Source organism: Diadema antillarum, unplaced genomic scaffold (assembly GCF_040938485.1).
Source record: "Diadema antillarum isolate AM-2024a unplaced genomic scaffold, OU_Dant_1.0 seq00001100_RagTag, whole genome shotgun sequence".
In the NCBI taxonomy this organism is placed as follows: Eukaryota; Metazoa; Echinodermata; class Echinoidea; order Diadematoida; family Diadematidae; genus Diadema; species Diadema antillarum.
This window is the reverse complement of record NW_027271917.1, coordinates 53,214-167,500: the sequence shown is the minus strand read 5'-3', so window position 1 is coordinate 167,500 and position 114,287 is coordinate 53,214. Positions and strand designations below refer to the sequence as shown.

Below are 114,287 nucleotides of genomic sequence, written 5' to 3'. Positions count from 1 at the left end.
CGGGCGAAGTGTGAGATGTGAGCTATATAAAATGTATCGCAGTCACGCTGTAGTGAATATATCCACTTTCCTAGCATGTCTATGATACATTCTGACTCCTTTTTCTTTTCTGTTTTTGAAGACGATTCGCCGGTGGAGAAAAAAAAAAACTTACTCTGAGGGAGGATACCCTGTGACAGAACGTTTTAACAAACATGACATTTAGCTATAAAGGTCTCGTACAAATAGAAGTGAAGGTTTAGAGACAGTAAGAGCGATAAGAACAGCGGATATAATGCTCCAAATACATTTCCCCTTTGGAATGATTGTAAAATCAATATCATTATGTAATTTTGAAGAAAAAAGTCGAGCGTATGCAGTGTGACTACCGCTTTAAAAGCTTGGATCTATCGAAAGGAACCATTAATATCCCTTCCTGTGCCAATGACTCAACTGTGCACAAATTTCGCACACAAACAAATGTTGATGTAGTTAATCTGACATGCAGAGGGTTTAAGAAAAGTCGTGACTTGGGCACCTCAACCGACGAAATGTTATAGTACATTACAATTCGGTTGGTGCATAGGCGATGCTTCATATTTTTTATCTTTTTTTAAAACATGGTTTTTAGTCATGCTGTAAAACCATTGCACAACACCTCATGAAGCGGAAAGAAAAATGGAAAATGACAAGTCATTACATATATGACAAGTAAGACAAAAAAGATGTTCATCTCCTTTCGCCTACGTCTAAGTAATGAGTGGTTTACAATGAATGATTTTTATGGCCTTGTTGAAGTAAACCACACTCTATTAATTACCCGTGAAAACCGGTCGTTGTCAGCCACGCTTTTATGACCAAACAGATTCTACCATGGGAAAACACAAACTCGAGCATAAAATACAATGATGAGTCCCACCAATTGGAAGCTCAGATAAGCAGAACAATTTTGGTCTTTTTTTTAAACGTATAGGTAGTTCCTTTCGGATGGCATAATGTCATAAGTATCCTGTTTTGCGGTGTTTCGGGGTGGGGGTTAGAAATGTATATGTCATTCCGAATGAGACGTGGTAATTACTTTTAATTAGTTTCGATTGAAGGTAGTTCTGTCAACTTTGACTCCGTGACAGTTGGAATTAACACATTGTGGTGTGATTTGTGGGAAATTGGGAGCAGGTGTAAAACCTGTGAGCTTATAATGTGATATGATAAAATGAATACCAAGATAATGCCACGTTTTTGAGCAAATATTATGTCTGGTCATCACTTCAATTGTTGGTTGCACATTTTTAAGATTATTTATTTGTCATTTATTTATTTATTTATTTATTTGTTTATTTATTCATTTATTTATCTTTTATTCAATCATTAATTCATCAATTAATCTATCCATCTATCTATTTATTTATCTTATTTATCCATCTGTCCATGTAACTATCTATCTATTTATTTGTGATTTTGGCTCATTACAGATTCCAGCATATTTTCGTGAAATCTTACGGCAGCCAAAAAATTGGCAACATTTCATTGTGCCATCTTATAAAGGATTTCTTCAACACTGATCTGAATTTGTCTTGAAGAGTATTTTTTCCATTGCAAAGCTATATTTCAGGGACTGCCTTTAATTTGATATGAATAATCGATTTTTCAATACGTATGAATTTCCATATGAGACTAGAATACAAGGGAACCAAAGAAAATACAAAAATAATTTGCTGTTCAAGCTACTAACATGGCTTGAGAATGTCAGACTACGTATATATATATCACGTATATATATATATATATATATATATATATATATATATATATATAAATCTATAAAATATATACATATGTCTATCTATTGAAAATATATGTGTATATATCATTCAAACCCGACAAGAATTAATTTGGTAATCCACAAATAGTGACCATTGCATAGACTTAGTATTATAAAATCGTAATATTCCAATTTCGTCTATTGTCTGACAGTGAACTTTAATAGACACAACTATTTTGTCGATTTGTCTCCTTTTTTTAAAAGTCGTAATGGCACTGGCATAGAGCCCAATAGAATCGTTGTTTATCCGTAAATTATCACGAGCGAAGCAGCGAGCATGGAAGCACCGCTTTTCAAAAGCTCTTAATTAATTCATTCTCATCCATCATAACCAGTCACCAAAGCCATATTTCTAACGATGAGAGTTAAAAGGCTCGGCGGAGAGTCATTTTCAGGAGAGAGAAAAAAATAAAGTTTTTCAATACTGCCACGCCAAACCATTTCCTCATTGTCATCAGCTCCATCTATGAAACGCGCTTCTTCGCAACCCACCACCGACCCCCATCCCCACCCCACCCTACACCTCAATCCAGACAACTTAACGTTGAGCATAACAGCACTTAACAAGTTGCACGCACACACCACTTTCACTTAACTCTTATCTCGAACTATATTGATAAATTTTCTCTGAAGAGCTAATTATTTTTCATAATAGCCCCACTCTCATAAGATTCATAATCGAAGAGTCATACCAGTGTTGGCGCACGGTTACTATTAATGCTATTTGTTAAGTTCCAGGAGCTTGATGAGAAATATGCGAGCAGTATTTTTTTTTTCACACACACATAGAAACGGATGCAAACTCCGATATGCATTTTTTGCCAAGCTTTTAGTTCAAATTCGGGGCATTTTACCGGGATTCCACTAATTGACCCCCGGGCTCTCGGGGCGCACAAGCCACCGATTGCGCTCGGATCCGCCGCTGCTTCTCTACATTCTTTTTGACGACGGCAATTAAAGTAGAGAGGGTGAAACTGGAGAAAATAACTGGATATGGTATTTGTGTGATCCATTGGGGCCATTATCAGCGCTGCTTCATTGTGCGCGGTTAATATTCATCATAATTGCGCGATTTTTTTTTTCCTTTTTGAGTGATGGTGCGGATAAATGGCCGCGAAAATTGGGATGACAGGTCAGGCTAGGAACATCAAACCTCTTCTCATGGGTAACAAAGAATCGACGAAAGTTGGTCTTATGATGTTCAAATGTTAAGCTCTCTTATGTCTTAAAAGGTTGATACCTACAGTTACACACGTCCGGTATAAAGTGGTGGGGGGGGGGGGGGGGGGGTAGGTTAACCTTTGGCAACGGGGATGCAACTGCAGTGAAATAATACCCGGGATCTTTGTTTTTACCACATTTGATTTCCTTTTCCAGAATGATCCACTTTTCGTGAGCTCAACTGCGTCTCGATAAGCTCACCAGGGTAATCAATAAATTCACCAATGGACTTTAAAAAGATATTTTTAAACACACTGGCCAAGTTGCTGAAAGAGTTTATCTTTCACAATGAGGAAAAGACAAGAAAATGATATCATGAGGTTATTCATCATCATTTCGCCCAAATATGTATAATGATATGTCTCCCCTTTCAAGTTACGCTCCTACCTTTAAATGCACACATTGTAAATGCACTGAATAGGAGATTCCCTCGCTGTCAGTATTTTATTTCATAGAATTTTAATTTGTACACAACAATGAAAGGTTGCAATTTTATTCTCAAATCAATGATTGTCCCACAACATTATTCTTTTCGGGGTTTTTTTTTTAAGGTGAGAAAATTAAGATCTTAAATTCTTGTAAAAGACAAACCCTGAACATCAACCTCCCTTTCAAGAAAATCGTTGGAACTGTAAAGTTTAAGATTACTTATTTTGTGGGTGCAATATAGAACTAACAGTGACGACGAAGATAAAGATGATGATATTGAAGAAGATATATAAAGATAGAAATGGTGGTCATGATGTGACAGCCCGTATAAAAATAATGATAATAGAAACATTGAGCACAATGCTAGTAAAATTAACGACAGTGATAAGAATAATAATGATATTTCTTGTTCAGATAGGCCTACAGTAGTGTGTTTTTTGTCAGATGATGGTGCTCGAATGACTCAAGGCATATTTTATCATCACACTGAGCATCGCGATTAATATATCTTAAAAGAGGGATTATCAACATAGAGAGCATATACATCCACACATAACAGACATTGATTTTGATTTTGATTGATTTAGATTGATTGATATAGAAATGGAGAATGGAAGATGATAAACCAAGCCTTCCTTGCCTCATTCGAACAGATTTTGAATAAAGCGTTACACATTAATGTATATGATCATTGACCACGACAGGACGTTATGATTTATTTCTTCTCGATCCCTTCAATAGATCTGAAAAAAAGTTTTTTTTAACCCATTAAACATGCTATCTTTTGTGTGCACTGAGTGCCGATTGATACAGAAAACCCCATAGCGCTGTACACGCTGACCAAAGTCCATGGCGCTCAAAGGGTTAAGCCATGTACAAATCCGATATCTCTAACCGAAACTCCTTCGGATTCACGAACTCGAAACTTCTACGCGATAGCTTGGGACAGTCTGTACTCTCCGAGCATCACGTGCGATATGTTTATGGATTATCAAAGTTTATAAGTTGATCAATGCTGTATCCGGAAATAGCTGCAATATTATCTATAGCTCGTTGCACACAGGATTTATAAGAGAGTAAGAAACGCCAGAGCATTAAAGGTAAAATGGGAAAAGCGAGAAGAAGAAGAAGAAGAAGAAGAAGAAGAAGAAGAAGAAGAAGAAGAAAAAAAAAAGAAGAAGAAAAGAAGAAGAAGAAGAAAAAGAAAAAGAAGAAGAAGGAGGAGGAGGAGGAGAGGAAGAAGAAGAAGGAAAAGAAAAAGGAGAAGGTGATAGCAAGAACGAGGAAAAGAAAAAGGAAAAAGCAGTAGAAAGAGAATAAGATGGAAAAGGGGGAGAAAAGGAATGCCAGAACGAGAGAGAAAAGGAGGGTAAGCGCACACATTGACACTTTTTGGCAGTTGCGTGAGAAATCGGAGAGATAATTCAACCTTCGGTGACGCGGAAGCAAATCGATGAAAATATTGGAAATAGACGAGAAGAAGAAAAACAGATTTGCACTTTTGGTGCTCCCCGCTCGATGAAAATCTTAACACTACACGGCACCCACCCCTTGGCGATAGGGGGTTTGAGGAGATGAGAGGGGAGAAGGGAGAGAGAGATGGGGACACAGAGAGATAAACCAGAAACTTTGCACAGAGCTATTCATGCAATAATCTTATGTCTGTTAATATATTGGACATGGTGGATAGAAAGAGAAGAAAAAATACAAGGGAAGAGACAAGAGAAAAAGAGAAAGAGAGAAAAAAAAAATAGAAGGGCTAGGATGAAGAAATGTGCCACAGGGAGAACGAAATGAAGGGGAGACAGTCTCTCATGGTGCACTTGTCTCAGCGTTCTCCTGTCTTGCGCTTATTATGCAAACTAGCTGATAACGTTTGGTTGAGCAAATTTATATGAATATGCCTCATTACCCCGCCGACAGACAGATATTCACGATACTACCATTTTATGCCTTTCTTCTTTCCCCGTTTGTCGTTATCTTTTTTTTTTTAAACATACGAATACTTTCTTCGATGCTGTCTGAATCCGAAATCAGACGTCACTAATTTCATGTCATTCATATATCTCTTTTCAATGGCGTGTCATCCTTTTTATAGTCATCTTGCCGTGTGCATTTTCGTGGGTTTTTTTGTTTGTTAAGGTTCTGTCCTCTCATTATTTTTTTTTGTCGAAATAAAGTATTTCAAATCATCAGGAAACGCTCTTCCTATCTCACTTATATCTATCTATTTATCTATCTTTCCTTCCATCTATCTGTCTGTCTGTCGATCTAACATGATTGCTTTTAGATAGCAAGCGTTTTTGATACAGAAGTATAGCATTGAATGAAATTGTGATGGTTTTGCAAATTTTGTACTCTATACTGTCAAATGATATCATATAAAAAGAAATGCATTGTGTGTTACCATTTTATAACATTAATTGTGATATGCCGCAAATCTTATTACAGTATCGTTAACAGTATTCGTTCATACTCTTAGAAGGTTTGACGTAGTTAATAAGAATTTATTTGACTCTCTTTGCTGTTTTGTTGCTATTATAGCTACAATCTTGAGATGTTGTTTTAGTCTTAATATCAAACGCAGACGTGACCATTATCGTACCCTCTTACACAGAGCGAAAAAAAAAGCAAGTTCAATGTTAATGCGTACTGTGACACATGGGATAAAATCATGAAAGTAATAGACAGGCGGCATAGAGATTAGGGAGGGCTGAAAGGCATATGAATAAGATTTAGGCAAATCAGCATCTAACAACTTTTAATCATGTTGATTGTTTAACAAAAGTCACACGATCCTTTTTAAAGTAAAGACTATGTTAAGAGCAAGATTGGTATCTCCAAACTTCGATACTTCTGCTGCACCGCCTCCCATCTATCCTAGCACGTGGTATCGGACAAGACAACAGGGAGGGGCGTTGGAAGTGCAGGCGAACCCACGGCACCGATAGTTTGTTGCTTGGAAGCCACTCCGTAGTAATTGGCGCCTGCCAAATCCAGCTTCTCCGCCTTGGGCGCGATTATGCCGTACCACTCGAGCGCTCATCTTGTGATTTTGGCGTGTGCATCTCGTATAAGACGCGCCCTGCTCATTACATCACTGTCGGATGAGCGCATTCTCATACAATGTTTCACAATTTGATCGCGCCTCCCTGGCTTCGAATGCAATACTTTTCTCATTTCTTTTTTCTTTTAGCCTAAAACATTTTTTTTCTCTCTTTTTCTACTACGAAGAAAAGGAGGAAATGACGGAATGTGCATTAATCTAGTAGTAGTGTTTTAATCTGCACACTCATCAGTGATTAGCCAAGAAAGTTTAGCGGTTGCAATATAATCCTGCAGACGGTTGACTTGTTTCAAGATGGCAACGAGAGGAGGTGCCTCTTTGCGCGCACTTACACATCCGCCCAAGGGTATGACCTTTAGTCAGTGACATCTTTGTATCTCTCTTACTTATTCTTCGAGATGCTATCCTTGTCCTTAGAAAATCAGAAGGTTCATCTGACAGAAAGAGCAAACCAGGGAAATATACAACTCCAACGAGAGGACTGTTGCTAAAACAAAACAAAACAAAACAAAACAAAACAAAACAAGACTAAACAAAACAAAACAAAAACAAAAGACAGGGAGAAAGAAAAGGAGAGAAGTGCGAAAAACTTGTTGAAGCAAAAAGAATCCGAGAAACTGGATGTTGAATTAGATGCTATAAAGCAATAATGTTTGAAAAAGTCTGGATAAAGTGCACCTTCATTAAAAATAGTACATCTGCCACAAGCCTATGAATGTATATAAGTATTAAATTCAAGAAGAAGAAGGAAATGAAAAATACGATGAAGAAGAAGGAGAAGAAGATGAAATGAAGGAAGAAAGGAGAGGAAAATGTCATAGAAAGGATGATTGATAAAGAAAATTTTGGAATGAGAGTGTACAGAAAGTAATGGACGCATGAATTTTCTACTAAATGCAGAAAGCTGATGGTTGGAAACAGAATGATACTTATGAAATATAGAACCACTGACAATATAGGCGCTGAGTTTGAAATGATGAATATAACTGGAAAGACAATAAACTATGGGTCTGCTTTATCTCTGCTCGTTGACAGACGTGGTTTAACTCACCTTTTCGGAACTCGTATTCATGTCATTGGAAACGTTCTCCTTCTACTTTCATTTTGTTTTCCAAGAAGGACGGATACGCTTCATTTGATTGGCTAAAAGTTTTATCGTTGCTAGGCTTCAATGTCACGCAGACGAATCGCTATGCGGACGGAAAGTGCGCACTGACGTCGTGGTTTAAACGTGGACGTTGTGCTTATGCGTGGGCATGTGTATGTTCTCTTGCGCTTAATATATCATGTTGCTTACCTGCATTCATGAACAATATTACCCTCTGTTACATAAAAAAGGACACAAATTGCATGCTTTAGACGGATTTTGTGGAAGAACAAATGAATGACTTCGCCATATAGATTTCGTTTATGTTTGGCGTTCTCGAGTGTGGTGTAATTCTAGTGTGAGCTCCCCATCTAACGGGTGTATTTGTGTTTCAAAAGCTTCAGGTTTTGTAAGTTGCTTTCTTTCACGTTTACATGGTACACAAAATATTTTTTTGAGGAATCTGTATTCACAAATATCTCTCCAAGACCATCATGTATTCAATTAGATTGCCGCCATTTCTTAGGAATTTTATGAAAAAAAGAGATTAGCGATGATCAGCGTGATTCCGAAGCCTGCTTTCGTGTTGGTACCTTATGTAAGCAAACATACTTCACCATGCTTTTTCCCTGTCATTTGCATTTTTGTCCACACGATCACACCAAATACCGACAGGTTTTCCTAAAATGATTGCTTGTTTTCACAATAAACATGAGGAAAATCGAGCGGCACGTAAGACACATATCCCCTTTAATTTGACGATACAAAAGAAAACGATAAACCGATATCAAAAACATCAAAATGTGCCCCATCGATTGTGCTTAACAAATGAAAGTTTTCATCAAAATCTTGTGACTGAATGACGAGTGTGTGCAAGTGTTCTTGTGCGCTTGATACGCCATGTTTACTATCATTCTTTACAATCATGATGTATATTAACCTATAAATGAACATGAAATGCTAATCAATTATAAGAGTTTGTTGGTTGGGTATCATAATACATGAACCAAAATATTTGTTAACCAATATTGGTTTTGTATTCGCCCAATATGCCATTTGCAGAAGTTATATTTCATATAAGATGAAATCAAGTCTTTGTAACAAATATTTTATATGCATTAACTTTTGTCATTCTGTACGTTGTGTGCAAAAATAATGAACTTTTTTGTTTTTTTCTTCATAAGATAAGCAGACATATTCAGTAACCAAAATATTATGTTCACTGCAACTTACATTGTGACAGTATTAGGTAAAAGATGAAAACATTTGAATTGCATAATTACGATATATCATTGAATAAAAAAAGCTCTGTATGAGTATAAAAATAATCTAAACACGTACGGAAGTATCTTACAATCACGCGTATTTTCACCTTTCGTTACTGCCATACTGTTGTGGTTACGCACTCATATATATTGATCTAAAATAAGCCAATTCGGAGTTAACTCATGGGCACATTGGTAAGAATGACATTTCTTTTTTCTTTGTCGGTTAGGGGCCTTTCACTCGTTTTCAGAGCGACATAAGCTTTACGTAACAATTTATGGGATTTAGCGATCCTGTTTTAACAAAGAATAAATTTCCTTAGACCAGATGACCAGAACGATCGGCAAATTAACACTTGGGAAAGCATCCATTTCATTATTTTGCATTGAATGTATTAACAATCTCTTTCTATTGATAATGCCAAATACCACTTTTGCTGTCAAGTGGATGCGCTGGCAAGCAGCATATATAAGGATTACATGAATAATCATTACATCACAGATGCTTATCCCAGTGAATTTAAAAACCAACATGCCTGTTGGTACAGATGATCCTTTTTCTGCTCATGCGCAAAGTGGAACTACGAACTGGCTTATTAAATCTAAGACATTGCAGGGTATAACTATAATAACACAATTTGCTTTCAATCTTCAGCAACTGACAGATGAAGGGAGATAGAGAGAGGGAACTAAGGTGGCTTAATTAGCGGCCATTGGCAGGAAGAGAAGGAGAAGAGAGAGAAAAATATCGAAAATGGTGGATAGTTGAGATATCTTGATTAGATCTGAAACAAGCAGAGTTGGAAGGCAATGCAGAAAAAAAATAAAGAAAACAGAAATATCTAGGAAGAAGATGAGAAGAATCAGAATTATCATAATATAACGAATAAAACGAAAAAAAAAGCTGAAGATGTAATAGTGGTAGTAGTAGCAGTAGTAGTAGTAGTAGTAGTATAGTAGTAGTAGTAGTAGTAGTGGTAATAGTAGTAGTAGTAGTAGTAGTAGTAGTAGTATAGTAGTAGTAGTAGTAGTAGTGGTAGTAGTAGTAGTAGTAGTAGTAGTAGTAGTAGTATAGTAGTAGTAGTAGTAGTAGTAGTAGTATAGCAGTAATAGCAATAGTAGTATAGTAGTAGTAGTAGTAGTAGTAGTAGTAGTAGTAGAAGTGTAGTAGTATAAAGTAGTGGTGTTAGTAGTAAGAGTCGTCGTCGTCCTCCTCCTCGCCGTCGTCGTAGTAGTAGTACCTGTTATGTATATAGTACTCATAGTAGGTGTAGCAGATATTGTAGTACATGTGATATTGATATAATATTGGTAGTATGGTGACGGTGAGCAGTTATAATATGAATAGATGAAGTTGCTTTGGTAGCACTCGTAATCATTTGACTTTCGGGAAACTGAGTTGACTGAGAAAAAAAAAGTTTGGTGACATATAAGAAAGGGGCAATCGATGAGAGAGAGAGAGAGAGAGAAGACGAGAGGAAGAGAATATGTATAGCTGATCTCAACACACACAGCATCTCACAGTGTTTAGCAATGTCAAGTTTACTGGCACACTCAATTTATCGTACGCGAATGTTTTAATTATACTCTCCGAGGCGAGTCCTTTGCGCGGCTCGGCGAAAGGGGTAAAAAAAATCATAAATGCATTTTCCTCATGTTTGTTCTTGGCAATAAAATAGACAGACGTTGTCCAACATAAAATGTGTTTGTTCAAATATGATGAAAGAGAATTATTTCCCTGAATTTTACCCCTCCATTTTTAATTAACACAACTCGCTCAAACTCGCTTTCTCTCAACAAGTATGACGGATGGTTCAATTCGGAATGACAGTCGGAAAATCGAGATTTAATTTGCCCGCACAAAATGCAAGCACGCCCAAACCACACGTGTACGTCACGCGCACGTCGACAGTAATTAGCGATAGTGCGAGCTGGGTGCGTACTGCCGCTATAATGCAGGGTGTGTGCTTCTATAATAAGAGGCAATAATGCGACCGTGTGCCTTAACACATGTCTTCTTCTTCTTCTCTTCTTTCTTTCTCCTCAGTCTGTAGTGGCTCATGTTGATACATTTACAGTTGGTGGCTGATTTCCGAAGTTACCTTTGCTATTTTCCCCCTAGAACGTCATTCTACTCACTCAGAAAATATATGAAGAAGAAGGAAAAGCCTTCTTTATCTCCGTGGGGGTGACGTGAATTGTACAATTTCAGTTCATTCAACTTAAGTGCAAAGAGTTCCTCAAAAAGTAAAAAAAAAAAAAAGAAAAGGAAATCAGACCCTCAAGGGAGACAGGCCGTTTTATATTGCCTGACAAAAAAAAAGAAACGCCAAACAGCAACTCATAGGTGTTCCATCGTTTCAATCCCATCTTAATTATGGATCAGATGAGTCCTCAGTAGCTAAGATCGACTTCACTTGTTTTAAGACACTCGATCTTCAAGATTGTGGAACTCTCCTCGGTTGTGTAATGGTGTTGCATGAAGAAACTCCAGTATACAAGAGATCTTGTATATGCTGTCATTATCGAGATACAATTTTATTCAAAAACATCATCACGCTCATTTCAAATCACCTCTGATAGGCTTCATCTCATACTAGAGCTTATACTGTTTATGGGGTAAATTGAGAGTGGTGTATCCGGTCACTCAAAGCCTTGTCCCTTTTTGAAGCGCTTTACGGTTATTTTGACCGCAGTTTGTTTGTTTTTTCAACAATAATTTATACGCTGAATTTTCACACATAGATACGATTTGCTTTTTTAAAATGTTCTGAGTTTTCTTACACTTTTTTACCCTTATCTTTACACACCTTCTTGAATTGAGTGCGTTTGGAGAAGGGACGTCGTGTTTCTCACTTTCCTTTTACAGAAATAAGGGTTTTGTCTAAATTAGCTGTATTAATCAGCAACGAGAAAGGGTTGTATTATTGTACTTAGAAAATAATGTAATGTTTTTCCTTCCCCGACAAGCAAAAGCATCTTCAATCATGACCGCATGATATCCTGTATTTATAACATACTGACGGAATTGTATAGCATGTTTAACCGTTACTCTGCAGGAATTAGACTCATGTCTATCTTACAATATCACTGAGACTGGTGAATGGATTATCCGACAGTGATGGCAATTAGCACCAGAACTATAATCGACTTTGTTTCATTGGAAGGTTGGAGTCTTGTGTTTGAAAGGTTTCATCGTTAATTTGGTTTCGTTTTTCTCACTGCTCATTTTGTTGTCATATTACCGTCACCTCCACCGGTAATGTCATCTCCATCACAACTATCACTTTTACTTGTATCATTGTGTCATTTATGGAAGACACATCTTTTTGGGGATTATTGATTTTATGTAATTTGTAATGTAATATGTCATTCTTTCTATCTCTCTTTTATGACCTCCTTTCTCAACCGCTTAGACGCTTTTGCAATTTGTGTTGTAGAAAATATCATTATTATCATTGTTATTTGCACTTTACAACCATCGTCCACGACAACAAATTTACTGCCACCACCACCACCACCATCGCCCTTATCTCCACTGTCCTCATCAACAACTTCTCTATCTATCTAACTTCTATATCTAACATGTCTATTCTCATTGCTGTATGTGTCTTGGTTGGCGTAAAATGTGAATCAGTTAGTAACACTGTCTTCTTCATAATCTATTTATGTATCTGCATCTATCTATCCGTCTATCCATCCATCCATCTATCTATCTATCTATCTATCTATTTATCTATCTATCTATCTATCTATCTATCTATCTATCTATCTATCTATCTATCTATCTATATCTATCTATCTATCTACCTACCTACCTACCTACCTGTCTGTCTATCTATCTATCTATGGTATCCAACTATCTACCTGTCTGTCTACCTACCTATGTATCTGCCCGTCAATCTGCCTATATATTTCTATCTATCTACCTATTTTTCCTCTTCAAATCATTGATTGCTCAATTGTGTATATTTTTTATTTTCCATTTGTTATTTTCCCTACCTCCTTAATGTAAGTTTGATATTACTATTTTGTGAAACGCTGTTTAAGTACCTACATTGTATTGTATTGTATTGTATTGCATTGTATCTATCTATATCTATATCTATATATACATATATCTATGTATATATACATATACATATATATATATATATATACATATATATGTATAGATACATACATACACACACACATATGTATGTAATTTTACATCACCATCTGAAATCACCATCACAATCATCGCGTCTTTTGTTGTGTTGTTGTCATTTCTTTTCGTGATGACGCCCTCAAATCGACTCATTCACTCTTTCTACCCAACTCTCACATTCTCCGCCAAGTTAACGTTTTACAGCTTCGTCACATAAGTCCCATTGTATCGAAAAAGTGTGTATGATGTAATGCCTCGTCACGTGTTAGTTTGTCTCGTGTCAATGAGATGAATGATCGTTAAGTTTACAAGAAATCTTGAAAATAAGCTACTTTATTGACTTTATCGCAAAAGCTAGGCTCAAAATATCATATGCTGCCTGCTCTCTACATTTGCAGCCAAACGTTCTCTTTTCAATGCTTTGTAGTTCTTTTAGATCACATAGTGTTCTTCTGCTGTCTTTGTCTTTGTCCTTACGTTCCCGACAATCAGCGACATCAACGCTTCAACTCCACTCATCACCTCGTCTATCATCGTCGTTGTCACTTTCGTCATCGTCACCGTCATCATCCAGATTATAGTCGTCGCCATCGCCATCATAATCAAACACATCCCTATGACAAGCTTGGTGTTTCTGAAGATTTTTTTTCTCTTTTTTTTCATTCCGTTTCTCTCATCGTAACCTTAATAACCGTGGCTGTTCACATGGGCTTCCTTGCCGATTTCCCCTAAATCTATCCTATGGTGCCTTCGCCCTCCACGAGACTGGAGGATGATGATGATGTTGATAGTAGGAGCAGTGATAACGGAGGATGACGGATGGCCGCTTTTGCCGAGGCGATGGCGAGAAAGCCATGAAACCGAACACACGGAGGTTGTACATTAATTTCCTGCTCGCAGATGATGCATGGGCGAACCGTTAATGTCCTTAGTCCCATACATCATCATCCCTGTCCTGTCCCCTCTCTCCTTCTCTCCGTTACTTCCCCTTCTCTCACGCGCTCTCTTTCGCCCGCTCCTCTTGTTTTACGGCTTCATATCATACAAATAACAACCTGTCATTGCATTATACAAATAGATGCATAAGAAGATGCATGTATGCATTGTTTATGCGTAACTTATTGAACAAACGCGTGTTTGGTATAATGTCACATGTGGGTTTCGAGATGACGAATCGCGCGTTTGGGGAGAATCTCTTCACCATGGTCTCTTCCAGAGGATACGTCGATAGAACGACTGGGAAGGAATCTACGCCTGCACCTTCCAAGACTCTTGGTGATCATTAAACAGGAATACGCGCTATACATAAGAACAATTGTATGTTATGTGCGACTCTTTCAAACTAAGTGTGATGAGCTTAATTAACGAGTTCTTCAGTGTATGTGCCACTATGAAAGATAACAACAACTAATGTTCGTCTTGCGTTCTTTAAGACGGCGTTAAAAAGGAGATATCGTGACATTTTGCGATCTGGTGTGTCGCTGCTGTTCTTTCTACCTTTATGGAGAACTCAGCAAATTATTTTCATAACGTGTCATAACTCGGGAAATTCTTGAGCAGAAATTGGCTGAAACGTGACAATGTGATCCATTTCTCCGACGCTTCGTGAGGAATTGTGAAGCGGCAGACGTTGTAAAATATTGGCACAGACAAGAAAGAAAATGCTGACATAACCATTAAGGGGAAAACATCCAAAGCGCCACAGGAAATGGTTCTTTTAAAGAGTTTTCTGTGAGAATACTGTGAAATGGAGATGTTCCTCTATCCATTAAAAAAAAATCATAAACCATGTCGTATTTTCAACTGAAATGGTAACTTAACCCTTTCTGGGCTAGTGAGTCAAATGTGCACAAATTTAACATACACAAACCTATATGGACATGAAGTAAATGTGGCGCGCCGAGGGTTAAAGTAATGCGCAAAGAGTATGAGAGAACACAAAACAACAGACGGGTGGGGGCAGAAAAGAGTGATACAACGATATACTATACTAGGTTACACAGTCAGAATGTAACAGACAACTAGACAGCAAAGACGCGAAGTTATAGACAGTAGGAATAGTTCGGAGACACGGGAATAGGGAGCATATTAAAGGAAGACAAAAATCTCAACGAAAACAGAGAGAGATAGAGAGGGGGAAAGGTAAGAGTGAGCGTGTATGTATGATACAGTGGTTTATGACAGAAAAACGCACGAGAACGTACGAACTGGGTTGATGGATCGCGCGGTGTATTGCAGACATGGCTGATCGATGCACAAATAAATGGAACATCGCAAGAACGAAAAACCGCGGGGAAAAATGATGGATCGTCCCTTAAATTGGAAGCACAGAAATTACGAGATATAAAACTGAGATACACGGGTTTATTTTTTCAGTCGTTGAGTCTGTACTCTTAAAGGGGGTAGACCTCATTTGTAAATCAACTCTGGAGGGTCTCAAAAGGTGCTTGAGTCATTACAACTTTAACTGACAATCCATACCTCAAAAGTCTTTCAGTATTTACGTCAGTGTCATAATACAAAGCGACTTACATTGACACTGATGTGGTAAACTCTTAATTGGGTGTTTGGAGCACTTCTTCATCAGGGAAATAAAACTTAACAAACAGAGAAATAAGATTATCAAACAGAGAATTAAAATGATTTAAAGAAGTACGTGTATCATTTTCTCACTGCTGAATGAGCGTGCAATTCAATGACCTTGGTTATGACGCGTACATTTTTTTTTTGTCGAATGCTTGCCAAGTTCAAAGAAAGAAAACGGTTTTCTTCACTCCAGTAGAATAAGGCGACTACGACAAAGTCCCGCCTGATTTGCATTAACCCTATACGTGCCACATAGCAGGCAATTTGGACGATGTGTACAAAACGCCATATGAGCTTTCCTGTTCAAATTGGTACTCAAGGCACACAAAATTGGGTTTATCGTAACGGATTCAACCGTTACCACTGATGTCAGGAAACACTATCTTTATTCCGATTTTAAAAGATTTTCTCCGTTCTGTATATTTGATATTACTTTTATAAGTGCAGCCAGACGTTTCTAATCAAGACTCTTTTTAAAGCCCAATTTGAGGCCATGTTCATATTGGAATGGTGTTCAACTCAATGGTTTTCCTGGCGTGGAATTATATTGTACTAGTACTTTGACAATGTGCAAGTTTCAAAAATGCTGCCAACCCATTTAAATCACTACTTTAACACCCTCATTTGCCAACAACCTGGTTATAATGTACGTGAAACATATGTTCATGGCAATGATTGGGTTAAATAAGTCAGTGCTCGTCAGTCACATTCAGTGAAGAATATCAATAGACAAACTACTTGATAGTGAAAGATTTGATATCCATCGCAACAAGTATCCTATCTTCACCACGTATTTATATGCTTATCACAGTGATGATCTATAGAAAAGAAAAGTGTGTTGAGTTACATCTCGGACAAACGTCAATACTACTTCATACTAAGGAGTTAGCTTCTTCATAATTACGTCGGTAAGTTTATCTCTGTAGCAAGGCTCTTGCAATACATTTGCACTGCCAGAAAGAAAAAAATACAAAAGCGGCAAAGTGAACTTCGAAAGATCAGATATTTGCAAATATCTCAGGCATCGCGTGCCCAGATTGAACCATGATTCGGTATGCAAGCCTATACTATTCCGAGCCTAAAGTTTAATACACCGTCTTGACTTGGGTAACGTGGCAGATACCTGATTCGAACCGTGTCTGAAACTCTTGAAGAGAGCTGGAAATAGAAATCAGACGTGAATTGAAGTTGATAGTTAATTCGACTAAACTATGCACGGTCCACATTAATAAGATATTCTTCGCTTCTTATCTTCCGTATGGAGTAAAATATCATTAGTACAGTCAATAAACAGACAGTCGTAAATTGAATAGTAAAGTTTTTTTTTTTTCTTAAGCTAGTATTGATTGGCTCACTCTCTGTCCTTTTTTTTCTCTATTGTTCCTCGTTATCCAAGCCTTCCAGTTACGTTCCAAAGCAATAGAAGACATATAAAAAGTTTCTATTTATTTAAATCTTTCCTCAATCGTGTTTATGTACAGAAAGAGAATGAGTGCAATTAAAAACAAAATAACGACAGCTTCCCTCGTAAATGTTTTTTTCATATCATATATGGAAAAGGTCTACGACCCTATTGATCTCACATCGTATTAATCGCTCTAATTGGACCATAGTTCGGAGTTCATGGAACGCAACGGACTATAATCCTGACAGACGTTTGTCTTGTCGGCTGCGAAAAATAGAACGATGCTAAGTATACCTTCGCGGAAAGCACTCTCTATTTTCCTCCGTTTTACCAGAGATCGTCAAAGATTGGTTATTCTTGTTCTTGTTTTACCAACGATTCTTTAGCTATTTTATAACCTTTTTTTTTCAGTTTGCGAGTGTGCGTCGTCATCCTAAGTGGTCCGAACTGGTGGGCAGTGGGGTGCAGAGGGGGGTGACCAAGCGCAAAAGCGAGTTACGATGATAATGGTATTAGACCAGTGGACGTGTAAATACGTGGTTTTGAAATACAGATTGTATAAGTCAAGTCATACACGGTTATACTGTTCAGCACACACCAAACATTAAAATGACCAAGAATGTGCGACACATTACCTATACAAGTTCTGTTAGATGTAGGGATATAATTGTGTCGTCAGTATAACAAACATGCCAAGGTGTAGCCACAACTTATTGTTGAATTATAAATGTATTTGATTGCCCGACAAGGACATGAAATGTGTCATTTTTCTCTCTTTTTTGTCAGCGTTAATGACCTATTTACTGAAAAGGATGAAAAGCACAAGTGAGTATGAGATAAAAGATGAGAAAGAAAGAAATGAAGAGAAGTCAAAACGGAGGAAAAAAGTATTAAAGTGCAATTACTTGCTTTCCATGTCAAAGTGAAATCAGGCACTGTACAGATTGTCATAGAAACCCGAATGTCAAGTTCCCGGGCCGGATTCGAACGTGAATTATTGTGTCTGGACAAATATGGCATAGAAATCCTTGCCATTTAGCACGCAAATTGTTTCCACTGGTCTTGCACCGACGTTATATATTCCAAATATTTGCACGGCTGTCGAGTAAGAACACAAAGTGCTGTTGACACTATTCGAATGACGAGAGGTTGACAGAGTCAATGAGTAGAAAGACGTATAGATTTAAGGAGAGAGAGAGAAAAAAAAACACACATGATAATCATATTTCTTTCCATCTAACGGGTATATTTGTATTTCAATGATACTTTTTTTTTCTTTCTGAAGCACGCGCTCAGAGAGTAAATTTGTGCTCAACGCAGCTTAATCGTTTTCCCTCTAAAGTCCTAGAAAGTCTGTGTTATCAAACACTTAAGATGAAACGTGATCCCACGATTGTCAATAATATGATTTTCCTCCTCTTGGTGGTCGTACATGACAGGCACACGAAGGCGGAAACGTATTTGACATGCCAGACAAAAATGGTATTTGCTAGACAGGGGGGACGAAGTGCATGCTGCGATGTACACACAGACATCGGGGCCGTTGGATATGATATCATTGGGAAAGTGTATCGAATGAGATACTTACGAGCGCTGACTCTTGTAATTTGCACATTTTATCGGTTTTCTTTTTGTAACTCGGCTTTCCATATTCCGTTTCGTTATGTAACAGTAACTACTGATCATGTAGAGCTGCAGCTCGAGTTAATAAATTGACGATATCATAATTGCGATTACAGAAACGTATGTCGAGAAGACATGCTTTATATAATGTCCTGAATTATCACCTCTGAAGAAAATAAGATGTCCCTGTTTTTACCTTACTCCTTACGAGATATGTGAAAAAGCAAATCAAGCAATTCTACAGAAAAAGAAAATCCTAAAGACTTTGATCTTTTACAGTTAGGGCCTATGAACGAAATTAATTTTAATTACATTTTTAAAGTCAATAATGAAGCGACTCTTGCCGAACGTTTGAATGAAATTTCACTTCATGTCCAACTTCACTTATACATGAATAAATTGAAATAAAACTCTCTTGACGAAAACGTTTTATTATTTTTGATTTGGACATTACAGAATAACAACGGTGTAATATTTTGAACGTTGTTATCATTGTAATATCGACAGCAATCACGTGATATAAATCATGTGAGAGGATGATGTAATCTCTTCACCGTTCTCCCACTCCTCCCCCCCCCCCCAAAAAAAAGGACGAATCTACACAAATTATGTTTAACATCAATTTGTATCGCAGCTGCTATAGCGGTCATCATTGCTGATTATTATATCACAAGTACGTTGTATGCAATTTTATGCGGAGGACGCAATTAATGCAATGTTATTGTTGTTTTTTATATCGATGCAATAAAAGAAACAAAGGAATGATATCTTTTTCTAAAAATTCAGTTAAGGGGATAATGTGACGGTGATGAATGTCAATAATATGTTGCGCTAAACATTAAAAACTTTAAACGACCGCGACAATTTTTCATATTCTATCACTGATTTTATTGAAACGTCAACCATTTTGATCGGTTGAACAAAATCCTATCGACCGAAGTCAGCTTGAACAAGGGCGTGACATTTTATTTATGGTATAATAACACTTTGCTGTAGTTCCCTGCTGTTTCCGGTTGTCCATGCGTTAGGAAGAATAAATGCACATGCGCGGTGGATCAAACCACTCATTAATATGCATGAGTTCCTTCGCGGCGCACGTGGTGAGGTTAAATATACCACATATATACGTGGGAGAGAGTTTCAAGAGAAACCCGGATAAAAATGCAAGCAACAGGTAACATGTGCTCTACTTTTCAAGCATTCTGTGGCTCAGTCTATATGTGTAGCATTCTACGAAATGTCTATAATAATGGGTGTTTTACAGCTGGGTTTATCCCCCCCCCCCCTTCGCAGTACACGTACGATATAAAGCGAAGTATATCTTTGCTCTTGAACAAAATGCCATCCTATAGTTTTGCCAATTATTTTGTAATCTTAAAAGGAAGGTTTTAAATTGTATTGCTAAAGCTGTTTATCGCGACCTCTGATGACGAGAGTATGAAATATGCACCAAAGATATTCTTATTTCTCTTTGTTTATGCATTTTAAAGAGTGTGTTTCAATTGTGTCTGATATTGTTCTACTAAATTCCCACTCTTCCTGACATAACCTGGATTGTTTCTCTCCTCGACGAACAAATCACAGGTCACTCACATTAATCAGAGTCAAACCATTCTGAGCGTATGTAGATCTCAAACAAAACTGTAAAAGATATTCGGACGCCATTAAAGAAAAATCTATCGCGAAGAGACAGTTTTTTTTTTTCGAATACATATAAAGACCGGCATAATTGTAGAATTAGTTAGTAATTATAGAGTGTCACCTCTGGGCGTTCTTGTGGTATGGAAACTTTGCAGCAAGATTAAGTTGGCCTTAATTGATAGATAGATTGACTATGGCGCAAGATTATAAATTGAAAGCAGAAAATCGAAATCGGCAAATGGTTATGGAAAATTAATCAGATTTACTTTTTTTTTTTGTTTCACGAAATAGTGATATTGGTCACAATTGCACAATTTATTATCAATCAGTTTTACATTATTTTTGTTCCACGAAATAGTGATATCGGTCACGATTGCACAAATTATTATTAGAATCTAGATGAGGTGTATAGTGAAAACTCCTCTCAGAAAGAGGACATTTGGTATCCTTTGCATCAAATAATTCAAGAGAATACTGATCTATGATGTTGACTTTAATGACGATGAGATTAGTGTTTCAAAGTTATTGTTACGCAATAACTTGTCGACCTAATAGCTATTTTCTAATTTGCGTATGCGATTGTGACCATCAATAGAAACGCGAAAATGTAACTTCTCATAACATTCTAACTTTTCTTATTCGATTTAAATGTATTTCCGCCGTTTCGCTAGTTTGACTTTGTTTTAATCAAGAAAGTCGATGAGGGGTCTTCTGCTTTGATGATTCATTTGCTTCTAGTCGAATTTATGAAAATTTCTTAAAGGTGCTTTTTCAACATAACCATAACAGATGAAAGGTTAAAGATCCATCCGACAGATGCCATTCCATTAATGTTTTGAAAAGTTTACTAATCAGTAAGCAAATGGAATTTGAAATTCACATTCCAATTTTATGCATGTGGACCACTAACACTTAAGCTCGAAACTGTAAATGCAGTTACTATTTTATCGTGTGTTTTATGGGTTAGGTTTGAGTCAATTTATATTGGATGATTAAAGTATTTCATTATCAAATACTACATATCTACTCTTAAAATTACTGTAACAGGAAAATAAGAGAAATTTTGTAAATATGTCTTCTACTGCTTTATACGTCCATATTGTGCATCGTATCCACGTAAATGTATTATGTACAGGTGTGATGATCTTGGGAAGATAATTGAAAGAGGTCACAGTGTTCCACCAAAATAATATTCATTATATGATTTACAGGTCAAATCATGTAATTTTATCATTCGGCATTCCAGCTGGACGAAAATATCAAGATTATATCCACTCTCTGTGTGTAAGATGTTAGCAGATTGCGTACCAGAGAGAGACGTGAAAATTATGAACCGCGAACAATTTGTGAATATTATTTTCCTCTATATTCTAAATTCGATGTGAAAGGTAACAAGGAGAAGGGATGACTGAAAAGGAGGAGAAAGAGAAGGAGAGGGAGGGAGATGGAGAATGAGAGAGAGAGAGAGAGAGACGCACAGAGAGAAAGAGAAGGAGAGGGGGAGAGGGAGGGAGAAAGATGGGGAGAGAGATAGACAGACAAAGAGGGAGAATTTAGACAGAGACGGATGCTGATACGGCAGGAGTTTGCCCTCAGATGGTCTTTTGGAGGTGGCGTACTACCGATACGAGCCACACGGACATCGCGATGAAGAGGCAGTCATGCTGGGGGATATTGCGCTGAACCGTAGTAATGGGACAAACGGGCCGAGCCATCGCAAGCACGGGGGTTGCGTGAGAGGGCCAAGCAGACGACCGACCAGCTGAAGACGAGTCTCGGCGATCAAGCGCGCGCGCGGGAAAAATCGCCTGAACTCCGGCGCAGATAGTAGTTGTGGAGGAGCGTCCCTCCACTCCTCCGGTCACTCGAGCCCGCAATTATTTGGCAGGTCGCCATCGCAGTGTCATTCATCCGACATAAGACGAGGAAAAACCGACACAGGATATCGGAAAGAAAAGATTCCACAACTTGGGGAATTTTACCCTGCTCGTGTGTACACGAGGACGTGTTCGAGTCCCTTTGATGTAATTTCGAGGTGTGGGGTTGCGCTTCAAGAGAGCGCCGATGCGGGGCTTCTACTTTCCACTGCCATGATTTCAGAATCATATTCCGTGAAAACCTAAACGCACGGTGTATATCATTTTATGCCGTCTCCAAATTGATTAATATGATCGAGGCTGTAATTTCTGCTATCGGATATAGGGGATGGGCGTGTGGTCCTTTCCCAATTAGAATGCTAATCCCATCACGATTTTGTTGGGGAAAAGTTGAAACAAAATATCAATAAACTAATATCATTCGAATTCGTAAGATCTGTATGGGATATTTTGGTTACACGTAATACATGACCTCAAGTACAGTGCAGGTGAGAAAATGTTCCTCGTGAAAGGTTGTGAAGAGGGCAACATTCTGCCTGCAGGGCAATATCACTCAGTGTGTATCGTATATAGGGGAAATATAAGTTGCCTCTGTTTGCATCATGACAAAAAATAGCAAGAAACTATTGACTGTATCTAAGCAGGTCAAGTGATGCCTGTCTCTCTTCAGTAACCGTGTCATTGTTAACTGTTTTTTTTTTTTCAAGAATTTTAAGATGCGTCTAAGTTATCACATAACACCGGAAGAAAATATCATCTATAATATGGTCTAAACACCTCTCCTATAGTAAACCCCAATCATCTCTGGAGCGAAGGCTGGCATATCAACTAAAATAAGCTTTGTCGATATTTGACTTCAATATATCCTGCATCATGGAGTACTGACAGATAAGGCAGCTCACAAGATGATTATTCACACTAGACTTTATCAGCAGAACATTACCTTCCCTTATCAAGAAGTTCATGTTTTCGCTTGCACGTTGGCACAACACTCCAACAGGGGATGTCGTATGGCGATGCGTTTTCACCTTCAACAACCCAATTTCTATCTTCTACTTGACACAATCTGAACCATTACGTCAAAGGAGGAGTTTCATACATTAGAAGCGAAAGAGGAAAAATTAAGGAAATGAATAATGACTACACTTGACTGCGGGCACCGATTCATGTTGCCCGTTCCCACACTGTCCATACAAACCCGCGCCATGTTCTACAAGTTTTAGATGGTCAAGGAACTGAACGCATTGTCGCCCAGCACAACCCAACGTAGATTGTGTATACACGCTCAATGAAATGTGTGGATCCACGGTATTATATTACCCACACAATATACTCCAATTACTGCGTGGAATGGCGATATGCATGTATACTTTTGTTACGTAACGATGAATATGCCTGTTTGAGCAATCTTATTGGTGATCAGATTATGGTCCATGTCAAAAGAAATCATTAAACGAATTTAAATGTGGCCCCTCCGGTCAATAAAAAAAAGACCTTAATTCTGGCGGACAATGGAACTTGTTTCTTCACTCCGTCTTCCAAGTGGACACGGGCAAACAAACAATGCAACGCGAAATGACAATAAACGCGATGAAAAGAAGGGTTATGTGCACACAGGGCCTATATGTGTGTGATTATACTGCATGGCTTGTGGTATTCTGAAGAATTGTATACAGGGAAGACTCTCGGGCGTCTCCGAATTAGCACAGCTGGTGGCTATCGTAAACAGTGTTGCCATTTCGATATGAGAATGTGGGTTTTGAAATCAACCGATCAGTCCATTATATTTCATTTTTTTTAAAAAAGATATTGCAATTGGCGATAATTCTTGAACAGTGACTTAACATAATAATGAGCAAGGATGGTCTTTTCATTTAGGCTTTGGTCCCTTTGTTATAACTATGTTCTTTTTTAAGCAATGACTTGTTCGTTGAAATATGCGCAGAAAATCGATCCATACACGATTTTTTTTTCGTTCCAGTGTTTATGTAAGACATGAAGTAACATGTTTAAAGCTTTTATTACATAAACCATGACAAGAGGGCAAAAAAAAAGTACAAACGGGACTGACATCACAGGAAGGATCCATAACATTTTCAATAATGATTTATGATCACGTTGGTTCTTAAATTTCATTGCCAAACAAAATTATATCTAAATCATGATTTTTTAACAGTCTTTGGGTATGTAATATCAGTTCTTTGCAACCTGCAAAGTGATATGTCATTATCTCCTTACTCGTAACCATGTTAAAGGAGAGATAGAGATAGAGATAGAGATAGAGATAGAGATAGAGATAGAGATAGAGATAGAGATAGAGATAGAGATAGAGATAGAGATAGAGATTTACAGATAATTATTGATATGACGAAGGAGCTACTCTAAATCACGAGCCATATGGAAGCAGTCAAATATGATATCATCAATGATTAAAATCAGGAGGAAATAAGACAAGGCTGACAATTCTCACCAAAATGAATGACGTGATGTCAGCTACCTTTCTTGTCTTCCGTGGTTTTGTACATGAAATGCAATCTATTTTACAAGTCCTCGACAGAAACAATTTTCTCTTTGGCTGTGCCCAATATCTTATAGTCATATTGTTATACTCTGTGTATATCCTTTATCTAAGTGAAACATATCGCCTTGCCATATCCCCCTCTCCCTCTAGTTAAAAGAAAATCATAAAAAATACAGTACGCAGAAAATATCAAAATTATATTACCAAAGCAACGGACATTTTAAACACTGTGTCAGATGATTAAACTGACAGTGAAAATGTCATAGTTTGTCTTTCAATAATTTATGTTTCATTTCTTGCGGATATTTACTGAGATGATGTGGACCTGTCGGAGAACTTTCGAAAATTAACATGGAAAATGGACTGAGAGACATTGTATATACATATATATATATATATATATATATATATATATATATATATATATATATTATTATTATTATTATTATTATTATCACTATTACTATTATTATGATTATTATTATTTTCATTATATCATACAGAAGAAAAAAGACAAGAAGAATACGGACAAGCACAGAAAGAATCAGAAATAGATCGCTAGATGAATAAAAGATTGTAATGACACCGAGAGGCACAGAGATAGACAGTACAAAAAGAGAGACGGATTGAAAGAAAAAAAAAATGAATGATAATGACTTATAAAAAAGAAAGACAACATGTTTCCTTGGCGGATGTGTGTTTGTAACAAAATGGCAGCGTTGGCAGCATGCCCTGCTTCGAGCGAATGCGATCATCAGAACGAATGTTGTAATGCTATATACCTTCACTTCAGTAAATTGTCTCTATACGATATATGGGGTCAGAATGCTATTATGGCTTACAACCATTGGGGTGGTGTTATGTATTTTTTTTTTGAAAGGGGGGGGGGGTAGAAAGATTATATTCTGCCAGAAAATCTTGGTGAAAGAAAACACCTGAGTCACGGCGCTAGGGTAAATTCCAAATGAATAGAGTGGCAATCATTAGAGATTATACGCCGATTATCTGGAGGCGTCTTTTATGGCTGATAGGACAGACTAGCAAGTTCAGCATAAAGCAATGGAAACTGGCCGTCTCATTCGGGTTATGATTCTGCGCTCGCAATGATCACTCATGCGTGTAAGGCAGGAATAATACGTATTACGTAATAGTTTAGAGCAAAGATAGTCCTTACAAGTATTTGAATACAAGAGCTATGGCATTTACTCGCTTTGATAAGATTTATTGACTTCTATGCCACGAATATGGGGTTGGTAGGGTGAATAAAAACCTTCAGATGCAGCCTACTGAAGCGCACCGATCCATTCACCATCACTGCGCACACATAATATTGCGTATACATGGCCCGCCCGTTGCGTATATGTTACGTGGAATAAGTATAACCGAAATCGTGCACATTCCTTGTCAATGACCACTCACACCTCTTGTCGGAACTGTGCACAGATTATCATAATTATATGGTCATTCCCAACTAGATGATTACCTACGCGATCACACACCGAAAGTGGGTTACAGAGTCGAAAATGTATTGCCCCCCCCCCCCATCCCGAAAATTGCATGTACAGTGAACGTACAATGTGACACCTTGAACTACTTCCTTCCAAGAACTCAAAAGTCAAACGTTAGGAATACATTACGTGCCAATGAAAATGGAAGCAAAGTCAGAGAGTGAAAAGAGAGGGAGGCAGGCAGGCAGATTGAAAAGACCCCACTACTAAACATACGGGAGATCTACTTACTGACACCAGCATATAATACAGCAGTCAATTATATCTCTACGAAACCAAACTGGTTGATGCAACGCTAACTTGTGTATGATCAACGAACACAAACACAGACATATACACACGAACACACACACATACACACTCACAATTATAAACACAAACGCACCCACATCCATCCACCTCCACACAAAAACAAATAACACAACCGAATAAGAATCTGCTTCACTTATCGGGAGGAAAGTGATGTGATGACAAAATGCTCTTTAGTACACGATAATCAGAACCCTTCATATTATCAGGGTAGACATGTGGAATAACACCTTGCAGAATTCATTTCCCGACTGCCAAGTTAACCAGGGTACGTTGATTGCCAGCGTGAATTTGCAAAAGAAGAAGAAGAAGAAGAAGAAGAAGGGGAAGATAAGAAATAATGATAATAACCGCCCATCTTATCTGTTTCTCAAAACGACAATTAAATCTTCTTCCTGTTTAGAGCGCACCCTGTCACTGCATTTTGTTATCTGCGAAAAGATAATAAAAATTGCAAATTGAGATTGACGGTCAAAGGTTATACCCGTCTTATCTTTTATGAGCGTGTGGTTACGCAACGCTTCAATATTTTAATATGATCACATGTACGTATGCTTATCGGCGGTACATTATCTGTGGCCAAAGCAAGACAGCCATTTGCAAAAGAAGACCGGTTATCGTCGTTGTGACCGCTGCATTCCTCGCGTAAAGCGGCGTATAATTTTGGCCTTTAATTTGGATGACGGCAGAAGATGAATAGAAAACATTCCCCCAACAGAAAGCTGCACTGGACGTTGACGTGTGAGTGGTCAGCGAAGCATGCTTGGCCCTGAATATGGCAGATAATAGCACATGCACACACAAACCCGCGCGAAAGGAGTTTTGTTAAACTTTTTGACACCTAATTAGTAATCCCACCAATGAGCGTTGACCAATTCATAGCCAGCAACAAGCTCTATTGCATAAATCATAAATTGGTGTACATGCGCACACATGTAGGCGGTTCTTCCAACACCGAGTGTGTGTGTGTGTGTGTGTATACGTTCGCCGCATACACACACCCGCGCTATGTGTATGAATATGCGGCAATACTCGCCGCTATATATGAGATTTTACGTTTAGTATGTGATTGAATGCACCTAAGTAATCGAGCGCATTTAGGATACGAGGAACCCCAGTCAGGACTTTTTTCTCGAAGATCGCGGATTTTGACAGAAAAACCTGGTTTCACCTTGGACGCCGCTTTTTCCCGTCCATGATGTCGCGGCGAAAGCAGGCGAAACCTCAGCACATCGGAAGCGAGAGGAACCCCCTAACTTCCATAGAAAACGGTAGGTAGAATAACTTTATCTGTTGTGTCAGGTAGTTCGTAGTAGCCACTTTGTGGCCCCGTGGTGTCTGTTTGTGTTTCTTACGGATTTCGGAGGGACATCCATGCCGCATCCTCCGGCGGGAAACATCCGCTCGAGCTCGGTAGTTCGGCCATGCTACATCACTCATCCTCTTTCAGTCCGTGTTTGAATTGTTTGTCCGCTCTTTTTCTCCATCTCATGTTTGAGTGAATTCACATATTTCACCTGTTCTGGTTTCTGTTCTGGACATTTAGCGAATGATAAAGATAAATTGTTACTGCCCGTCTACATCGACATTTGGGACTTAATGATTCAGCGAAATATTTTCCTTTGGCCAAAACGTCCATCAAGGGAGAATTAAGTGGCTGTGTGTTGCGAGCGGTGGTCGGACTGCAGCCCAGCACACTCGGCAACTCATGAACTCACCCTTCCGCACTCTCACTAGTCACTACAATTGTTATCGTCGAATGCGATTGAGATTCTCTATTTATCACAGCCACTGTCGTGCGAATGATTTTAGAGGCATCAAATCAAAGAAAGTTGTTTTCTCTAATCTCAATAACTACAAAAGTGAATTCAGGGGTTTCGTCACTTTCGTGGAGTTTTGTCTCTCTGGACACGAGCTGTCACAGTTTCACGTTTCAATATGCGATCAGTGAACACGAGTGCAACGCAGATTCGCATGTTGATGTAATGTTGTCTCGCTGTCAAACCGCCTTCCGGATGCCCGCACTTTGCAAGGGCTTTCACCCGGTGCATAGATGTAAGGAAACCGCTTGTAGCTTTATATTTCCCTTACTGCATGTGAACAAACATCAGAGAGTTAAAAAATAAAAAAAACCGGGGCAAGATATTTCTGCCACAAATGCATTTCACAGATGTTTCAGTTTAACAATTGGCCTGGTGGCAACAGATTATGACAATATTTTGACAAAGGAAGTTCAGTTCATTTTCACATGACCGTTTTGTTTTTCAGTCTTCCTCAAACAGTTGTCTGTTAATCTAGGTAAGAGAAGGAAAGGAGTGGGATAGAGATAGGAAAACATGGGTAGACTTGAAAGAGATATGATTTTGCTATTGTGTGGTAATGCTTCAGTAGTTAAGACCCAAATGAGACACAATTTGTATGTTGAGTTATTATTCTGCTATGAAAGGGTGAGGCCAGTTGAGAGTGAGCCAAGTCAAGTCAAGTCAAGTCAAGTCAAGAGTGAGCAGCGCTGATATAGAGCATATATCACCTCAAATTTATTGGCTCTAAATACAGTTTTTTAATGTTTGTATGACTTCCCCCCCCCCCCAAGGAAGATTGCTATTACTTTCACTGTAGTTTTACAAGTTCAAATGATGTAGTTAGTACAAACTGTATCAAGAGAAGGAGGCGTGGAATACTGCTTGTGTGACGAAGACTGATGTATGTAGGCATAACAGGAGAAGCAAAGAAATTATATTTCCACTTTCTTATTGTTTGGATTGTTCTCTGCAATGAAAATTGGATGAAAGTGTATCATGGACCGTGATTGTTAGGCACTTGAATTCGCTGCTTATTGCTGGTAGTATCCAAAAACTCATGTCCAGATGTGCAATTACATATAGCTGTACCTGTATGCAAAAATATCAAGTCATTAATGAACTCAAAAAATTGTGTGTCCTACACATTGTAGGTTATCTTGTTCTGATTTTAGAGGTTGGTTAGGTGTTTTCACAATAGATGATGCTAAATATTTTAAGGACAATCAGTGACAAGATGGATAAAGCTATCAGTTAAAATGTCAAACACAGAGAATTGATAAGTGCTCTGTTAAAACACGTGATCAAAAGTTTAATTTTTGTACTGCATTGGATGGTTGCAACTGTGCGAAACATTTGTCAGTGCTGTAAGGTTTTGGCAGCTGGCTAACCTTTATTGCTGAATTACTTCAAATTCACAGATTTTTAAAATCTTTTTAGACCTTCCATTATATTTGGATTTGCATGTACCTGATTACAGGTGTTGATATGTGTTCACTTCTTACTATTGCTACAGAAAAATTAAATGTAGATCTAAATGTTCAGCAACAAGCTCAACAGAGAGAGGGTTACATGTCTTAATGGGAAATGTCTATCTGATATATGTAATGATTTATTGCAACAGTAGAATTCTTCTTCTTCTTCTTCTCTATAGAATTATGTTAGAATGTAGTACTTTAGAAAGGCAAACTTTTAGAGCTGGATTGGTTTTCCTTTTTTAAAGAAAAAAATTACAATAAAATTTGGTTTTCTGCTCATCGGGTGTTTTTCAGATGTAAAATGCTGTAATTCTTTCGATGAAGTAGAAATTGCATTGAACGTATTCTTGTTTGTGTATTACTAAATTCACTTGATAAGAACTTGTATAATCAGTTTTTGTGTAGTGCCATTTAGGTGTGCAGTTTTGTATACAAAGATTGTCCAGATAGAGGCAGCAATGGAAATATGATTGGTCAAAGCAAATTGTTCAACACTGAGCATTTCTTAATCATTTTTAAAAGAAGTTTGAGGAAAATGCAGAGAAGAAATACAAGATTTCTCTATTTTAGATAAGAAAAGATTGAGATAGCATCTACAGTACATGCATACAGTATGTATCAGTTCCAGTGCAGCAGAAATTGTAAGAACATACACGATAGATCCCATCCTTTTTTTTTTCTTTCCCTCAATCTTATGAGCTCAAAAACATGCTTCTTCCCCTCTTTCCCCTGTTTTTGCCTGTTTATAGATTTCATTTTTGCTTTGTACTTTGCACAAAATGCTGTGCTGTTGCCAATTTTTTTGGGTGCATTACAATGAATGGCCTTGTCATTTCTGCCTGTTTCAGTCTACTTAGAGGGAAAGTAGTACCTCCGATGAAACACTTGCTTTTGATGATAGCCTACCTGTTGTGCTGTAGTTCAAGTTCAGATGTCAGATTGACTCCTATCTGATGTGATACAAAGACAGGTGCATAGACAGTGTGCTAATCTTTCTAAAAGAGAGGCAATGCAGTGATTTGTTTTCTTTGTCTTTGTTATATCTAGTTAATCCTGTGCTGTTATTTTAGTCTAAAAGAATGTTGCATTCTTTGAGGTGAAAAAAAAATTGAGAAAACAAACAAACAAGCAGTTGTATGTGTGAGAGCCAAGATATTGAAGCTGCAAATTGATCACAATAGTCAGAAGTTATAACCATTTGAATTTTGGTGCATTTAACCTAAATTGGTGTTTTGTTGACTTCAAAATAATGGCTTGAAATAAATAATTCTTAGTCATTTAATCATTAACCCCACTGAGATGTTTATACTTTAAAGATTCATAACTCCTTGGTGTTGGTAGTACAGATATTTTCTTTGTACAACATTCTTTGTATAAGGATAACACTCTTTAAATTGCTATATGCTGGAGGAATTATGAATCCTGCTTTTAGAAACAATTATTGTGTCATCATAGCAGGTCTATTGTTGCATTAGGGCAGTACATGCCATTACTGTCATTAGCTAACAGACAGTGAGGTACATGTAATCAGGAAAATTCCCAATATTTTGACTAATCTTTTTCTGTTTTAAAAAATGTTTTAGATCCTTGAAGTTATTCTACTGTTTTCTTTTCATTTCATCATTTCATGGAATTTTGGGAAGTACAAATCTGTACAGCCAAAGATTTTAAGAATTTGCCCAATGAGTGAAAATCAATGAAATTATAAATTGTGCAATATATATGAAGCATTAAAAAATTGATGTATTTATCGTACCTTTCTGCTTTTTCTTTCCCCTGAAAAGTGTTAATATGCAATAAATTTTCAAGGTGTGACAAGACATATATTGATCTGTAAAGTGATAACTTTTTTTACAAATGGTTTTTGTGCCAGGTCAATTTTAGATCACTTTAATGTGTGTAATTTTGCAGATGAAAGCATGTTTTTCAATAAGAATATATGTCTTTTCAATAAGAATGCCTTTCCCTAAAAAAAAAATCAACAACATATGCTCTAGTTTTTTATCATTCTAGTTCAGTGTAGAGTGAACTTCACACACTTTAAAAGATACCTCTGTGTAATCATTCTTTATAGTATGGTCATGCAAGATTGGGGCGATGGGTAAATGGCCAATAACAAACAAATTGCCCTGGCATTCTGTACTACCAGTACTTGCCTTTGTGTGAGTTTTTGGTTGCCCCAGACTTGTTCTCAAGTAGATTTGTCATGCTGTAGGCCTTCGTGCAAGATTTATTGGGAAATTAACTCCAGGTTTTAAGAACTGCAGCTTTAAAGGTTAAGTCTAACATAGTCTTGTACATATACTCTACATGTACAATACATGTAAGTGCAAGCCCCATGTTTTTGGTCCATGTTATGGACCTAGACATTGACTTCTTAACTGAACATAGTTCTTATATTCCTGCAGAACTGTTAATTATTGCTCCAAAATGTGCACATATGCATAGGAAATGTGTGAAATAAGGCTGTAATAACATTATTTCAGTCGCGTAAAGACAAAAATGTAAAGTAATCTTGAATAGCCAAAAAGGTTCGCTGGAAGTCCGCAATCCCTGAGCTTACCTTAATCTGGTTGCTATGTAATTGTTCATAATCGATTATCAATAATCCATCCACAAATCGAACTTGGCAATATCCATCGATTTTCCGCGCTAGAGTGAATCGCATGCAGCTCGTTGGAAAATATGATTGCAAGGGCATGATCGATCATCATGCAGAATCCAATCTTCCTACAGTGTTAAATGGGAAGGCTCGTCTGGAATTAAAGTTGTGTACCATAATCAAAATTATTCTACTCTTCCAATCTCAAAATACTCCAAAACAACTCATTATCCTGGCAAATCTTGTCAGCCTGACAAGTTTCCAAATGGTGGAAGATGAATTTTGGATGTTATGGACTATGGATGCTCAATTTTTCCCATATTGTTTTGTGTTAAATTTTTTTTTTGTTGTTTTGTTTTGTTTTCATAGGTTAACCCAGCATGTTTTAGTAATATTACCTTGCTTGGCAAGTGTTTTTACTTTTCATTTGCTCAAAGATAATATTTGTAATTTGGAGTCTGCAGATTGAACTATGATATTATCACCCTCAGAAGTTTAAAGAAAAATTCCATGTGCATGTAAATTATTTTCAGTGCCACTGTCTTTACATTTGATCACTCAAGTGAAATACTCTAGGATTTTTTTAATTAAAGCTCTTCGAAACTATTCCCTAAAATATATATTTTTTAGATTAATGCCATTGTATTGGGAGTTTCTTCTCTGTCTGCTAAATATGTAATTCTTTGGAGTGGCCATCATGTTCTTTTTTAATTGTAACAGAGTCTCTGAGTTTATGTCCCCGCAACCTTTCATTATGCCATGCACAGAACAAAATTCTAGCTCTTTGATGATAGAGAGTTACGGTAGCTTGATGCGATCTCATTTGAATTAAAGATTGATGAAATAGTTCAACAATACAGCACACAAATTGATACAAATCTGTAGCTTCCACCTGTGCACAATCAAAGTTGAAGCACAGGCACAACTTGGCTGTTATTATCTTTTGTCCACCTATCTCCTACACAGATATCAATTTTCAGTGTTTTCGATGCTAATAAAACAGCATCAAATAGTGCAAAATCTCAGCGGGAGACCTCTTGTGTATTATGGGTGATGCGTCATGTATGAATTTTTAAACAGTAAATATGTGCTCTTCATGTGTGTGAGCAATTCCTCCAATAACTTGAGCTGAGAAGCAAGTCAGTTTTTATCAAGGATGAATTGTATTCAATATTTATTATTATTGCTCATCCCACCTTGCACAATGCATCCTAAACAGGCTGAATAATTAATGCAATACTTAATTTTTCAGGGGATGAATACGTAATTTGACAGGGTTGCTATTTCAGTTTTAAAATTGATGACAATCGTGTGCACGCCAAGGATAGAGATTCATTGCACTCCAGCAATGCATTGAGCTTTGAAAATCATTATGGGAAAGATCCAGAAGATACTCTGCATAATTTATAAATGCTAGAAATTAATATTTCAATTTCAGATGTATGAAACCATTTTGTCTGCTGGAGGAAAGAATGGATGCTTGCACACTTGCACCAAGGCTAAAATTCAATTATCAACAAAATTCATATCGGGAGATGAGTTGGACATTGAGGGATGGCCTCATTTGGGACGGGAGCGCCGATGCTGAATTTGTAAAATCCATTTTCTTTCGGGCTTGCAAATGATAAATCTTTCCGTCTGGGACAGGTGTGGAAACCGAATTCATTGTTGACACCTCCTAATTTCATTTCAATTCATTTCTTTTGATTTTCCGAGGGGGTTGGGGAGGGGGAGGTTAAGGAAGGATGGAGGTTGCCTTGCAGGCCATTTGCCAGAGAAGAGGACTTTGTGCTATTTAACTTGGGTACAGGTGTTAAGCCCACTTTTTCTGTTTTACTTTTTTTTTTTCCATTCAAGTAATCAGCTGAAAGATACTATCTTCTCAGTAAAGAAAGGAAAGAAAAACTTCATCATCGCTGTGTATCTGCGATAAGAATTTCCATGGCTGTCATCCTTTGAAATGTCGTAAGATGAAATGAGCAGGGAGGCAGCCTTTCGGGGCTCTCCTCCGAGGCAGACGGGCAAAATCAGTGTGGCGTGAATCTCGTAGAGTAAACCGTGGAAACGCTATATCGACATTGTTTGTGATACGAGTATCATATTCATAATCAAATATCTACAAGCCATCTCTATGCTTGGGTTGTGGGACGGTATGCACAAATGATTTAGTAACACAATTCACACAATTATACGGCAGGAAAGGGAGAAGGAAAAGAAAGAAGAAAAGTGAGGAAAAAATAGCCTTAAAATATCATTGGTGGTAAGGTATAGATGCTCTTTTTTTGCTCTCCTCCTCTCTCTCGTCTAGTAGTCAAATTACCTAGTAGAGCACAGCTGCTCACTAGCTATTTACATTGGAGGGAGGGCTCACACAGTTGCGCCCGTGTCGCATTCCCGGGCTTGATAAACACAGAGATTGAAGCTTGATACGAATTCATAATCATTGCGCCAACTTTGTATTGTGTGGGTCCTTTGTGTCTGCGAAGTCAAAAGGTCTACCAAGGTGAAATATGAGATAACGGTAATGTAACTTAAGTCTTTCTTCTCCTCAAAACCATTTTGAGAAACTCTTGCATTTTGAATAAACAAGAAATTTTCTCCCTGCGATTTGATGACATATCCAGCTAGGCCATGAGATTTTTGCGCCAAATGTTGTTAGTACTCCACCTCTTGAAAGGTGAAGACAATATACCATGTAGTGTAGACTGCTAGAAATGGTTAAGTGAAAATACATTGGGGCTCATGTGAAGGGTTGACTGTGTTACAGTTTACATCTGGTTCTTCATTTGCAAGATGGTGGGCAGACATACAGTAATAAGAATCGGTGGCATGATCAGATAAAGCTCCAGCAGCTGACGGAATTTGGTTAAAATATTGTGTGCATAAAACTCTGAATTAGTGGCATGAATTCTGCAAACATGTCAATTGTAACAGTCTGTGGCACTTTCACCGGTAGGTAGGTGCTAATTATGTGTCAGTGTGCATGTATTGAACATGTTGGCCATGGACACGTTCACATTGCGAGAATGGTTTAACCTCACCACACCTTCCAGTGACTCTACTTTTTTTCCCTATCCTGCATATTGCGACACCATTAATTCATCTGACATTAATTGACTACACTTACTGTGGCGGTTGCCTAGGTATGACACAAAATCCCTCATGCCAGTTATCAATGACCCGGCTGTAAAATGACTGGGTTCCCCCCTTCCCTCTCCCCTGGCTCCATCTGCCGCCTTTATATGTCGAGATGGTGCCATAAAACTCATCTTGTGCCTATTCTCAAACAAAGATGATGCATCTATGGCCATTTGTAGCAAGTGAGGAGTAAACAGCTCGGATATTCCCATTAAAGTGAGAAACCGGCCAAGGGAGAGGCGTAGAAGACCGGAGGTAAGCACCGAATGAGGAAGAGTACTCACAAATAAGAAACAGAGCTGAAATTTTCTAGCGTCATAAAAGACTGGACACACTTCTCGTGTGTGCCACAAAATCCATCACTGACAACGTACAAATCAAAATATCAAACAAGTGCATTTCTTTCTGATGAGACCAAGATTTAGGGGAGCATGACTTTCCCCCTTTTTTCCTACTTTTCTCTTTTGTTGTTGTTGTTTTCTCTCCGTCCATCTCCCTCCCTCTCCATCTCTCTCCCTCTCTCTTGTCTCTTTCCTTCCCAGCTCTCTCAGATTCTGTTGAACTTTTACGAGCCGATCTCCTCGGCTGGCTAGCTGGTGGGCATCACCCTCTGATTGCCACGTGCGTAACGCCGATCATGAACGCCCATTAAAACTGGAGGGAAGAGAGGTATAGAGACAGACACAGGGAGAGAAAAGAGGAGAGAGATACATGGACAGGGGAGAGGGACACGGGGAAGAAGCGGACCAATATTCAGCGGCATACATCATGTCTTATCGTCGCCGGTGCACTCCCCTGTTTGTTCAGATTGAAGGGCTGAATCTGTGCAGCCCCCCTTCACCCCCCCCCCCCCCTCTCTCTTTGCTAAGGGCCCAAAGATTGATAAGATAGATTAAAAAAAAAGAATAAGGGGATGCTCTTAAACCGTCTGGACACTCTGCTGTTTGATCTGCCCATATTTCTCCCTCTTTCTCCTTATGAACTATCTGACCCATTTGGATCATTACTTCAGGAGAGCCCTGGTACATTGCATGATTGATTCCATTCTCAAGTGTACTTGTAGAACAAGCAATATCTCCAATCTCCTCATCAGCCTCAGTTTCATTTAATCTTGTTAATGTATCTTCAAATTAAGTCATTATTTAAATGCCAATATTCTGATTCAAAAGAGTGTAATTGGGGTTTTTGCATTTTTTTTTGTCATGAATTTACCTAAAAAGCTCAGAAATACATGTTAAAAAAACAACAACAACTAGTCATTGCACTGAGAAATTATGCACGTTTTTATGTTTAGAGTGCATTTACTAACGTGGAATGATAAAGTGTAAAAAGAACAGGAGATATTTTGGTTTCTCAGCTTTATCAGCTCAATAAATTCATAAAAACAATAATAAAAAATGAGAGTCAAGAATGATTTAATCGGTACTTGATGTATCTTTTGCAAATGAGCATAAAGCATCTTTCTCACGATAACTTAAGAGTATTTGATATTAATGAAGAAACTCACTCACTACAATTCAATATATTCTGGTATTCCCTACAAACTACAGTATGATTTGTAGTTTTTAATCATAAGGCATGTCCTGATGAATGTTGAATGCACCAAGAAAAAAAAAACCCTCAGTGTTTTCAGCATCCAAAAAATGAATAGCAGGAGATGCAAATTTGCTATTGCTTCTTTTCCCTTTGCCTTGAAGCAGTCAGCCTAAACAAAAATGAGAATGGAGGGTAGACCAAGATACCTTTTTTTCGGCTGAGAGGTAAAATGTAACCACACCTGTAATGATTGTCATCATGCCTCTCTGAAGTATTCAAGTTCCTGCTCACAGAGAATTTATCGAGTAAAACCTTTCAGGAGGTCATTTTGGCCGAAGCAACCCTCAAAATTTCCATTTAAAACTTTCATGCGAGGATGATGATGAGCAAAATACAACGTCATTGTGAGGACCGTAGTGCATCCTAAGTCTATATTTCTATACAAGGCAAGGAACAATTTGCTGAAACTTCAGCTTGTCTGAATATATCTTCAGAATTAGGAAACCTCAAGATGCCATTGTTACAAATATTATTCTTATTTCAAGGTGATTTTACAACAAGGTTTATATAATGAAAATTTATGTCAACATGTTGCAATGTCTGTACATTTGTCGTGATTATTTCAGAGCTTGCCATTCTAGTAGTTAATTTCATGTGGATTAGGTTGCTCTTGTTTTGACAAGTTTCCTCCTGTGTCCTGTGTTGCTACTACCCACAATCCTTTGCAGGCGAGGTCTGTGACCAGGAAGTTGTTAGATTCATGAAGTGTTTTGTGCTTGGGGGACAAAAAATGTTCCTATCACTATCTCTCTATGCCCTTTAGACTCTCCTCCTCCTCCTCCTCCTCCCCTCCCCTCTTTGACATTCTCTGGAACTGAATAACTGTCAAGAAGTAACTGATGAGAAGTGGAAAAAGTGAGAGTGAAGGAGAAAAAGAGAAAGAATTGTTGAAAAGGGAGGGGGTAAGGAGTATTTTGAAGATAAGAGTTGGACAGGGGGGATAGCTAGAAAGCTTTTGTGATCTGGGTGTGGAATATTTTTCGTATCACTCCCCAAGAATCCGACAAGATTGGCAGGCCTGTTGCCGTGCAAATCTCTCATAACAACCACCGATTACTGCCCTTGCCTATCACCACAAGTCGAGAATTCCGAAGAAAAATAAAATCTACTCTGCGCGGATCAGGGCAGTGTATCTGTCAAATGAAAATTGCCCCGTGGGGGCTTCATATTCGATATTTTGGCAAGAATTTAACTTTAATTTTGGGAGATATTTCAACACAACAAAGGAAAACAAACATGTGTATTGTGAGAGCAAATCTAGAAATTCCATCCATCTCCAGCAAAGTGCAGATCAATGCAGCTGCATTTGTCGAAAAATGGAGGCATTGTCCCGCTTGTTGTCCATAATCAAAATTCCTGATAAATCGGCGTAATGTCCCTCAGCCGTCATTAAGTGGCCAGAGCAAGATTTGTTGTGCCAGTGATGTCGTGTGGACTTTGCAAGATTTCCAGCTTTTGTTATCATTTTCCTGATTAATCTTTCTACGGTTGCTGTGTTTTTTTTCCCCCCAGTATACATTGAACCTGCTCAACTAGAATTTCTAACTGCTCTCCTTCTACTACTCATGCAAAACATGGACAGTGAACACTTTTATGTACCAACTACTCCTCCCCTCTTAACCGTGTCAGTCCTATGGACAGTGTATTTATGTACAATGTCAAGAGCGTTTTATGATAATGGACCTTGAAGGGTTAATTAAGTAGGCCTACCTGTATTTTAATTCTACTACTTTGGCAAGAAGTAAAATACCAAGCTGTCTATACACACCACATGAAAATGCTTTTAAGGATTTTTAATAATCAAACAGAATTGCTGCTAATGCAAAGATAACTAAATGCACAATGATTTGTTATCACTAGTTTGGAGGTAGATGTGATCTACCTCCTTTTTACATTTTTGTTAAAAATACCTGTAGCACATTTGATTCATGTGAATATTTGACATCTTGATGTACAAATGTAAGTGCAAATTAATGTGACTTGAAACAAACTTGCTCCGTCTACTTATTGCTTTCATTTTTATGCAACTTTAGTAGCAGTATAAGTGTATGTTTTCTTGTTACACCAACATACTGGCCATTGAATATTCACAGTGTGTGCTGTTCTTGAATAACATTTGTGTAAGGTCTAAATTATAATACAATGTAATTGTAGCATGTTGAAGAACTTTAAAAAAATATGAAGGCACTATCCTTTGTGAACACATTGTACACACTCGAAATGAAGATGTTGATTATTTAGAATTCAGACTGTACATAATGAAACAGAAAAAGAAATACTTAGTGTTGACGAAATCTCTCCCCTTCCCCCACTAATAAATCTTGCTCACAATCTGATTATTATGAACAAATCCATTATCGAATGTCGTTGTATTCTTTGGTGTTTCTCTCAGCCCACCCTAAGATTGGAGAATAACGTAAACCGTGCAATGCTAACATTGCTCAGTCCAAACCTTACACAGAATAGCATGGTTGGGATTAGGGGGCTTAGGGCCCACTTAAATCCCAGATAATTGTATGGATTTTATGACACAGTTTTTGAATTGTAATTGACATGCGCCAGAGCCAGTTGCGGCTGTAGCTTTCACACCTGTTGCTACTGTCAGCGCCTTCCCGCCTCGGCAGAATCCGAATTAAAATCCCATTTGTCATCCCTTGGTTTCTTTGGAGAAGGAAGGGAAAATTTGCTGTTGTCAAAACAGCCATCCCCTCCAGTGTGTATACAGAAATCATGAGTATTTGGCAAGAAATATGCCCAGCAGGATAAAATGCCAGGTAAAATTTTCCTCCCCTGGAATTATTCTTTGTTCCCATCTAGCACTGTGTATTATTTCTACTTTTCTGTTGCACTAGCACCATGCTCTACTTACTGTGAGTATAAACACTAGAAAGATTGTATTGTAAGCTGCACTTGTAGTTAATGCTTAAAAGCATTACATCACTTTATCTGCACTAATTGGTGCTAAAATCATCACTCGTAATGATGCTGATGCTTGCTTCTGTGCAGCTTGGAAGTGACTCACTGATATTTCACCATTTTACGTGGTTTAGAGGAAATGATGGTTGGCAATTAATGCTTTTTCATTCATTTGCTAGACTGCTCCTCATCTATGCATGTAGGGTCCTATGCTCTGCTAATGTTAGGTCATCAACAGTTTTTGATGAATTCCATTTTGGTAAAGTTTCTTGGACAAATTTCACTTCAAAATGAAAATAATTTGCTCTTGTGTTAAATTAATTTGGTGGTCACTTGTGCAGTGTTAAAGAATTGTAAGATGTCCCTGAATTTATCAGTTGCTGGTTACGGTACCGGGTACTGTAATTCACCAAGTAGAGGTGCAGCAAAGATGCCCGCATTTGATATTACCCGTAAATGAACTACAGAACTACTTGGCTTTGATGAACTAAAACTACCAAGAATTTTGACACAGATGTATGTTGATGGTATGTATGCATTATATGTATAAACATTGTTTTACAGTATGTGTTCATGTTTGCTGTCATTTTGTAAATTGTCTTTTTCTTGGTGATCATGATATGTTCCTTGCACAGAACTACATAGGATGGTGTGATATCCAGTATATTATGTCAAATCCGGTTTTTAAGTTGTTATCACTTCTTACTCTTGACTTTGCTGCAACTATCTAAGAGTCTCATGCAGATAGAGTGCAGACAGGATGACAGGTTCTACTTTATTTTGTCCACCTAAACAGCCCCGGTTAGGTTCTCTTTAGAAATGTCATAATGGTTGTTTTGCTCGTGTAAGCACATGTTGGATAGTGCAAAGAAGGATCATACTTAATGACAGTTGAGTCTGTTTCTCATATTCCGTCGGGGCGAAACTGCTACGCCACACTTGCCTAAGCGATCTTAATTGAATCAACATCCCCATTCACTTCATATTTCCCCGTGTTTGCATCATTTTTTCTGTCGTGGGTAATTTGTCACTGCGAGCGCCAACCCTGGCAATAAGAAAGGGGCAAATTACAGTCGGAGCGCCTCGCATTCCTCTGCGATCTTGACCAGGAGTAAAGGACTAGTTGGAGAATTGTAATTAACTTCTAATCAAATGCGATTCAGCTCGGCTACCATAAAATAATTTAAATAACCCTGAATCCAGATGATTACATAATCATCCATCATCAGTATTACTTCATATTTGATGATATTGTCATATTGTGTGTTGAAAACAAGAGGGGGGGGGGGCGAGGTGTAGGTTTACGGCGAGGGGAGTAATTGAAATTGCTCCTCACCCCGGTATACAACTGTCAAAATGGAGTTTGATTAATCTGGCTGTCAAAGGTCAAAAGGTCATGGGTAATATTTCCAGCAGTAGAGTACATTCGTTTTGCTCTGCCCAACATCTGCTGCACTTGTTTGATTACAAATTAGAGAAGTGCAGTTTTTTTTTCTAAAGTAAGTGAACTCACAGATGTGTGTGCAACATCCTCTCTGTTTCATGACGTCGTATTTTGTTTGAGGATCATACGTCTTCTGCATCTCCAGGCCGACATATCTATTGATCAGATATGTATGATATTATCGTGATGCATGTTGAAATATGATTTGCAATGAAAAGAAATGGTGACTAGGCTGTTAACGCTGTTGTTAACATATTCTCAGCAAAATTGTACAGGGCCTCTTGATAGAGCAGTTAGTTAACTATTAAAAAGGGCTACCCTGTTGAAATAAAATGGAAATAAATAGAATTGATGTTACGGAATTGTATGTGATATGATAGTGGAGCCACACTGGACATTTTTATGAATTCTGCATCACCACTCAATAGGACATCAAAAATGTGGAGGATGAGAAATTTTTTTTCTTTCAGACATTGTCACATTTTTGTACAGCAGAGAGGGAATTTTGCTACAAATTGTGAATTCTTGTGTCAAAGTGTACACATCATATCTATAGGGAGAAAATTCACAGTGAATTTTGAATTTTAACATCAGTGGAAAACTAAAGTAAATTGTTATTGATTAATTTGTATTTCGTCCAACAGATTTGTGTGAATAGAGTGAAACAAGGTGTAGTAAAAAGAGAAAGAGTGTGTGTAAAGGAAAGGAAAAGAGTGAATACATATTTTTTTAAAAAAAATCAGAAGATATTTCAGTAAATCTTGTAGGGTCAAGGGGATACGACAGAGAAGACTGGGTTCCCTTCCCTTTTTAGTTCTGCACCCATAAAAAGGGAAGTACATCTGTGGAATAGCACAGCATGGATGAGCCAAATAGATCCAGTTGCTTTTAGTTGCTGTAGTTATTCATGTGGAACCCCACTCGGCTCTTTTAACAACCCCGACTGGTACTTCAGGATAGTTTGGCAATTTGTGGGACAGTGCAAACGAGCACCTCAGACTTCAGGAAGAGTGCGTAACTGTATCTGCGACAGCCTGTTCTAGCTGTTAAACGGAGGAAACATATTTAGTGCTCCAGATATTATTGAGTATCTCGACATGCAGATGAAATTGATAAGGCATGATATGCTTCCTAATTAGGTTAAAGATGTAATTGGAGAGGAGAGATCAGTGCATGCACTTCGTGGGGTTTAGCCAGCGCAGGGGAACACTTCTTAATCAGTGGCCGCCCAACTCTCAAGTTTCCACGAGCCTGTTAATTAATCGTTGGAAAATCTGAACCCTGTAATTGAATGCTCTAGCACCACAGCAAGAAATGGGTATGCAGCATAAAGCTTGTTACGTGTTCAGTTCGGGTTTGGAATGTGAGCGCGGATGGATGTCAAATTATTTCGTCTATTTCTTTCCATCACACACATGTTGGCTGTCATATTTGCTCACCTGTTGAATCATTTTCCTGAAGATTGCCTATGAGATTATTCACCATCAACTGTTGCAACTGATATGTGTCAACTAACTCGTTTAGCTTAATAGTGTGATTTTCTTCCTCAAATTCTTCTAACAATAGAATTGCAGCTTTCATTTATGATATATGTAGAAAAAAAAAGTATTTTGTTTTCCTGTTGTATTCAGATGAATCTATAATACACATATTCCTATGCAGTATTTGAACATCATTAAAAGTTTCTGGCAACAAATAAAACATCATCCTATCCCTCAAGCTGAAAGCATGCAAACTGGCCATCATTGAATCACTAATAAAGGGCTCCTAGAACAGTTGTTTTAATTAATCTCAGCAATCATTATATAATGAGAACCCCCCTTTGTTTGCGAAAAACTACCCGGTAGTCTCTACTGTATACTACCATACATTGTACTAACATGTGAGCAGTACGTGCAAGTGTATGGCCACATTACTCTTTAAAATAATTTTTTTTTTTTCATTTTGAGTGGGCTCAGCGATACCAGCTGTTAGCATCTTGTTTGGGCAATGCTGAAAGATAGAAAATGATATTGCTTAGGCAGATGTCTTTCCTCATAGTGCAGTGTGTAGGCCCGCTTCCTGGGCCCATATGATGCTTGTCCTATCAACTGAGTGAAACTGTCTGTTTTTTTTACGAGGGAGGGAGTGAGGAGCGATTGACGCCGTTCGATCACCAAATTTGTGATGCGACTTGGCAAGATAATGCATTATGAATTTCAATCCTCCGCTCTTTCACTCAGCCCCCCCCCCCCCAACACCCCCGACCCAAACATCGATTGGATCGCTTCCGTTCCCATATCGTCTTCATTTCTGGGATGTTGCTTGTGATCTTGTTGGCCTGATGTTAATAATGCCCCTTGTCGACTTGGTGCACAAGTTTGTGCAGAATGTAGCAAGGGAAAGTGGCAGGATCTGTGGTGTCATTGTGGATGTCACAACACTAGCTGTGAAAAGAGCGCCAGTGCAGTTGCAGATTATCGGAGACTTTTTTTTTTTGTTCCTGTTTAAGTCCATATGTCATGTATGCAGTAACTTGAACTTGCACTACATGTACACGTTCTTGTACATGTAGGTTAACTTGCTACCCTCTACATAACATACATCACTTGGTGTGTATTAGCTCTGCGTGGCCCTATATTGAAGTAAAAACTTGATGGATGTTCAAGTTGTCCGTGACAAGTAGAATCAAACAAATAGACTGGTTACATTTTCATTGAAGTCTGACAAGAAACAGGAAAGTTGTGTATTTCTAAATGTTTTAATGTTTTGCCAGAAAAGTGATATTCATCAGTCACCAGAAATACAAATTTTTAGATGAGGTGATGATGCCAAATCTGTTTCCCTCATAAATTCAAGAAGAGATTGTTGACATATCTGTGATATATAAATTAATCTGAAAGATTGAACAATTTAGTGTAACAATTACTGTGCAGAGGGGAATTTGATTGTGTGTTTTAGGTGAATCATCAGAATAATTCCAAAGAATGATTGTTTGATATCTTAGAATACAAACGATGTGGTTAATCATGTGACATCATTGCCTTTGCGTAAGTTGTATTGTAATTGTGACCAATTCGACTATCATTTATACATGTTCTAAGCTTCCAAATTCCATTTGTTTTGTTGTTGTCTGATTGTATTAAGCAAACTTTCACTATTATGTTTCTTTGGCTTAATTTTTTTAAATAATTAAAGTAAGTTTATACGTAATACAATATTTAAATCAAATTTAGTTTAAACATAAAGCATTTTTAAAAATCCAAGTCAGTTTAAACGAAGCAGAGTTTCCCTTGAAGATGTTTCGTTCAAGGTTGGCAGTCACCTTTAAAAGTGGTCAGGATCTGTGATTTTGTTTTTTTCATGTGTGTCAGCACATGGGACTTAATTTGATGTCTTAGCATTGGAGAGAAAACAATTGACAGGAGACATGCTATGAAGTTTTCTCTGTCTTTAATCTTGGTAAGACTAATGCAGTACAGCTCTCAACTGACACTGAGAAAGATTGGCAAGGTAGAAGCAGCGACTGAAAAGCCATTATGACTAATATGAAACATGCAAGAACAAATCTTGCGAGGTATGCACAATGTTGGCTCTGGACTGAAAAACGTCAAGATTTAGAAATTTACAACTATGTGTCATCTTTTTTTTTTCTCTCAGTTTTTTTTTTCTAGCTATTGTGTAACAACACAAATGGGGAGGCAGTTGTCATTATGGCATGGAAGAGATGGGTGGGATAGAAGAAAGATGGCTCATAATCCATTCACGGCGGATCAAAGGGTGAAGATGCCGGACCTTCAATTTGACGTCAGACAATGGAGATTCTGCAGAAGACTGTCATTCCTGGCGGCCATCTTTCCTTTCAGACTGTCCAGAGGGTCATTTTGTTCCATTGATCTGCTGCTCTGACCACTGCCGGTTGATCACCCTTGGTCACTTGTTTATGAAGTGTCCATTTCTGTCTTTGACCCTACTCCTTTCTTCCTTCATGTTGTGCATCACTGACCACATGTGGGTATGAATGCAGGATTTGTTTAAAAAAACATCAGTGTTGAGTATTTTTTTTGGTGTGTGTGTTAGAGGGTGTGTGTAATATGAATATTTGTTATGTATGTCATGATTAAAGAGTGACTCTTAACTACAAGGAAATTATATGAGTTGTTCCACAAAGAATGATGTGATATCATTTCCATAAGAATTTGACCACACCAAGGAAGCAAGATTTTTCGTGGTAAAAGTCGGTCATGGTCTTTCTTTCCACTCAGTGATGCCAAGTAAAAGAATCAAGTGCCTTGTCTTTCCAAATGACTGGCTTCAAGTTTTGCTGAACAATCTGAAAAATTTGCTGCCAATTCTCATGACAATATGAATATAGTCTGTTGATAGATGGAGATACATTGTGCAGCCATATATTTGAATGTGAGTAACATATGTCTATACTGCAAATCATATTCATAAGTTGTTTTCATGGACATTTTTGTATCTTGTCGATCACCATTTAGCATACTGCAAATGTATGCACTCAAAAGTACTTGATTTTATTTGAAACTCATGACTAGAGAGTAGAATGGTTAATCAATTTTCTTCATATACATCATGTTCCTTAGCAAACATGAAAATGTACAGGGATCTCCTGTAGGAAAAAGAGAGGGGGAAAAATCATGTTACGTGCCAACGTCACATGATAACTGGCTTCATTTTTTCGCTATCTTTTTCTTCATCTTTTTATTGTTGGGCAGCCAAGATGTTTGTGTGTTATCTTTGAGCCTAGTTGCAAGATGCATGATAACTACTCCCTGAATAGCCTTGATCAAGCCATCCATACTTGGCTAAGATATCAGTATGATAAAATGGCCGGCTGTATTGTTGTGATCTGCCTAGTAACAAGTAGAACCTTGGAGGTACCTCCCTTTTGTCTGCAAAATAATACCCCCCCCCCCCCTTTTCTCTCAGATCGGTGGTGCCTGACAAAGGATATACAGTGAGATTGGTCAATTATATATTGACATTTATAAGCCGCACAAGCACACCCAGAGATATCCTCACCACGGGCCAGAATTTCTCTGCCTTAATGCTTGCTCAGTCAAGGGTGGCCACTATATTGGTCAGTATCATAATGGAAGAACCCAGAGGAAATACTTGAGTAAAACCCTAAAACTTTTGCGCTGACATCCGTTGTCATGCAGGTGCATGAATTAACATTATGTGCTTACATGGATTTCTCTTCTTTTTTTTTTTGGGGGGGGGGGTTGAGGAGGGAGAGGGAAGGGGAGTAAAGGAGGTGCAGGGGGTGGGGGAGAAGGGAAGGAGAGGGAGGGGGAGGGATTTAAGAGTGTGAGTCAGAATTGTCAAGAAATGCACAAGACAGTATGATCCTGCTAAACAGCAATATGCTTGCCAATACACATACCGTAGATGCAGCGATCTTGTGGACAATGAATGACTGGCTGAGACAAAGGTAAATGACTCCATGGGAGTGGCTGGTCAGATCAATTCATATACTCCTTTCTGTATTCACTAATCTCTCATCTTCTCCATCCTCCCCCCCCCCTTCCCCAACTTAACCAGTCTTGACCTTTTGTTACCTTCTATCCTGGCTTTTTTTAAGGATAAGAGATGAGGATTACACCATCTGCATTTTGGTGGAAATACCATAAGTTAATAACCACCCTTTCATTGGCTCTCTTTTATTAATGGGGGGGGGGGGGGGGGACTGGAGAGTAATCACATAGTTGATTTCATTGAATTTACATACAAAAAGTTTCCTTGGGAATCTAAGGGGTTGGGGGGGGGGAGAGGAGTGATAGTCAATGCCTTGGACTCTACCAAGTTGTGGTCACTTCCTTTGTGTTTTGCCAATGTAAGAATGCCAAGAATTAGAGATTAAGGTTTTAGAACGTTCAAGCCATTTTGATGGGAACTGTGTAAAATGCATCAGAAAAAAAGAAAAAAACTACAAAGGCAAACAGGTGCTGGTTAGTTAATGGCAAAATAATTGTGTTATGCAACCAGATTTTGTAATATTGGTGAAAAGCAAAACAGAAAGAAAAAACACTGACGTTTCACCAGTATAGAAACATATCAAAGGGGAGATGGGATCTGATAAAAAGAAGAAGGAAGAATTATAAGATACTTTAACCGATACTTAGTCTTTAGGCTCAAGTGAAGAATGCTATAAGATGTACAAATGACTGTATTTTGTTGGATAAGCTGCCTTTTGCAAACCCTCAAATTCCTTTCAACAACACATTTCTGAAAATGAGATGGAAATTGCATGTGTCATCTATGCAGCTTTTATGGCAGTTGTTTGCAGTTATGAGTGGAGAATGATATTAATCTTCAGCTTTCTTCGCATGCTTGATGCATCGTTCACTCAACAAAGCTGGAAGAACAACAACACTTTGATGTTTCACCAGTATACGCCAATGAATCATGTTGTATGTCAACTGCTTAAGTTGTATTTCTAAGCCATAATTAGCCTCATTGTCAACCTGAGAGGACATTAAATGTCCCCTCTCCCTCCCCCCTCCCCTGCTCCTAAATGGCTTAAAACATTGCATTAGATACCACTGTAATGAAGCATATTTCTGTTGGTTTTGTTTTTGTTATGAGTTCAAGCTGATGCATTATGTTTTCTAAGAACGATAAAATTGATTTACACTTCAAGGAAATCAAATCACGTCTCCTGCTAATGATGAACAAAGTATCCTTATATGTACGACGTTATGCAACTGCTGTAAATATATACATATATTTCCCCCCCCCCCCAAAAAAAAAAAGAAAAAGAAAAAAAAACTGTTGATACAGCAAGATAGAGGGTTTAGTGGTCATTAGATGACAGAGAAAACAAATAGATGGTCGACAGATGGGCTATACAGTCATATATTGAAAAATTCATGCTGGACATGGGATATTGTGGAGAGGGCAGTTACTGGACATAGAGGGACAAAGAAACTGGATCGGTCATAAACTACTCCTGTGCCTAGCAACCCACACAGTTGGTCAACATTTATTTTGCCAAATGACAATCTTACATAACTTTATGGCAGCTAAAGCATACACACGGCCTTGGGCATATGTTTTATCACTGTTCAAGTCCTTTATTGGCATATGTGCATGGCATCCCTTGAGGGAAGGTTGTGATATTGTTTATTGGTAGTAGAGAATGCCAAATAATATCCTTCCCACCCTCTTTCCTTTTAATCCCATATCTGTGCCAAGCAGACCTGTGACTTTGTGAGGAACTAACTACTGATATTGTGTTACTAGAGAAAAGAACACAGTTGTTTTAAGACTATGAAAATATGAATTGGCAGACTTCTGAACACTGCTGCTGTTCCAATAGTCCCATGCATTCATTTTAGTGCATTGTAAAATGATGTGGGGGGAATTGGTGCAGTGTTCCAGACTTAAGTATATGTGCAGGCCTTTGGTAAACTCTCTCACAACAGTTCCCCGAAATTTCCCATTAGTATTTGATTTAACCCTTTCTGTTCACTCACACAATCATGTTCACACACATTCAGGTTTCAGGAATATCATCTTGACTTTAAGGCTTGTGAGTTAAATGGCTGTCATTTTTTTGCATACTTATTACTCTTTTGCATCCTTGGCTAATTCTTTGAATAGCTTGCAAGCAGAAAGGTAGGCCTATATGATCTACTCATTCTCTACACCATTATTGTTGCACTGTGGTATTAAAAAGTACAAGTATGTGAATGAATCTCCAGTTACACCATTCTTTTTTTTTGTATCGAATACCTTCTCACTCATATTCTCTTCTCTTTATTTGTGTGTTTATGAAGGAAAATGAGTTAAAGTCCAGGTGAATGAGGAGTTTTGTAGATGTGCAGTTACAGAAGAGGAATGTGTCATGGGGAGGCAGCATCAATTGATTACGAACTGAAATATCCTTGTTTATTCCATTGAGCTGCAAATTGCATCAAATGTAGCAGTCAATTTGAAACGTTGCCCCAGGGTGCGAAATGTATGTATAATTTTGCCAGTATGATTCAGAATCCAGGGATAGAGTGGGAGAGATAGGGAGGCATGTGAGGCAAGAGTGGAGCGAGGGGGGAAAAAAAGGAGGATCGGTTATTCCGCCCTGGAGCCAAACATGCTCATTGAGTTAAGAGCTTATTGGGACCAGCCTGTAGAATCAATTTCATACATAATCATCGTTGAAATCTGATTTCAGCCGAATTGGTAGTTACGATTTGTCAAGTGCTAGCATCCTCTCCCCCTCCCCCACCTGCCTTTTTTCCTTCCTAATCTGCATCTTCTTTTTTTTAAAATTTTCTGGCAAGATCTGCTTGCCCTGTCAATTATATCTGCAGGAGAATATAGATAAGACTGCAGTGGAAGATGATGGGCAGTGAGAAAATTGAACATCGGCAGATCCTTTGCATAATCACTTCATCATCTTTCAGGACTGTATGAGCAATCATTACCATTTCTTTATAATATCTAAAGGCAATATATAGCGGCAATGAAGGGCATTGTGGCCAAGAGTGTATATTTTATGCGTACCCCCTCCACAAAGGTTGATGCTGACAATATGGAGAAGTGCATTGTATTTGAAATGCACACCTCATTTTGGCAGGCCCTGTTAGTCCAGTGTTATTTAGATAGATATAATAGCTCTTACGGATCAACGTAAAATTCACATCTTCTTTTTTTTATACCTTCTCCCATACAAATGTGCACAAATTTTAATCTTCTACCAAAGACACAAATGCAACTTGTGTGATGTCTAAATCTGTATGCACTTAGCATCCTTGGTCTGTCGTTATCCATTTTTTTTTTTTTTTTTTGGGGGGGGGGGAGGCTAAGATGTGTCCATTGCAAAAGACTGCTGTTGGCATGGAAACAAGTTACAAAGTGATGCAGAAGTGGGAAGGAGGAGGAGCAGTTGACAGCATCTGGCAAGAAGACGAGGTGATTGGGAAGAAGACATTTTTTTGTCAATACTTCTGCCTCCTGGTCATTTACATTGGACAGATCGATGACGTAGAGATGATCAAGCAAGCTTAAAAGAATTGTTAGTATGGCACAGAAGTTCATTGATTCCTCCCTCCCTCCCTCCCTCTCTGTCCTTTTATGGCTTCCCTCTGCTTCGTGCACTTCCCCCTCGCCTGTCCCCTTCCCTGCGCCCGGCCCGAGTGAACCATTCCGAGCATGAAAATGAGTGCCACTCATCTTAATAGAAGTGCAGCGATATGCTTGTTTTGTTTCCTCTCATTTGCCCAGCACCTTTACCTCATATCGAATCTATACCACCGCCTGGAAATGATAACCAGTAAGGTGTCTTGCCTTTAAAAAAAAAGAGCAAAAGTGCAGGGTAAGTTCACCTCACTTGCGTCTTCTACCTGAGCAATTCTTTGACCCCCCCCCCCCCTCTTCCCCTCTACCAACCCTTGTTGAATCCCCTTCTTCAAGTATACTCCAATTCTTCGTCAATCTGTTACCAACCTCCAATATTTGCCGCACTCTCAGCTTGAATGCAGGTGTGCCAGATATTATCTCTCGCACTTGAGATATGATGCCTCAGTTTCGTTGGTTTTTCTTCCCCCTTCCAAGCTAGATGTAAGGTGGGGTCTTGTCCCTCTTCTTTCCTTCTGTCATTCATTTTTCTGATCTCTCTCTCACTCTCATTCTTTCTTCCATAGCTGTCTCTCGTTTCCTGACTTCAAGACTTCCTAGACTTGTGCGGTCAAGACATTGATATGTCGGACACAGAAATGGCATTGTGCTTTAAGTAATATCCTGGCCTATTTCTTTAATGTTTTATCTGACTTTTCTTTCTTTTTTTTTCTGCTATTCTCTTTTTCTCTGGGCTTATTATACTGTCCTCTCAGTTGGGGCTTCCTCTTTCTTCAAAGCTTCATCAGTTATGTACATCTAACTGTTCCATTTCAGCATCAACAAGAATTGAAATTATTTTATTTAATGGTGAAGTTTATTCATAAGGTGTACACCTGTACAATGTATTTCCCTCTGACCTCCAAAAATGATTGACCCTGCAATAATGATATGCCAGTTGCATCAAAAAATCAGAAAATCAAGCCGTGATTGTGTCAATGTTCATCTGAACAAGTGATACTCATCTTTCTATAAAACAAATGTCACTTGTACTTAGGTCTGTATATTTCCTCCAGATGCAAGCGAGGGAACTAAAAATTCCTACTCAAAAGTTGCCTCCCAACTCTTACAAAAATATCCATCTTGTACCCACCCCCTTTTGTCATTCTGTGGATAATGTTGTGATTTCTTCCAAGGTGTGTACACCCATGCTGAAGATGACCTGCCCCCCTTAACTATACTATGCCCCAATTTCTCCCCTTTCCCTCCCCTTTCCCCACTCCCCCCCCCCCCCCACCCCTTCACCCCTCATCAACCTGCTCTTCTCGACTCCCCACCATCGCCATATCACCACAGTTTGTATGCTCAGGGAAATGGCCACGTGTTGGCATATTGGGACAGGGAGGTGCCTCTCTTCCTACAAATGATTTTGTTAAAACTTGTCGCCCTTTCATCCCAAACAGGGGGAAAAAGCCAAGGACTGGAAAGAAAGAGAAAGAAAGAAAGATAAAATACGCCGGAATGAATAAAGCAGAGGATGTAAAGGACTAGATTTGTTTCGAGTAGCAGTCTCAAGATCACATCAAATCCAATCAGCAGAGAAAGTGTTTATTAACACTCGCTAAACAGCCGATGTTGAATCAACACCTTGACCTCCAAAATTGTCATGCTAATCGTTTTCCTGTACCACTCAAAATTTTCTCCTCTCTTTTTCTCTTCTCTCTCTCTCTTAAGATTAGTATTCCTTTACCCTAGTATCACGAGAGAAGTCATTAGAAGGGTTGTAAATTGTCAGCAATGCACTTGGAGTGAAGTACTTGAAGCAGATCTCAATTAAAACTCTCCTAGTTCAATGTTCTTTTGACCTCAAATGTGGAAACATTTGGACATGTTAGAGGGATGGTACAGTATTGGTGGAGATGAGAATTGGGCTTTAAACTTTTTGCAAGATACCAAGAAAACACTTAAAATGATATAGTACACAGCATACCATTTTAAGAGGAATTCAAAGTTTATTTAATGAAAATCGGGTTTGGAATGACTGAAATATCCAAAAACAAAGTAAAACAAAGTGATCATAATAAAGGGTGGGTCCCACACTTTATTAGAATCACTCTTTTTTTAATATCTCAGCCATTTCAAAACCAATTTTCATCAAATAAACGTTGAATTCCTCATAGAATTACATGCTCTTTCATATCTCAGAGGTTTCTCGTTATCTCACCAAAAAATATTAGAAATCTGAAATTAGGTCTCAACCAAAACTGTACGATCCCTTTAATCTCAAAGTTGTTATTCAGTTCAAAGAAGAAAAGCCCAACAGCACAGGAGCAACTCTATGCTTGAAAACCTCAGCCATTTGAATCATGGATTAACATGTTGCTGGGGTTTAAGATTGAGAAAATCATGTGTAGTTTGGACTCCTCGTAGGCCAGACCCGAATTTTATTTGGATACAAATTGTATTAGAAAAACTGGCACTCTTGCAGTTGATTGAAATGTAAGTGTGTGTAGAAAAGGAACACTTTTATTACAGTATAACATTTCCGTCAAATTGAAATAGTTTCTCTTGCCAGTTATTTCTCACTAATATTTGAATTGTTTTTTTAATACTCTGAATATAGATTTCACATTATAGCAGACTCTGCATGCTGCCCCTTTCTCTCTTCAAAGTATTCTTATTGTTAGAGCTCAGCTTGCTCTTTTAAGAACATTGTAGGGGGAGGGTTAAGTATTTAAAGAAAGAGATCAGACTGAAATACTGTTCCCCCCCCCCCCTCAATCTGGCTGGCCTTTCTTTTTTTCATTCCTCCTCCGCAGTGATACTGCATCTGCGGCCATACTCTGCCCCTTATTCAGAATGGAGAACCCCTTCCCCCCTTGGGAATTATCCTCAACTCGCAGGAAAAAAAAGAACAGAAATGAAAGAGAGAAAAAATTGTGATGTCGCTAAGTGACAGATGATGCACAAATTGATGTCCGAGATGACACCCCTGTTGTCACCGTTGCGTATCGTCAGAGTGCCCGCTCTGCCCCTTCGCTGCTCTGTCCGCCTCGTAGATCGTCATCGCTGGAATTGTTACATATATGCAGCAGCCAGGGGAAAGAATTGGGTGTATGCAACGTGTATGCAGTAGAACTATGAGTGTGCTGTTAGCTCATGTGAGTAAAAAGGAGAGGTTTTGAGAAAATGTGTGATTTCTCTCTCTTACTTTTAAACGTCATGTGGTGCCTTCTGAATTGTCAGTATTATTTATCCAACATTTGTTTACTGTTTCCATTCTTTGTCTTATGTCTCTTTATGAGAGTGTTTGAAATTCAGGAAAAATTATGTTTTACAAACAAGAATATGGCTTGGAAGTCCATGATTTTATTTTCTGTGCTTTTCTCCCCTTAATTTTGGCAAAGCAGTTCAAGACTTCTTTTTCTCTCAGATGCAAAGCAAGTCTATTGGTATGAAAAAAAAAAGGTTTAGAAAATCTTACAGAATTATCCATTTGTAAATTGAAATAGAAAGCAGTTCGTTATGGATGTACCAGAAGGTTTTTACAAGATTGCCATCATACACACAAACACACACCCGCACATGCACACACACAAATAACAGAATATAGAATATTCAGTCATCTCTCCAGTCAAATGAAATTTTTAATATTTTTCGTTGCAGGCTGTCAGTAAACCAGTGAGCTTTATTCTCAATTATCAATGTTTAGAATGCATCATTAATGAAGAACCTTGTTGTCTCTCTGTTACATATATAAATGCAGGTTATTGATCCTATATGAATTATACATTACAACCATGATTTATATTAATTTCATTATTTGATGAGTGAAAAGGCATTAACACAATGCAATGTCCATGATGGAATCACTGGTCTATTACTGTGCCAAGTGATTTAGTTAATGCTTCTGTCACGTACAGGGCAAGTCCAAGATAAGGTCCCCTCAGAAGGCAAAATTTCATCTTTGCTTGACATTGACATGCTTGGTATTATTTTGAAGCTTATGAGTTGAAGTTTTGATTTCCATGGAGGAAAAAATTATACTACGTAAATTTATGCAAATTTCAAGGGCTTCATTTGCATAAATGTGAAACACAGCGTTACGTATGGGACATTTATAAAAATTCATATTAATTCAAAGGAAAGCAAATGATAATTGATTAATATGTGGACATAAGAAGTTCATCAAATAGTTTAACTTGGTATGAAAATTTAGGGGTTATGCAAATGATTATGCAAATTAGCTCGTGTCCTATCATGACATGTCCCATACGTAAAATTGAGGTCATTTTTTTAGGTTTTTTCTGAAATTGCTAAGGTTATATTAATGCCCTTTTGGAAAGTTCTAATTTATTGTTTAGAGAAATTAAATACCATAGAAAAAAGAAAAAACAGTGAAAGGAATATTCTTTATTAGGCATTGAAATAATGTTACGTATGGGACAAATGCGTTACGTATGGGACATCCGCATACATAATGCATGTGAATGCATGTAGCTAGCTGGGAAGGTCTCTCAGTACACAAATGGTCAATCATCCTGAAGAAAGCATCCCAACATTGTAGCTACTTTTTGAGTTATAGACACTTTAAACAATACATGTACTTAAATGAACAATTTTCAGAAAGGAGGAGGGGAAAATGGCAAAATACACAATGAAAAATCAGCATTAAAGGGATGGTATAGTTTTTTGTAGAAATGGGGATTCAGTTTTCAACATTTAATGAGATGATTGGAAACCAATTATATGAATTACTAAAGAGCATACAATCCTAAGACTAGAGGAATTCAAAGTTTAGTGATGGAGATCCAAGTTGAAATGGTTGTGATATAAATATTTAAACAGAATATAAAGTAAAATGATTTTTTTTTTTTTATTGCAAGTGATACACAAATTGTCCTTATTCAGGTTTCAATAATAGCCACGACAAAATTCATGGGTATACATGTACATACTGAGGTGTGACTCGAATCAATGACCTGACTGCTAGACAGACATCATATATCTACTCAATCACTGGGGTTCCACGCAGCAGGTATTGCTTATTTATAAAAATTAATATTTCCTGTGTCAAGTTGTTTTTTATTGAAACGAAATGGCAAACTGCCCTTCATCAATGGAAGTAAACACTTTAAACTATTCAATTTTTCGGTAGTAACTATCCTGACAAAAATAGGGCATACATACTCAGGTTGGTCATAAAAATATAGAATATGATTAAATATGATTATGATGGTAAATATTTGGGGAATATTGTTCCCTTGTCAATCTGGATTAGGATCAGTATTTGAGTAGTTTCAACTGATTCCATTTCAATAATTATGCAAAAATTTGTTTATGGGTATTTTGCAAAATTATTTTGCAAAATACCCATAAACATGTCTCTCCACACACTAAACGAATGGGGGACAAAGGGCATGCATATTCAGGTTGGTCATAAAAATATAAAAATATGATTGAATATGATTAGGATGGTGAATATTTGGGAAATATTGTTTCCTTGACAATCTGGATCAGTATTTGAGTAGTTTCAACTGATTTTACTTCAATAATTATGCAAAATACCCATAAACATGGTTCTTCACACACTAAATGAATGGGGGACAAACTGTCCCATACGTAACTGTCCCATACGTAACACGTCATGTCTGTCTTTAATTAGAACCTGTAATTAGAGCTTTTTACCTAATGACACGAAACTTACCTGTGATAATCTTGAGTGTTGTGACTTTCATCACAGTGAGTTACAAGTTGTAGAATGAAATACTTTCAGAGAGTGATATAATCTGATCTTGCGTGACATAGGAAAGTTGATAGGATGTGAAATAGTAATAGTAGTACAAAACTGTGTGTGTACACCAAAGGTGAATACATGCAAATATTGTGTGTTTCTATCTGGCTTCAAAGTTTAGACTGTCTTGTAAAGCTTAGCACCACACTCCTCTTGTCTTCACCACTACCCCCCCCCCCCCCCCCCCCCCCCCCCCCCCCCGGAAAAATATAATATCCTTGTCTTCTCTTGTCCTGTATTTAACCTGTAACACAGATCCTTACCTTCTGGACTACTTTGTATAAGGCAGTCAGAATGGTATTGTGCTGTGTAATCAAATGCACTTCCCTTTTCATCATACTTCCTGAAATGGGACAGAGCGAGAGAGGGGAAAAAATGTTATGTAACAACGTGTTGAATAAACAATATGCAAAATTCCATGCAGCATATTGGTGCCAGAAGGTCGGCCTGAGCTTGGCCCTTTGTGTGGGCTGTGATTAGAATGAGGAAATTCTGTGGTGTGCTAAAAGTTGATTTGATACATTTAATCAGGAGGAAATACACAACCCTTGTCTATTCTTTATGGTCATTTCTGGGCTGATCACACAGACACAGGTATTGGCTATCTTGACCATCTTGCCATGGATGCAGTGCATTGAAGCCAAGCATATGGCTTATGATTCTGTCGCTGCCTTTTTATACAGCCTTGTTTTCTGCTACAATGTACGAAAAAAATTGTGTCAATTCTGTATAATAATTCATTACTTCACGGATGTTGCATTATTGAAAAATGTTAATATCACTCTGTTTTCAATGTCTCTAATAGGCTTGTCCTTTCAACAGTGAAATAAAAAGAAACAAAACACACACACAAATAAGCATTATAAATTGATTCTCTCTCTAAAAGAAAGTACAGTATTTTTGTGCATTGGAAGGCAACATTTCTGTTGCAAAATGAAACATAATTCATTGCACATGCAAACAAGTATGTATTCACAAATATATAAGAAAGAGAGAGAGATATTTCAATAGAGACATACATATGTGCAATGTGGATCCTGGAAACCTGTTGCACTTTTTCTCCCAATAATCACCTCGCAAATTTACAGGATGAGATTCATCATTTTGCTTATTGCATTTTCAGAGCGGGAGATGACTTCTGGAATGGCTCTCCCTCTCTCCTCTCCCTGTCTCCAGTGTTAGTGATAGGAGTGAGATGGGCATGGAGAAGGAGGGGAGGATGAAGAGGATGGCGAGAGAACGACATGAAAAATCACCTCTGATAAATTGGCAAAATATTGGGATGAAAGTGATAAAATCCAGAAAGAAAATCATGATAACTCTGAGAGACATATTCGGTGATTCATACGTTTGGGTACCGAGCATCACGAGGAATGAATTTTATTGCGAAAAAATTGACAGGGTCCCCGGGGAGGCTCCGCCGTAATTGGTGCATCATCGTGGTCTAATCTCGCACTGACACGTTGGTGGACGCACGGAGTATTGGATTTGTGTCCTGGCATCGGCCAGTAAATGCCGATAAATATTTGTGGCGCTGTTATAATAGCGATATGACAAAAACGCTGGATCCCAACAATGGCTGAGAACGGAGGGATAAGAAACTTCTCTCTTCTTGATTTGTCCTGTCAGAAAAGTTGGCGTGTTTTGTGGTCTTGTTTGAATGTGTCTCTGCACTTGTATCGCCTCCAGGCTTCTGAAATACTCACTAGTTTCTTCCTCGGGGGTAAAAAACAATTCCAGAGTGGATGCTTTCTCTCATTTCTTTTGAGACTTGCAGTTATCTCTCTCTACTCAAGGTACTGTGCAAATTAGAGATAATCTCCTGAATCAGGTATTATGAAAATGGGTATCAATTTGCTTGTCCTCAAACCCAGTTTTCCGCTTACACTGTTATTGAGTGCTTGGATACGGCACTGCTACCTTTCTTCTGAGAGGCTTTTATGAAGATTGGATGTCATAAGTGGGTAGACAGTCATCAAATAAATTTCAGCCTAATATGTACCTAAACAAACAAACCTTGAAGTCTTGTAACTCGTATTTCGGCAATTTGTAAAATTTCTCCTCTTGTTAATGATTTTCGTTTCTGTGTGATTTAGGGGGAATGGAACAGGATGTTAGAGAAGTTAGATGGTTTTAAATAGATTTAAGATTAGTTCTCGGGATGGTATACTGAAGTAGATATTATGAATCTGTCATGTTAACCAACATGTCTACAAATATATGGACAAGGCCGACTTGTGATGTAGCTGTGTTATTTTTATCATGCAAGGAATGTCATTGACTATTTGAATGCATTATACAAGAACAATTGCCACAAGCAAATACTTTTTGTCAGAAGGTTTCAGATGAAATCATAGCAGTGGTGTATAGAATTCGTATAGTTGCTGTTTTTACAGAGTGCCAGCGCAAACTGAAACATAACTGTATGTTGTTGCATCAGTTGTAAGTCATCATGTGGAAGTTGCATTGCCCAGATTTTCTCACTTCATTAAACCTTGCGCCTCTTGCTTACTGTGGCTAAGTGACTGAGGTGGGGGTAGAATTAGTTTGTATGGGATCTTGTTTGGCATAAACTAACCCATTGCTGTCAATCTGCTCTCCAAAAGTTTGTTTAGATAAAGAAAGAAAGAAAAAGAGGAGGATATTTTAGGAACAACCACAAAAAGAATAGAATTCATTTGACTGAGGGATTTCCTGCTTAGAGAAAATTATCCCCCCCCCCCCCAAAAAAAGGGGGGGGGGACAGGATAGTATGGAGCCATGCAGTATGACAGGGTATTTAGTGAAAGAATAATATGCGGAGAAATTGTGTTTGTTTGTTTGTTCTGTAATGATTGAGAAGAGAAAGATTAAATTCCATGGAGGAGTTTGATTATGGATAAACCGTGAATTTTCAAAGGAATTTCACTTTTTTTGTTACTTGTACTGCAGGTCATGCATGATGGGCCTTACTATGGTGAAAATATTTAGAATGTCCATTCCTAAAGTGGCAGATAAATTCTTTGTACAATTAAAATGAAATTCTTACAGTAGCTTGAAAATGAAAGGACGTGAAACTAACTGGTGAGTTCACTACAGTGGCTTAGGTGCTGTTAAATATCACACAAGAAGGAAATTTCTATATTTTTCTGTGAGTGCTGCAATTGTGTACTGCTTGCCTGAAAACTATCATATTTCCTTTACATTAATTTGGCAAGTGCCCGTTCATTTTTACTTGCCAGACGGTGAGATTTAGCTGCCCTTGCCCAGCGTGCAAGGGTTGGTTTGCAGCACTCTGATGTGACGAGGGTCATGCCATGACAACAAAAGGTGACTTGCTGATTTGCTGTCCCTTCTTAGTGCAGTGATGGGAAATACAGTATCTAGTCTTTAACTCAATTCATTGTCGAATCAGTGATCCAGTCCACTCACTCCTCAGTACTGACTTATCTTAAACCTGCTTGAGTTGAAAATTAGCTAACAGAAAGTCAGAGTGGAGCAGGATATTCCTGGAAGGGGAAAACAGACATGTTCGGATTTGAGTCCTTCGTCAAGTATAGGAAGCCATTGTGGCTATGAAAAATGGTGTAGCCCCCCGTATTTTCCCCTTTCTTCACCCAATATGCTTTATGAGTACAGCGTGTCAAAGGGATTACCAAATGGTGATGTCACTGGTACTGGCAGAATGATACTCAGTAGGAAAAGTAGAAATAAACTGAGAGAAGACTATCAGTATTTGTCATGTACACAGGTGCAGACAGGTGTAATTTGGCTTTGACATTCTTCCAAATTTTCTCTCCAACCAGAAAAAAAAAAGAGAAGAAGATTGGGAGGTCATCGTCTGCTTTCTTAATTGGGAGATGATTCGTGCATTCTTTTCTGCATTCCATTTTTCTGTTTCTGCGTGCTGCTGTAGTTATCTGGCTCTTCCCCCTGCCGATGTCTGCTATATCATAATGAGACTCGTGAGCCCTACAATTTCCTTATCAAGCGTGCATCAACGCCAGGCTTGTGCAAATTAATTTCACAAATTCGAGCTCCCTCCCTGTTTAACCTGCTCATTTCCTGTTGTAAAGGAGCCGATAAACAAGAAAAATAGTCGGGAGAAGAATCTCCACGTAGCATTCTGTGGGTGTGAGGAGAAATGTGTGTGTATTTGTTAGGGGTGGGGGGGGGCAGGTAGATTGCCGTTTTCCAAGTCGAGCCATCTTTCGTCAGGTGCCGCGATGATTATCGGATTGGATCAATCACATGTGATGTCTCCCCCTTCCCATGGTGGGATTGGCCAGATCTCAACCTTTTAATATTTGTTTTTCACACAGTCAACACAAGGAAACAATTTTCCCCTTGTTGCATTTCCTTTGTATCTGTCTGGTTGGAGAAGGGACGGGCAGCGTGCGTGCCCTTGGGTACAGCACGGGAAGCGTTCATCTTCGTTGAAATTGATACATTCTGGTGATGATTTTCAAAATGAATTTCGGCCCTGATGCCCCATCGAGCAGAAAAAAAACCAACATCCGTGATCATTCAGGAAGTGCATTTTAAAATTGTTATCAGGAGGTTGAAATAATTCTGTATTGATTGATGGACATGGAAGCCGCACGAGGGAAACAAAGATGATAGGTGTAATACCACGCAGATACGGCAACGAGGTTGCGAGGTACCTCTTCAAACTATTCCAAGTCCAGAAATGTTTTGTGATGGCCTCCCTCATCATTGTTAACTCAGCTCGTCAGCTGTTGAGGGCGGTGCCCTTTAAACGGTATCACTTGCGCGCGTCAGTACTCTCTATGTAACTGTAAAAGGAGTAGGCAAATGATGTAAAAAAAAAACTCCCCAAATAGGCTGTTGAACTAAGCTATTGCAACTAGATTGAGTAGAGACGATGTCTTACTCATAAGCAAAGACAGGGGACCAAAATTGGAGTCAATCTGATTTTGAAAATTATTTTCCTCCGGGATCATTTGACTTGTCAGGTTGTATCAGCCGCTTTATAGCATTAGACTATCCCGCAAATTAGGGGGGCAAGTGATTCAAACTATTTTCAGGCAATGTGAACGCTGTTTCTTTCTCAGTTTCATCCTTGGCTCTCCCACTTGTGCAGATTGAATTGAACTCTCTGTAATAAGGACTATGGCTCAAAAGGTTTCTCTTCTATTTCGTTCATTTTTTTTTTTTTTTTGGTCATTGAGTTACTACGAGTCAATCACGGACTTACGAGGGATGATGTTCCAAATTTGGATGGCCCTTGGATGTTGGACAGAATGTGTTTCTTCCAGAGCAAGATTATGATTTATGAAAGATGTCCAAGATTGTCTCATATCTTTTTGCTTTTACAGTCCCAAGAATTGCCTGCAGACTTGTATGGCTAGCGTAAGTGGACAATTTTGGAAATTTGCGGGGGAAACGGCGAAATGCTTCTCGCGGGAAATCAGCAGTCTGATTAGCTGTAAATCGTCACGAGGGCTACAAGATGACAATGTCAATAAAAAATAAAAAGGATGGGGGGGGGGGGGGGAGGGAGGGGGTGAAAGAGATAGGAGGGAAGCTAGACAGGAAATATGGTTTACTAGAAATGGTTGAGATGATGGTAGCGTCTTATTCCATCCATGTTGGCGGGGTTGTGTTTCTGATTTATTGAGTGGGAGTCGTTTTGACAACAAAATGATGCATGCGAGAACCATGTCCTCGTCCATGGGAGATGGGATCGTCACAGTAACCGCACACTCTTCATGTGTCCGTATATCATTACATCACTTACTCTATCGTAGGTGTGGTCCATGGGGACTGAGATTATACACGAGCATTGATTTATTAAAAATCTCAGGAATTGTTCGGGATGGAATTGGAAGGGATTAAGTGTCTACCTGAATGGGTAGGGGAGAGCCACATGGGGGGGGGGGGAGAAGGATGCTCAGAGGAGAATCTTTGTCTATGTTCTGTTTCTATGCAAATTGCTTAAAATTTACACTCTGTTTTAGTCATTTTTAATGGTACAACACTCTTTGCCGATTCAGTTGTAAAGGTAGTATTTATTTACATGAATAACTGAAAGGGGTTTTATTGATCTGTGGTAAAAAGTTTTGTGTCAAGTTTTGCAGAACTACAATATTTTGCAATATATTTCAAAGTTTGTTCATTTTACATCAATTGATTTTGAAGGGAGAGAATGTGTGATGTTGGAGTTTGAAAACACATAGATTATAGAGCACAGTTTAAACAAATGACTTACTCCTTTTTGAATGAAAAATATGTTAGATATCAAAGCCAGATTAGCAGTCTGTCAGGCTCATGGACTTTTGTGTCTTTTTTACACCAATCGATTAGCAGATAGTAAATTAAGCGTCTACATCAACTAGAGGGAAAAAAAAATTGATGTTTCTATAAATTGGATTTTGGTCAACATAATGGCGATAGTGAAACATGCACTAAATTAGATGAACATATCTTTGACAAGTACGAGTGAAGATCTCCATCTGGTGTTTGTGTTGATTTTGGTCAAAAGCAAAGTCATATCAATGCAGCAGGTGAAATAACATAAAGCAGTTTTAGAAGTACATCAAAACATTTCATCGGCTGGTTTCAATTTTGTCTTAACTTTTATTTCTATTACTTGTGTGATTTTTTTCCAGTGGAGGCAAGGGTTTAGGAACAAACAGGATATGTTGGCACAGAATTCTGCAAGATGTGTGCTGATTAAAGGCCTAAAAAACTGCCGGAGAGCTGCTTATGAGAGACTGGTCGTGTATTGAAAACACGGAAACGTAAGACCGAAAATCAAAACCAAGAATGGAGATATCGTGCTCTGCACCGTCCGCGGACCCGTGCATCTCATGTGCAGGGCTTGGCGCGAATCGAGCCCGTGCGTCAAGGAAGGAGAAGAGGTTAGGGAATATTGAATTATATCTGTGCCACTAGATTTTGGAGAGTCGCTGAGGTTGTCATATATTGAGCCGTTCCAGTTTGTTGAACAGACGTCTGTCATGCTGGCTCTTTCTCTTCCCCCCTTTCCCCATTTGTAAGAAGAAGACAAAATCTCCAATTCAACAGGGGTCTGTCTCTTTTTTCTTTCTTTTGATTTATTTTCTCTCCCTCTCCCATTCTGATTGACACGAGATCCAATCTCCTACAAGAGGGCAGTTCATGCTTTCTTCAGTTGACACCGAATACACGTCTCCCCTCTGTGTTCCCCGATTGATGCGGAACACTGCTTTCCAGCTCGGCTGTTTTTCTCTCTCCTCCCGCATCGACAAGAACTCTCTCTCCTCTTACCCCATCTCTCTTTTCTCTCGATGATAAGATACCTATACATGAATTCATGTCAATTCTCGCTACGTACGTCAGGTTTTTTTTTTCCTTTTCATTGGCTCTCACAGCAATTCTCGCAAGCGGGCTTCTCCTTTTCCCCTCTCCAGTCCGACTCTCCGCACAGCACAGATTTCTTTACGTTGCGCCCCGCTCAATTATTCATTCGGAAGCAACTGGAGATGACGGGTTGGACACTGTTACACCGAACCTCTTTTCCCATGCCATTAAATTTTTATCTCGTCTTCGATTCTCATCGGCTCCCCCTTTTTTCATTTTCAAGTCGCCGGTTGCGTTGACACATTTTCTGCTCCACCAAAGTGCCTCGTTCAGTTTCATCCAAGAAAAACAGTTATTCTAGTCACGGATTGTAGCAACACTTGTTGCTCTTTCATTCCAGTCAAGAGGAGCACTCATAAATACGCAAAGACCTCGGTGTCACAATATTTGTCATATCTCTGGCCCTAGTTTGAGGGTGGGAGAGGAATAGGTTTACTCCAGACACTGGCACCCATCCCGCTCTCCGGAGACCCGGTCTCCCAGTTCCAAGGAAAGCGATGCCTTCACTCTCTGTCTCCACCATGTGAGGTGGCGGTGTGCGCCTCCCTTTGCTCTCTCTTGAATTGGACCACACAAATGTCTCACCGACTAGTGCTACTCGGGGACAGTCCCCAAAGAGAAACAGATAATTTTGCTCCGTCTATAACAGAGGGAAATTGAGGATGAGACATTACTTTATCAGATTTGCTGCCTTTCTCAGCCTTCGTCTCCTCCCTTATTCAGTCTCGAAATCCAGTTCATCAGAAGATCCTCTTGTTTTTTCTTTCTTTTTTTAGAACAGCTCTCTTGGTGATTTGGGGAAAGAATCTCTAAGAAAAGAAATAATAAAAAATAGGTGTAGAATTTCTTGTTCAGAAACAGGAAGATTCCCACCCCTGTTTTTTTCTCTTCCTTTAAGTTTATCAATCTTTCTAAAACCCCAGCATGCCTGGAGTCTGAGAGAAAGGCAGATCATATAATTTCCCTCAAAGCACAGCAGAGAACGGGAGCGTCGGAGAAAGACTCCAAATAACGAGAGGAGAAACCCTACACCCAACAAATGAAATAATTGCTGGCATATTGATAAGTTGGCTATTGGATGCGGTGTCATGTGTCTTGCCGCTTTTCTAGCGTAATAAGCGACAAATTCCTTTACTCAATATCCGAGGGTTGGACGGGGATGAAAGTCACGCGGCAATTTTTTGTTTTGCTCCTACTTTGTACGTCGATACATAGCTCCAAACGAAAGCTCGCGTTTTTTGATCGTTCACTGTTCCACTTCTTTGTAAATGCAAGCACTTCCAGGCATCAAACAATTTTCCATCTCTAATTACACCCTCATGACTCCACCCCCCCCCCCCCCCCCCTCTGCACCCTTCTTTCCTTTTGGTAATGTCTTGCATTTCTCACCCTCATTTTTCACTCTATGCTCATGTTCAAAAGTTTTTCCCAGCATATGTCGCAATGTTGTGCGACCTGCAGTATTTTTGTACATTTACGGATGATTCTCCATTTTCTTCTTTTCTCAACTGGCCAGTATTGGATTTGTGTATCATAGGCACTTACAAACCCATCTTGGAAAGTTTTTAATGCGAGAGGGTGGGTTTTTGTGTGTGTGTGTCTTATTTATTTGCATATATGGGAAAATTTCCTGATTGTGAAGCTCAGTTTTACCCCAGTAGATTCAACAAATTTTGCTTTAAACAGATAAGTAAATTTTCTACAGTATGCTTTAGTTTGTCCTTTTAACTCTTGTCCCCTTTTTTGGCATCTCTGCGGATGGATAGCCCCAATATTTTTGCCTGTATTTCAGAAGGAGATTTATGGAAAAGGCACTCATCTTATGTACTTTTTTACTGCAAATCAACTCCAGGTTCAAGTGGACTGTGATGAAATCAAACACCTGCCAAATACTAGTCATCAAGATTCTCTAAAATCAGACAAATGTAGAAAAACAATCATAAGATTTAAGACTTTCACATTTTCAGTGTGTCAATTTGTGTCAAGTTATTCTGGAGTTTGAAATGACAGAGCAAGGATGATTTTTCATGATAAAGGAGTTTAGTTTGCCAAATCATTAACTATAAAGATGATATTTGATATAAAGTTTGGTAAAAGGCAATAGTAGAGTTGTACAGTAATAATGCTCTCACCTCATTTACTATGCATGTGTGACTGGGGCTAACATCGGAGTTTTGTAATACAGGTTTAACTTCAAAATTCCATAAATTTCACTTTTTGTCTCATTTAAATGAAGCATTTAACATTATTGTTTCCCCCAATTGAATGAACTATTCTTTCAACTAAGAGTAGAATTATGCTTTGATAACTTCAGCGCAAGATGCTCCTCATCTGCCCGTAGCACTGAAATGGTCATTTTCATTTAATGCAATCACTTCTATCTGCGATAAAAATATCCCGGCCAATGTATCCTTTCCCCTTTTTTGTTTTGCCCAGTTTAAGAATTCTCTTCCTTGCGACCCTGTTGATGGTGCGACATTGATTTCTACTCTTGCCGAATCTGTCACTCATATTCTTGTTTTTGCCCAGAGGGTCAGCCATTGTCCACTCTTGTGCCAACAATACCACTGTTTAGATTTTAGCTCTGATAGTCGTCGTCCATAAAACACTTGTATTGTTACCACTTCCATTTGTATACTTTATGCTTCCATTTTTCCTCCATCCCCTCTTCTTCTGTATTTTCCCCCCCTTCTTCGGGATGATGTGTATATTCGTTTGACTCAACCGGACTGAAGGCTGGATTTTTTTATGGCCCCCTCTACGTATCTGTGGCACAATGACGCCCCCTGAAACGTAGATGGAGCATGAAGCTAATCTCCTTTGTGAAGTGCGCAGAGTCTTTTCATTACCTGTGGCAATTAAGCGATAGCCAAGGAAATTGCACCAAAAAAAAGCAATGTATGAAATTTTCTCTTTTTTTTTTCTATTTTGAAAGATGGTGTCTATTTCTGAAGAGTAAGTTTTTACTCTCTCCATTCCAAACACATTGGCTTTGTCTTCTCCTCCGTTCTTATTTTTGTTCGGGTGTGTATTACTGTAGAAGAGAGCATACATGTAGAAGAGGCTTTTTCAGTCATTTTCCCCTCGCCCTCTCGTGGCTGTGCTTTGGCAATGGTTTTGGAATGAATGCAGCCTAAATGCAGGTTTTGCGCAGGGGGGTAAAAAAAAAAAGTCCCCAACCCACTCAATTGTCAATGGCTGCGAAAATATTTATGATTATGGAAATGCCCTTGGAGCTCTGTAACTTCAAAAGGTTTACATATGCTGAGAGTGAAAGAAAAAGTAACCTTTTCTGTTTTCTTATTCTCTTTCTAAGAGGATGTAGAAAGATGCAGAGAAGGATTACATCAGTTCCTCATATTTTCTCTTCATTTTCTTTAAAGCTGTGAATCAAGCAGTCAACGTGGCATCCTGTGTTGATGAATGTATTATTGGTCAAACTGATGCTTATCATTTGTTGTTGAAGGTAACAGCTTTTGTTAGTGCTTGTCTAAAACATCTTGAAGGGTTACAACTCCTTTTATTCAAACCGATTTCGTGTCTTTTTCCAAGACATACCCTCACCTTTACACTCTCTGCAGTTAATCACTAAGACGTGAAACAATGCCTTTGCTGAATTGGAGTAAATCTGCACCATTTATTACTTTTTGATATATATTTGTTTATTTATTAGTCCATTTAGTGATTCTGAAATTAGTGTATATATGTAAAAGCTGTCAGTAAACCAATAGTAGGCCTATAGAATTGAAAACCATGTTCATTTCACCTAAAAACCGCTCACATGTGCAATGCTTGGAATTAACACAAGCCATGTGACATCCTATGTATTTTGAAATGAAGGTGGAAAAATATGCTGGATATAGTGTAAAGTCAACAAGAGAAGTGCATTTCCACTTGACAGTGGTCATAAATGATTAATGCTTACCAATATGACAACGCCACAGATGATAATCTTATGACCAGTGTGTGTCACTGGCCTTGATACAATGGGCTACCCACCCATCTTTGTTTGAACAGGCGTGCATGCAATCACAAATGTACCAGGAGAATGTGCCGTAATCACAACAGGAAATATAGTCATGAGAAAATGACCCCGGTAAAGTGTAAATTGAAGTTGGTCAGATTCCCATGAAGTGTCCAATTAAAAATCAAAAGAACCGTCCAGCTGACCATTGTGTTTGTCAGCGTAGCTAGCACGCACAAGATCAACAATGGTGATAAGTACACGTTTCCTGGTTTAGCCAAAAAGAAAAACAAAAAGACAAGAAAGGTGGTGGAAAAAAATTGAGTCCTACGATCCCGTCCGAGGATCTGTGGCTACAAAATATTCATGCAAGGGTCACTGAACTGGAGAAGTTGTGTCATGGGAGGGGTATTAGTTTCCGAGAATGATCCTCCGCGTAGTCAATATTGCCTGTATTGACCACTGACCAATGAATGGTCTTGCAATGGTTGTGGAGGGTAAATCTAGCTGGACAATAAAGACCTCTGAAATCTTAATTGTGATTCTTGAGACCACCAAAGTTGGGACTAGACAGTGGGGGAATGTCTTATTTTTTTTTTTCATGGACATCTACTTCATCATGTTTTTGTCCTTCTTTGAAATATGGCCCAGAGTGGTGATATCTTCAGATTTTGTTACTGCTTTGTCGTGTCATCGTGTTTGAAACTTTGTGTGAACCAATATAATCAGCCACAATATAATGATTTTTATGCCTCCGCCACGAAGTGGTGCCGGAGGCATTATGTTTTCGGGTTGTCCGTCCGCCCGTCCGTCCGTCCGTCCTTCCGTCCGTCCGTCCTTCCGTCCGTCCGTAATGAATTTTGTGGACAAGGTAACTACCAAAACCTTTTGAGGTATCCTAATGAAACTTGGCATGTATGTGTATTAGGGGGTGAAGTTGTGCCTATCAACTTTTGGGTGCACATGCTCAAGGTCAAAGGTCAAAAGGTCAAGGTCAAATGCTTAAAATTTTACTATTTCCCCCATAACTATGCAATGCCTGAAGATATTTTCTTGAAACTTAGTGTATACATGTACTACCCAATCAAGATTCTCTGGTGAAGGTTTGGGGTCATGAGGTCAAAAGGTCAAAGGTCAAAAGGTCAAGTAAAATGTTAAAATTTCACTTTTTTCTCTGTATCTTGGAAATTGTTCAAGGTATCTTCATGGAACATAGTATATATGCATCTACTGACTGGCAGTGGTTATCTAGGGAATTTAGGGTTCATGGGATCAAAGGTCTGGGGTTAAAGGTCAAGGGTAATACTTCAAAATTTTACTATTTTCCTTATATTTATGCAATGCCAGCAGGATTATTAATTTTTTTACTTGATGTATGCATGTATAACCCAATAGAGATTCTCTGGGATTTTTTTTTTTTTGCCAAGAAGGTCAAAGGTCAAAAGGTCAACGATCAAGTGAAAGTGCTGAAGTTACTTCTTTCTCCATATCTCGGAAGTGGCTCAAGTTATCTTGAAACTTAGTACATGTACATGCTGAATTTATGTATGTTCTGCCTGACAGTTATTCTCTTATAAATCAAAGGCCAGATGAAAATGATAACAATTTACTGTTCAATACAAAAATTGCGCTTTTTCTCCATACCTTGAAAATTACTCGGTGCATAAACTTATGAAATGTTCAAAGTCAAGTTCTTAAATCCCCAAATAAATGCTCTCCTATTCATCCAATTAAACATAGGTCAAGGATGGTAAATATTCAATACATTTGTGACAAACATGTCATTTTAATATTTTGCCAATTTTGTGAAAATGTAAGACACACATTGTCCACATGTACTATAGACCTATTAGGAGAATCATGCATTATGGCGGAGGCATACCAGTCGCCATAGCAACATTTCTAGTTCTTTTTATCATGGAAAACCATACCAATATTTTTGTACATGCCAGCAGTGTATCTGATAATGTGTGAAAGTGAAGCTGCCAAAAACAGAGCAATCGAAAGTGATGTGTGAAGTGAACATGAAGTCCTTCAAAAAAGGGTAAAAATCTTAGTGGTTTAATTTACCATACTCAATTATTCCCATAGACAGTCCTGTTTGAGAGGGGAAAAAAACTAAACAATCATTTAATTAGCATGATGATATTGGTCATAGACATCTTGATAGCGACAACATGATACTTAAAAATTATAAGCAAGCTGTAGTGCATTTTCATTAATTTTGAATGTCAATGTACAACCCGGCCAGCAAAGTTTAAAGTTGTTCTTTCTTTTCAGTTGAGCCACTGCAATATATATATATATATATATATATTAAAAACCCTCCAAATTTTACCTTAATAGCATATTTAAGTTGGAGTGGAATAAATATCACTGCAGTGAAGATGTTAAGCTTTCTCAGGGGAGCTAATAGCAATCAGAAGGGAACGAGATCGCTTGTTTTACAAGAACTTTATTTTTCCTGCTGCATATTTTTGTTAATGTCGGCAGGAAATAAGATCACAGTGCTCATGGAAAGAATGTTGCTTTGAGACTCTGTCCATTTGGGGGGGGGGGGGGGGGACCGAAGAAAGAAATCCTGCCCCACCAGGAAGAAAATGTGGAATGAAATTTTGAGCATTAGTTAAGTCATGTAGACTAATTAATGAGAGGATTATTTGCCATTAGGTACTAAGAGGAGCTCTTGCGTAGATGTTATCTGTGTGGTCATCAGCTGAGTGAAGTGGGATGAGAAAGAAGAAAGAAAACTAACTTCTTATTTGTGACCCTTCTGTCGCAAAGCGAGAAATACATTGCTCATTAGGGAAACAGTAATTGTGTGGGGGGCCTCCCTCTTTTTAATGAGCTTATAATTGCAGTTATCATTGTGCAAATCTGCATCCATTTTGCATTCAGCTTCCAGAAGTTGGTCAGAGGATGGACCATATGTCGCGGGATGCTTTTCTCTACGTATTTAGCTGCAGGCTTGTCACTGACCAATCAAGTCATTGCGAAGATGACAGCAAGACTCACCAATGGCAATCTTTTCACTTTCTTTCTTTTTATATTTAGATGCAGGGTAGATTGGGGCTGAGAGAAGATTTGTTCAATATTTGCTGACATATGTCGTTTGTCTAAGTGTGCCATTGAATGTGATGTGTGGTGTTGCCTAATTAGATCAAGAAAACCAGCTAATAATTAGGTCTGGACTCTCGGCTCCTTTAGAAGCAGAAAGAGAGAGAGAGAGAGAGAGTGTGTGTGTGTGTGTGTGTTTTAAAAGTAAGGAAGCTAAATGATCAAATTTATCTCTTATCTGGAATGTTTTTGTTATCTTTGTGTGTTCATCTTTGTTGGCAGCTGTGTGTCTCTTTTTAGTCACTCTAAACCTGAATAATGCAGCAGCAAAGAAAAAAAAAAAGAAAGTTGATCAGAGATGATGATGCATAACTGCTAAAGAAAATCTTGTGATAATACAGCAGAGAGTTTTGGTATGTGAGACAAAAAAGAAAATGTTGATAAGACCGTGAAAAGACTTTCTTTTCATAGAGCATGATGATTTTCTCAAATGATTTTCTCCCTTTGTATATGAAGGAATAGATTTTGAGCACATTCATTCCCTCCTATATAATTGACACTTAGTATTTGTATTCTTCAGTTTTGTTTTGGCTGTCTTTTTTTTTAAACCAGCAATGAATCACACCTTAGTCACATAAATGCATCTATTAGTTTCTGTGAATTCCATCAGTGAATGTATACAAAAGAAGAAGTTAAAGAATTCAATTCAACTGGATCGGCAAGTCCATTTCATTTCTTGGAAGGGGCCAATTATAGTTGTTGTGATGACTAACCTATCTTTCAATTAAACATAGCAATATAGATACCCCTGCCATTAGTCACATTTGATGCTTAGTATGTGGGTACATGTATGTGTTTGTGTGTATGAGTGACTTATTACCTGAAGCCCTTGTTATCTGTGCTAAATTACCATCTTTTATTATAATCCCCTTCCTGCCACAGTGATTAGAAGTCTACACATACATCCCCAAAGCAACATGTACCTGGTATTCATACCAATGGTCATCCCAATACACCCCTGACCTGTGTGTGAGTGTGTGTGTCCATACAAGTTATGCATGCACAGCATACCACAATGTTGATTCAATGGTCAATTTCCTGGTATGGCCAAATAGAGATATGAATAGCCCCTGTGCATAACGCATAGTGATGAAATGGTCAGTCTGAATGGCGGAGGGGTTCTGGGTTTTACTGCCCTTTGTCCATCCACAATGGGTTGCCATGGTTGTGGGGTGTATGATTATGCAATGTACATACACTGAGCCAGTGGGTTTGAACAATGGGATGTGTTTTTTAAGGGAGGAATATACAGTTTTCAGTTTGGTCACCACGCTGGGGTGTGTTGTTGTTGCCTTTTCTTATAAAACCAGTTATGGTTGGTCTTTTTAGTGAAAAGGAAAGGATTTAATCCCCAAAAGGGAGAGTTATGGGAACGCAGTGAATCTTGTGGCCCAACACTTGAATTTGATGGTTTAATCCCTCCTTAGAATTCAACGGGAATGCGGATTCAGGAGAGCTTTATATCTTGTGTATAAGGAGGAGGAATTTCCATAACAAAAGACTAAAAAATTTGAGTAGAGGGAAAAAGGAAATAGCTTTTAGCATGTAATAAAGAAAGGGATGAGTGGAACAACCTGTCATACACAGATAAGAATTGAGACAAGATGGCAGTTACCAGGAAAACATTGAAGGCACAAAATGAAACTTAGTGTATATAGACTTTAACAAAGTCATTCTTTTTGTTCACTTTTAACATGATATATAAATTAATAAGCAATGATCATTTTGGTAGTAGGCCTAAATCAATCCATGCATTCAGAATTTTTCCCCAACCAAGAATTCATACCTTGTGGGTCATTTCTGTCAAGTCATGACTGGTTGAATCACTGGAAGGCTCATTCACACGTGATATTTGTGTGTGTGTGTGTGTGTTTGTGTGTGTTTGTAGACATGCAAAAAAATTCCCAACTATCGCGAGCCACATTGCGATGCAATAATCCTTCTTGATATCTTTCCTTGCAATATAAATTTGCTGCCAAGTTTGTGTGAATGGCATGAAGAAGAGAAAAAAAATGATTGTTTTAATTCCGTGACGTAACTTATGAATTGGCCTACACAGTTGTGTAATCACACAGGGAGAATGTGCCACTTTTTTCTTACGATGTTCTTGCGGTGATGCCTGAATGTGATGCGCAAATAAGGAAGTCTAGCATTCCAATGTGTGTCTGTAAGACTTGGCTCACAATCTTCCTGAGACCTGTTACTCTGGTGAGGTGAAGGAGTGTCCGAGTTTTATCATTCCTGCAACCTTTACTAGCAAGACTTCTAATCCAAATATTATTTAAAGATGGGGGGGGGGGGGGGAGAATGATCGATACACAAAAGACTGATTTTGTTTTTCTGCTTTGTCAGAGAATATGTTTGTGATCTTCTAACTGTGACTGTATTTAATACCATTGCCTCACTCATGTAACAAGTGAGTCATACTAAAAGGGACCAAAGGAAATTCATATTATTGAACCGAACACCTTGAATAGTTCTGTCTTGGTTAGCCAACGGGTTGTGATACTGCGGCCTCAATACATAACTTTGTTGGTGGATAACTATACAAAATAAAAGTAGGCATTTCTACAAAGTTAATTTCATTGACAAATTGATGAATAGACAGGCGGACTGACTGACAAGTAAGGAGTGTGATGAATTTGGAGAAGTATTGACTCAGCAAGTGAAAATGAGGTACTGTAATAGTGGATATTTTCGCGTGACTAATTTTGCGCGCTTGGCCAGTTAAGAAGAGTTTCGCGTGTTTTTAATTCCGCGTAATCAAGACATCACGCACAGGAACATATGGCAAGCAAAAATATACGCGTGCTTTCATTTTCGCGCTAGTTTCTGGTTGCGCGAAATGCGCGAAAATTTCAACACCGTGAAAATTTCCACTTTTACAGTAAGTTTAACTCCGATGATGTTCAGCAGAACATATAAATCCACTGGAAATGAAAAAAAAAACCAACAACAACACCTTGTTTATAAATAAGGATATGGCATATGGGAGGAGAAAAATATTGTGGTTAGATTTCTATTATTTATGAAAAAGAACATTTCAAATGTGGATTCACCAGGAGAGGCAGTGAATTGTCTTTTCTTAAGGAACTGTTTGGAAACTTTGGTTCATGCATATAATTTATGATATCTCTATGATATCTCCTGTGAAAACAGAGGACCAGGAATTGTAGTTACAGATATCTGAAGAATGCATTTGTGGCCTTGTTCAGCAAAATGTATACTTTCTCCTAAGTATACAACTGGAAGACATACTGTGGAATTACGTGGCTCAGATACTGTACTTGGACATTGCAATCAATTCTGCCTTACATCACATGCAGCTGTAGTATGACTGTGGACATTCGTTCTGTATAACCTTTATACCAACTGGAGTGTATAATATCATGTACAGTACCACAGAGAAGCATGTCTATCTGTGTGTTTCAGGGTTGTGACTGTCATATGATTTCTGTATCACATGACTTATGATAATGGGCACTTTACATTTCCATGATAGATGAATGTGTGAAATTTAAAAGCGCAACCATCATCTTGTCTAATACTTATGTATCTCAAGTTTTCCTGATCTGTTCTTCTTTTCCATGCCTGTCCATGGCACGATGCACTCTCGGAATATTTTTCTGGTAAATTCTGAGCGAGGGAGCGAAAGCCGGAACCTTGAAGTTTGTCCCATACCCCCACTCCCTCTGTAATATTTACTGTTGGTCCACGGTTATAATCTTATTCATCTCGTTAAGAGAGGCGGCAGCAGAACCTCCATACATGTGACAAATATTTATGAGGGATGGGTGTTATGCAACGAGGAATTTTGAGTGCCTAGAAGTTTAATGAATATGTGTTATTGGCAGCCTTAATTTATGGGAAAGGTAAATTGGATGGTTATCATTCAAATCATGCTCTGGACGGACGGATGGGTCGTCCGGAGGTCTGCATGTCCAAGAAGACCTTTGGTGGACTGTCCTCTTGCCGTCTCTTCATCCAATGTCCGGCCTGGAGGATGGGGGATGACCAAAGAAGGAGTAGAGAGGCGAGGCGGGAGGCATGCATGGAACTGTCAAAAATGAAGGCACAAAGCAAGGGAAGAAAATTGATTGTGTCTGTGTTTGGTGACAATTTTATCACGTAGCCGATGTACTAGAGGTGGGGGTGGGGAACTCGAGGGGAGGAAGGAAGAGAAAGAGATGATAAAATAGCAGAAAAGAGCAGAAAATAGCAGAAAAAAGATGATGTAGTGTAAAGAACAAATGGTCTTGATCAGACCAAGAGAATATAGACGAAGAAACAAAGAAAAATTGTGATGAGCGTCAAGCAATAGTGAGTTAAAAAGAAGAAAGATGTGAAACTGAATATAGACACAAACACAAACGTGCACATCATGTGTATCGCCGCGTGTGTGTGTCCATAACTAACTGGATGAGTAGGAAAGCATAAGCATGTTCCTTTACATTGGAGCTAGAAAGGTGAAGAACCTCCTCCAGTCACATATGTTGATGGCGAGGACTGTAACGATAAGTACTCTATGAGGAGTTAACATATAATATGCATTAACAAGTTATTCCAGAGAGCCATGGAGCCGCACAAACAGGTTCACTGAAGTTCAGTCGAATCACACTCGCCTTATGTTTTAACTATATCCACATGAACTAGTTTTGTGAGAAGCCCCTTCTCTGCTTACCTCTCTGTTTGATCAGATCGTCAAATTGGCAACACTTTGGTCAGTATTTACACAAGAGGAAGCTGACTAGATAAATAATAGCTCAAACAGAGACAATACGGTTCTTGAGGCAACTCTACACGGTTTAGCTTATTACATTGCACTGATAATGTTTGAATTCTTGTGTAATTCATCGAAAACTACTCACAAAATGGAGATCCCGATGCAGAGTTGAAATAGCCGTCTTGGGTTGTTTTTGGAACTGCAGTGGAATGGAGTGGAAGAGGGGGTTGTTTTGCAAGTAAATAGTTAGGCAAAGACTAATAAAAAAGCGAAACACTTTTCTGTGTGGTCAATTTGGTAAGATCTTTTTATGCAAGGTGTCTCTATATTTTACTAGAAAGGAAACGGGAACCATTATGACATGAAAAAGAAAAAAAAAAGAGGGTGATTTGTACTTCGGGACAGGAAAGGTCATTTTACTTCCACCGAATGGTTTCAGGCGTGGGTACCTGGGGGGCAAAATCGCTAAATGATGGTACCAGAAACTGTTGCTCTCTTTGAAACAACTGGTTGCTCATCAAGAAGATTCATCAACGCTCAGCAAATGTTTCCTTCTCTCTCCCCTCCCTCTCCCCTTCCCTCTCCCCTCCCCATTTCCTTCTTTTTTGTTGTTCTCTCACCTTTTACTTGTTATCTCTTCATTCGTCCCCCTCCTTTCATATTCCTCATTCTCTTTTTCACTTTTATCTCTCTTTCTCTTTGAGTCTTTATTTCTGGCCCCCGCCTCAACCGATGTGCCCGCTGGGCAAAGCATGTGTTCTGGGGGTGGGAGGTGTGGTGTGTACTCTCTCTCCTCTGTTGTTTCCACCGTTCTGTCTTTCTGTCTTTCTGTCTTTCTTTTCTATCTCTCCCTCTCTCTCTCTCTCTCTGTGTCTACGTCCTGCATGTTTTCGTTGGCAAGTGAACGGAGTAGCAAGCTGTTTGTATATTTCAGGTTGGATGGGCCATGATGCATGTATCATTAGAACACTGACTGGAGATGATGAAAATTGAAGGCTGGCATTATAAAAAAAAAGAAAGAAAAGAAGAAAGGAGGACAAAAACAAGAAGCAAGTGAAATTACAAGAGTTACCAGCAGAGTATAAGAAGAAACAAAAGAGAAAGCAACACATATAGAAAGAGGAAGAGGTCGCACTTTGGAAGTAACAAGGATGCTACATGTTTGAGATATGAGAAGAAATAAAGAGAAAAAAGTTGAGATTCCAAGAATATCAGTCACAAAAGTTACTCCCACTGTTCATGTTTGTTTGTTTTTATTGTAGGCCATTATTGAGTGTTTTCTCATCCACTCCTGTGTTCCCTTTCTTCCTTACTTTATTTCCATCCTCGTTTGTTGTCCCGTACCCCCCCCCCTTCTTCCGAGTCTCTCACTGTGAAAACGAATTATTCAGGCGACAGTCTTGGCCTGTCATTTTGAGAGTGGGAGAAAAAGGCGTTTTCGCCTCTTTGCTTAGACAGGGGGATGTGAAGGGTTCATGCTTGGCGAAGCTAATTGCAATTATATTTATGACTTATTGCTATGACTTCACATGGTCTAAGTGTCCGCTGCAGCTCAAGCATACCCATTCCCTGGAATTTTGGTGGCAAGGGTTTAGAAAGCCGAGGAATTAAAAGAGCAAGAATTAGATTGAAACGGCCTCCAACTGAAAGGGTTATTTAAAGGCTTAATGCATCACATTGTCAGATGAGAAGACGAAGAGATTTATCAATGTGCAAAGTCTGTGGCGATCAGCTACACAGCGTCTTGATTAATGGCGATAACAGTTTGAATATTTGGAATATTAGATGTAATGAGTATTGTATCAAAAATATCACTCCTAATATGCAGAAAGATGGTAATCTGACCGATGTGAAACTGTAATACCCACAATCTGATCAGTAGCGGTCATTGATTTTCAGTTTTGTTGTTTTTAAAGGAAAAAAAAATAATGCTAATTTCCAAAAAGAAGCGTAAATGTGCTATTGATTATAATGAATGTAGAAATAGAAAACAATGAACATTTCAGTGATTGGTGTTGTGAATGCAATGCCTTAAGTTTTTTCATGATATCCATCTATCTGTTTCTATCTATCTATCTATCTATCTATCTATCTATGTTTCTATCTATCTATATGTTTCTATCCATCTATCTGTTTCTATCTGTCTATCTATCTATCTATCTATATGTTTCTATCTATCTATATGTTTCTATCCATCTATCTGTTTCTATCTATCTATCTATCTATCTATCTATGTTTCTATCTATCTGTCCATCTATTGATCTATCTATCTATCTATCTATCTATCTATCTATTGACAAACTTACTCTGTATCCTTGTTAATCCATCATGTAGATGTAGTGATTAGCATAGCATGACACTCATCTCTCTGAGATTGATTCTTTTGTGTGTGTGTGTGTTTTGTTTGTTTTCTTATGAATCAGTATGAAGCATCCATTATTTTGTCAGTGCATCATAGCCCCACTTCATAATAAAGAATAGATAGGATTTATCCTTAAGCTTCAAGGTAATTGCGAGCAAGAGAGAGTGAGTCAAAAAAAAATTGTGACAAAGTGCTGGCAATTATGTGATGTGAGCATAAAAACCTTGGAGACAGGGAAAGTGGAAAGGGGTGAAAAATGAGGAAACTGTGTGTGAATTAATTCTGTTAATTATGGATGTCTGAGAGGTATGTGGCCGCAAGGTCCCGGTGATGATTATGGAAATATTGATGAAATTATTATGGCCACTTTGTGAGTGCATTTGGACACGGATGAGCGATGATGTTCGGTTGGGGCTAATCGAGCGAGCGCGCCAAATCGCAAGGTTTTAACACCGTTTCCTGTGATTACGTAGCTTCCATATACCTGATTAGTCCATCCAATCTCTAAGTGGCCCAGACTCACCATAATTTTCTGAATATTACCTAGAGATCTTTTCTTCTTTCTTTTTTTTTTCTCAAAATGGTAAGCAAAACAGAGGAAAAATTTCTTCCAGTTGAATGAGTAGGCTCTCGTGTGTGACACTCTAAGATTAATCTGTAGTGCTGGTAATTACTTGACTTTGCTGCTGCGGCTTAATCAAATAAGCGCTGACTAATTACTGTCATTAATCCAATTGTTCGTTTTAATTCTATCGTTGCATTGTGCGCGCTGGACGCATTTGGCTCCATAACTGAGGGACACTGGGCAGAAATGAAATAATGAATGCATTTTGGTGCAATTGATTTACATTAAGTATTGTATCTCTGCAACTAGCACATGTAATCTTACCATTATAACCAATCTTGTTGCAACTCACACATACACATACACACCTATGTAAGGAATTATGTTCAGTGATAATACTTCTATACCATCACTACTCACATGACGGGCCTCTTCCTTTTAAATCGTTTTAAGCATGGTATATATTCAGATTCTCAATTTATATCAATATGTGCAACTGTACCACCATTTTTTTTTTTTTTTTTTTGGGGGGGGGGGAAGATGCATTTTAACTTTTGATTCAGGTAAATTGATTCATTTTTTCCCCCCATCAACTACAATATATACTGTTTTAGATTTTGTAGTATTACCTGATTCATATTCACTGCTGCAAGCAAAAAAAGGAAAAACAGATAACTCAAAGAAGATCATAATATTCATTAAAAGATAGCAAATGTTTATTCTGTTGTTATTATTGGCACTTGCCATGATCAGATTAAAAAGCCTTATGGTGGGAGTGGTGTTTATGCCAAGTTGTACTATGTAAGAGAACAGAAAATATTCAAATAAAACGATACAACTTACAAATTTCAGCTGTTTCATCCGTTTTCCAAACCCGACCCCAAGTAGTATGCTATATAACTATATGCTATATAACTATATAACTATATGCTATATAACTATATAACTATATGCTATATAACTATATGCAGGTCAGAGCAAATCCTGGAAATTTTGCCAAAACCTAATATGAGCAGTTCATGGTATTATAAGGTTTTTTTTTTCACCCAACACCTCAGAAAGAGGAAATGTCTGAACTCGCGAGACATTCATATCCCAAAGCTTGTTTGACAGATGGTATTCTGAACTGTCAATCAATCAATTATCTGTGATGCAACTTGACCCTGTCCGGTTTTGCTCATAAAAAGAACAAAGGTAAGGGGAAAGAGTGGGAGATATGTGTAATCATCACCTGTGCCTTCCTGCCAGCCAGACTCCAGGAATTTGGCCAGTTTCAATATTTGTGGAAATCATCAGGCACCGGGCCTTATCTCCTCATGCAATATGGTTCTGACATCAAACGAGAAATGCCAACGGGAGAACAGGAAGAATAAAAGGTCCAACTATTATGTAACTTTCTGCCTCTACCACCACTATCGCTTGCCTCAATTCCATAACATAACACTGGTTTCGCTTTTGTTCTTCCCAATCCCATCGTTTTGGAGCCCAAATTGAAGTAAATATGTACACTGCGCCAGAGGTACCAGTACCCACTATTGTATGAATGCAAATATTATCTTGTTTGCTTTACTCCTGGAAGTTCTTTTGTTTTCTCTTTCCCCCGTACTTCGTAGTTGTTCTTTTTTTCATTGATGAAGGCAATTTGATTTCTTTGCCTTCTTTAGCTTATGCATATGCAGTAGTTAAGGACTGCAAGGACTCTTCTGTCTAAAAGGCTTTTTTTTCTATTTCTGTGAAGAAAGCTTGGAGCTGGAGTGGTTTTGCACGAGACTCCTAGTCTGAGAAACGTATTTGAATGTTCGAGGGTCATTCTGTTGACACATGTACATGTAGCCATCTTTGTTCTGCATGAAACAAACACTTATAGCAAAGAGGGAGTAGAAGATAAAAACAAGCAAGCAGTGTCATGGGTGTGGTCACGAGCAGACGTATCTCCTGTGTGTTCTTTGATGGGAGGTGGATCATCGCTATCAGTCTGTACTTTTCAGTCACTTTTTTGTGCTACATATTAGGTCATGCTAGAACCGAAAATCGAAGAAAAGAACATGAAAAGTGAAAATGTAAGTCACAAATGCCACATTCTGACTGATTGACAATCAAAGTGTTTCATTTTGATGTGATATTTCAAACAAGATGTTCTATGATAAATTGGGATATACATATCTGTTGCAGTTTGACAAAGTATTCTGCTCAGTCAATATAATTTTATATTGTGTGTGTTTGTGTCTAAGTTTTGGGAGAAAATAAAAAGTGAAAGAGAGAATGAAATGGAGAGAGACAGAGGAACAATCATACTCCTCATCCTTCTCCTCCCCTCCCTTCCTCTCTGCTCTCTGCCCCCCCCCCCCATCTTCCGTAAAGTACATCAATGAAAATTTTGTTGAATATTGAGAAGATTTTGCAAAGGAACGACAACAATGGCGCAAACAAATTTTGATGGGCATACCTTAGCAGGTGCCTCAATTAGGGGAGGAAATATCATCAGTACGAGAAATGAAAATTATAGGCCAGCACCTGGTGATGTCGCTAATTCTTTTTGCTGCTTCACCTGTTTCACCATGTCAGCCTTACAAGGAGATATGCAGCGTTGGAGTGGGAGCAGCCAACAAAACGCAGGAGGATGATGATTCACTCATAATTTCATTCTCTCCCGTATCCCTGCCATCATTTCTTTTTGTGTCTGAAAACACACTTGTGCCATGCAGAGGCATCCACAAAACACATGATATTCTTGAGAATATAGGAACAGGATGTGAAGCTATACTTCATTATGTAAATTGTACATCTACGGCTATCTCTGGTTTCCTATATGCCTACCAACATTACCTATCATTCTTTCAATTTCTTTTTTCTTCCAAACTGCCAAAAAAAGAACAAACTCAATATCTGTAACTTTCACAAGAATACCATGTTTGTATTTCACCAACAGTTATGTAGTAGTCCTCCTCCTAAACCTTCATAGGATTTTAAGACATGTATTTGCGTGTTCGTTGTTTTATATTTGCACTTATTCTTTTTCATCCACAACAACAAGATTACAATTGCAATATCTTCTGGGGACCTTCAGGTATCTAATGCTATATACCCTGCTGTCTGTATGTTGAGGATTGGTGGGGAAGGGGTAAAATGGTAATGGGGGTAGAGAAAGGGGGCAAATGATGGGGAGGGGGCAAGTGGGGGGGGGGGGAAGGGCAAGGGGGAGATGTGGTAGAGATGAGCCATTTGAGGCGATAACGTCTACATCTGTGTCCTTACACACCCATCACCTGCCCAGGGAGTGTGGACGTTGGGGTCGACAACTCACACTGGCACGCATCATCCCTGTTCAAAAATATGGACAGACAAGCAAGGAGTTTTTTTTTTTTTGTTGATTTCTTGGGGGACAAACCTGTTGTCTGACATTAGGCAGAACTACAGCTGAAGCAAAGCAAAGAAGAGAGAAAAAGGAGAGATAGAAAGAGACACACCACTCATATCACTTGTGAAATATGGCAGTTAGGAGAGTGTTCTTGGGAAGACGAACCTGTTTTTTCGTGTCAAGCAGACTGGAGAATGAGTCATAGGAGTGTTGTCAACAAGCAGGACATGGGACACATGAATTGCTCGTTAGAAGGAGCATCAAGTTTTGGGGGTTTTTTTTCGGAATCAGGGATGGACTTTAAAATGATTTTTGCTTCAAGACATTCATGGTAGGATATTGGATGGCAAGATGTAACGAAGTTGTAGTATGGCTAGTATCTATATGTGTTAACTGAGCATTCTGATGATTTTGGGTTATGGGCATTTGTCCAGGTGTGGTCTCATGTAATATGTGCTTATTGTGTGTGTGACTCACTCACTGATAAAAGTTTGTACTAACAGAATTAAATTAGGGGAATATAGAGATGTGTACTATGTAGGCTAAAATTGTTGCTGCTGTAGAAGCTACACAATTGCTTTTCCTATTGTTTGACATGCTTTGACATGTGAGAACATGTAATTACAGTTCATCAACATTGCACAAGCTGTGAAAATCATCTTCATATCACAAATAAACGTTCCTCACCATTGTTTAGAGCACTATTATGGCCAGCTGTAAGAATACATGTACAAAGTGGGTCAGCAGACCAAACTTTACGAGATGATATTGAATTTGTTGCTATGGAAAATGTCTCAAATCAAATCAGCCACATCAATTTTCCTTTTTTTTATTATGATGATGATGATGATGGAGGAAAAAAATAGCATCTGCTTGCTGCTGAGGAATTCTATCTCACACTCCCAAGGAGGAGCGGTGGAGAGGAGCAGGGGGAAAGGGACAGAGGCCGCTGAAAACTTTTGATGGCATGCACAGACCCGGCTCATTAGCTGGCATTTGGCATTACACGTCGCCAGGGGCAACTGGTGATGACAGCCTCTTTAAAATCACTCTCAATCACTCCTGGCAGGGTGCAAATATGACCCTGTGCAACACACCCCTTATTCTGGCTTTCTCTTTCTTTCTCCTTCCCTCCCCATCTCTTTCTCTGTTTTTTCCTTAATCTCTCTCCCCCCCCCTTTTCCCTCTCCATCTCTTTTTGATCCCAAAATGGGGTGGGGGGGGGGGGAGGGGGTAGGTGAGAGAACCAAATAGAGTAGTCTACCTTAAACAACATTTGCTCATATGATGATCAATACTTAAAACCAGAAGAAAAAATATATATGTACATATCATTTGTGGTTCTCATTAGAGGTAAAAGGAACAGCATGTACTCTCCGTAAAGCTGCAAATGTAGCTTTGATATCATTAACTATACTTTGAGAATTTTGGCTCAAGATTTCAACTGCATGTGGATTTTTTTAACCCTTTAAAGCAACATAAGTGTATGTATGAGATTTATCAAGTTATAGTTTAATAGATTAGATTCAAATCCTGCAAATAATAGCCTCTTGCTGATGTAAAAGAAAAGGAGAAAAAATTAGAGTAGTAAATTGGTCTGTTGTCAAAATGACATTCTGGCAAAGAATCTTATAAATAGGCAATCATATGATGACTCATCTAAATCTACAGCAAAAGTGAGACATATTTGTGCAGAGAGCAGTTACCATTTTTCAGACTTGAATAGGGAATAGTTGCACACACTTCTTCACTGTTGTCATGGCTATTGCCATACAGGACTAGGGCACCAATTAAAGGATGGAATCTTGTGTGCAAGAAGCAATTTTAATGCTACACTGCATTATGCATGTTTTTCAGGGGGTCCTACTGTGCTTGCCTCACACACCTTTCAAAAGTCAAAATCAGAATTTCCTTCCAGTTCATTTCTTCCTGACTACCCTAATAGGGTGAAATTGGCAGAAATACCCCCTTAAAAGATGAGAAAATACCCCCAGAAGACAAAAAGGGGGAGGGGTACGTTGCTCTTCCAACCATGAAATGCTATGAAGCTGAATGCATTTGTATGTCTCCTGTCCGTCTGGCCAGTTGCACAATATCATCCTTATTCATTTTGCCTTGCAATCATTATTGATTTTTCTCACCTGATTTGACTAATATTTCCTCACTGATTCTTTTTTTCTCCTCTTCCTAGTCATACCGATGCCAGCACTTTTTGTGGAATTTCTTCTCCCTGCATAAAGAGTTCAAGGCCACGTACATGGGCTAATGCATTCCTTTTACCGGCAGACATCCATTATATATCCTCATGGTTTTTCCCCCACTTTGTTTTTTCATGGAGAGTTATACCCATCCATGCGACGTCATATTAAAGACAGAAAAAATCAATAGATATTTCTTTTTTGTGAAGCAATTAGAATCCATTATGCACATATTATTTGGTAATGTTCCAAGGGGAAAGACGTGTTCAGCAGTATGTGTTGATTTTATGGAGTTCCTGTTATGGGAATAAGCTGCACATAACCTGTACTTAATAAAAATGCTGAGTTCAAATAGCTTGTTGAAGGACACTACAGCACTTTTCATATAGATAGGGGTAATGTGCTCTATCTGAAGTTGTCACCCCTTCCCCCCTCCCCCTTTTTTTCTCGTGATGTGATCTGAATTTCAACTCCCACTGTGGAATCCACTCGAACAGATGGGCAGTTATGAAGAAAGGAGTAGGAAAAGTGATAATGATGGTGGTGAGGGTGGTGGAGGGGTGGTGGAGGGGTGGGGGGGGGGGGAGAGGGATTCAAAAGAAGGAGCAGGGATGGTACTCAAAATAGATAAAATGATACCTTCAGATGGCAGCCGGGGGAGGCAAGTGGACAGAAAATTTCCATCCATCAGCAGAAAAATTTCATGCCAAATAAGGTGGCATTTGCGAAAAGCATTTAGCCACTTTGCTATCGATAATTCAATAATCACATCAAAACTATCAGTCCTCTCTCGCACAACTGGAGGACCCTGTTTCTGGTCTGCTGCCATGAGCAAGTCAACTTGTGAGAGGTCGCTAAGTTCATGGTTCTGGGCCATAAATTGAAAATTGGTAAATTGTTATGGGTTTTTGGACCCTCTCCCTCTCTCACTCACTCTCCCTACCACTTTTTCGGTACTCTTTTTTTTTTTCTCGTTTTCCTTTTGCACTTCCTGTTCACAGATGCCATGTAGTTTTTATGTCAACACTAGATTCGTATTTGTCATGTATGTGTGGTCCCATCTAGTAGACGACAAATTCTCCAACAACATCCATCTCAACTCCTGAAGATGCCAAAGTGAATATGGAAGAGAAACAGGGGGAGATGGGCAGAGAGAGAGAGAGTTAAAGAATGAGAGAGGGAGAGATAAAGGTGAGAGAAGAAATAGAGGGGATTGGTTGGGGGTAAGGGCGGAAATTTGAATCATCCATCAGAGAGCATTGCCGATTGTTCTCTTCGCCTCTCACCCGCTCAGCAATTGCCAATCCAAGGATTCAAACTCGTGGATGTTGTCGTACCTTCGACACGGAAGTAAGGGGGATGTAGTCGATCGGAGGAATATGGAATATTCCTGGCATGGTGTGGCTGGCTGTGGTATTACACAAAATAATATTGATGTGTCAAGGCTTGGAGGATATTTGTCATACCACCATTTTGGATGGAAACAGATTTCCAACACACATAACAGCATTAAAAAAAATCCTTTTACTTATCACTAATTAAAGTACCTAACTGAGATTTTTAACTATGGATTTCTAAGTGAACAGTTGTTAAAAAAAATGTTAGGGCATGATAGTTAGTTTCACATTGATTGTGGATGTAATTTGGAAAAAAGTCCTTCAGATTTTACATTTATGTGGGAATTAAAGAAAATAGGGGAAAAAAAACATATATACGATTTTTGATATGAATGTAAAAATATATAAATATATAATATATACACTAATGCTCCCTAGAGTTTAATTTCAAGTGGACTTTGCTTTTCTGCTATGGTCAGTCTGAGACTTTCTCTGCTGAATGATCAAATTTTCTGTTCTCCAGTGGCCTATGATCCACCCCTTTCAGATATGGCTGCCTGCCTGGCGTGGGCAACTGTCCAGGACTTTGATATCATAAAAATCATCTTTGCCGGTTGCCACCCCCCTGACAGTTCACCCAAACATCTGTAATCCAACCGATATGGATTTTACAGATTGTGGAAAATGGTGGTAAACATCCCCCGAGCGCTTTGTCATGACCATTGTTACCGGAGCATCTGTCAACGGCGCGGTAAAAAGCACCACTGAAGAAGCAAGGCATCCTACCGCACATCGCTGCATCATTGTTTAAAGAGCCTCTCGAATTCTCAGTTATGACACTCCCAATCTGAGATTTGACAGCTAATTTTTCCTCCCTAGTTAACGACCTGGACATTTTTTTTCCCTTTTTCTTCCACTCGTCATTGTAGATGTAAACATCCGGAGCATGGCTGAATGTTTGTGGAGATTGTAGCTCTGCTTGTCATAACTAATACGCTGGATTTAGATGTGTTATTGTAATGCTGCAAATCCCGCTTGGATGCAGGGAATGGAATATAGGGTCATCGGCTTGTTGTGGAATATTTGTCTCTGACTGGTCTTCGCCCCAGTCAGAGTTCAGTCAACGATGTATTTCTCACATTCGTGCAACAGTTTGTGAGCTGCTGTCTCGGTATATTCCGCCCCCTGTCGCCCTCTTGAGCTTGACATTGTGTGCCCCACATTTCTCCTTGTCCCTGTTTCATCAACATAATGCTCAAAAACTCGACCACGTCCATCAAATTATGGAATTTTCTCCAACAGCCCGTGTTTACTCAGCACAGGTGTTGAAGTGCGGATGGGGGGAATCGAAGCCGTGCACTTTTCTCCGCCAGCGCCCGCCGCTGCTGTCCCCCCCCGCATTTGCGTGCGTGTGTGTCCGTCTGTCCGCTCCTTTCCCTCAAAATGATTTGAGGTTGAGAAAACTTGTAGCATTTTCCATGTACAGGTCCCTCAGGCTAAAGTCATGTCATGGGACACACACATACATTCTATTTTTTCTCTCAATTCTCTTTTTTCCCCCTCCTCTTCTCCTGTGCTTTCCATTTATCATGTCAGAATCCTTTTTCTCTGTTAAGGTAATCACAATTTATGAGAGTGTTTATATAAATGACACGCCCCTGGGCCATTTTTGTGGGGGGCATGCTAAAAGAAAGAAAGAAAAAAAAAAGATGGGTTTGCCCTCATTTCATCTTGCCTTTGCAAGCATTTTGTGCCTTGCTTTGATGACTGGTATGCCAATACAGAGAGATTTACCTCACTGAAGTCATTCAACTGAAAATGCTGTCTTGTCTGTCTGTCTTTATGTATGTCTGTCTCTTGCTTCACATGATGAGATACAACATTTCAATCCTAGGCCTGACAGTGACATATTTCCACTCAGCCTCTTGTCCTTGTACCATCCAGTCCTCTTTGTATTCATTATCTTTTTTGTCTATTCCAGGTGTGAGAAAATGCATAGAAATTATATAGTTTTTTTTTCTAGTTTGCAATGGCTTCATACACTGAACAGTCAAGTACCCATTCATTTCACCTGCCTGACAATCAAATATCCTCTCCACTTTTTCTGGCCTTGAAGCAAGCTATACTGTAAAACATGATATATTCGCGGCATGAATTTTTCGTGAATTGGAGCAGACAGCCTTTTTCATGGCATGAAATTTTCGTGAAGTGCCACTGGCGTTCGATGCATATAGTGTAATCAAGGACTTTCGCGTGCATTTTAATTGTGCGAATCTTGGCGCTCGCGAAATTCGCGAAATTAAAGTGTAAGCGAAAATTCCTTGTTTTACAGTATTTTAGGTTTTTTATATGGTACAGTTTCTATTTTATCAATTTCAATCCATTTCATCTCTGGAGATATCTACCTAATTATGTGGAATGTTCCTTTAAGTCAAAATTGTCAAACTTTTGATCCCTAGTGGCTATCAATGACATCTTCCCCTTGACCTTGGCTATCGGTCCCTTGCATTCCTCATCTTCTTCATCACCTTTAAACTGATTTTTGACACTCAATTGACCCTTAACCTTTTTAATTTCCAAGTGCCTGTGTAGGTGACTGGTGCCATTCTGGATGACTGCTTAGCTCTTATGTAGGAACTCCAGGAAGGGGGTTTTCATTTTCTTTTCTTTTTTTCTTTCTATCCCTCACGTGCCATCCCATGTTTGAGTGCACACTTCACTCTTTCTGTCAAGCCTCAAATTTCCACCAGGAATGAGAGCTCCTCTCTTCCATACATCGCTGCTGTCATCTTTCTTGACATCGCTAATTAAAGGGCGACGCAATTTTATCGGCCAGTTTATGGAAATGCATCTTTTTCTTAACAATCTGACCGTGTCGTCGGCCCGTTGTGACCTGTCTAGCCGCCTCTCCCCTTGAGTTGAGTGAAAAGTTTCAACCACGGATTGCAATTAACATTGAAATATTCCTCTCCCTGCCACGTTGGTTACTAGAAGCTGAGAAATATTTCCTGAATTCTATTTCAGACATCAAGAAAAAGCCTAATCCTCTGGAAAATGCTTCATTTATCTCCAAATTGGAGTATTGAGGGTATGACATGTGTTGCCGTAAGATAATGGCTCGAATGTGGAAGTGTAATGCAAGCACCATTTCCTTTTAGAGAAGAGTTCTATAGCAGCATTTTGATACTCTTCACACAATGGCTTATGCAGTAATCATTGTATCTGATCACATGAGAATGACAAGTTGAATTGCTTTGTGTCTGACTGCAAGCAATTTGTGTCTTGTTAGCTGGATCTAAAATAAAATGGTCAGAAATAAGAAGTTGAATTCTTGTAATTCACTTGGACATCATAAATTCACACTTCCTCGCATGTAGAGAAATCAATAGATCTGAACTTGGCCGCATGCATTGTCTAGCTGATAACTAGTGTCTTTGCCATAATGCACAAAGCATACTGCCTTATTTGGATTGTGGGATGGGACATAAGACATATCCACCTAGGGAAGCCATTCTTTTATTTCATTGGGGGGGGGGGGGAGGGTATCCTTGCTACTGGGAGAAAAACCATTGCAGCCATCATGTTCTTAATTTGATTGGTTAATACATCGGTAATAATTTCATCTAATGCCAGTTTTGCAATACTTTTTTTTTTTTTCAGTCGGGGAGATGTGACTTATCCCTACCTTGTGGATATCATCTAAACTTTGTGTTGAACTTTTTTAAAGCTAGCCTATCACATGTGAGTGTTGCAGTTATCATTTCACAATGCCTCTTCACCTTTTCTCTTTTTTTTCCCTGTGTTTCTTCACCTTGTATGCCTGTTGCATAAAAGGAAAGTTGAAGAGTGCTAGGATGACGTCGTTATAGGGGACGGTCTTTGCCAGTCCCACCTTGTACATCTCGCGTAGGACGCCTGCTCAAAATAGCCCTCTGCTCATACAATAAAAGCAATATTTGGACTGCCCCGCTATGAGCCAGCCATTTTTAATTTCGGCATACGCCTCCGTTCACAGCATGAAAGATGTAACCATTTCCCTCTTCCATTTCCTATTTAATATCCTGTTAGTCTCTGGTTCCCAGTGTAGGTAAATATTGCCGATCAGAAAATGGGCTAGGCCGAAAAGGGTAAGATAGCGAAAAAAAAGGAGACAAATTATTAATGAGAATGTAGTGTGATGAGAGGGGGATGTGGGCCTTTCTTTTTTTTTGAAGAATATTTCTGAGCAGTGTCGAAATCTGTAGTACTCCTTCCTACTGTCTTCTCTTGCATTTGTGTAAGTAGTGGCTCGTATGGATTTCATCTCGTAAAAAAAAAAAAAGGCCGAGGGAATTTATTAAGCAACGCTCATTGGAATTGACCGATTAATTGCCGAGTGTCATCAATCATGTACTGAGCATTGTGTATTCAAATAAGAATGTGGGCTGCTGCAATGTGTAATGAGCATGGAACGGACAAATTTTGACAGAGAGAGAGTAAGAGAGAAGGAAAGACAGGGGGAGAAAGAGAGAGAGAGAACAACAAGGGGTTGCCGAGAAGGAAATGAACTTTTCATAAAGTGGTAAGACCTCTGATGATGTTTGCTACTTGTCGGTATTATGAATGCTGAGCGCTTATCAAGGCAAGGGTTTATTAGAAAACTGGCAATTAAATCATATTACTGTTAATTCAATTACACGGCGAAGTAATGACTCGCAGATGAATAGGAAGGCTTTGTGGAAACAAAGTGGAAATGGCTATCGGGCTGAGATGAACCCAGTGCCCACATGTGCGAATTTAGTTAAACTCCAAGAAAAAGAAATAAAGAGACAGAGAGAAGAGAATTTTAAAGAAGGCAAGACGAAAGACAAGAAAGTAAATTGTCACTCGCTGTCGCAGCAGGTTGATGAGGCCGGAAAATTTTAAGTAAGTCGCACCAGGGTAAGGGTGAAAATTATTTTCAGGGATCCATAGATTTCTGATTTGCTGAATGACTTGGGGCTAGTTGTGTCTCATGCACTTTGTGGAAATGGACTTTCATTTCTTGTTGGTTTGTCTTGTACTTATGGAGAGACAAAAATGTGTGTCACTCTCTGTTTTTTTCCTCTTCTGACCTCAGATCCACCTGTGAAATACTGTCAGTTTGTCTGTTTTTTTGTTTGTTTCTGATCTCCATCTCTTATATCTTAGACATCAATCATGAACATCTTGATATTCAACATTGATGCCTATGTATATCTCTGTCATTTGTTCAATATTTCTTTGCCTTAATCCACTCAAACCTGTTTTAACACTCCTGTTTGGTGACTACAGTGTGAGTTATTTCAACGAGTCTCGTTAATTAAGCCAGGACAGTGATCCTCTTGGACCCTGCCCCCAACGTATGTACTTCCCATGCCATTAATAGGTACTGTGTCTGAATATGACAAGATTACCTCCCCATCACTTTATTTGCATAAAATTTGTCCATTGCCCACGTTTACCTATCAAATGTGCTTTTAATGAATGTGAAGCTTTTCCCATATCTTTGCGTATGCCGCGTAGTTGTTGTTTTTTTGAATAGAAACAATAGAAGAACAACTTCGTTATGAATTTGGTAAAGGAAAAGGGACTCTTAGCAAAGATAGAAATAGAGAAAAAAGAGAGAGAGGAGGGAATAGAAGAGATGAGGGAGAAACCAAAAAAAAAAAAAAAAGAGAGATAGGAAGAGATAGACAGACAGACAGACAGACAGACAGGTAGAGAAAGGCAGACAGAAAGTGTAAGTGTTTCTTGTAGAGTATGAAAAATGGAGCCCTGTTAAATTGACTTGAAGGTGTCCTGTGTATTTTTTTCCTCTCTCTCTTTCTTTCTTTTTAGGCATGAGTCCGGGCGTGACGCCAAGGATCAATAGAAATTATGCTTCAGGTTCCACTGCGATGTTTGCTCCTACATTCCTTTCCACTTGTTTGGTCACATGTATAAAATATGCATGGGAGGGGGAAAAAAGGGCTGGGTGGGTAGCTGGTCAAAGGACGTCTATCAGAGAGGATGGCCATTCAGGTGGACGAAGACAAAAGATGTACTCCTCATTTTTCTTGCGTCAGACAGGAAGAAGAGATATGAGAGAAGAATAGGCTGACACGAAAGAGGAGGTTTGTTTATGGAAAACAGCACAAAGCAAATTACGGGCATCCTAAAGGTACCGACCCAGCTGTAGCATTAATGAGTGATCATATCGAGAGAATCATAAGCGAAGGAAAAGAGGGGAAGAAAGAGGGAGATGGAGGGAGAGAAGAAGGAGGAAATGTGAGGTATAAACAATTTGGAAGGAGACAGATATTAAAATTAAGCTGGATGTCACATGTTTTAGTGTCCTATTTTACAACAAGTTTGAGTTTCACTGTCATGATGTGCTTGTCATTGTCTGGTCTTTATTCATTAACTTTTGATCCATGGAGGGGGGTGGAAGCAGCATGGTTTATTGGAGGCTGTACCTCCCTGAAGGGGAACTTGGGAGTGACAGATGAAGAAGAAGAAGAAGAGAGAAAGAGAGAAAATGATATATAAGCCATCTTAGCCAAAAGTAACTTACATCAGCAGCATAATGGCCTAGGGCTTGGCATTAATAAGAGGCCATGAGAAGGTCCCAGCAAAGCTCTTTTGTTCCCCTTTTCAATTGATTTATTTCCTTCACGTCTCATACACAAAAGATGTCACATCTTTGCATCAGTTGAGCGCCCAGGACAAGAACTGACTTGAGAAAAGATGACATGAGGGAGAAAGAAAAATAGAAAGAGAGAAAGATAGACCACTAAAAAAAAGGACTGAAAATAGAGAAGAAATGAAATCAAGACAGAAACCTGTGATAAGGAACAAAATGGATAGAAACTGCTGACAAGGATTATCTTTTGAAAGCTATGCTCTGAAAAGCTGAAAGGAAAAAAAAAAACCTGACACAATACGATATAATTCTTGGCCGAGGTATCTGATAAGCCATTCTGTCTGCAGTGGTCAGCCACTGTCCCACACTGCTTCCTCTATCTGCTCTGACCGACAGATGACTGACTTTGGACAAAAGAGAAATGAAAGTGAGGAATAACCGAGTGAATCCTTGTCATTGCAAGATGTCTTTAGCTCAGTAAATCTTGTTCCATATGGGGGAAAAAAACTTTCTTTTTGAACTGACATCAACATAATCAAGTCTTGGCATTTCTTCCTTTTTCATGAGTTTTCATACAATTTCATCCCCCTGCGTGGCCCCTGCCTTTGCTATGTTCTCTGACAAAGACCCGAAGAGAAGTAGTGTATTCATAAAAATGGGGCTTATCTTCAGATTACCACCACAAATTTCTCTATTTCGGCATGCCTGTTATTTTGAATGCAGTGACAAACAAGTTGATGTCTTGGTACAATTTTGGGCTCCATGAGCACAACACATGCGGTTTTCTCGGTTTTCACTAGTGTGAAATGGGAGAAGAGCAGTTGTTGTTTTCAAGTTTGGCAATACTTGGGATGTATTTACCGGAGTCCAGCACATTGTTTTAGTTGTTGTTCTGTTAATACATTGTTTTGATACTTCTGGTAGAATTGATAAAGTGATGAGACAAATATGAGGGCAGGTTGTAGTGGAGAATGATGGAGGAGAAGGAGGAGGAGGGGGGAGTGGTGGTGGTCAAAGTTGGTCAGGCGAGATGTAGAAGCGGATGCAGACCAGATAGATGACAGATGCCTAATTAGCATCCGAGCAGGATTAACTGCAGAGATTACCTGTCCAAAGCATTCCTTCAAGCTTGGCAAGCTCCTCTGTCATTGGCAACACTTGAAATATAAGGTATGCCCAGGTGGGCCTCCTCCCGGAAAAAGAAAAAGTGGAAAGGTGAAAACAAGAAGAAATGATGAGAATGGGACCAAAATTGATGGGGAAGAAGAATTGATCAAGATCGTCGTGAATGAGAGTGGTGTTCAATGTCATGCTGCATAAAGCCTGACTGATGCCGGAAAGGGTCTGCTGTTGAGAAATGACATGACCTTGGTCGTTGGCAATGTAATTAACAATGCTCTTCCTTGATCTTGCTAAAGCTTGGTGTTCTATGAAGAATGAGAGCAGTTGGTACTAGTCTGGAAGATGTGTGCATTGATTCCTATGTATTTTTTAAGTTGAACTAGGTTTGATGTGCGTTCACAGTCCAATAGATTCTGCTCTGTTTCATCAGGATAATAAGTCAAGGGTTCCTGCAGTGAAACCACCTTTCCTTGTTCCCATTCTGACTGTCGTCTCTCAGGAAAGAAGAGAAAGAGACGAAGTGATGACACTTGCATCAATATTTTATATCAAAGTTGAGCTGACTTTCTCCGTGCCTTCCACCTTTTCGGAGATCTGTTAGAAACGATTATCATCTTCCTGGCAGAAAGGGTGCCCATGGGTGCTTCTGTTACATATTTCTTGAACCTCGAGGCTCTGCTGCAGTTAAACATGCAGGATGTGTGCGATTCCCATGATGATATTGCTAAGGCCATAAAGACTGCCCTCTAGCAATCTGTTTTATACAGTGAGGGGCCCAGCCAGCTTCTCAAGAAGACGCTGTCCACTTTGCCTTTGTCCATAGAGATTCAGACACAGTTACCTACTCCCCTCCCCCTCTGTTAAGAGCGGGGGCCCCTCCCGAACCAAGAATCCGAGAGTAAGAAATATAAATTTGCATAGTTATTGATTGGTAGGAGTGGGTAGATTGCTATTGTGGAAAGTCTTTTATCATCCAAGAATTCCTATTGATTAGGTTTCACTGGAACAGAGCTAAGCTACAAATCAATAGGCCCATGATCTTTTTTTTTCTGCTTCTTCTCCTCGTTCTTCACCGCCCCCCCCCCCCCATCTCATGTCAATTATATCCTTCTTTTTTATTTCTTTGCTGCCACATATCTTTCCCTGTTATATTTACCAATATATAGCTCTCCTCAAAAGACTCCCATTTTCCCTGTCCATAGTTCTTCTAGCCATGTAGAGTGAATTACTCTGAATGTATTACATAATTCCAAGCTTTTCTATCGACAATACATTATTATCTCATATGACTCTCTCTATAGAGTTTCACTAGCATTTGCTATTGTACTAGTTTTCTCAAAAGAGAGAGAGAGAAAAAAAAAGATGCACAAACATTGTTGATAAAAGAATGTTCTGCAGAATAATCTGTATTTCTCCAAAATGTATAACATTTTGTGTCTGCCCTTGTAGTTTTATGCAGCTTTCCTTGTGTTACCTTGCTTTCTTGTATTATAGTGATTTAATGTATTTCTTTCTTTGTGTGTGTGTGTGGGGGGGGGGGGGGGGTAACACAAGGGATAGTCCTTATAGTTACTTTATGTATTGCCTTGTTACTTATTGTTTTTGTGTTATCTCTATTTTTGTCTGCAAAAAAAAAAAGAGAAATGCTGATTTAAGAATGAATAGGCCTAGGTATAGAATAGAATATGAAATAATTACCACAGGGTATGCGGTATAAGGGTATTTTGATTTGTTCATTTTTTTTTGTGGGGGTGGGGGTTAAGGGCAGCAAGCATATTTAAGTGATACAAAAGGCTAAGGCAGGTGTAGAATTTATGGGTTATCTTTCCCCTTTGATTTGATTCTCAATGTAACATGCTCTGACATTCAGTGAAAACAAGATAAATTACCTTGGTGAGAATTTTTGATACTAAAATAGCAGCATTTTTGCTCACTGAGGCATCTTTATAAATGCTCATTGGTCTTAACTGGATTGCAGACCTGACGACAATTGGGCTCTAAAATCACTCCTCTCGGCTTCTTGTTTGCTAATGATATCAGCGAGATGAAGGATTTATGAAAGAATTGATGCAAACGTAGTTTCCATCAAAGAGAACAATTTTGATGAGCAGCTGAAGTGAAGTGACACCATTGTCAGAAGTGTCATCATTAAGGGACAAGATATATTCATCCACCTTTCTTTGCCGGCGTATAGAAAATTGATATTGTTGGAAGTGCTATGCGAGCAAGATATTGAATGAACATGCCATGCAGTGTAGCATGAATTTTTACTCCTATGATGGATATGCCTCCATTTCTCAGCTGACGCAAGTAAATTTGCAACAGGGCATGAAAAGCACATTAATTTCCCACTCATGAACACGATGTCATTAAGGTATGCACACACCGCGCTTACCTGACCTTGTTAAAGGAATGGTCTTTGTTTGCATTTTAGAAGCCAAGAACTTTAAAAAGGAGAACTCCAAATGATTTTCAGACTTTTGCATATGAACATCTTTAAACTGGTTATACTGGGTACAGAGTTACAGAGTTTATAGTGATTGGGATAAGGAATAAGAATAATTTCAAAATTCGTAACAAATCACAGTGAACAAGAATGATGACGTAGCAGCTTCACCATGGGAATGCAGGATTGGGTGCTTATAGAAGCAGAACAAAAGAAGAAATCATGCATGAATTCTACAAAGGTGATCTGTTGTTAAGCATGTGGTATTGTAATGGAATTACATTGCTACATTACTGGAATTTGTGAGTCCCGTAAGTAATTTGTTTTGGGTCTTTCAGATATTGGTTTCTCTGCTCAAGGACCACAATGAATTTCACAAATCTCTATGTGGCAACGTCGATGTACTACTTGATACAAAATTATGAAAATCATATGGAATTCACCTTTTAACTACGTCTGCTGAGATGACTGTGAAATCAATCACATTTCTAATAAAAACTTGACTGCCATAGATATAGCATTAATGCAAGGTTAAACTGAATAAACCTGTTTTTCTGTAGGCTTTGCAAGGAAGAGCTACAAAAGTACCTACGGAAAAAAAAGATGCCGCAGAAAAGCATTTCACTGCAAAGTAATTGAAGCGATTAGATGCATTTGACATTACCACTTTAATATTTGATGAATGATGTGATCATATCTATGGCATCACGACCGCACTTGTATTAATTTGTGCCTCCGGGGCTTAACGGTGTCATGCTGGCAAACGCAGGGCTCAGCTATCCATTCATCCGTTCAGCACCATCGCAGTGTTGTATTTACTACGGGCGATATGAGGATCAGAGAAGGAAAAAAAAGAAAGATGTATATTTATGTTTTGTGAGTTGATGATGGAGCAACAAAGCGTGAGCTAGCTTAGCATATATCATAATGTAATGCAGGGCCTGCCCTCCGATGTTTGATTATTATTGTAATCATAATAATCCGGGGGCAGGAGGTACAGTGCATGTGTCGCCCATAAATGACGATGATGCGTTTCTCCTAAACAATGTGCGCTGCGGCCTCACTGGAACAGGCTGCTAACAAGGTAGACGTTGAGTGATGCAGTTCATCTCAAAAAGTTCTGAGTGTAACTGATCTCACAGTTGTCTCTCTGCCTTTTTGAAGGGAAACAAAACCATTTGAGGTAAGACCTGTGCATTAAGTTTGGTTCATTTCTACTCCATGGATGGGGGGTAGTCTTCATGTTACCATCTGAATGTGGTCTACAGGTGCATGTGTGCTTTGTTGATCAGCTCTGTGGTTAGGTCAGAATGTACTCTCATTTCTCCTGCTGCCTCCTTTGTAGGATAGTTGCAGATGACACAGGTATGTTGTCACCCCACTTCTTGTCATAATCGGCGTGCGCGACTGCCATCACCCGCAAACCTTCATCATGGTTTTGGGATCTGCCTGGTGTGTCTGGACACATCTCGGGCAAAGCTTGCTAGGGAGAGGAAGGAAAAAAGTGTTGCACACACTGCTTTCTCATTAGACCCTGGCAGGGGAACTATTGCTATCTATGTTTTGACTGTCAGAGAAGGAATAGAAGTAGAATAGGGAAATTTTGTTAGTGGCATAAAACTGTAAAGCTGCAGGAATGCAAATGAAGGGAGAATTTGAACTACTGTTTCAGAAAGCAAATGGACAGTTTTTCTTGGCGACTGGGGGCATGTGTCTGCCTTGTTTGTGTTTACCAGTCACATGCTTATGATTTTTCACAAGCCAGTGTTCAGGGATACCTGTGAGTGAATGGCTGTCAGTGTATCATTGCATGTTGTTTTTTCCTTTACTTGTTGAATTACGTGGTTAAAACTATAAGGACATGTTGATTTTGGACTGCATTACAGATGTCTTCATTAATACACAGCAAGTTTATAAAAAAAGTTAACAAACTCTGAATTTGTGTGGTCATTTAGGGATTTGATACAATCTCTGGAGGTTCATAAATGGTTATTATGGGATGCAATATCTTTGCAGTCATAGGCCTGGTTATATTTTTATTTGTATTTCATAAAACCTGATAATGAGCTTCTGTGAAACAGAAAGTTAATACATGTACCTGTCTTTGTGGTTCAAGGGCCACCTGTTTCAATGCTGAATTAGGTGGCATTGCACAAGTGTATAAATTAAAGATTTTTTTGTCATATTTATTCAGCTGCTGAAAGAGTACAAGTGCTTAAAGTTGAGATGAATTGTCCTTTCGATCATTCAAGATTGGGCGCCTCTGATCGTAAATGTTTGCCATAATTTATCATGTCACATTTTTCTGAAAGTGGTCATTTGCACCTTGAGTCAGCTACGGATATGGAAGTTGAGCTGCAGCTTGTATGCTTGTATTGTACCATGAAAGGAGTAAAATCCTGTTTCACAAATGTGACTAATAAATGCATCCCAGTGACAGCAACACATTATATGTTCAACATGCAGTTTCTCAGATATGAATGTAGACACAATTGATATAATGGACACCTAATAGTGTTATGTACTCATGGTTGCTGCTGACAAAATGTGGTCTCTCTCTGTTTCTCCAAAGGGACCGCAGTATGCGTTGGTTTGAAATGTAATTTGTTGTTGTAGGTATGACATGCACAACAGCAGGTAAAATTGCCTGTTTATGAATATGATATTAATGTGCCAGTATTGCAGCATTTTTACAGGAGTATTTAACGATATGCTGCTGTTGACCTTGTATGATACTGATCTGCAACTTTCTCTGATAAAGATTTTTGACGATCGTGTGATTCACATTTGTTTGTAAGTTTGCATGTTAAGGAAAAACTCTGGACACACCCTAAGACAGTATAATACTGGAGAATTTTCTGTGTTGCTAGTGTGTTCTTTGTGAGCAAAAATTAGCCCGACCAATACCAATGATTTTTCTTTTCTCTCTATGTTCAAACACAGGGTCATCTGAGGGTCTCCACCATCCTCTGGATGCTATGAACTCAGACGACCATGATGAGGTCATCGGAGATGTCCATGTGTGTGGCAACTGCCGAGGAGAGTTTATCGTCTTTGCAGACTTTGTGAAGCACAAGCAGAGCTGCATCAAGAAGCCGGTGGTCATGATTTTCAATGATGGCCAGGAGGAGCGCATGGAGGAGTCCAGCAAAATGTCTGAAAAGGATGTGGACACTGCATCGGACCGTTCCAGCCCTGAGGGCCGGAGGTCCCTGGAACCAAACTATGTGTCAGAGGGGAAAGTCCAGCAGCAAAATGGCCAACCGGGGAGGTCTGCAGATGACAGCCCCAATCCCAGTTTACCACCGTCCAACGTTTCTCTTGACAATCTGGAGAACACACCGTATGCTGTTGCACAGTTCCCTCGTGAGTCAGCTGCTGTTCCAGGTCATCCTGATATGATGGTGATCCAGGAGCAGATATATGCACTTCGGCAGCAACATCTTCATCAACTCCATATGATTCAGAGTATACAGCAGCAAATCAATAACCTTGCTGCCCAGCAACAGAGACAGCAAATCCAACATCATCATCTTCAGCTGCAACAAAAGCAGCAACAGCAGCAGCAACAACAGCAGCAACAGCAGCAACAGCAACAGCAACAGCAACGTAAAGAGGACTCATCTGATTTACCATCTGTCCCTGAGAAGTCGCCCCCACCAAAAGAAACAAGTACTGAAGCTACAGCTGATGCTCCCACCACCAGCAGCTCATCGACCCCTAGCATTCCGTCGGCACCCTTGATACCGATGCCACACATGCCAGGGATGATCCAGCCAAATCACCTACTGTCCCCAGCAGGAGCAGCGGCAGCCTCCGCAGTCCAGCAGTCTGCTATGGAGGCAATGCAGGCCCATGGGAGACCTATGCCACCAATACCACCTCCATTCCACCTCTCTGGTCAGAAATCCCCATTTGAGATGTTACAACAGCATGCCAGCATGCAAATGCCCCACAATCCCCTTGGAATCCCCCCTCAGTTACCATACCATGAAGGGCTTCTTTCTGCACAGCGAAAGGGCAAGCCTCCAAATGTATCCGTCTTTGACCCCAAGTTCAGTGCTGATGATCCTTTCTTTCGCCACAAGTGCAGGTTCTGTCACAAAGTTTTTGGCAGTGACAGTGCACTCCAGATTCACATCAGGTCTCACACTGGTGAGAGACCCTTCAAGTGTAACATCTGTGGTAATCGCTTTTCAACAAAGGGCAACCTGAAGGTCCACTTCCAGCGTCACCAGAGCAGATACCCGCATATTCACATGGATACTAGACAGCACCCTCCAACCCCACCTCCCATGGATACACCTCTTCAACCACCATCAATCCACCAGATCCCAATGCCCACTATCCCAAATGAGCATCACAGATTTCCGCTGGAAGATTTCTTTCCACGTCCGTCCTCAAAGAGCAGCAATCCTGCAGACTCTGAAGGCAGCATGGGTGAGGGTCAGAAACGCTTTCCGGATGAAGATCAGCAGGAGGTGAAGCATTTCAGCAGTTTAGAGAGGAGTCAGGGTGAAGATCAAGAGAGCCCAGCCACAAGCAGGGCAGATAGTATGTCTCCTAATGACAGCAAGAGTGACTCACCTGCATCTTCTTCCATTGCCCTGTCATCCAATGTCTTCCCAGTGGTTTCAGCTGGTGGTGTCCCAATTTCTGGTAGCTTTCCATTTCTGTATGCAGGATTTCCACGGATGCCCACCCACAATGAACACATGAGCATGATGCCCTTTGAGTCTTCCAATGCTGCATCAAGCTATGAGCCAGGCAAACCTGTAACCCCGCCATCTCTCGCAAATTTAGCAGAAGCTGGCCTGAGAACATCGGAGACCTCCAAGCTCCAACAACTGGTTGAAAATATTGAGCAGAAGATCACAGATCCCAACCAGTGTGTGATCTGTCATCGTGTCCTCAGTTGCAAGAGCTCTCTCCAACTTCACTACAGGACACACACAGGAGAGAGGCCCTTCAGATGCAAGATCTGTGGACGTTCCTTCACTACCAAGGGAAACTTGAAGACACACTATGCTGTCCACAGAAGCAAGGGTCCTGTCCGTGAACTCCACTACTGCTCCATATGTGATAAGCGCTTCAGTAATCCCCTTGTGCTCCAACAACACTTGCGTATTCATGCTGCTGAGGGGATGAGTGTCCCACCAAGAGTTGAAGTCCCACGACAACCACATATTGAACATGAAGCCGACGATAGTGAGAAGGCAGAGAAATCTGGTGATGGACAAGAATCTGCTGATAACCACATGGATGTAGATGAGAGAAATGATCTGCCAACTCCTGAGGAGGGTGAAGTTCCTGAAGAATCCCTTCATGATAGTGACAAACCAGAAGTTGGTACTTTGCCAGTAGATAATGAAAACTCCCCATCCTCTACAACTCAACCAATGGAAGAGAAAACAAGTGATGATGATAAGGAATCCACAAAGGTACGCAATGAATCATTCATGCCCAGCATTCTTGGATTGCAACCTGTTAATCCTTTGACAAATGGACAGTCGCCTACAGTTCCAAGCCCAGGGCAGGCAGATGCCAAATCTGTACTTTCTGAAGATGAAAACAGAAATGTAGAAATGTCCATGCACCCTGATAATGAGCAAGCTTCAGCCTCTTCTAGCATGGTCGATGAGGAAATGGATCGGGAACTTGAGATTGAGGATAGTGGTATCGACTACAATGGGGCTCTAGATCTGAGACCGAGAGGCACACCTCAAGAGAATATACCTCCAAATGGTGAGGAGAGGAGTCTGCCAGCCTATTTTTACAGAGATGGCATGTATTCTGAGGATGTCAAGCCCACTATGACTTCTGCCGGTCTCATAATGAGTGAGCCAACTAGTATGGGACTCGGTGGCAGACGATTGATGAGACCAAACACAACTTGTCACTTCTGTGGAAAGGTATTTGCCTGTGCTAGTGCTCTGAACATCCACTACAGGAGTCACACCAAGGAACGTCCATTCAGATGTGATGTCTGCAGCAAGGGCTTTTCTACCAAGGGGAATTTGAAGCAGCACATGCTGACACATAAGATACGAGACATGCCGATGCCACGGTATGATTCCCCAATTAATTCTGGTCTGTCAAAATCACCTGTGCAGCTACCAGTGGTCAGCCAAGAGCTTCCTTTGCAGCAGACCACCAGCAACACACAGACCCCACCTCTGAAGCGAGGCCCCATTGGATCCCCAGAAGAGAGCACCAAGCGTCCCCAGTTCAAGCATTCTTGCTCTGTTTGCGGGAAGCAGTTTCAGACAAACAGCGCCCTCGAAATTCACATGCGCACACACACTGGCGAGAAACCGTTTCGTTGCAATATATGCAGCAGAGCCTTCACCACAAAGGGCAACCTTAAGGTCCACCTTGGAACCCACATGTGGAATGGAGGAGGGCGCCGTGGCCGGCGCATTGCTGTCGAGCCCCCATTCATCATCAGCCCAAAGGAGGGGGAGATCTTTCGCAGTGACCTCTTTGGTATACACCCAGGCTTTGCTGAAGGGGCCTACTACCAGTACCCACCGCCCCATCTCCTCAATGGGTTTGCTGCTGCAGCTGCTGCTACCAAAGCCAATGAAATCTCAGTCATCCAGCCACCGTCCAGCATGCACCTACCGGAGCAGGGGTCGGTGATCATGAGGAACAGCATGGCGCCCTCTACCGATGGCAGGGAAGCAGGCATCAGCAGAGAAGCCCAACACCGGGAGATGACGCTGAGTAGAGATGAGGCTCTCAACCATGAGATTGCCCTCAGTCGCGAAGAAGCACTCTCCAGGGATATGCTGAACAGAGATATGCAGAAGAGCAAGGAGGTGATTGTAGAGAGAGCCAACGAAAGAACCCCACCTATTGCATCACAAATGAGCACTTAGTGTAGTAGACGACACAGCTTGAACTTTACCCAACCATTGACACCAACCTCTTTTTTTTTTTGTATATACAGAGCTCAACCAAGTTCTCTATGACCTTAGACAGCAGAGCTTCCAGTTTACGTTTTCTTCCTGAACCTTGGTTGCAATGTATTTTGTATGTTTTATATTTGTTTCTCCTGACGGAGCACTACATGTTATTGCAAAAAAAAAGGCAACAATGAAAGCTTAATATTTCTTTTGTTATTGCTTCCATCAGGGTATTTTTTTTTCATTTGCAAGCATTTCATAACGCTTACTGGTGCTGCCTATGTTCAAGCAACACGAGAAAGGAGGAAAAACCCCTAAAGCTGTAAATCTGCATTCTTTGAAAGGGCATTCCACAAGCTAGAGATGAAACTCAACAGGGTACAATTCATTTTCACCCCCGTTTGGAGGGATTCTGTGATATGTAGATTCATTCATGTGTCATGTTCTCCAGTAATTATATACCAATTCATTTGCTGAGGACATTTCCCCAGAGTCAGGTGTGTCTAATGATGGCAGAGAAAGGGTTATATGCCGAGACATGATATCAGTGTACTGTGGTCATTCTGGGATTTTCTATTTGTGTAAGAGGTTCAGACTGGACAGCAGTCATATTGATGATTTGAAGAATTGCTTGAGATATTTAAAAGTTTGGACAAAAGAATGTGATGTGGCACAAATTTCCTGAAGACTTTAAATCGAACCTGGTGGAGTGATCACATTTTGGCTTTCATCCGGAGAGCTCCATATTGTTGATGTTCTAACGATTGACCACAGCCAGATGTAAACTAATGCACTGCTGAAGTCATGATTGTTAAGTACTGACAAAATCATTATGGCTGCGTCCTCTCTTTTGTTGGGATGTAAACGTTGGAAGAGTCTGTGAAGTAGAAAGAGCTTATCCTTCTTATGACATACTTGCCTGTAAATTCCCCTTGATCTGCTTAAACTGTGATTTGATACGACTTGTGTATTTAGGGCGATACATTTCTTTTCCGTTCCCCTACTACAGTGTGGTTTTTATGACAATGAATTTTGAGTGCATCTTAGTAGACTGCTAGGACATTATCCAAAAAAAAAAAGCATTTACCTGATCTCTATATGTCTGCTAATCCACAACACTTGTTTGTTTGAGTGGATGATGATATCAGAGACTCTTTGTGTGAAATCTCAGAGATATACTGATGTTATAGCATATTTTTAGTCAAAAGAGAAGCTTAGCTCCATAGACTCTCTCAGTCTCCACCAATGGCATTATGGAAAGCAAGATAGCTTTTCCCATTTCATTTATGTAAAAGCTGATCATCGTGGGTCGTGTGCAGTGGAGAATACATTGTCCAGACAGGAGCAGATCAGCTTCATTTTTCAAGAACAGGGGGAAAAAAGAAGAAAAAGGAAGATAATGCTGAGCAGTCTTCATGCAAAAATATGATGTGGAATCGAGTGTTTAATTTTCAGTGTTAGAAGTGACTGAAGGGTGACCTAATGTTTGTAGAGAGGGCTGATCAGTACTTTATGTAGAATGACCTGTAGGTGTTTGACTACAAAATATGGCACCCTTTCCTAAATTTGTGTGATAGTGTCCACTCCAGCACCAGACTGTTCTTCTTTCTCCAGCGGCAATATCCTTCCTTGTGTTTTTCATTCCTGGTTTTCAATTTGATAAGAATAACACACGAGAGTACAGTCGCCCCGCCATTGTACGCGTATGTTTTCCCGTCTATATGTTGGTTTCATTTAACAAACAACTATTATAGATGAACAGGGGCAGCCCTTCCATCAAAGCCATTATTATGGCTTCTTAATGTGTGAAACCAAAGATTTAGATGTAATGGTATTGTACATTGTAACCAAAATAGCATGATGTCAGAATGAGATGTTTTGGTGTTTTTTCTTGTGTGTACATAGATGGTAAATGGATAACAAGTGATCTAATTGTTGTATTAAATGTATTTGAGATAAAACATTAATATGACTTAACTGCAATCAGATTAATCTTACACAGACATTTTTAAGAAGAAAAAAAAAACTATTGCCACCCAGGCACAGTCCAGTAATTTAGTGACTTCTAATCAGTGTGTTGACAATAATGATAGCATGTAGACTTGCTAATGCAGTAATCTTTTTTTTTTTGTACAGATTTTTAAGATGTATTTATTCACTCATATTGTAGGAAAATTAGTGTATTAAAACATATTTACCCAACTATTCTTCTCAATTGATTGTACAGATTTTCAGTAAGTCGACCAAGTGAAAGATCATACTTTGATGTGTGAAATTCCTTGTAAAGTCAAAATTAAGAGTTAATGATTAATGAATGAGCTCTTTGTGTGCTATGCAGCAAGCATGTTCCCAGTTTTGATTTGTATGCTGGAAAAACTAACTATGGCATTTTATTTAATGTATGTATATTGCACCTTGAAATTTGCCCACACTTCACATAGTTTATTAGATGTCATTGTTAGATTGTTATATGCGTGAAATTAATATATGAAATGAATCTGTAATAATGTTTGATGACCATGTCCACGGGAGCCACAACTTCTGATTCTTATAGAAACTACAAATAAAGGGTGAATTTTGGCTTAGCTGAAAGTACTATATTGGGTGGTGTCATTAGCGGGGAACTTCACAATGTAGGCCTAGACATTCATGAGTGTAGATGTGCGTCAAAACGCCTGATACATCATTACTGTACATACAAAGAAGAGGAAAGGTGAGCGTTCCAACGAGCAGGCACGTGTGCCTCAAGTGCCACATCATGATTAAAGAAGTGGCAAATGATTTAGTCAAAAGTGGAGAGGATACTGGAATCAGAGCTCCTAAGATTTTGAGATGATGCATTTCATCGGTTGGCCCGTTTTCCAATCAGGTCCTGGCGTGGATTGTAAGAGTGACCTCCGAAGCAAGATGACAACTCCTAACAGGGTGCATCTAGGGTCAAGTTTAGGTCAGCATAAGTTCAAGCAGTTAATAATGGGGATCGGCTTCACACACACTAAAGAGGTGTGTTTTAGTAATAAAAAAAAAAAAATAACCCTGGACTGTTGTATGTGACTGCAATTTCGTGTGCGCAAGTAGAATGAAATGTCACCCTGCTATGGTGTTTGTACTTGTATATATATCACTCTATCTTTCTATCACTGTCATGAAATGTATTGCAGTCTCTATATTCAAATGTATGGTACGCTTTAGGCCTATGACACAACTTGAATGTATGTATGTATTGAGAGTTACCATGTTTATAGTATAGGGGAAAACAAAAGTATTGTAGCTATTTGGAAGATAGAAATATATTAATATATTACTGTGAGATGTGTGAATAACATTATGAACTTTGATGTTCACTCTGTACAAGAGAGAGGAGATGATATGCCCATCCTTTCTCCATTTTCCTTTTATTTTTTTTTGTAACATATGTTTAAGTTTTGAGTATGACTTGTTTTGTCCTAGATGACTCAGGGACTGTTATGTACGTGGGGCCAAGATTTATTCCGAAGAAGTAATGTAATTGCCTGGAGTGATGGTCATGCAATGTGTGAGGGTTTTCCTTATTAGGATTTAGCATTAGCACCTTTTCTTCTTCTTTTTTTTTCTAGTACCAGTAGTAACAGGAGGTCAGAGTTTTTGTTCCAGGACTTGTAGACTGGACAATAATGAATTCATTAAAAGTTGGTTCTCAACCCTTGTAAATGGAAAGGTTCACAAAAAAAAAAAAAACACCAACCAACAACACTCAGTACAAAAAAAAAGAAGAAATATATAGGTGACTTTTCTTGAAATGTTTGTACTTAAGATGTGTCACATGACAGTTACCTGTCAAAGAGATGGAGGGAGGGGGAGTTTGATGAATATTTCATAAATTTTGACACTGTGATCTTGGCCCTTAATTGATTGTGGCCTGTCATAATGATTTATCATGGCAAGGCTGTGTTTAGGAAGCACACTGTCAGATGAACTCTTTGATGTCCCAACTATCGTGAGAAAATGCGGGAAGTTCTGTCGACCGCAAAATTAATGCATACAATAAATGATAGCAAACAAAAGTAACTGGCGCAGGAATCCTTTCCAACTCGGCCCCTGCTCTTGGTTGTTGTTTTTTAAACTGTCTTTCCTTTAACAAGCATGGAATATCGAAATCACTTCACCACTTGCGCAGACTTCCTGCAAATTTCATTATGAAAATAAAATTTCGGAAAAGCAAGGCAGGACAGATATGGCAGATAATAGATAGATGGCAAACAATGGGATTGAAGCTTGTTGAAGAACGTCTACCTGAGTGGACTTTTTGTGAACCCCTCTAAAGAGTGTACATGGTGTTCTCGCACCCCCAACATTTTTTTTTCCTTTCCTTTTTTGGGGGGGAGTGGGGTAGAGGAGAATTTAGTGAGAGAATGGAGGTGTTGTAAGGCAACTGCCCGAGTGTGAAAATTGACTTTGTTATGCTCTCTTATGTGATTATCAGTGGGTAAACTGTAACATTTTTCCCCCTCTCTGTACGTGAAGATTTGTTCCAGACAATAGGAGTCCTTTCAAACTCTGGGATTCTGCTCAGTGCCATGGTGCAAGGAATTTATTTTGAAGGTAACAAGAAAAAGATCAGAATGACATACAATTAGACAAGTCCTTCGTGCAAAGCACAAAGAGGATAAGAAAACATTAAATTCCCAAACTTTGCAACTGACAATCCCTTCTATTTCATTGTTCATTTGTTTTTACATTTGAATCCTGTCTATTGTAGCCATTTTTGCTAGCATTGTACTTACACATGGAAATCATATTTGTGGTTAGGTTTTGTGGTCCAACATGGTCTCAATAATTGGAGGGTACCTATTCCCCCCCCCCCCTTTTTTTTTTCGGTGAGGAGAGTTTGTTGTTAAGGAGGTGGTGGTGGAGGTGAAAGGGGTGGGTTGGAGGATGGGGTGAAAATGTCGAAAGATGAGACGGGAATTGAAAAGACCATCACATGCCGATAATAAATTGAAGGACGAGAGACGGGGGTTAGCTCTCGCGATATGACGATTTCTTTTCCTTCTCTCCCGTCCCTCTGACTGAAAACTTTTTTCAGGCGGTCTAACTTTTCAACTCTACGCGATGGCTCCTCACCTCTTGATTAGATCAACATTTTGATGACTTTAGCTGGTGTGCTCAATTTTGGTCACATTATTTCATTATGATGGATCTATATACCCTGTTTGGATTTTTTCTCTCTTGTCTGTTGAAGAGAAGAAACTTATGAAACTGGCACGATTTCAAGCGATGAAAATGAAATGCAAATGGCGAATATAGGAGATACCCAGACAATTGGAAGCTTGTTGCTTTTGGCGCCCTTGGGATTTTTTCCCCTTTTTTTAAAAACTGGTAATGGGAATTCATGATATCTTATCTTCAGGGTGGGGTGCTGTCGCATTTCACATCTGGCTGGAGACGCATCTATCTGGCAAAAGTTGCTTGCTCTCTGCTGACTTTGCACTGATTACATTTCTGATGATATGGCAGTTGGATGCAAGAGAGATAGCTGTCCATTTTTTTAATGTGCCTACATTTCTCATGTGCACATAACCTGTCCCTTTTTTGTCTGATTATCATGTGTAATCCACGGTGTGTATTTACAATGTTGGTAAGCTGCAAGTTGTTCTGTTGCATCTCGATTTTGGTTCTATGCATATTTCGACATCAGCACTTTCAGTATTACAAGCATTATTATCATTATTGTAGCCGAGTCTTGTGTGTTATTTGTTGTATGTAGCTCCACTTTCAGAATTTTTTTTTCAAGCAGTTTATAATGAAGGTCATGTTTTGTTTTTCACTCCCCAGCATGTACAAACAAATCATTCTTTTTTACACTTATGTTCATTTGCACTCTTTGTGTTGATTTAGCTCTTATTTGATTCCAATGTAATCATGCACAATAGATTATTTGTCACTGAGTTTGTAAATAGAAAATTATTTTTTAAGTTTGCAGCTGTTAGTCATTACAATCTTGAATTTATATGTTTGTGTTCAAAGGCACTTTTATTTTAGTACTAGGACGAGTTCTGGGCATGTGTATTGTGTGTCTTGCAATATCCCTCCACAAATGCTTCTGGTTGTTGTTTTTTTATATGTATACATTCCACATGAAAGAGTTTATTTTCTCATTGACTCACACAGGACCATGGTTTGTCAGTATTGGAAGTTAAGCTACAGTGTGGAATACCAAGTTGACTGGAAAAATTGAACTTGGAAAAGGGGAAATTGTTATATCAGGGTCTTGTTACGTTTGAAGTAACATTTCATTTTCCCCCCTTTCCATGTTTTTCTGTGTGGTTTTGTGTAAGTTTTGCCAAGTAAACGTGGACATAGTTCAACACTCATAGATGAAATTATGCACAGTCTCTCATAGATGTTTGGAAGGAAGTTCTATAGACCAGATTCGTTTGAAAAAGGGAGCAGCAACAAGATGATTTGTGGCACATTTTGTGCTCTCTGTTTATGCTAGGCAAAGGTGTTCCAGATTTTTTCTTTCTTTTTTTGGTCATTATTATTCTATTTGAATCACTTTGAAGTGAAAACTGGGAGAAGAGGGCAGCAGTTGTTAATCCTCATCATTGTATTCAATGGAAACAGTATTGGATGGATCATCATGTGTAAGACTTTACCTGCTGTCCTACATTAAGTTCATTCTACCCCAGTAACCCATAGACCAATCCTAAGAGAAAACGGGAGGTGCCACAACACACTCACTCAAAAAACCTCCACAAAAACACCAATAAAACAAGAAAGACAATCAACCTGATATGAAGAGTGATTAATATCTTCTGTTACTGCATCTTTTTTTTTAGATAAAAAAAACACCTTTTTTTATTAATTATTTCAGGGAAACTTCACATCAACAAATATACTGCCAAGTTTTCCCCATTTTATGAGATGTGAAGTAAGATGTATGAAGCTAGGATGTATGACAAGCTGCAAATTGAATATATGTTGAACTGACGAGAAAAGAAAAATTGTAAACATGGCAAGAGAAATTTTGCATCATATCATGAAATCAATGTTTGTCAATGAGTGTGTAAGTATAATCTGGATCTTTTTTTTTCTGTGTGTGATCAAAAGTTGTATTGGTGTACTTCATATTATGTATTTGGCCACAAGCTTCTGTGATAGTACATTGCTAGAGATGATGAGTTCAGGAGGACGTCATTACGAGTGGACCAGTCCAATCTGAAGAATTACGCATGAAATTTTACCATCCAAATAGTTTGTAGCACTCGGCTGTGAAGGATGATTTGTCACATTCAGTAGCCCATCAGGCTCTGGGTGCCGTCACAGGCTGTCACCCAGCACCATCATGCGCTGTACTGTCATCTTATTTTACTTTCTTTCACAAGTGAAATTAGAAAAAAAAAATAAGAAAACGAAAACGATGAAAAATAAATATGAGTGTACCAATTCACAAATGTATGTATGTACGCACCGGAGTAGCATATAGTGAAGCTTGTATATTTTATTATACTGAAGTCTAACAAAATAAAATAAAAATTGGATGCAAATGATACACATAGTCTTTGAGATGTATTTGGTTATTGCCATTAGTGTGAGGCTGGGATTAGAAATTGTGATGTGAAAATGGACAGAATTCTGACAAAAATGGTAGGATATATGTGCATCTGTCAGTGTGTGTGTGTGTGTGTGTGTGTGTGTGTGTGTTTTCTCATGTCCTGTCTGTACACAGAATTGTATCGCTCGATGACAGGAAGTATCGAAACCACAATATTCGTGTCTATAACGTGGAAGAGTCCTGAACTTGTTTGAAAAAGGTCAGGTAGTCATATGTAAAAGCCATCTTAGTCGTAATGTCATTGTGAACTTTCATTCATTCGTATTGTTAGTGTATGAATATTTTTTTGGGGGGAGGGGGGCGGATGGGGAGGGGAGGTGGTTAATAGGGGAGGTGTAGGGAGTACACATTGGAACCGTTTTGATTTTCTACACAAATGAAACCCAACTATACATGTGGATTAAATTCATGTAACAATATTACAAGAACACATCTGTGAAACAAGAAATCAGAGAATCTATTAAAAAGTTTTAAGAATTTCAAAAGTTTTGGTGCTGCCATCACTGGATGAAAAGACTACAACATTTTGTGACATCATGTATGGGAAACGATATCAAGAATATTCAGCATATTTAGACTTTTCCAGCATAATAAAAGAATACTTGACTTGCCTCTTTCTGAAGGCAGGAGGAACAGTACTACCTTGAACAAATGTAACAAGTTGAGGAAATGTGTGCTTTTCATTTTTTTTTTAAATGATAAAATTTTGCAGAATTCTCAACATTTTCTTATATCGTTTTCCAAGTGACCACACGAAATGTTGCTGTCTTCTCATCTGGTGATGACTGCACCTGAATTTTTTTAAAATTCACAACTTTTGAATGGATTCTCTGCTTTTCCTCAAACTTTCACTGATGTGATATCTTCCATTGTGTGTGTGTGTGTGTGTGTGTGTGTTTTGCACACCAGTGGCTCTGAGTTGTAATGTTGACTCCATAGGATTTCAAGAAACAAGTCAGTCAGGCAATAATTGTATACTTGTCAGGGTCTAATCTTGGCTCAAATGGTGGTCTCTGACGATCCTGATCATGGAAGATATTTCATCCTATCCCAACGGAACAAATTGGATAGTGATGGTTGCATTGGCTGGCACCCAAACGTATCGTATGTACCAGATAGTCCCAAAGTAGGGACTGCGATCATAGTGATTGTGTCATATCGGGACCCAATCATGGACTCAATTGTGACAATCCTATTGGATCGTATCTGAACCAGGCTGTGACGGATTGTTCCATCTAAAATTGACTAAATCATCACCATATAGCATCCAAACCAACCAAATCCTATAGGCACGCATCGACTCGCTTCACCCTACATCCAAACCTGAAATTTCAAAGAATGAAACAAAATTTTCATGATCATCTACAAATGGCCAATGGAGTGGCATTCCTAAAGGATCACGGGACAGTGGGAATGTAGCATTACAAATTTCCATGTCAGAGACTTACCAATGCACCAATTTACACAAGCGTGGTGAATGTGGCTACATGCGTATACAATTTTTGATGACAGAGATTCTTGTCTTGTGAATCTGTCGCAACAAATTGATTGGCGATTCACTGGTTCATGACTGGTGCACCTGCTTTCTTTAAAAGCACCCACTGGAAAAGATTCATACAGGATGCTGTGCATGATTTCCTTCGGAGGAGAGACCATACACCTAGCTAAAAAAGAATGCTGAATATTCAACATACATGCCAGCCAGCCAAGAATGCTATGTAGGCACACATGATGAATACACAATAAGATACAAATACCAAAAGACATACAAACCTCTCTCTTTCTTTGAGCAAGCCATTCTAATTCTTCCACTTTCATGAACCCTGGTGATAACTACAGCACAAAAGACAGAACAAACACAAAAACATCATGGTAACATGGATGCATGTAGCAATAGGGTTGATGGTTCTTCTGTTGTGCGTTATGTTCTGATGCACCATTGCTCGGGTGTGACGGACTCCCGGCACCACTCACGCTCCTCTCCTTCCATGCTTGTTTTTTTCCCTGCTACACAAACATGGCCATCATGAAGCTTTGTTGGTCCTGACTGCACTTTGCGTGTTTCAGACAACAGCCAGTTGAGAAATGACACAGCACAGGCAAAAAATAGGGTAGATATTTATTGCTTCTCTTCTTTCTCCTGTATAAGCAAAAAAAAAAAAAAAAAAAACGTTTTGAAAGAGGTGAAATACAGTTCAGAGTAAAGAAAGAAATGATATCGTATTATGGCATCATTAAACCAAAAAAAAAAAAAAGAGGTCTTTTTTGGGGAAATATTGCATATGAAATATCTCAGTACGAGTAACTGTACCGCCGGTACAATGAATGAATAAATGGATGAATAAATTGATAACGGAGATCATTTGGTAAATAGATTTAGACTGTAACTCAATATGGACACGGCTGAGGGGGCATATATGTAAAATACATGGACAAGGACATAGAGACATCTAAAAATACATTTCCAAAGAGATTGTCATATTGACATGAATGCAGAACAGAAAATTTGAAGGTTTTACTTGCAGATATATAATCTATATCTTTTTTTTTTATTCAGCATGCATCAAATCAAAACACTTTAACAGAAAAAAAAGTCTGGGGAAAAAAAAGGCTGGATGTGCTTCAGAAAATGTCTTTGTGGAACCTGGAATTAAGTGCAATCATGTTGACAAATGTTACTATCAGTGTGCATGTTATAGTAAAGTAAGGAGTGTTCCCAACATTCTTTGAACTGGCAGTGCTGGAGATTTACAAAAAGAAAAAAAATCCCCCCCCCCCCAGCTGCACACACCTTAGTAATCACAAGACTTTCTTGGATGTGGAATCCCTGTGCCAAATTTTTCTGAGCTAATCATTTCAATTTCAAAATGAAGATTTTTTTTTTTTGTAAAATCTTCATCGACCACAAAGCTCACAGTTCCTAGAGAAACTCCTCACCATTATGTAGCATACTTGTTTGGTAACTGGCTCCTGAGATAAATTGAGTGTTTTCCTTTCAATCTTGTCAGAATTTTACCCTTCTCTGTATATTCTAAGAACACCAGAATGACTTTTCTGCCTCCTTTCTCTACACCTACTACAGTGATCAGAGTTTCCCCTAAACTTTTGGCTGTCTCATATCAAAATTTGAGCCATTCAGAAAGTCTTTTGCCGGGGCCCAACAGACGAACGAAAGGAAGGGACTGCAAACAAACAGGCATGACGCCCATTCGTGTCACACATTAAATTAAAATGTATCTCAACATATGCAGAAGACAGAGTGCAAAATATCTGATTTCCGAAACCAGTGGCAAAAATCAATTAATGGAAAAACAGATATCGCTCTCTCCAAATGAGAGCTCGGATTGCGCGGCAAATTGCGGCGCAGCTACCGCGTCCGCTCAGCAAACCATGGCCGTGTCCTGCCCCTCGCGACAAAGTCGACACACAAGCTTGGCCCGCCTCTCCTGATCGCGGCAAGGATGTAGTCTCGCAAGACGCAGCCACGACAGATGAGATGGGGCTCGGATTTCGCGAACGGCCCGAAACACCGGCGCAGAGTTTCACCCCGCACCTTTATTGCTTATGCGAGAGGCGTTCCCGGTCTTAAACGAAGGAAATGCGAGAGGGGGGATTGAAAGTGAGCACCCTAACATTGCTGGAAGGGCATCCATGGAGTGAAAGGAAGAGCTAAAAAACAAATAACATTTAATAGAGGTATCATTTCAAAAATTGGCGGTGGTTTCACGTCCACCGGCTACACAGCTTCTACCTAACTGTGTCTATCCTTCATAACAATAAAAGGCTTGCAAAAAGAGAATATGCCCCCAAACAATTGTTGACTGCTATCAGTCATCTCGAAAACATCCTCTCCCTCGATCTGATCATTTTTATCCATCGTTCTTTCTTTTCATTTAGCCCAGCCGATACTTCTCAGATTCTTCATCGTGTTAGGCAATTATTGACTGTGGATTGCATTTCACACTTCCAACTCTTAACTCTTCCCCACCCCCACCATCAACCCCACCCCAAACCCATTTCATTACTTATCAAGAATTGGTATCGGTCCCTTTCCTCACCCCCTCCTCCTCTCCCCCTTAACTATTCAATTTTAAGTTCTTCCTTCCCAAGTCATTGATTGTCTGAACTTTTTACAATTTCGTGGAAGTTTGGGATCATCAGTGTCTCATCCAGGGTGTAAAGAGAAACTGCGAAACAACACTGGGGCATATGATCACTTTGTTTACACCATGTGTGGCAAACTCCAGACCGAGGCATTTATCTGGGTCAATCTGTCTCAACTTGCCCTTGAAGTTTTTTAACATCAT

The 114,287-nt window shown here is 39.1% G+C and overlaps 1 protein-coding gene across 1 annotated transcript; it reads left to right on the top strand.

Annotated features, from left to right (window-relative positions):
* Positions 1–27,589: 27,589 nt before the first annotated feature.
* On the top strand, positions 27,590–102,604 carry LOC139743659 (sal-like protein 1). The gene is made up of 2 exons (XM_071654122.1): positions 27,590–27,761; positions 98,419–102,604. Exons 1-2 carry the CDS (start codon positions 27,686–27,688, stop codon positions 102,354–102,356), a joined length of 4,014 nt encoding a protein of 1,337 aa, XP_071510223.1. The 5' UTR covers positions 27,590–27,685; the 3' UTR covers positions 102,357–102,604.
* Positions 102,605–114,287: the final 11,683 nt, after the last annotated feature.

Bases quoted from the DNA above. Each gene is read 5' to 3' on its own strand.
- LOC139743659 (XM_071654122.1), top strand. From the start codon at position 27,686: ATGATGTCGCGGCGAAAGCAGGCGAAACCTCAGCACATCGGAAGCGAG. The intron at 27,762-98,418 runs GTAGGTAGAATA...GTTCAAACACAG, and splicing joins CCTAACTTCCATAGAAAACG to GGTCATCTGAGGGTCTCCAC.